At 37.2% G+C, this 119605-nt stretch overlaps 1 protein-coding gene across 1 annotated transcript; it reads left to right on the plus strand.

Annotated features, from left to right (window-relative positions):
* Positions 1 to 44582: 44582 nt before the first annotated feature.
* Positions 44583 to 116655, plus strand: HAPLN1 (hyaluronan and proteoglycan link protein 1). Its single transcript, XM_077759846.1, has 5 exons — positions 44583 to 44830; positions 82899 to 83024; positions 102587 to 102958; positions 110740 to 111042; positions 113030 to 116655. The coding sequence occupies exons 2-5, from the start codon at positions 82925 to 82927 to the stop codon at positions 113317 to 113319; spliced, it is 1065 nt and encodes a 354-aa protein (XP_077615972.1). The 5' UTR covers positions 44583 to 44830; positions 82899 to 82924; the 3' UTR covers positions 113320 to 116655.
* The last annotated feature ends 2950 nt before the right edge of the window (positions 116656 to 119605 follow it).

Raw genomic sequence — 119605 nt, forward strand, 5'->3', positions numbered from 1 at the left:
CCCCCCCCATCTCTTTCTTTACTCCTTAATTTGTACTTCCTGGAATACTCCATAAACAAACCACCTGTTATTAAGTCTTCATCTCAGAGTCAGCTTTTGAGGAATCCAAACTAAGTTACTCACTGAATATAGTGTATCACTGGATCCAAATAACTCAGGTTTTAAAATTCTATTAAAAAGGTATAATACAAAGGAGGAAAAGACACTTTTCCCCAATTGTACAAGATTATCTTAAAGCTCTGGCACCAAAAGATTTAAGGTGATACTAAGAGAAATATGTACCTGACAGAGCAGTGAGAGAACAGAGTCCTTGCAAGGTAGTTCCAAAGAGTGACGGGCAGAGGCAGCACTCACCACCCTACTGGGGTGATAGATGCCATTTAAAGAGACCATCTGAGGACTGAATCTGAGGCAGAGTAGCCAGATAGATGTCTTACAGTGGGGAGAGTAATAAAGGGGATTTTAATAGGAGTGTATTTTTACTGATGTGTTGCTTAGATAATGGACATTTTGAAACTATAAATAGTAATGGAAGATATAAAATCTGACACAGAAATAAAGATAGTCCCTACCTCATTATTGATCAAGCAACTACAGTTAATTATTTCCTGCTGGCAGATTTTAGGAAATGAGTATCAAAGCAGACCACAGACTGCATAACTCAGAGAGCAAAGACAGAATGAAAACAAAAAAATAGCACCTAAGTAGTGGACTAAGAAGTTCTCTTAAAGAGGTCACCAAGAGGATTCACCAAACTGAGCCCCAAGGGAAGGGTTAACTCCCAAGTTAATGTACCAAACATGCAGGATAAACAAGTTCCATGTAATAATTAAAATACCTTAGAAGTAATAAACGGAGCTACTAGGATAGAGGTTAAAATTTCTAATTTGGAAAAACCATTACTAAATGAAATTGTTAAATTTTATCTAATAAAACAAGGATCTAGAAATGATTATGGACATAAAACATACATTTCACACAAAATACCAAAATACAAACACTTGTAGACAAAACTACTACACAAAAATGAATCCAAAGATGCACTGGAAGCTATGTAAATATATTTGGATATATTATAGAGTTAATATTTGAATATAATAGAACCAAAGCAATAAAAATCTCAAACTAATCTTGCACCTGAAGAAGCTAGAAAAATAACAATAGAAGCCTAAAGCCAGAAGAAGGAAATGATAAAGATTAGAGCAGAAATAAATGATACAGAAACTAAAACAAAAAAAACAATAGAACATATGCATGAAATCAGGAACTTGTTCTTTGAAAAAATTAATAAAACTGATAAGCTTCTAGCCAAACTTATCAAAAAGAAAAGACAAAGGACCCAAATAAAGAATATCATAAATGAAAGAGGAAAAATAACAACCAACGCCACAGAAATACAAACAATTATAAAAGAATTTTATGAAAAACTATATGCCAACAAATTGGACAACCTGGAAGAAATGGACAAATTCCTAGAAAACTCGAAAAGACCAATAGCCAGCAAAGAAAGGCAATCAGTAATCAAAAGTCTCCCCAAAAACAAAAGTCCAGGTACAGATGACTTCAGCAGAGAATTCAACCAATCGTTTAAGCTAATACCAATTCTTCTCAAACTATTCCAAAAAATAGAAATGGAAGAAAAACTTTCAAATCCATTCATGAGGCCAGCATTACCCTGATACCAAAACCAGAAAAAGACCCCCCTAAAAGAGAACCACAGGCCAATATCCTTGATAAACATGGATGCGGATGCAAAAAATCTCAATAAGATCCTAGCAAGCCAAATCTGACAGTAATTAAAAGAATCATTCACCAGAATCAAGTGGGATTTATTCCTAGGCTGCAGGGATGGCTCGATATTCATATCTTAATGATACACCACATTAATGAAAGAATAAGAACCATATGATCCTCTCAGTATATGCAGAAAAAGCATTTGACCAAGCACAGCATCCATTCATGATAAAAAACCTCATAAATTAGGTTTAGGGGGAACATACCTCAACATCAAAAACCCACAGTTTACAAAGCTGTAATCATTGGCACTGGCACAAAAACAGACACATAGATCAATGGAACAGAATAGAGAACCCAGATGTGAACCCACAAATGTATGACCAACTAATCTTTGACAAAGCAGGAAAGAACATCCAATGGAAAAAAGAGGGTCTCTTTTGCAAATGGTATTGGGGAAAACTAGACAGTGAAATGCAGAATAATTTATTACACCATACACAAATTAAACTCAGAATGGATCAAAGACATAAATATGAGACAAGAAACCATCAAAATCCTGGAGGAGAAAACAGGCAGCAATTTGACCGCAGCAATTCCTTGAGACAAGGGACGCAAAAGCAAACATGAACTATTGGGACTTCATCAAGATAAAAAGTTTCTGCACAGTGAAGGAACAGTCAACAAAACTAAAAGGCAACCGATGGAATGAGAGAAGATATTTGCAAATGACATATCTGATACAGGGTTAGTATCCAAAATCTATAAAGAACTTAGACAACTCAACACCTGAAACACAAAGAATCCAGTGAATACATGGGCAAAAGACGTGAATAGACAATTTTCCAAAAGAAGACATCGAGATGACCAACAGACACATGAAAAGATGCTCAACATCACTCATCATCAGGGAAAAACAAATCAAAACCACAATGAGATACTACCTCACATCTGTCAGAATAGCAAAAATTAACAACTCAGCCAACAACAGATGCTGGCGAGGATGCTGAGAAAGAGGAACCTTTCTGCACTGCTGGGAGAAATCCAAACTGGCGCAGCCACTCTGGAAAACAGTATGGAGGTTCCTCAAAAAGTTAAAAATAGAACTGCCTTACAACCCAGCAGCTCCACTACTAGGTATTTATCCAGAGGATACAAAAATGCTGATTCAAAGGGGCACATGCACCTCAATGTTTATAGCAGCATTATCAACAGCCAAAGTATGGAAGGAGCCCAAATGTCCATTAACTGATGAATGGATAAAGAAGATGTGATATAGATATACAATGGAATATTACTCCACAATCATAAAGAATGAAATCTTATCGTTTGCACAACAATGATGGAACTAGAATATATTATGTCAAGCAAAGTAAGTCAGTAAGAAGAAGATAAATATCCTGATTTTACTCGTATGTAGAATTTAAGATACAAAACAGATTAACATAGGGCAAAGGAAGGAAAAATAAGATAAAAACAGAGAGAGAAGAAAACGATAAGAGACCCTTAATTACAGAGAACAAACAGAGTTGATTGCTGGAGAGGTGTCGGGTGGGGGCATGGGCTAAATGGGTGATGGGCATTAAGAAGGGCCTTTGTTGGGATGATCACTGAGTGTTATATAAAAGTGATGGATCACTAAATTCTACTCCTGAAACCAACATTACACTACATGTTAATTAACTTATATTTGAATAAAATTTAAAAACAAAAAATAAAAGCAAAACCAAAAACTCACAGCTAATATCAGCCTCAATTAGGAAAAACTGACAGCTTTTCCTCTATAGTCAGGAACAAGACAGGGATATCCACTCTCACCACTGTTATTTAACATAGTACGAGAAGTCCTAGCCAGAGCAGTCAGACAACACAGAGAGACNTTTTACTCGTATGTAGAATTTAAGATACAAAACAGATTAACATAGGGCAAAGGAAGGAAAAATAAGATAAAAACAGAGAGAGAAGAAAACGATAAGAGACCCTTAATTACAGAGAACAAACAGAGTTGATTGCTGGAGAGGTGTCGGGTGGGGGCATGGGCTAAATGGGTGATGGGCATTAAGAAGGGCCTTTGTTGGGATGATCACTGAGTGTTAAATAAAAGTGATGGATCACTAAATTCTACTCCTGAAACCAACATTACACTACATGTTAATTAACTTATATTTGAATAAAATTTAAAAACAAAAAATAAAAGCAAAACCAAAAACTCACAGCTAATATCAGCCTCAATTAGGAAAAACTGACAGCTTTTCCTCTATAGTCAGGAACAAGACAGGGATATCCACTCTCACCACTGTTATTTAACATAGTACGAGAAGTCCTAGCCAGAGCAGTCAGACAACACAGAGAGACAAAAGGCACCCAAACTGTAAAGAAGGAACTCAAGCTTTCAATATTTGCAGATGACATGATACTCTATACAGAAAACCCAGGAGACTTCACCAACAACTGTTAGAAATGATAAATTCAGTAAAATCACAGGATACAAAATCAACATACAGAAATCCATTGCATTTCTATACAGCAATAATGAAGAAGCAGAAAAAGAAATTTAAAAATCAGTCCCATTTACAAGTGCATCACAAACCATAAGATACATAGGAACATACCTACCAAAGTGATGAAACCTGCATTGTGAAAACTATAGAACACTGATGAAACAGACTGAAGAAAATACAAAGAAATGGAAAAAGATTCCATGCTCAGGAATTGGAATAATATTGTTAAAATATCTATATTACCCAAAGCGACCTACACATTTAATGCAATCCCTATCAAAATACCAACAACATTTTTCACGGAGCTAGAAATAACAATCCTAAACTTTGTATGGAACCACAAAACAGCCTGAATAGTCAAAGCAACAATGAAGAAGAAAAGCAAAGCTGGAGGCATCAAATTCTGGACCTCAAGTTCTACTACAAAGTTGTAGTTATCAAGACAGTATGGTACTGGCACAAAAACAGTCACAAAGAGCAATGGAAGAGAATAGAAAACCCAGAAATGAACCCACAACTGTATGGCCATTTAATCTTTGAAAAAGTAGTAAAGATTATCCAACGGGAAAAATACAGGCTCTTCAACAAATGATGTTGGGAAAAATAGCAACATGCACAAGAATAAAACTGGACCATTTTCTTATACCATACACAAGAATAAATTCAAAATGGATAAAGATCTAAGTGTGAGACAGGAAACCATAAAATCCTAGAGGAGGACACAGGTAGTAGCCTGCCAGCCATATCAACTTCTTACTAGGTATGTCTCTAGAGGCAAGGCGAACAAAGGCATAAATAAACTATTGAGACTTCAAAACAGAAAGCTTCTGCACAGTGAAGGAAACAATCAACAAAACTAAAAGGCAACCGATAGAATGGGAGAAGATATTTGCAAATGACATATTTGATACAGTTAGTATCCAAAATTTATAAAGAATTTATAAAACTCAACACCCAAAACAACAAATAATCCAATTAAGAAATGAGCAGAAGACACAAACATTTTTCCAAAGAAGGCATACAGAAGGCCAACAGGCACTTGAAAAGAAGCTCAACCTTACTCATAATCAGGGAAATATAAACCAAAACTTCTCTCCTGTCAGAATGGCTAAAATCAGCAACCCAAGGAACTACAGGCACTGACAAAGATGTGGAGAAAAGGGAACACTCTGTGTCTGTGTGTGCAGAGGCACAAACTGGTGCAACCATTCTGGAAAACACTATGGAGTTTCCTCAAAAAGTTAAAAATATAACTACCCTATGTCCCAGCAATTGCACTACAAGGTTGTTACACAAAGGACACAGAAATGCTAATTTGAACAGATACATGTACCTAGATCTTTATGGCACCATTATCTCCAATAGCCAAATTATGGAAAGGGCTTAAATGTCCATTAACTGGTAAACGTATAAAGAGGCAGTATGTACATATGTGTACATACACACACACACGTGTGTGCACACACATATACACACAATGGAATATCATTCAGCTATAAAAAAGAATAAATTCTTGGCATTTGGAATGACGTGAATGGAGCTAGTATATACAAGCAAAATAAGTCAGTTAAAGACAAATATATGATTTCACTCATATTTGGAATTTAAGAAACAAAACAAATGAACAAAGGGAAAAAGAGAGAGAGGGAGGCAAACCAAGAAACAGACAACTCAACCATAGAGAACAAAGATTGTTACCAGAAGGAAAGTGGGTGGGTGATGGTAAAATTGGTGATGGGGATTAAGGAGTACACTTGCTATGATAAACACCAAGTGTTGTATGAAAGTGTTGAATCACTAAATTCTACTTCTGGAACTATTATTACACTGTATGTCCATTGGAATTTAAATAAAAACTTAACATTTTTAAAAAATATTTAATGTACAATTGTATACAAATATTTAGGTATATTTAGATATAATTTGCATGTAAAATAAAAGGTTAATAGTATATAAGTAGCTTCTAGAAAACAATAAGTAAAAGATAAATAATCTGATTTAAAAATAGATAGGATGGGACTAGACAACTCACAAGAAATCCTAGTGGTCAGTAAATGGAGAAATAGGACTTTCCCTCCATGGTCCCTTATCCCCTTCTGGTCTCTGGTCTGTGTCTTGCCACTTCTCTGGCATGAGCTCTGGCCTAAATTGTCAGTCATTTGGTTCTACCTGATGATTTTATCAGTCTCTGCTTGTAGGCAGGGGATTTTTAAAAATTCCATTTTTTCTGGTTCAGCATCAGGGTGTAAAAGCCACAAGGCAAGCATATCTTTTTATCCTAAAAGACTGACAGTAATTGAATAGCATGACTCCAATTACCTTATTAGCAGAATCTCTTTTCTCTACCTTATTAAGAATGCTACTATTGCCTGCATCTGAATACATTTCCTATGATATGATCCTATCATGTTCCTACGATTTAAAATAACCTATACTATCATCAAGAAATGTTATATAGGGAAAGAAATCCCATCATCCTACATTGGCATCAAAATCCCAGATCATTAAAAATTTTAATAAATGTATATGCAAATTTTATGAGATGCAGAGTTGTAAATCATTTATATCACTAGCTTATTTTAGTTCCTTTTCTTTCATTTATTATTATTTATAGCATTATCATTTTATATATGATGTGACAGAGACAGACGGGAATATGTGTTAAAATCTGCCACTGTAACTGGCTTTGTCCACTTCTTGAATTTTTACTATCTTTGGTTGCATGCATTTCATATACTTAATGACTCAATATTCATGGCCATGGTATTTTACTGTGGTTATTTAATATTTTGCCAATATTTTAAGAAAGCTTTCTTATGAGTTATGACTTTCCTATAATCTTTTCTGATATTGACAACCCACTATCCTTCTCTTGGCATTTGCCTGGCATATCTTCCACTCATTTGTTTGTTTAGCCTTTCAATTTCCAAGGAACTAAATAGTTTTAATGGGGCCCACACAGTCTCTGCAAATATTTGCAAATTCAAATAGTGAACTAAAACAGGTCTCCCTTTTTGAAAATGAGCACACAGAGAAAAATACCTTTTTATTGGACTGGGAATCCAGTTGAACATAAAGGGCAAAACAGTGCTGGTTGGGAATGCAGGGAGCTCCCCCACTTTGCTGAGGGCAGTCTTTGAAATCATGTGCAATCATTTAATAATTAGGTGATCGTGGCCGGGTTCCTCAATCTTTCTGTCTCTCAGGTCTAGCTCCTCTAAGAAATAAGGAAAATGACAATATATACTTTCTAAGATAGATGTAGGAGTTAAGTAGGTTAATCCATGCAAAATGCTTACAATACCAGGAGCATTATAAGTATTCAAAAGACATGAAGTAATATCATGATTCCTTTGTTATTCACGTCACAGGATTTGCTCCATCTGTTTCCTACTTTTCTGTCAGCTCTGGAGCCTGCCACTGGACATTTAGGGGTCCATGACAGGTTTGAGCTGCAGTGGCCAGTAGGAATATGAGCTCATGAAACCAGACTTGCCATTTTTTTTCTTATCTCAGCAGAAAATGTTGTGTTTGACATGGGAAAATTTTTTCACAATATCAAAAGATCCCCTCGAACCTCCCTCCCCAAGGCAAATACTGTACTCAGCTTCTTAATGTTTATTTTTGAGAGAGAGGGAGAGGGAGAGAGCGCCAGCATGAGCAGGGAAGAGGCAGAGAGAAAGGGAGACACAGAATCACTAAGTCTTTAAAAATAAGGGAAAAAAGTAAAAGAGAGAAAACACAAATGGTACTGTTCTGCCTGTACACACCACTCTGCATTTATAGTACCTCTTGTATATGGTACAGACTTTCCTCTATCGTAAATTTGCCACAATTTATTTAACCAATAGTCTATATGAATGGATGCTTAAAGTATTCCCTGGCTTATTGCTTTATTTGCAAAAACAAAAGTCACAATGAATATCTTTATACATAAGGATATAGTTTCTAAAGGTAAGTTTTTAGAAATAGAACTCTAGGCCAAGAGTATGGGCACTTTTAATTTTGGTAAATATGCCAAATTGTCCTCTGTGGAGGTCATACCAACCCACATTCCCAATAGGGTTGGAGGGCAAAAAGCGGTTTTCTCCACATGCTTGCTCTCCAAGTGTATTAGCAAACCTTTCAATCTCTGCCAATCTGGTAGCTGGAAACAGTATTTCATTATAGCTGTGATTTACCTGTGTTTCATTCAGAATGAGACTGGGTGTGTCTGCCTCTGTCACAGTCACCATCTAACATTTGGGCTGATGAGACTGTGCATGAAGGGGTGTCCGTCTCTGTGGAGCAGCAGGCTTTGACCACAGTGGTCAGCCTGAGCCTCGTTACAGAGACTTTAAAAAGCAAAACTGCAGGTTTCTTTAGCCTAATATTTTTGTTTATTTCATACTTTTGTACCAATTCAATAACGTTTCTAAATTGCAGTGGGCACAAAAGTTCTCAGGGAGTCTTTTATATTTCTATTAATTTTCTTTTCTGTGAAATTATACTAAGAAAATTTAAAGAAGGAAATCCTTTTCTGCTTGCCTACAGCAATTTAAATGCCAATGATGAATGGTTAGCTGGGAGAGCAAGGCTCCCAAAGCAACGGAAATAGGATGATTAGGTTCTGTATTTTAAATGAGGAATCTGTACTTGGAATACTTAAGCACGAAGTAAGAAGAACGCAAAATTAATCCATTAATTACAAAAGAATCAAGCATAAAAATGCAACTTTTCCCAAAGAATGAAACTTTCTTCAGAGAAAATTATGTTGTTTTTCTGCTCTGGACTAAGTATAAATGAACGCACATATGTTTAGACAAAGGACAATTTCAGTGTGAAAAACTGAATCATGTAATGCCAACAAATCAGAATATGGTTGGGGTATCTGGGTGCCTGGCTCAGTTAAGCATCTGGCTCTTGATCTCAGTTCAGGTTATCTCAGGGTTCATGGGTTCCAGCCCTGTGTCAGGCTCTGTGCTCAGCTTGGGAGTCTCTCTCTCCCTCTTGGTTTCCCTCGCTCACTCACTCGCCTGTGTGTGTGTGTGTGTGCGCGCGCGCGCGCGTGCACGCGCTCTCTCAATAAATAAAGGTTTAAAAAGAACACAGTTATTCACATGAATCATTTCTTAGGTCAGTACTCCTCAAATGAATTGATAATTACGTATATTTATAATCTAAACATCACCTAGATTTTCTAAAATCCCTATTGTCCTACCTCATTGAGCAGTTTTATTGCTACGTTCAACTGGTAAACTGTGCAATTGCCCAAGTATTTTCTGCTTCCTACAGTCCTGTCAATGTCTATTGACCAGATTCTGGTTTAATTTTTCTATAGTGATCCAATCTAACCTTTTATTGGAATTTCTACAGAAATTAAGAAGAATTAAACACTTGAGAACATGCATCTGAAAACTGCATTGCTGAATAAATGTTATCAGTGAAGAGACGTAAGAGATCAAGTTATTGCTTTGACCACCATATTTATATATAAAATTTTTTTAATGTTATACAGTCTTAATTAAACCTAATAACAAAATAAATCAATGAATAGAACAGCATTGGGTCAGCAGGGAAGGGCCAGTTTCTTTAACAAATCTCAAGACACCTTTCCTTTCTTACTTCAACAGGTTTGACTCAACATCATCTTACCAATAATTACTCATCCTCTTTTCTAAAGCAGTAATAATGAACACTGGTGTGGAAAATACTTGAAGCCTCTGTCTAGTACCTTCTGGAAATACCCTTTCTCCTTCATACAGATAGATGTCTTAAGAAGAGGCATCTCATGGGACATCTGGGTGGCTCATTCAATTAAACGTCTGACTCTCGGTTTCAGCTGAGGAGGAGATCTCAAAGTCATCAAACTGAGCCCCACATGGGACTCTCCTCTGGGCTTGGAGCCTGCTTGGGATTCTTTCCCCCTCTCTTTCTCTGCCCCTACCCTGCCAGTGTGTGCATGAGTGCAGGCACACACACTCTTCCCCTCTTTCAAAATATGTAAAATTTTTAAAAAGAAGGTGGTAAAGGAACCCCGTTCAACACTAGATTAGAGGCAAAAACAGAAAGACCATCACTTGTGACAAAGATCAAAAGGTAAAGGAATGCATAGTCCACTTTGCTTTCAGACGAATGGGTCAGCGAAGGCTTGTAGTACTGGCATTTGAGCTAGGCCCTGAAAACATGGTAAGAAATGAACATTCATGCTTTATGTGTGCCAGAAGGGGCTCTAGTGCAATTTTGGAAGTTGCTCTGTCATTTTCCCTTCTAGAGACCCTCATTTCTAAATCACAAATCATTTATTTGGATATATACATAAGTATATCAGTATGTATGCATACATATACATATAAAAATTTAAGAATAAAGTTATGAGCAGGTATGTAAACTGCAGCTTTATTCTCAATAGTAAAAAGAAACAGGAGTATCTATTTCTGTGATATATATACGTATATTCACAGGTAATGAAGACTACACATTACGACACTGAATGGCAAAGGGGTCTGTAAAAATTGTAGTCCAGATACCTATATAGCTTTTGAAAAATTTTTCCTCCCATGCATGATCTTTATTTTTTATTTGATTTTTATTTTTGTCAAAGTTATACATGAACACTATTCCGAAGTAACAGCTTTTGTTTTAACAAAACAGCACGCCTCTGACCTCCCATATGCCACGGCTTCCTGATTTACAGTGGCAACCACTTCTGAATTCAACAATTTTTTATTAATTTTTATTTTTCTGAGTAATCTACTTTAATTGCTTCTTCTTGACCTTTGCATTTCAGACACTATTGACTTCCCATTGTGAAGATGAGGCTCCCACCCATGCATTAATACTTCCCATCTCCCATTCACTCAGGATAACACATCATTTTTATTAGACCAGTGTTCATTTTCAGCCATGGTAGGCTATTCAGTATACTCTGATCATTTTGTCTCTTCTATACACCAGAAACTCTTCCCTCCAGATGACTTTGTTTCTTAATTTTTGGAGTATACTTTTTCACATTGGAGGCTTTTTCAAATGCCTGGTGACCCTCTACAGTCTGCTCCAACTTATGACTGTATCAAACACTGTTGATTAGAAAGTCTACCTGTGGTGAACAGAGATGAATGTGTCTTCTTTTTAGAGTTGTCTACCTAAGTTAATCCACTGGAGATACTCAACATCTTTACCTCGGGGACCACTCATTCCCCAGAGACAGTTTCTTCCATTCTTGCTTGTGGATATAATCCTAACAGGCAAGCTTGGAGAGTCAACATAGATACATCAATCTTCACTTCATTCCCCTGCTTCTACATGTGTTTTCAAACACAAGCAGGACAGACCTTCTATAGGGGACAAACCTGCCAGCACTGGAGGAAAGCAGTGGCCAGCTGAGCAGAGAAGAGAGGAGTGAATTGGGCGACTGACTTCCTGAAAAGACTTTCAACCAAAATTCTTGTTTCCAGCCCACTTTTATCTCCACTTCCAGCACTTTCTAGAATCAGCAATTCGGGAGCCCTTTGCAGGTCTCCTGGTATAAATCAGTTGGCTTCTTTGCTTTCTCCGCTGTGTAATTAGGACTCCGCATTCTGAGATCTGCTAAGTCAGTTATAATTCTTCCATCTTTTGGCTTCCAATGTTTCATTACTGATCTCTCCTCTTCTCTCTCATTGTCCTGATCTTTAAAAAATACCTCTATGTCATTTTATTACATTTTCAGGAGGGAACAGATGCTAATGCTTATTCAACCCACTGTGTTTAATTTCACAATTTGCATTTTATACTACACTTTTGTTTTTAAAGACGTTAAAAGTTAGGCCTCAACTACTCATGTCTACTTATTTATTGTAAACCCCAAACACTAGATTTTCTAGCAACAAAGTTGGAGTCATTTTTTTTTTCTTCCAACTAAATTTAAGTGGATAGCAGGCAGTACAAATATACTTTAAAGTAATTTGATACGATATTTAACTCAGCCTTGGTCCTGGAACTTGGGTAAATAGAGTTTAAAATAGGCACTCTGATGAATATTGAGTATTTGAATCCTAAATTTTGGAATCAGGGTACCGAAAATTTTCTTTCTGCTCTGGAGTCAACAAAAGCGTCCCCAAAATCAAACAAAAACTTGAACATCTGTGAGACCTGAATATCTACCATTCACAGGTTTTCATTGTATCCACTAAGTCTGAGATTCTTAAATTATTGAATACTTGCAACCTTATCTCCATAAATTATTGTTAAGGAATTTAAATTTCAGGAAGAAATGAAGGCACTTCTCCCTGCACCTAAGAAGTGTGTCGTCTATCTTAATACTTAAACTTGTTTTCAAACATTTTAATTTGAGGAAATTTTGGAACAAGTTTTGAAATCTTTGAGAATTCCTACACTTGTTTTTATCTCAACCAAAGGGATATACTTAGTGGTCCAGACTGTAAGATTTCACTAAATGTCTCAGACATCAGAGAAGCAGCTTTCCCACAGTATAGTTATCCATGCCATCCGAGCACAGAGCTCTTACTAACTAGGTCATCAAAACACAGGGAGGGGCTAGAAAGTCTCTTATGGAAGCACATATGAGGAAAACCACAGTAAACCACAATTTATAACTGGTGCAAGCCAACACTGATATAAGTAAAAAAAAAAAAAAAATAGCAATTTCTACAGAACATTTTCACTTGCCAAGATTAAGATAAGCAACCATACTTCAAAACTGTCTCAACAAAAAAAGAGTGTATTTGCTAGAATCTTCCGGGCTACATCCATCCTTCAAAAAAACTATTCCCCTTATCATTTTAGGGCACACAAAAACCTCTTGGGAAGAAAATAGTTACCTCAATTGGAGTCAGAGCCCATGGCCATGTTGATAGCTTAACTGACTGGTCCCAAATTCTCCAAGCTATTCTCAGTGTCATTATAAGACTGTGGTTCTGGAATCACAGATTTAGATTGAAACCACCAATAAGCTGTGAATTTTGGGGGAAGTCAAGTAAACTCTTCTATATAAAATGGAAAGGAATCTTAGAATTCTTTTGATTTTAAATGTCAAAAACCCTACTAAAGGTGGCTTAACTAAAAACAAAGAAAATGTATTGGCTACCATAATTTATTAACCCTGTTTTATTAGGGTTGGCCTCATTTATAGGAAGATTCTTCCCATGGAGCAAGCGAAGATGTATAGTATATAAATTTCCCCAATACTAGAAAACCCAGATAAAATGGCAAGGTGTCTCTCCCCTAGGAGCCCCATGAATCTCTACCATGGATTCTGGATGACTTTTTCGGAGTTCTGTTTTCAACCTTGGAATAGTAACTTTGGCTACTGAGATCAAGTTTTCAAAAATGGCCAATTTGATCTATGTTACATAGAAGTGAAGGCACAATTACTTTCTGCACCATCAAAATTACATGGAGTAGCAGTTCCAGAAAGAAAAAGGCAAAAGCAATTTAAAAATTTTATAAGTCCACAGCATGGCTTACTCATTCCGATTTTACATTACCACCATGACAAATACATGAGATAACTTCAGCAAAGCACTGGACATAATGACTTTTGGCAGTTATTTCTTAAAAACTTTACTTATATAGATAAGCTAATTCTATCCAGGCTTGAAAGCTAGATTTTTGCCTTTTGCTCTGCTTTCTCTCATAAGCATCTAATCAGATGCTGTTTAATTTCTAAGCATGCTAAACATGATTAAAGCTAGAACCTTCAAAGAATTATCAAAACTTTTTACTTCTAAAACAAAGTCTGAAAACCTCAGCAATCAAAACAGAGACTGCAACCAATATTAAAAGTCACACACTGCCAAAAACCAGAAAATTGCCCTACTTCAGTCAACGTTAACCTCCACTTCAACTGGCTGTACAGAGGCCATAAACAGCCATAGAAATTATTGCAAATTTATCAGGTTATAAAAATGCTGAATGGAGTCCTGAAAGTGAGAACTATATGTTCTTGCTCTTTCAGCATGTATCTTAATTTCCAAAAATTAGAGACAGTGATTTCTTTCTAAGCTCACCATTACAACTGCAAAGGTTGGTACAGCCACTACTTTAACCCTTTTGCAGTCCTTCATTACTTATCTGAAGATGTTTATCAAGTAGCCAGACAGCTGTATGTAATATAATTTAAGAGTGACCCTAAGTCCTTCTTTGTCTCCTACAAAGAAGGTATGGTTAGTTATACTATAACTCACTTAAGATTGGGTTGCTTATATACCGCAATCCTTTGGGTTTTCTGATGTAAAGATAATAAGAACAGAGATTCAGAGGTGGGAAATTGTACCAACTGAATGCTTAGTAGTACAGTTTGCCTAGAAAAAGAACACAAAAAAGAGGCTATGGGAAATGTGCATAGCACATTTTAATGAGTACCTGATGAAAGCAGTTTACAGACAATTGGATTCTAATATTTCTGCTTGTAGATGAATCAGTAAAAATTATCTGAAACAAAGGATTCTATAGATTTTTACAACTCCAGAGTGGCTTCTTTCAATATACAAAAAAAGTCAGAATTACTTCACATTTGAGAACAAAGAGCGCTCTCTCGCTCTCTCTTCCTCTCTTCTACTGCATCATTTTCTGTTCAAGCTCTCTTACCCCCCCCTCCCCCCCGCCAAGAGTAAGTACTGCAAATTATGTGAACTGCTTTTTGGAATATGAATTCCACGTATTTAAATTTTTTTTCATTTTGTGCTGAAACATAAGCAGTATGGCTTTTATGTTAGGCAGATGCTTTAACTGTACTGGTTTTCTTATTGCCCATAACCAACCTTTGCTTCCAAAAGCGGGAGAGGAACCTGCTGTCAGCCTCATTGTCAACACACACCCTGGGTGGGGAGGGGTGTCAGTTCCCAGGACAAAGGTGACCACATGACCACAGGGTCTTTCTGGGAAAGGTCTTTCCATTAGTTTTGTTGGTCCCCAACTTGACCATATGTTACTTGTAGCCTTGGAAACTTCTTCAAGCTTTGTGGATTGTCACAGAAAAGCCTTCTTATGGGGCAGTCCTGAGTCCTCAGATAGTTTCAATCTGGCAATTTTCCATGTGGTTATAGAATGAGAAGATTTGCTTTGCTAACTTCCGGAGACTCACTTCTTTGTGCACAATGATAATACTTACCAACAACTATTGTTACCAATGATAACAGTAACTTTCCAAATAGGAGCTCTAAATACCCCAAGAATGGAATAAAATGATAGATCAAAACACACATCTAAAATTAGATAAAAAGATATCATAGGAGACAGAGCCACAAAGCATCATAAAACTGACAAATTATCAAAAATGTCATAAAAACATCATTGAGTTGAAAAGGCAGCATATATAATTTCACATTGAGAGAGGCTCATGAAAGGGTGAAATTTTAAGTTGGACCCTTAGAGAAAGGTGGTATTTTGATAGAAAAATGTGCTGAAAATTTCTTTGTAGGGAGAACCAAGTGAGCAAAGACATGGAGGAAAAACAATGTTAAAGGAATTGGATTGGAATCGAAGCTTTGTGTGAGCAAAGTTGATTAGCTCCAAAGGTATATAAAGGGTAAATTGTGCGAGCCCTCAGATGCAGTATAAAGGGATTTAGTCCCAAAGGCAAGGGAGATTAACCTTAAAGAAGATTGATGTATGCAGGGTGAGCTGAACCAGGGAGAGGCTAAAAACGCTTTGAGTATAAGCTAATCTTTGTGTGGCCTTTCAAATTTGGTGCAACTGATCTTGAAGCGGATGGAGCCAGCGTGGTATCAGTGGGAATGGAAAGGAAAGGATGGATTCAGAAGATACAGCAAAGGAATGTCTGATTAGAGGAAAGGCTATCAGACTTTCTGCGTCTGGGTGACTAGAGAAGTGTGATATAGTAGCAAAAATGTGACATCAAAGGGATGGTTTGTATAGAGGGAAAGAGAAGAAGTTTGGTTTTAAAAACGAGTTTTAGTACTGATGTTCAGTGAGGAGACTCGAAGCCAGAACTGAAGAAGTAAATTTAGTGATTAACTTTATAAATAAGTAAAGCCACACTGTGCAAAGAGACCCCAAAGGGAGTGGGTAAAAGGAAGAAGAATGAAACCCAGGAATAACCAAGCTTCAAGATAACAACCTAGAAGAAAAGGAGGCAGCAATGAAGAAATTAGGTGGAGATGTACAGAGGAGACAAAAAACAGGACAATGAGCAGTGACAGAACAAAGCAAGAGCGTGGGGGGTATGGGAACAGATCCCAGGAAGGCAGAGCTCTCCTTTGCAACCCCATGTCCTCAGAACATAACAGTTCTCTGCTCTCCACCATGTATGCCTGCAGGTACAGACGGCCCTTACACATTCATCTATGCCAGCATGCAGGTGGCCTAATTCATTCCAGGGAGTGTTTTAGTCCCATTCCCGATAAAATGCCCAAATAAAGCCAAAGTTTCCCATGGACCTTATCTACTGTAGCACCAACATTTTTTTAAACATTTTTTAAATGTTATTTTTGAGAGACAGAGCACAAGTGGGGTGGGAACGGGGGGTGGGGGGGAGACACGGAATCTGAAGCAGGCTCCAGGCTTCAAGCTGTCAGCACAGAGCCCAATGCAGGGTGGAACCCACGAACCTGTGAGATCATGACTGGAGCTGATGTCAGCTCAACTGACTGAGCCACCCAGGCACCCCTCAGCACCAACATGTTACTCTCAGTAACGGAGAAGGAAAAGAGAAAAGGTTACAGGCAGGGAAACAGGGAGAAAGGAGAAAATGTTACATAAGGGAAGATGCTATAGAAAAATTAAGAAGTATGAGGGTTGTCAGCTGAAAAAAAACTTTTTAAGGAAAGCTGTTTAAATAGTCAAAAAGCCTGCCATCTTCACTATCAAAATTCACAAGAGAAGAAATTTGAGAATTTCCTATAGCTCAGTATACTGAATTGAACTTTGCAGATTTCATTAACTGTTACAGTGCCCTCAAAATTATATCCCAAGATATGCATCCATAACCCAAACTGTTTCATACTTTTTATAGCATTGATTTGGTATAAGTGAAAATTAAGGGAATATTCATCCATGAACAAAAAGTTTTCTCTATTCATTTAGAAGGGCTACAATGACTTGAGTAGCCAAAGTTTTGCCCAGTGAGAGCAAATAAACAAACATCAACAGCTTCCTCATTGAACAGGCACACTGCTGTATTTTGAAATATTCACTGAAAAATTTTCAGGCTTGGAAAGGAGCTGCTCAGGTCCTCTTTCCTCCATATGTCCTGTAATAATTAAAACCTCAGTGTTACTTTAAGGAATATTTAACACCAGCTTTCCTGCTTTCTTCAAATAATAAATGTGGCTAGTGAATCAACTGTAGACTCATAAAGCTAAAAGAAGTGTCAGGATCATCAAGTTCTAGAAGAAGAATAAAGGATATTACCTAAGCAGTTTAATCAGAAACATATTTCTATAGTTTTGAAAAGACCTTTAGATTTTCAATTTCTATTGGCTAACGAGTCAGTGATTACTATGTAGATTCATTCCTACTGTTCCCTAATAACAGTTTCTGTGCTTACAATAAAGGGATTAAGGTTTTCTAAAACATATTTTTAAATATTAAATAAATGCATTCATATATCCATAAGCCAGCAAGTATGGTTACATCAGTTAAAGTTAGTTTGGGCTATTAACAAGTGAACCCCAAAAGAACAGTCCCAGTGCTGTACACTAGCATTTAATTTTTCTCCTATAAAACTCAAGGGAACGGCAGTGCAGGTGATTATGGCCACTCTTGTTCCCAGCCTTCTTTCAACTTGTTTCACTTTATAGGGACTCAATTTGCAAGATTTCCTCATGATCCAAAATGGCTGCCTCAACTTACATTTTCCCAGATCAATGTCATCTCTCAAATTCTGTATTATAAATACCTCTGTAATGAATTCAGTTACACATAAACCTTTATTTGTATCTCCAATTTACCCTCAGTGAATTCCTAGTGCCAAAATAATCATTCAGAACAGGTCTAACAAATGGTAACTTCAACAGCAGCCTGTAATAGCCCCCATTTTACCAACACATGCCCTTGACAAAATGGAGATCATTTCCTCAATTATTTGACAGGTGACAATGTCTTGTGGTAATTTTAATTTGTATTTCTTTGATCATAAGTGACCTTGAACAACTTTTGTGAATACTAACTACTCACACTTATTCTCTTGCAAATTGCCCTGGTACCATGGTAATTTGTCTGAAGCTGAGGTAAGATTGTATGAAAATACTTTACATATTATGTAAGATGCTTTATAAACAGGAAATGCTTTTAGAGTCTGAATAATATTAAGGTCTTCCCTTTTTTCTTTTGGGATTATCATGCAGATCCAATAAAATATTGTATGTGACAATGCTAAACATAGTCTATATGCAGAATGCACTTGGATATATGCAAAAGTTCTTTAGTTTGTTGATATATTGGCACACATGCAAGAGGTAGGAAAGGAACGTGTGCAGTTTTTCCCGTGGTCATCACTTTGCTCATGACCGATCTGCACAGGAGCAGGGAGCATAGTCCAGGAGCATGGAAAAAGTATGTTTTACAGAAAGTTCCTTCCAAAAATCAACATTAACAGTAGGGAATTCCTATTTGGCGGGAGGGACAGGGACACTGAGGTTTGAAAAAGAAATGGGTCGTTCAAGACTTGTAAGAAGGAATTATCACTAGGAGTTTTGAAAGTAACCTCACCTTTCTTCTAAGAGCAAACAGAAGCACCAGGATGCAGAAATTACCTTAATTTCCCTCCCTTCTCGTTAAGTAACCTAAATCTACACACATCTTTGCTTGCCTTACAATCAGATGCTCCTGTATACATTCCCCATGCAAACTCATTTCTGGCAAAGGCTGTAACTACTCTGTATATTTTCATCTCTCAAATAGATAGTTCCAGTTAAGTCTCACCATAGGCCAGCTAACCCACATTTACTTCAAACATAAACTAAATTCATCATTTTATTTTTGCATTCGGTGTCCCTCAAGTAGACACATTACTAACACTTTGCCAAAATCAAAACATGTTCTCTGTGCATGACAATAAACATTTCAAATGCATATAATTTATGTTAATAGGATATGCAGATTGGGAACACAAAGAAAAGCAGTGATGACAATATTATCTTCTACCTTATTTATAAATTTTTATATATTCTGATTGTACTGCTTATTTCAAAGCAGAATATGATTTTATCAGAATTTAAATTAATCTATTTGACTTCTGTTATTTTTAGGCATGTTTTGTTTTTTCACATCACCTGACTTGTCACGGTTGCTGGTTATTCTGTGAGTTTGGTAATCTAGGACTGCAAAAGAAATTAAAGGAAAAATACATTTACTAAATAATTCTAATATTTAAAATGCTTCACAGGAAATGAAATGAGTATTTCCAGAAACGTGTATTTTTTTTAAAATAGTTTATTGTCAAATTAGTTTCCACATAACACCCAGTGCTCATCCCCACAAGNGTATATTCTTTAATAAATCGTAATTATCTTTTTCTGGAGAAGAGTCCAACACAGCTAAGCTTTGGCTACTGAAAATTCTATGTCCCTGTCAAGGAGCAATGAAATGTTTTCTCAACGGCTTTGGAACTAGAGTACAGAGCACAATACCTGTACGAAGGGTGCTTCTTTATGCAGTTGGGAAAAATAAGCATAATGATTCAAGTGCCATTTATAGGAAATATTCAAGTATGTTAAGAAGGCTTGCAGAGTTGATTGTTAAGTAACCTTTAGATAATAAATCTCTTATGCAAAATAAGCTAAACCTTTGGGCCTCAATTCTGGAATGAGTAAGAATTTCTCACACAAGGACAACTCTATACTTTAGTTTCAACCTCCCGTGCTATTAATGCTGGCTTTGTCTTTAGATCGTCTCTGCTCCGGGTCCATCACGGTGACTGGGTGTGGCTCAGTGTCTGATGCATTAGTTACAATCTTTTCACTCTGATGTGTTATGAGTGCTGCTGGTAGCAGCTGTGATTGTTGTTTGTAATTATCTTTTTCCTCATAGGCGGTCTCTTGCTCCTACTGCTCTCAAGCAATCGTTTGCAATGTTGACTTCTCAAAGCTGTGATACTTAGGGAAGAACTGCCTCCCACTTTATTTGTCTGCATTAGGACCACAAATATTTAATGACTACAAATGTCCAATATGTCTTGCCTGAAGCTGCTGCCACATTCTATGTGAAATGCAAAGGGTCAGTTATTGCCTAAACATTTAAATAAATGCTGGACATTAAACTGAGGAAGACGAAGGCCAGTAAGACAACTTGTATCTTTGCTGAATGTTTTGATTGGTAGTGGCTGCCTGTGCTGCTCAAGACTGAGAATCTGTATTTAATCCTAGCAGGAAGCTGGTAATTATTCATTAGCAATGTCTACCCTCAGTGCATGGGTGGGGATTCAGATCACTTCAAATATTTTATCAAAAACTCTACAAGAAACTTTGTTCATCACAAAGAAACTCAGCAGTAAATTTTCATTGCTAAAATTGATCGTTTCTGAAATACACGGTTGGCTAAATCCGAGACTAAATGAAGATGGCATAAAAATTCAACAAATCCAAATTGGCAATCACTTGAGATTCATGACTGCCAAGGCCTTGGGCCACTCCATTTCAGGGACAACTCTGTCATTTGACCCCAGTAACAATTGGCTGACATGGGCATCAAAATATTGTAGCATTGGCCTCAGGTTAAATCTTTCATGTAAGCTACCTGTCAGAATGGCTGAGAACAGAGAAATGGATGTTCCATAGGAAATAAGAACAGATTTTATGACTATGATTTTTTCTGTTCATTAATAAACGTTTATACATTAGGCAGAACTTGGGTTTAGGCTAAGACTTGCTTTCAACATAAAGTATCACCTGGTAACATGAAAGGTAGCCTCCCACGTATCTCTATTTATCTTATGTGACATTGTTGACAAGCCATATTGGCATAGACCAGTTCACCAAAGTGGTTACTCTTTTGGTGGAGACAGTTAACCCAGCTCCCTATGTCTCTGTGTTCCTTTTTCTCATATACATTGTATGTGTAATGTTTTGTTGAAAATTGTTTCCTCTACCATCCTCTGTACTTCCTCCTTGCTATTTTTTTATCCAAAGCATTAAATGAGGCATTTTGGTAGAATGTTAAGTTTCAAATGCTGTAATGACAAATTCTCTCTTAAGTTTAAGCTCACAGAATTTATAGTTATCGAAGTCTAAGAGTCTTGATATGCTAAAGGCATATCCATTCTTTTTTGCAGGCTAAAAGACCGGTTATCTTCTATTTGTTGGGTATCTAAGCCATGGGTTCTAGGGCAAGGTTTTGGAAGACGAATTTTTAGCCACGGCCAAGTCTAAAGCACCACTGGTCACACAAATGAAATAGCAGCCTCCCTTCTGTTCTGCCAGGAAGACAATAGCCTCGCTGTCCCCAAAATAAAATTTAAAACGTTTTACTTCATCACTATGGCCCAATACACATGTGAATTCTGCATTTAAACTTTCCACCTTTGATGAAATAAGCTATCTGTTGTTGGATAACTATCTGTGGTATCTTTATTTCCTCAGTCTCCATTTTCTATTTATCAAGAGCTTCTCATCTAAGAGGTCCAGTTCAGGTAATGACAATGTAGTTGGTATCAGACTAACCCTCCTACATAAAACAATTAAAACTCTGGACAAATTATTAAACTGAAGAAGGGAACTGCACTGAAGGATATTCGCATTTCCATGGCTTTTTCTTGAAAGCAGTATCTCACCAGCACAGGACAGCCAGGTAGAAACCAAGCAGAAAGATGCAGGGTTTGAGGAGGAGGTGTCACAGGACAGAGTTCAATTAAAGTCATCTGATTCTGTGCAATTATTAACAAATTGAAGGTATTTATAACTTAGTCATATTAGGTAGAAATATTTACTATGCAAAGAGATTGGTTTTTAATTTTTGACATGACTCCTCCCTTTGCACAATTGAAACATTTAAGAATATTCAACATACAGTATATAATCTATAAATTCACCTAAGTATATTTGAAGGTGTCCACTAAGTTTGAAGTGGTGCCAAATATTATTCCAAAAGTAATTTAAAATGATGGTTCAAAGTTGCTAGACTTAGTAATTACAATACTAAGATTTGTAAGCTAAAAATGAAAGCTTAAAGAACTACTAAGTCTTTGAACTCGTACTTTTAATAAATGGTTCTAATTATTGGAACCAAAAGTTAACCTCTGGGTAGTTATTAATGAAAAAAAGAATAATCATCAGAAATACTTAAGACCTTACACTGTGAGAGACATAAACAGACTACTCCAAGAAGGTGCCAATAGAAGTTCAAAGTTCAAGCAAATGGCCAAGACAGAGGATCTGAAGGAGATGAAGAGCCAAAGAGAAGAATGCAGGAAGATGCCAAATATAGCAGAAACAGGAAGGATCTTGATAACCACCAAAGTCACCCTTTGTTCTAGCCAGGAAATGTGTGTGTGTGTGTGTGTGTGTGTGTGTGTGTGTGTGTGTGTGTGTGTATGCGCACGTGCACATGTGTGGTATTAGATATAGGTTCTTTAAAAAAAAAAAAAAAAATTGGGCAGTAGCCAGCCCTTTCTTCCTTTTTAAGCAAGAAAGAAAATCTGTACCCGAGTAAACTGATGAATGCTACAGATCCATCTTTATTCTTCTTAGGAATCAACTATTTCTGTTCTACAGCAGAACTTTTACCAGAGTTTTGGACAAGAAGATGTACTGCCAAGTGATGAAGTGTTATACCATCAAAGAAGTCTATGTAGGCTATGAGACTATTCTTTCCTTAAAATACCAACACTCTGGGGGGAAAAAAAAAAAGAAAAAAAAAAACCATCTTATCCCTGGTGAGAAGAACAGGGACTTCTTTGCCATGTTTTGGCTTCACTTTTTATCTTTAATGCTACCACATATAGGAATATACACAAGAACCTAGCATAGTTATGTACATGTTTGCTTTAAAACCCACCTTCTATTTGGGAGAGTGAAATTTATATTTAAAACAATACATATCATTAGAAAACAGAGTCCTGCCTTAAATTATTTTCACCTCCATTGTGAAATATATTTTTCCCCATTAACATTTTTTCTCCAGGTATATTGTAATTTTCTATCATGGAAACTCATTGGAAATAGATACTGACTTCATTTTTCTGTTTGACTCACACCCTTAGGTACAACTGGATGTCCAAAAACATTTTTGTTATTCAAGTAATTATGTTTGTGCATACTCTACTGCATGTGTTGTCAAGGAAGCAGAACTTATGGTCTAGAGACTCATTCAGGTCCCTCATTATTATTTTAAAAATCTAATGATATCAACCAATGGTTCTCAAACATGTCCTTTCTCTGTGCTCTTGGCATATGTGATAATTCCTGTCAGTAGCAGGGGTTCTCTATGGCTAAAGTAAGGGTAGGGGGTCAAGAGGGATGGATTTTTAAAGAAGCTTAGATGAACTTTTATTATTACCCTTCACCTACACTCCCCTGGAAATAACTTGTACAAATGATAGCTTTGTGGTCAAGAATGATAAGCAATTTAGGTGAATAATTTACTTTTAGGAAAATAAACCTTGATCGACACACAGAATTATTGTAGTTCACAAATAAATGGCTCTTATAGCATATTGAGTAGGAGCTTGTGCTCTTGAGCCAGAATAGGTTCAAAGATGTTACCACTTAGTTGGTGCGTGGTATTGAACAAATTCCTAAAACTCTTGTGCCTCCCATTTCCTCATTTTCTAACACAGGAAAAACAATAATGTGAGTACCAGCTCAATAGCCTTGTGACAATTAAATGAGTTGATACTAGCAGAGAAATGGAGACTGTGTGTGGCCAAAACAGAATATGAACAAGCAGAAGAATTTATTAAGTGTAAGAGGCTATTGTATTCGGAGTGTTAAACAAGTATTCAGCCCATCTTTAATTATTTGAGAAGCTTGAAAGTACCAATATGCATCATCTTATAATACATATCTATTAATCTGCTCAGGCTGCCCTAACAAATTATCACAGATTGTGTGGTTTCAACAAGAGAAAGTTATTCTCACAGTTCTGAGACTCTCACAAAGTCCAAGATGAAGGCCTCACAGGTTGGGTTCTGGTGAGGGCTCTCTTTTTGGGCCATTGTTCTGTGTGCACAGAAAGGGGCAGAAAGGGAAGACCAGGAGTAAGGGAGAGGAGGAGAATGGGAGAAGGGTAAACAGGGAGAAAGGGAGGGAAGAAGAAGAGAAGCAAACAAGGGAAGGAGGGAAGAAGAGGGCAAGAGAGCTCTTCCTTTATCTTCTTATAAGGACACTAGTCCTCTCCAATTAGGGTCTCTCCTTATAACACAATTCAGTCCTTAACGTATAATCCAGAGGTTTCACACTTTTAGCCAATCTCACCACAGTATCCCTCCCTACCAATTAGCCCACATTACTTTAGCTGAATTACTCAATAGAACAACAATTTAATCATGCTTTGTAAAATTAAATTCCTAGTTCCTAACTTCCTATAAAACTGACATTTTCAGGTAGAACTGAATTAATCATAACTCTTATCCAATATTTGTCTATATCCTACCTAAATACTTCATAAAGGAGTGTGGGTTGGGCAGAGAAAGGGAGAGCAGCCCATAGACGGTATCATAATAATTAAGTCACAATCATCTTCCAGAGCTTCCTCAAAATACACCTGTCTTTTTCACTAACCTCTCCAACTCTGAAAAGTTTTATGTGGCATCTTTAGATACTGTTCTAAGAACTCCCCAGATTTCTCCCATGCCTTCAGAAAATTATACAACAATTATTTCTCTGCCAGACCCATTGGCTGCCAGAGAATTCACTGAGAGTGAATATCAAGCACAGTTATTTAGAATTTTGTAGCAATTGAGCCAGATACCTCCTTATCCTCCAAGTCTATGAACCATGTTATTTTTCAGAAGAGAATTTTTAAAAAAGAATCAGATGGTATCTGATATATTGATGCCATTTAGTTTTATAAGTACTTTTTAAAAATAACTTCAACTTACTTCATCTGGTAGTCGTTAGTTTTTCATCACTATTGTAAGGTCTTTTTGTTTCTGTTCAAATCACATTAAAGATGTGTAACTCTAGAAAAACAATTGATGTGAAAATTGTACTGGCCATGCTGCAGTACATCATAATGATGCACAAAGGGCAGCAAATGGGGGGGAAATGCATGGAAATGTGAACGTGTTGGTAGTTCAAAATTGATTAACCTGGTATTTACACCACAAATGCAAGCAAATTCTACAAATTAGGACTTTTTCCCAAAGATCTAGTGGTTCCACACTTGCAAGCCTGTCACCATAATACTCAGTGTCATTTATTTATGCATTCATCACTTTAATTATAGACAGGCTACTATGTCAACACCAGAATTCTTCCCCTTTTTCTCATCTATCCACTCCCAATTCATCTATATAAAACTGTCTCATGATTTTTAAAGAAGGAAAAACCTAAGTGAAAAGCATATTGACTTGGTAGAAGGACTCTTTTCTAAAGTAGCAATGTATCTTTGTAGTCTTCTCGTAAAGAGTCATCTACACACCATTAGAGTATCTGCGTCTAAAAGTCTACATCTGTAGCTTCTTTGTGGAACCAGACTCCTAAATGTTCATCTCTCCGTACTGTACACAGTATGTAGTATTCTAGAAGTCATTGATGCTTAAGTGCTAATAGACTTGGGATTACTGGGGGTCATTACAAAAACATTTTCCCATGTCACTCTCAGACATACCAATGATGCAAACCCAGGGTAGGATCTAGCGGGCATAGTATCACCAGTATCCACAGATCCACAGTATAACCAATGCTTGTGCTGCAAGTGATCTTCAGCCTTCTTCTATGGAACACTGCCTTAAGGTGGTATATGTGGTGGTGGCACAATGTCTACAGAATTTTGGTCACCTTGTCAAAAATTACCTTGAGCCTACCTACCCTAAGGAGTAGTATTTGTTCAGTCTCTCTACGTCATGCTTACATGTCAATAATCACCTCTTCCAGGAGCCCTGATCAAATTATCTCATCCTCCAATTTGTTTGGATAATTCTATCCCAGAGTTTTCCTCTCCAAAATGTGTATTTTAGTTTCCAGTTGATCGCTGGACAGCTACTGCTGGGTTTCTTGGCTAAGAATCAGACTTCTGTGTCCAACTTTTAAGTAAAAAAAGACTTTGCTGGGTTGGGACTTCCCTAAGATCACACAACTTCTGTTCAAAGTCATGCTTCCCAGTTTGCAACCTTTTCCTTGGAGCTCCTCAGAGACACCTAGTAAGAAATTTAAAGGTTTTTGAATACTTTTTAAAAAAACATTTTTTAGGTAAACTCTGCACCCAACATGGAGCTCAAACTCACACTCTGAGATTAAGAGTTGAAGGCTCAACTGACTGAGCCAGCCAGATGCCTCAAAGCCTTTGAATACTCCTAAGGGTCTTTTGTCTTGCTCAATGAGCACAAGAGCAATTGAAACTACTTACTATCAATCCTTTATTATCTATAGGGTTAATATTTGCCTACCAACTTCAAACATAGTACCAAGCTTCTCTTTGCTGGAGTTGTGATATTGTACTGCGCACTGTTCATTACCAGTACTACGGACCTGTTTCTTGGAGATCTGTTTTATCTGAATCCTTCATTCAATTTAACTAAGTGACTGTATATACTGGCCACTATCCTAGTGCATTTTCAAAGTGTTCTTTTCTAAGTAATTTCCAGCATACACACATGGTAGTATAGTATTTCCAAATTTAAATCTGTTTTCCCTATATGAACACCTTGTCTGAATTTAGTTCTCTGAACTTTTCCAGCTGTTTCCCCCAGGAACCTCTTCCCTTTACCAAGGCTCCACAGGGAAAAGTACATGTGAAATCATCGAATGTACAAACGTAAACAGAGCCTGAGAACAGTGGAAGATAGAAGATTCAGAGTTATGGCAGAAGTTTTCCACTGGCAGCATCTCTAGAAGCAAACTATTAGGAGGAAGGTATACACCACATAGAAAGGAAAATAAAGTAAGGAAACCACTAGTCCCTGGAAGCTAAATTTTCTGGACTCTAACTAAATGTGCAGCTGTTGCCTTTTGAGAACCATTCCCTTGAGTAGTCAGCCAGTTGCCCACATTTCCTTCAGTTTGTATTGACTTTGATCTAGACCACAGAGAGACAGCCGAGAGCCAGACCAGCCCTTTCCATCAGCTTCTCAATCTGATAGCTCTTCACCATCCACAGACAGGAAAGCTCAGGATATGTGGAAGCTTCCAGAAGAGAGAGTAAAGGATGTTAGAGCTTAGAAAATTTGAGTTAAAAAGGACATGAAAAGAAGTTCTAGCCCTCTCATCAACAGTGCAAGGTAAACAGTACAGTACCATCACATAAATGGCTTAATTTATATAAACACTTTGTATAAATGTATAAATGCCCCTTCTGAGTGAATCAACACAAAAAGAAACCACACTCAATACAGAAATTACAGAAAGGTGCCTGCTCTAGGCAGATGAATTACAAAACAGCCTATAAGAGCAAGTCAGATCATCAGGAGCTGGACTTCAGAGTACCTCTATGTGAGTAGCGTTCATCTTTGACGATTGAGTTTAACCATTACCTCACCTCTCCAGACAGGGTCAATACTCTTTTCCCCAAAGTATTTGTAGTGCTTCTGCCTAAATAATAATTTACAACAATTATATTAAGATGACTTGTCCAAGAATCTGTTTCTCTCCCTAAACTATCAACTCGTCAGACACAAAAACCACCATTCACTGATCTTGGGGCCTCCACCACCTAGGACAGTGCTCACTACATAGTAGCATCTTACTAAATGTTTGCTTCACTGCTTATCCCTTGCAAAGTTGTGGCATATTTACTATGGCATTTGCTTCTCTGTTAAACACTTCTAAACAGAAGATCAAAGCTAATGGTGCAGAGACTTCACTTACATACAGACACTCCACTCAACAGAGTCAGTGAAGAGCTTTTTCTTTTTCATTAGGCAATTATAAATGGTAGCATTTTGTATTATTAATGCACACTGTCTCTCCTTTAACCTAAGTATATATTTAGGTAGATTGTTAAAAATAAAGCTCTCCAACCTTAACTCATTCTGTGAGGGTAGGGGTTTCAGTGTAATTTTTGGAAATATTATCAAAGGCACTAACCTAACAAACTAAAAGTGATTATTTTAACATCTGTATTTATAAGGCACATGTAGAGATGATGACCTTTTTTTAAAATACACAAAATGCCATCGCTATAGTTGGTGGATTGGACTGCAATTACAGGGACAATAATCCCCCTATTAAAGTTTTAGGTTTATAATTTCTAATACAATAGTTCATCAATGAAATATTTGAAAAAAGTCATGTATTGTTCCAAAAAGATATGTGTCAGGAATTCCTAATGAAAACATATTTTGAAACCTCATGATCTGCTAGATTCTATAAAGTTAGGGATGTGTAGAACCCAGGACTGTTTTGACATTTTCATAGTATTTTCAGTTTTTTTTAAGTAGTCATTTATGTCAAAAAGTAATAAAGCATAAAAGCAGTGCTGGGGTGGCAGTCATTTCATAAAACTGCCTCAACAATGAAATTAGTAATATACTGCACTGTTTGATAGTGTATCTTTTTTCAGATGCTATCGAACCGCAACTTTCAAAATCTCAGGGAGAAAGGCATTTACATTTTAATTTTATGGGTGAACTATGGTAGGTTTAGTATACATTAATTGAAATTCCTGTATGCTTGGTCAGCATGAGAGCCAATGATTACCTAGACTTTTTTTTTTTTTTTTAACTTTTCTTGGTTTTTTCTTCATAAAGCTAAGGAGGAAAGGATAGGAATCTTATGTGAGCAAAACTTGCTGAGATTAATCATCAGAATATTGCTTTACTAAGAAAAATGGAAACTATCATACATGTCCTATAAGAGGATGTAGGTTACATCAGTTATGGGACAGCCTTGTCACGGAATAGACTACTCGTCCACAGAACAAAGGCTGCAAAATGTTTTTATCACTTAAAATGATGTAGGTATTTGGTCAGTTTAAGAATGTATATACTATAAACCTTGAAAATACCAAGAGTAGTAATATGCTTGACAAGAACAGTATGGAGTTGTTTGATATGAAGTAGCAAAATGTGTGTGCATTTCCTAATCATTTACAGAAGCTATTTAATTGATAGTATCTAAAGTTACATTTTCCGAATGGCACGGTTTAAAAGATAACTCACTTTTATTTTAGAAGCCATGGGCAAAATTATGCAGGAACAAACTGCACAAAAATTCCTTTTATTAGTGCCTTTCTGAAATACTGCCTATTTTTATACTCAAACCTTTTAAAATTTTATTTTCTTCTGATGTTTGTACATTGAACTGATATGCTAATATATACACTTTGCCAAAGCTTTGGTCATAAAGCAATCATAGAGACCAAAAGATAGTATACCTAAATAAACTGATTTCAATCATGTACAGAAATAGACTGAGCTTCAAAGTGGGTGTGAATGAACATTTAAAGGAGATGGTAGCACTTGAGCACCTTAGAGGTGTATAGGATAAAGACAGAGAGGGCTTTGAAGGGTAGGACACCCAGAAACAGCTCTGCTAGCAGGGACCAAATGCTTTTGCCTTTCTGTCAAGTAAGAAATGCCTTGATTCATTGATCTGCTCTGGTTTGGGAATGGGGGGAGGGGGCAGGAAACAGTGTGCAGGGTATCAGCGAGAAAGCAGAGATAAAAGAGAGGAAAACCCAGATAGTAAACAGATTAATAGTTGAAAAAACCTCCATGTCATATGTACTCCAAGTACAATTGACTGAAACAGGCTGGCTGGAGCCAAGCATTAATGCCAGAGTATAGAAAAATCTCTTAATGGAAAGTTAAATTAGGATTCAAACATGGAAGGCACGGAGATGTAAGCAGAGTAGTAGATTTTCAAAAGTGTGAATAATCACTTCCGGTTTGTAAGCTACACTTACGGAAGATTTCAATAGTGCACAATGAACTAGAAATACACAAGAAGAAGGGGAGAAACCATCTCTCTTAACAGCCTACTACAATCAATGCACAGAGCTGGGTAACTTTCATTATCTACAGCAACCTGATGAGGCTTATGTGATGGTTTTTACTTTACAGATGAAGAGATTAGGGCTCACTGATGTCAAATTACATGCTTGATCCAAGTTGGCAAGAAAGGAAACTACTGAGATACTGTTGAAGAGACAGCCTTCTGGACCAGGAGGATAAGCATCCCCGAAAATGCACTCCTCCATAAAAGTAAAGAAAACAAGGACAAAACCAACTTTCTCAGAGCTCTGAAAACTAACTAATACACACCAGAATCCAAGGAGTGTTTATTCAAGAAAAAATAGCTAACTTCTGGTAAGGGCAGTGAGCTTTGAGGTGAATTCTACCGAACATTTAAAGAAGAATAAACACCTTTTCTCCTCAAACTACTCCAAAACATAAAAAAGGAAGGAAAACTTCCCAATTCATTCTATAAGGCTAGCATTACCCTGATACCAAAACCATATTAAGACCAGTAAAAAAGAGAACTTTAGGCCAATATCCCTGATGAACACAGAAGCAAAAATCTTGAATAAAATACTAGCAAATCAGATCCAACAATACATTAAATAATCATTCAGCAAGATCAAGTGGGATTTCTTCCTGGTTTTCAAGAGTTATTCAATATCTACAAATCAATCAACATGATATACCACATTAATATAAGAAAGGATAAGAATTGTATCATCCTCTCAATAGACACAGAAAAAGCATTTGACAAAGTACAAAACACATTCATGATAAAAGCCCTCAACAAAGTAGTTTTAGTTTACCTTGTGTAGATTTTGGTTAGTTTCTCTTCATGAAAGGTGAGAAGGTCTTCGGCAGTGGCTACTCAGCAAAACCAAGAAGGAAGGAAAGTAATAGATTAATTATTCCCATAATAAACATTCAGTCTCCTGAATCACCAAGAATTTGAGTCACTTTTTACCTGTTTTCTTAACCCAAGGATTCTTCCACTGAATAAATGAGTAATGTACCTACAGAGGAGAAGCCAAAAAACAAACGAACCACAGGAGAGAGTGACTATTTATATTTAAATCTGAGCATGCTCTCTTCCTAGCAGTCTCCAGACAGGTGATTTAACCTTTGTAAATAGATGATGGGGATTAAGGAAATCACTTGTAATGAGCACCAGGTGTTGCATGTAAGTGTTGAATCACTATACTGTACACCTGAAATTAATATTACACTGTATATTAACTGGAATTTAATAAAAACTTAAATAAAGTTTTAATAAAAACTATACACCAATAATGAAAGAGCAGGAAGAGAAATTATGAAATCGATCCCATTTACAATTGCACCAAAACCACTAAGATAGCTAAGAATAAACCCAACCAAAGGGGTGAAAGACCTGTATTCTGAAAACTATAAAACAGTGTGGAACAAAATTGAAGATTACACAAAGAAATGGAAAACATTCCATGCTCATGAATTGGAAGAACAAACATTGTTTAAATATCTATACTACCCAGAGCAATCGACACATTCAATCCAATCCCTATCAAATAACCACCAGCATTTTTCACAGAGCTGGAAAAAACAATCCTAAAATTTGTATGGAACCACAAAAGACCCCAAATAGCAAAGCAATCTTGAAAAAGAAAAGCAGTAAATAGGAAAAGCAGTATGATCTACAGGTGTAAGGAAAAACCCAGTCCTTCTGTGTTTCTTTTTTACTCTCACACTACTACCAGACTCCCACAGAACACTTCTACTCATCTGAAGCATGAAGGTTTTCCTCACACCACCAAACAGCCCTCAATGCTAACGTGTATGGAGGGTGAGAGGATCCTCCAAACCACCAACAATGCCCAGAAAACCAACTGAGTGTCCTACAATTTAACTCAAATTTTAAGCCAATTCTGACATTTTCTACCTAGAGAGAGCATCAGATCCCACAGATTTAAGAGTTCAGTCCTACAACCATGGCTCCCCTTGACCCCCAACTTCAGAGGACAGTCAGAAGTACAGGTTGTTACTAGAGCTTGAACAGCTCACAGAAATCAGAAAAAATTTACTTTCTTGATACCTGTTTATTTTTTTAAAAAAAATAGATTTTATTTAAATTCTGTTTAGTTAACATACAGTGTAATGTTCAGTTTCAGGTGATTAAACACTTCTATACAACATCAGTGCTCCTCACAACAAGTACACTCCTTAATTTCTATCACCTGTTTCACCCATCCCACACCTACCTCCCCTCTGGTAACCATCAGTTTGTTCTCTATAGTTAAGAGTCTTGGGGTGACTGGGTGGCTCAGCAGGTTAGGCATCCAGACTCTTGATTTTGGCTCAGGTCATGATATCACAGTTCATCAGTTTGAGCCCCACCTTTGGGTTCTGCACTAACAGCGTGGACCCTGCCTGGGATCTCTGTCTCCCTCTCTGTCCCTCCCTAGCTTTCTCTCTCTCTCTCTCTCTCTCTCTCTCTCTCTCTCTCTCTCTCTCTCTCAGGAAATAAACATTTAAAAAAAGAGTCTGTTCCTTAATTTGCCTCCCCTTCATCCCCCTTTGATTACCTGATTATTATAATATTTAGGAACAGCCAGCTGAAAGAGATGTGTAGGGCAAGGTATAAAGGAAAGGCACAGAGTTTCCATACCCTCTCAGAGTGCACTATTCTCCCTGAATCCCCGCCTATTCATGAACCTTAAAGTTCTTCAAACCCTATCTTTTTGGATTTTTATGACTTCATTACCTAGGCATGATTATATAGGCATGACTAAACCATTGGCCTTTGGCGATTGATTCAAATTCCAGCCCCTCCCCTCTGCCGGGAGGCCCCAAGGTGGAACTGAAAGTTCTAATCCTCAAATCATGGTTGGTTCGGGCACCCAGCCTCATCCCTAGGCACCGTCTAAAAGTCACCTCATTAACATAAAAAAAAGACATCTTTGTTGCTCTTTTCACTTAAGAAATTTCAAAGGTTTTAGGAGCTCTGTTCCAGAAACAGGGATAAGACCAAATCTATGTTTATTATTATAAATCCCAGTATCCCACTTAGGCTTATGTAAATCAGGCGAAATCTGCACCACCCCTAGCCCTACTTCTCCTGTGCTTCCTGGCTTAGGTGAATGGGCAGATGGTGATCCCCCAAGCCAGGGTGTCTCTTCTGACAAGGTCTCGTTGCTTTGATGGCCTTTGAGTTGCTAAGCAATTTACCTTTCTCACCCCCAGGTCTGTCCCCCATCCCTGGTCATCAAACTTTGGCCCTGTCATCCTACTCATTCCATAAACCAAATACATGAATAATACATTGAATTTCCACATTCCAAGTTTCTTCCATACTTCAGGAATGTTTTGGGTTTTTTTTTATTAGATTTACACTGATAATCTCTTTGCTGACATTGTTTAATCTCTTATCCACTTACCCTTCTTAGAGGAATACCTTCTAATCCTTTTCTGAAGCTTAACAGGTCTTTTTAGAGAGTTTTCACCCCTTTCTCGAATTTCCAGGTGGAAAATCTCTGCCTATTCAACAAAATGATAGCACATCTGATGTCATTTAACAAGTGGCCTCATAAATAAGGTAGTATGTCCTTTTGTTTTTACAACAACCAGAATAAATAAGTTTAAAATGTGTCTCCTGGAGACACTTTAGCAACAACAACACACAACTCGATGAGGATTCCAATGATGTGGTAGCCAGGTGGGGGGTATTTTTGAACAGACACACCTTTCTCTGTCCCTCAAATTATACCACGGAAGTTGCCTCCCACTCTGTTTATAATTGGGATCACTGTACCTCAAACAAATTTAATACCATTTCTTATTAATAGATCTGGAAGATTTGTAAAAAAGAACAAGTAACTTAGAATAGGAAAACATTTTTCTCTCAACTGTCAATGTCCTACAAAGATTCAGTTAAGGACACTGGACATGAAATCTAATTTTAGTTATGGATTTTTTGCTCTTTTTTATTTTTAATTTTTTTTACTTTTAATTTTTTTAATGTTTATTTTTGAGAGAGACAGAGAGAGACAGAGAGAGAGTGTGAGTAGGAGAGGGGCAGACAGGGAGACACAGAATCCAAAGCAGGCTCCAGCCTCTGAGCTGTCAGCACAAAGCCCAAGGTGGGGCTCAAACTCAAGAGCTGTGAGAGCATAACCTGAGCCAAACTTGGACACTCCACCGACTGACCTGCTGAGACACGCTTTTGTTTTTTAACTTTTAAAATAAACTTCATTTTTTAACATTTGTCAGGTATTTGTTAATAACTTTCCACATGCTAGTCACTCAAGATAAAGTGGTGAACAAAATGGACTTAGTTGTTGCCCTAGGGTAGCTTAGACCAAGGAAGACAAATATCAAACAAGTCATAAAAACATGATGTAAAGAGGTCCAGGTTGCTAAGGAAGTTTATGACACAGAAACTGAAACTATAATTCTGCATGTGTGTGTGTGTGCGTGTGTGTTCCAAAATTTATTGGTATCAACTGCAGCACAGTGTCCCATTTAACTGAAAATTTTCTAAGCCACTATCCCTACAGAAATATTAATAAGCATAATTATTCTAGATAATAAAGCTATAATTCTTAAGAGGACAAATTTAGATATCGTTTACTTCCAGATCTATTACAATTTTCATAGTTTATCATTCCTTATGTGAAAAGTATTATAAAAAAAGAAATGAGAGCAAAAGAGAATTTAATGGAGGTCCTTTTCAGATTCCTCTTCATATATAACTGCACTTTTAATTTCTAAATAACATTAGAACTTGGTAGGTGGTAATCTTATATATTCTAACTATAATAGCTTAATCTAGTTTAGAGTATAATTTTATAGAGATTGAAATTCAAAGACAGCATAAGCAGAAGTCTTCATGTATTTTGACAGATCAAGTGGGTGTTTTTTCCCAAAAACTGTTCCTCAAGTACAAATTAAAATAGAAGTGATTATAGTCCCTTTTACCAATGTGCTGGTAAACACTTCTAAAGAAGAGAAAATCATGCAATGTCTTTAAGAAAAAACAACAGAAATGTATCTGGCAAGGCAATTAGGGTTCTAAAATTACTGCCCTATTACAACTTTTCCAAGCATCAAATGCTTCACCCTTCCCTTGACAGAACATGCGTTCTGTTGAACAGGAGAACACAAAAGCTTCTACAGAGAATGATTTTACCAATATATAAAATACAAGTCCATCTAAGCATGTAGCCTCAAAACTAGATAGAGGTACTGTAATGCTCACTTGTCCAACATATATATATATATATATATGTCTTTTATTCTATGAATTCTTATTATTACTTTTTAAGTAGACTCCATGCCCAGTGCAGAGCCCAACAGGTCTTGAACTCCCGACCCTGAGATCAAAATCTGAGATAAGATCAAGAGTCATATGCTTAACCAACTCAGCCACCCAGGCTCTCCTATGAATTATTCGTTTCATTGCATGAATACTCCAAATAGTCTCAATAACTGCTAATGAATATTTTGATACAAGAACACAAACTAGATGACTCAAAACATAAAGAACAGACTATTGGTATTTTTTTAATTGATCAATTGATTAATGTCATCATTGCCCAATCCATGGTTTGGGATAAAACCTGCTTCCATTTTCAAATGAAAACAATAAAAATTTTAACCAAAATAGTCACTGCATCAAAACAACAAATGTGGATTGTATCAAATTACCCCCTTCCTAGAGGTCAAGTTAAGAATGGAAATTATAGCCATGGGTCTATTATTTCTCTTATTATCTGATAATACTAGCATACATAATATCAGAAAGATTACAGGCATTAAATTTAAGTGTTATATTATTTAAGACTCATCTTTTTTCTCTAGACCCTAAAGAAAAAAAAATACCTTTTGACAACCAGAACTTTGAAGAATCAATGAGACAAAATATGCTTCAAATTCAATTATTTTTTTAAATGGCAGAAAGAAATCATTTTCACAGTTAGCTTTTCAAAGAGTAGTTACAAAATGACATACATAGTTTACACTGAAATGAAAATAAAGCCATGAACCTTAATTTTACCTTAAATTATGAAGTTGATTAAAAATAGCTCATGATTTTTAATAGCAAAACTACAAAATAGAAAATAATACCATCAAAGGTCAATCACTGAATTAATTATCAGGAATGTAAACCAGACTTCATGACAGTTAACTAGATAGAAAAAAGGCTTTACCCTTTTTAAAGGCGCCAGGAATATACTCCTAACTGCACTAATTTTATCTTAATACTTATACTTATCCTCTCCTATATAGAGGTTAGACAGTATTAGGACATATTTTTAAATAAATAACATGTAGTTTAAGCTCCTAAATTTGTGCTTTGTTGTGTTTTCTTAATGGTTGCTAGGACTATATTCATTCAGGATGGGATCTCATGGAAACTCATTCTTAGCTTCTTCAATTACTGAGAAGCATCAAAAATGGAAACTCGGTCAGTGATTTCCAGGGGTTAGGTGGAAAGAAGGATGAATAAGCAGACCACAGAGGATTTTTAGGGCAGTGAAAATATTTTGTACAATACTATAATAGTGGATACATCTCATTATACTTTTGTCCAAACCCACAGAATGCACACCACCAAGACTGACTAAGAACTTTGGAGGATAAGGATGTGTCGATATAAAAGATTCATCATCACTCCCGGGGGATATTGGTAAGGGGGGAGATTGTGGGGAAAGGAGAATTTGAGTGCTATCTATACCCTTCTATTAATTTTGCTGTGAACCTAAAACTGCTCTAAAAAAATAAGGATTTTTTTTAAAAATAGAGATTCAGTAAAGCAATGTACACGGTTTTCCATTTTTATTTCTTACAGATATTCCAGCTGAGGGGGATAGCTCCTGAACTCTGTACACTATTCTAATAGCAATACTCAGATAACAAGTAATCTTCAAATAGTTCAAGCCTAACAGCCACAAGAAAATCCACAAAGGCATCAAACCATACCACAAAATGATCGAGCATATTTTTGGACAATAAATATGTCTCTATTGTTTTTAGATACACAAAAATAGAGCATAGTGACTGTCTATGAAATTGGAGTACAAAATTCCATTCGGCAGTGACCTGTTTAAGTTTCATGCATAGTAATTTAGGGCATCAAAAAAATCTATTTTAGGGGTTGCCAGAGTCTGATGAACAACTCTGTTCACTCAACTTTATCCAAAGATAGTTTCTACTTCCTCCATACAACTTAATTAATTCAGAGTAAAGAATGCCACACTCAGGCCAAGTATAGTAAAGCAATGTAGTTTTTAACATCTAGATCACAAAATCAAGTTCGCATCTCAGGTTTTTAGCTATCCAGCAAGCTTTGTCAAAAAGGTTTTGATGAAGGCAGTGTTATATTCAGAGTCGTGACAGAGGAAAATGGTATTATGAGCATGTAGAAACAGACTGCTGATGAGAGCTGAGTCAGAGAAAGCAAGCAGGATGCTACTAAAAGAGTGAGATTCAAATAGAAAGGGACATTCAAAATGAGAAGGAGACAGGTATGTGAAACACTTCAGACTTCCTTCTAGAGGCAACAGATTCCTGACATCGTAATTCAATTTGTAGGAATGCTCAGGCATTTGTGTGGCAAGGCACTGAGAAGCTGACGAGAAGAAACTAAGAGGGAAGAGGCCATAAAAATGAGTCGAGTCCCAAATCGAATTATGTTGTTATTTTTTTATAGAAGATAAACCTGAGAGTTCAATCAGAAATCACTTTGCGGTTTTCTCCTGCTAACATACTTCCTCTGTGGTTTTGAGGTGATTCAATTCAGCAAACTTTCCTTTAACCTTACAGGTAAAAGGCATTGTGCTTGCGGTGGGTAGTAGGCAATGCTAGAAGGTTTCAATATAAATTTGACATGAACAGTCAATGTGCTTAAAGTATAATGAAGAAGATAGGTATATACCTAACTAATGAGTTGAACTATGCAAAATTCTGTAATAGAGTTATGAGGTAATAAACATAGAGGAAGAGATAATTAATTCCTAGTTATGTTCTAGAAGAAATACATTAATTACAACTGTATTCTAAGTACTTTGATGTACAGAGATAGGTGGCTGAGAACATTTCACAGGATACTAGGGCAATTTTGGAACAATTCCTTAATCTCAGGAGACTCCGTTTATTTATCCAGAAAGTAAAGGACTGAGTTAAATCACTTTAGCTTACTTTTAATTCTAAAAACTTTGTACTTCTACTTAAGTGTTATTGGAAGGGGGTAAGGAGGGCTTAGTGCAGAGGACATTTACAGGATTCTGAAGTTACTGATAAGGCTTTTATTTCCATGTTCCCAAATTACCTGCCTTTAAGCTCAAAAGAGATGTGACATTGGGTATTTACACCAGCAAGCATGTTCTAGTTGACATTTAGGGCAGGATTGCAACAAGGTTAGTAGCAATTAGACACAAAATGGAGAAATACTTCCTCTTTTCTGTGTTTACAAATTGGGTCTTCCAGTTTAACCTTTCCTACCTTAATTTAGCCATATGTTGGAACAATTAGATTATGGTTAAGAAAGAAGTTCAGATTTCCTATTTGCAGGGGAATGTATTGGCTGAGCTGGCCTGTGAACGGAAGTATTGAAGATAAATGTATATAAAGCTATTTCTACTCTCACTGTTCAAAGCCTCCTTCTAAAATCCTTTTACTTCCTCAGCACTTAAAATAAACCACAAGTGAGCTTTCTAATGACCTTAATGCAAAAAAAGTATACATATCTATTCATATATGGTAGATGTATGTGTATATATATTGTCTTAGCTATTCTTTTAAATACTGTCTAGTGCCTGCCTTGGATATAAGGAGAGAATTAATTCTGTATATTTGGTCATATTAGGAAAAAGTTAGATTTTAGCATGGATTTGTTTATAAAATTTCAAAATATCTCAATGTTGATTCCGATTCAAGCTTAAATTAAAATTCACTAAGAGGCACGTGACTCTAAGTATTTATGTTAATATTCTCTTCCAGCCTTCTGGTAGAACTGTCCCTAATCTTGGCACTTGACTAATCTCTCCGTTTTGAAATTCTTCATGAGCTTCTGATATAATATAATCCTGTCTTTCTCTCCATCTGTTTGACACCTCTAGACCATTTCCTTCACTTTCAAATAATAAAAGCCCCACACTTCAGTCTCTCCTGAGTAGTCTTCTCTATGCCAACCTTGATGCATTAGCTAATTCACCCATGGTAGCCTAAGAACTACATATAAATCACTCCAGCCCAATTAGACTTGACATCCTTTTCTAAAAGGTTATAAGAAAAAAGAAGAAGAAAATACAAAAAGGACTCCATTTACTGATAGTTACAATTGGTTTCAATTTAAAATAACAATGTAAACGCAAGCAAAAAAAATCAGTTTCAGTGGTTGATATTATAATTCTAAAATAATAACCTTATTTTCTCCTAACCTCAACCTAGTTTCTTAAAAGAGTAAAGTATTTTACCTTTGTTTATTATCACTTATAACATCACTCATTAGCCAAGCACGGAAGAAAAATATGTATTATGTTTCTCTTAATGTTATGAGATCAATAACAATGATACAAATTATTAATCAACCTTCGATGATTTACTATTTATGCCATTGGCTTTAGATGCAAAATACTCTGAACTAGCTTGTTCAATAACTAGCTTTCCTCATTTGTTTTTACTTTCTTTCCTGAATATAGATACTCTCATCATTACCTTCAACAATAGCAATAAACATTTTTTGATCAGGTTCCAACAGCAAGGCTGTGTGCTAGAAATTGAAGATGCAAAGATATAATATTGTCCTTCGGGAAGTTTATGACATAGCTGATTTAAAAAGCTGAATCTATGAAAATACAAATAAAATGCAAGGCAGCATAAAGTGGTAAGTGGGCATTCTTAACACAATATAGGACTGTGAAAGACAAAGACGTTTCTGATACTAGGACAGTCAAAGACACATGACAAAAGTCATGGGACTCAATCTGGGTTTTACTGCAAAATGGAAAGAATCTGGTTAATAATGAAATAGATAGCAACTTATGGAAAATATGAAGAAAGAGTTTGGGCATTCTGGACAAAAGAAACACACTGAGAAACAATAGATTATAAGAGAGGTGCTACGAAACCAAAACCAGTCCAACAGGCAAGCAGGGGACCATGTAGACGCTCACTTCTCAGGAGGTGAGGATATTTATCACTTGATATGATATTCATATAGCCTCACTAGCTTCTAGAACAGCTCTGCTCTTAACATTTGAACAATTTACTGCCTAATTATTTCATTTGCCCTTTTGAAGAGACTCTCTACAGGACACTTTCTGGGAGTGAGAGCACAAAAAGTGGGCCCTTGGAAAGTTATCATCCCCCCATTGCATTAAAAGCAAAATAACCTTTTATCAAATGCTTTGTGACCATTTCGAATATTGAATTTGTATTTTAATCATGGAGTTCAACAGGAATATAGCCAGTGGGAAGGACTTAATTACAAGTGATGTCTTTCTCATGGTTATGCCCGCAATCCCAAGGGATGTTTTAATGAAGTTCTGAGCCCTCAGACAGGAAAGGTCAAATGGCTTTCCTCCCTAGGCACCTCAAAGTGCACATAGCTGCACCTTTATCCCCACAGATGTTCAGCCAGGTATAATATTAGCCCGAGGCAAAAATTCCAGGAAACGTGAACTCACAGGCTAAGAGTTCTTTGGAATTCAGTGGATAATAGAACAGCCTCTTTCAGAGTTTGAAAAGCAGATGAATTTAGATAATCACCATTTGAATACAAATGTATATTTCATTAGTGATGTAATATGCCAGGAGGAATGCCATTCTCCTTGCAAATTTATCACATATTAAAAATTCATGATATTTTAGGTTGATATTTTTTTAAATGGTGAAAATGTTTATGCACATATTTAAGTTTGTATTAGGTTAAGGTGGATGAAATTGCCTTTTTGTAGGTCAAAATGGTTGAATATTCCAAGTTATCTAGTCCAACTGGATTATTTAAGTTGTCTTACAATTAGGAAAAGAATGGAAAGTTACATTTCATAGTACCATCCTGATCTAATTTCATTCTTAAAAAGTATTTTTGCACCATGCTAAACAAGATCCTCTCAAAATGTGCTGGTGTGTGTGTGTGTGTGTGTGTGTGTGTGTGTGTGTGTGTGACCATTAGCTCTAACTTTGTATTTGGTTTTTCTTGCACTTGCCTTGATTTTCAACTTTGATTTTTAGGTTTTGTATCTCTAGCACTAGCCAAGTAACTTAAGGTAGAACCTGACATACATTTTAAGCACATAGTCATTTTAAAAATTAATACTGGAGAAAATATTTGGTTTTTCTTAAAATATTAAAAACTGGTTGCCCTGCCTTCCCCCAAACAAAACCAAAAATACTTCAATATGCCATGAAAGACATGTGATTCCACATGAATTAGTAATGTTAATAGAGGGAAGCTTCATACACAGAATACAGGTATTTGGGTCTTCCAATTTTTTTTACAGTTTCTTTTTTTTTAATGTTTTTTATTTATTTCTGAGAGAGAGAGAGAGAGAGACAGCATGAGTAGGGCGGGTCAGAGAGAAAGGTAGACACAGAATCTGAAACAGGCTCCAGGCTCTGAGCTGAGCTGTCAGCTCAGAGCCCAACGCAGGGCTAGAACCCACAAACGGTGAGATCATGACCTGAGCTGAAGTCAGTCGCTTAACTGACTGAGCCACCCAGGCACCCCTACAACTTCTACCTTCCCAATATATTTGGTCATGAAATAGATTTGTATTTATTTAATTAGTTCCTTCCTTAGATTTTTTTTAACTAAGATTTATTAATATGACTTGGACCTGATGCATAATTATAGTAATTGATCAAAGTAATGTCTACCTCTATAAAGCATTATTTAGGTGAATATTAATTAACTTAAACCTAAAAATATTTTTAAGATTCTTAAAGATGATTCCAGTGTAAATTTTAAATAATTGGTAAAATATGTGAAATCGAAAATGAATGAAAATGTATCTGATGTCAATTAAACTAAGTCTTAATCAGCCTTAAAACACACACTATTGACAAGGTAAGTATTTATGATTAAAAATACTGGAGATCTTTTAACAAAGGCTAGTAACTAGGTGACTTGGAAAGGGAGCTAGGAAATAAGGATACCTCTTGTCTGGAACAGAGGTAAGTAGCTATCATTGTTTCTTGAAGCTTATCTCAATTGGTGGGGTTATACCTGAGATTGAAACAAACAAAAATTCTAGAGTAACTCACTGCGATCCATCCAAATTGCAAAACAGATGGCCTTGTATGCCTAACAGACAATTCCTGAAGAGAATAAATTTATGGAGCAGACCACAAAACAAAGGGAACAAGTGCCATGCATGGGCCAGCCGATTTGATGTACTCCCCAGGCAACTCCCAGAAGTTAGGTTTTTAAGCTGAAAGAACAAGGTTAGTGTTTAAACTCGCTTTACATGATTTCATAACCACACACCACCAGCCTCACCATCGTTATGAATCTTTGATATAAAAGCTGTAAGATACTTGTTTTTAAGTCTAATTCCTTTATGTTCCTTAAAATAAACATCATCCTGAACATTTACAAGAAAGCATAAAAACTCTTCTCATAGTTGAAAAGCAGAGAAGTATCTTATTTTTATTGGCAATTAATGTGGGGGCCTACAGTATAACAGCTGTCTCAATAGCCATTAAATTAACGACATAAAATGGCAAAACCTTTAGCGGCCAGTGTTCTGTGGGGAGAAATAGAAAAAATGACTAAAACGGCATCTTCCCCGGGTTTTGGGACGACTCTACAAGAAAGATGTTGGATTGGCTGTTGGAGGATTCGTTTTTTTTTTAATTATTTCAGTTTGAATATAACTGCCTTCTTTTAGTGAGGGTTTGTGGGTGTTTGGTTTGTTTTTGGAACAAAATCTTTCCAAGAGGCACGTGTTAACTTACCAAACACCTGAATGGCAAGGACGACGAGTCTGGGGCAAGAATCAGTGAAATACGTCAAGGGAAAGCTGGGGGCAAATTTCTTTTTTTTTTTTTTTTTTTTTAAAACNACGTCCCTGCCTCGCTGGACCCGTGTCTCACTGCGCCTCTGTCCCATTGCACATTTCCACCAGCTCATCTGCCCGCAAGTCCCCCGGCCGCACCAATCCGTCTGCTCCTCAGTCCTCGGCCCCGCCAGCCCTTCTGCCCCACGGGTCTCCCCGCCCTACGAGCGCCCCAGCTGCAGCCGCGGTGGTGAGGAGCCCGCAGTCCAGCCTGCGCCTCCCCGGCCCTCGGGCCAGAGCGGGAATGCGGCCGCGAGTCCCTGGACGCCTCCCAGCGCCCCGCGCCTGTGGTGCCCTGCACCCCCGGGCTCTCGGGCGGGCCAGCCCACGTCTCGCCTCCTCGCTGGCCCGGAGCCCCTCAGCTTGTTTGCTTGTCCTCATCCCCAGGCCAGGCCCGCTCCCTCCCNAGTCTCCATCAAAGGTGGCTCTGTTATTGAAATATGAAGCCGTTTCCTCTCCAAAACCCTAGGTTACTCAAGGCGGGAATCAATGGACCTATATACTCTCCCAGGAGTTATAAATAAACGTCTATTTGTTCAGGAGGCGTTTTCCCGCGTGTCCCAGCATCTTCCCCAGAGGTTATTTTAGGGGGGGTTGTGTGTGCGCGCGCGCGCCTGTGTGTGTGCGCACCCTGCGCCCATCTGGTTCTAATCCTGGGTATGTATCCATAAGCCAACCCCACCCATCTCGTCTGCCCCTCGCATTCCTCACTCTATAAATAACTCCAGGTTCTTTGAGCTCTGTCATCCAGGGATACAATAGCAGTTGTTTGTTAAGGGAGATTCAAACCCAGTATTGATAATTGAGTCCAGTTAACAAGAAAACACACTTCTTGCAATTTGGGTGGAAGGGTACCTCCATTTGTGAAACTCTGTCTGCTGTTGTCATGACTGCCTCTCTACCTATTCACCCTGGATCTACTTTGGGGAGAGGGAGGTGGAGAAGCCCCAGGACCTTTTCTACCTTCGGATTTTTCTTTAAACAGAGGCTAAAAAACCAAGCGAAAATGTACTGTCCTGGAGTTTCTGCCTCACACCGCTGCCCCAGAGATCATCCTCCAGACCCCTTGCTCCAGCCCCTCTGTACAGACCTAGGACCGGTGAGGGTTCAGGAGGTGTTGGGGGGGGGGGCTGCGGCTCTAGCTGCTGCTTTTTCTGAACCCCTGAGCGGGATACTCGGGGATCCGAGCAGAGTGGAAAGTCATCTAAGAAGCTGCTGTTTCACAAGATCTGGGCACAGAGCTGCCCCTCCCTTCCTCCCTGAAGTTTGCATGAAGTGCACGTTAGGCTGTAATTAGGGGATCTGGGAGGAGAACTTTCCTGGTGACGCTTTGCTTTTCTTCTGCTCTTGGTGAGAAAGTGCCTCCTTCTTCCCAGGACCAGGACCTCTGCCATCCAGCGCCACAAAGGCACATTCTGCACACACACACACTCACACACGCACACACATACACTTGCCAAGAGACAGACTTAAGGTGAGGCGAAAGAGCGCTAGCTTCACTTGATCTCCAGGCACCAACCACATCAGGACTTGAGAGCATCTGAACTTCTGGCTTTCAGGACAAGGTAAAACTTCCATAAATTTTTCATTCTTCCTCTCAAACCTTGTGCCTTTAAGATTTCAGAGAGCAATACATATTATGATGTATATATACATTAAAATGATTTTTCTTATTTTTCTTTAATTTTGGGGGGGTTTAACATGACACTTTCCCTTTTTTTTTTTTTTTTTGGAAGAGTCATATTGTCAGACAAAATGCTGGATTGCAATTTAAGAAGTTCAGTCTAGATTGGGGTAAGGATTAACTCTAGTATCCTGGGTTTTGCTAGCGCTACTATAAATCTGGTAGGCATGTGGTTTCCAACTGGTGGCTTTTCCATTTGTGTCTCAACAAGCATTTTTATAGCACCTGAGAGAAAAAAAAAAAAAAAAAAAGGAAAGNATTCCAGACCTAGAAGTTTTGTTGTAGGAAATACATAAGTTTGTGTGGAAAAGAAAGTTACCATAATCATGTAGGTAATACCTGTTAGATTGATAATCTTTGAGAAGTTCCCAGTTTTGTTTCCAGCTTCTCCAGTTAATTGTGAAATTAAGATCATAGAATTATGATGCATGTCATACATAGGATGATGTTGATAGATGATTTTAAGACACTGAAAAATATTTTAAAGTCATAGTTGTTGAGATTACTTTTAAAAGTTGGTTAAACAATTTATGTGGTGAGACTGTTCGCCACTCTAAGCAAATCTGAACACCTTGGGGCTCAAGTGAAGTTGTTTTCTTCCATTGAATGTGACTGTTGTGTTCAAAATGAGACGGTTTACTACTTTGAAAATAAGTTATTTTATTTTCATTTATCACTGGAAAAATACACAAAGTGGCTAGTACATTTGGGAATTTTTAGGGTGGAAAGTATTCCTGTACATGTTCCAGCGTGATGTCATAAAATCAAACATACTGGCTGGCTTCTTGGAAGCTAACGGTTCTTGAGAAATAAAGCCCATGAATTAATTTCTAAGTGAAATGTAATATTTATTCATTACAAATATCGTTTCTGGTAATCATTCTATTTGATTATTTCAGTGTACTAAATTTTGCAGTAATTTTATGCACACTTCGGTGACTTCAATATTTTAATGGAATCATAAAATGGGAATACGGTTCTACCAAAAATATATCATAGTAGTTCTTTTTGGATAACTTTTAGTGCGATATTCTTAATTCTTACATCAGTTTTTACCCTCAGTTGCATTTATTTCTACTAATTAAGAAGTTTCAATTCCATTCAGTAAAATAGAATGTACGCCAGAAGTCTATTGAGTATTTATTAGCCTTTAGTCATTTGCGGGCTATCTGTTCTCAATAATTTAATTGTTTAAGCTATGAGAATGATGTTACATTTTTGGTAACCTCTTCACAAAATTGGAAACAGCTTAAAATGGGAAAATAGATAAGTGGAAGTAATTTTCCTTAAACTTAATTGAATGAGCAAGAAAAAACCAACAAACTCAAAAGATATCTGGTCCCCAGGGAGAACATGCCCAGAAGCCGGTATTCCAAACAGAAGCGTCCGGTGGGCCTGGGCTTTCTATGAGAAAAAAAGAAAGAGGAGAGCATCATGTTCTTATAAAGTGAGCCATTTATTTATTGTCAGCAGACCCTGTCTTTCAGAGGAATGACGGACACTGTAATTTAGAAGTACTGAAGAGACTTTCACAGAGAAGAATCAATTCATTATGTCCCTAGTAGTTTCACTTCCTCTTCCTTCCTTTGGGAGCAAGTAACACATCCAGGATAAATACATTTGGCGGAATATGCAGAAAGATACTTTATGAGTAGATGGTTTACGGAACAGTCCTGCCTTTTAACATCTTGGTTGTGGAATATTAGTATTTTCTGAAGAGCTGAAGAAGTCTTTGAATCTTAAGGTGACACTACTTTGCCTCTGGAAAAATGAACACGAATAATTTTCAGAAAATAACTCTCATTTCCAGAAAATACTAGTCCTAGCTTTCTTTTCATTTCCTTTTGCATGTTCCCCATGCATGTTTTATTTTCCAGACTACTTTAAGGTAATGGTATTCCACCAATTAAAACTCCAACAAAATGCACAGCAAATTTGAAAATAACTTTTACATCAGAGTCTTCTGTTGCCTTTAGTTAATTTTTCAACATCTTGGATTCATTATTAGTAACCACGGTACTTGGTCTATGCTATTTAAATGTATTTAGTTTGTTATTTAAAGGTAACAAAATATTGTTGGAAGAAAATGGGGAGATATGGAACCCTGAATATACTTAGGATTGTAATCAATAGTGTTTAAGGAGAATTAGAGGAAACAGCTGGTTAAACAAATATTAGGTGTAGAATGGACGTGATAGCATAAATTAATAATGCTGCTCTTTATTTACACCATGAAAGGTAGGGTTTGTGATGTTTCTGTGTGTGAAGTACGGTCCCTGTGTGCCACCTAGTGGAAGAGTCACAGAAGGCTTTCTCACCAGCCTCTCCTTAAAAAAAGTCTGAAAGTCTGACTTCCATTCTGTTGACATTGAACACTGTTTGCCAGACATTGGGGTAGGTGCTCACAGTAGAAAATACGGTAAGTGACTTTCATATCATTTAAAACTCAAGGCACCACTTAATAGTTGATTAAATTCCCAGTGGTTGCATTTAAAATCAGTATAATCTGTACTGAGTAATTTACCATCAACTTTCTGCCCCCATGAGGAGATAGTTTAATAACTGTAACCCATTTCCAATAGAAGATGTGTTTTGTGCAAAGATGTCATGACCTACCTAGCTCAAGAAAGGATGGGGAGAGATGGAATCTTGAATCACTCTTTCTTAAGTGAAAATACATTTCTGTATTGAATCACTTTCTCAAATGGAAATACATTTCTGTAAAGTTCAGTGTTACTGAGTTTACATGAGTAAATAAATACTAGCTTAAAAAAACTAGCACACGTATACTAGCACATATTATTACATATTCTCTAGACATTTTTTCTTTAAATGTAAAAGGATAGTAGTAAAATTTATTTGGGGATACCAGAAGAATATTTTATAGAATATTGCTCTCAAATGCTAGTAATTAGCATGTGGAACAACATCTTCAATACCTGCTATTCATATGCAGTTTTGAAGCAGGAACATTGCTTTCATTAAATTGACATAATAGAAAAAAATCCTAAAAAAAAAAAAAAAAAGAACTATTACAAGGAAAGCCACTGTTTGAAAGAAGCATCAGGAAGGCATAGATGAATCCATCAAAATACTGCATTGAGAAAAGTTAAACTTTTCTCCAGGAGATACATGAGATATTATTCCAATTGGCCTTTTGCAAGATCTATGACTTAATGGCAACAGTTTTCAGCACACGAGCGTTAATCAAGACAAGTTCTGAAATTCACATTGGAAGGTAAAATGCCTCGGTAAGAAAAAGAAATGATTAATTTGTTACTTGCTGAGCTCTAGAGGTGTAATCCACAAATTGAGTTAGGCTTGCTGGTGTGGAATGGAAGTTTCCTATTTTGGGGACTTTGGTTTTGTGTATGGCAGTAAGACCTACGCGGTGAAAGGAGAGCCTCTCATTAAGTCCTTTTTCATTAATGCCACAAAATTATAGCCTGAGTTGATCAGAGGTGGTGGCTGGAAACACTATCAATCATGTAAAATAAGGCATATTATCTTAATTCTTATTTCTAATAGGTTGTTATCCACCAGAAACAAACCATTCTGTTAACAATTTCATCTAACCATCCTTGTGATTTAGAATGGACCCCATATTTGTAGCGTAAGCACCTAAAATCAGAGGCCGTGAAAGTAAAAATTCAGACAATTCAGATTACAAAATTGTCATTAATGATTTCAGTTGACTTAAGGGTACTAGATAATAACAAATTCATGAGAAAGAACCAGTCAAGATCTCTGAAATGCTCTGTTGCTACTGCGTTCTTGGCTATATCGTAAGTAGTAGGCCCACAGAATGGCTTCTCCCAGGGATGGAGATGAGGAGGCTGCTGAGATTGAAGAGTTCCTAGCCATGTTCAGATAAATCCAGGATTTGTTTAAAATATCAAATGGTGCTGGACTATTTTGAACTTTTATTCACTGTCTTCTAGTTTAACAGAGGCGTGGGAGAGTGACACCTGAGATGGGGGTGGGGGGTTGGCTAGTAGACCAGGTGACTATTTGCAAAACAAGGCAAGACAAAAACAAGCGAAACAAACTCACAAAATAAAAGTAACAGAAAACTGACTACAGTTCAGGGGTTGGTTCTCAGTCTTGGAAGCTACAGAAGTGTCCCTGAAGGGAACACAAATCACTTGATTTGTTACTAAATTCCAATTACTATGCTCCAGGTACATTTACTGTGTTAAAGAAAATCCAATTAAGTTAAACGAAATTCATATTATTTTTATGGTGAATCTGGATTTTCCTAAACTTATAACGTTTCATGAATAATATCTTGGATCACTCCCCACCTACAGTGTATGAATTTTTCCTATTTTGACTCCCTTATTTTGAATTGGGGACCACCTCATTTGATCATTCACGCATTTGTTTTGTTCATTCAATGAAAAGTGATTCAATACTTGCTATTTACCAGGCACTGTGCTAGCCCTATGTGCTGGGACCCTTCCATGAAAATTCATTTAAAAAAAAAAATCAGGTCAAAATAATGATAATGAATCTAAAATGCTACAAGATCCGAAGGTACACTGAGAAACAGAAACAACCCAAAAATTCTAGCCTCAGAGTTTTCATATTAGGAGAATTTGGGGCATACACCTTTAAAATCATTTTCCTTATTTGCTATCTACCTAAGTGGATAAGAGCTTTGTTTTTTTCAGTTGTGTGGGCACAGATGGGCCTGGGAGGGCACCTCTAACACTCCAGTACTCCAGGAGGGCTAGGGTTCCAATAATCTGTCTGCTTGGATGGACAGGAAAAGCAAAAATTCATTTGCACACAGTTGCTGTCTGCCAGTTTGCAGCTAAATTCAGATTGAGCACAGGATGATGTCGTGCTTACCATTTGCACCAGGCACCATGCTAGGGGTTGCAGAGTAATTGGCTTGAGGAGTTCACAAGCCAGTGGAGAAGACAGATGGGTGCACATCATGAATCACTAGTAAAATTTACCACGTAGGTGAAGTTTGCCTTCATAGTCTCCTGGGTCTCTTTTCTTTGCCTTTATCCAAACTTTCCACCTCGCCTCTACCTCATAAAGTGAAACGCCAGCTTGCCACCCCCACTCCGGAAGATCTGATACTTCTCTGGTTTATTGACTTCTTGACTGACTGATTACACTTCAGTGTGAATGAGTTTCACTCATGCATTTACATTTCAAGCCTTTTATGTCCCTAAAGCAAATGTTTTGTTTTGTAAAAAGAATTTCAAACATTTAGGGGCCTTCCTATTCTTACACCAAAGGGTGTAATTAAGCTGATTTAGTCCTCCATGGTCTTCAATCTCTCATTTTCTCCACTCCACGTGTGAGGCTAGGGGGACTCCCTCAAGGCCAGTTTCTAAAAACTTGAAGGACATTGGGTCCTGTTAATGATGGCTCCTTTTAGCTGAGCCGGATCAGCCTGTCCTTTCACCCTCTCCCAGAGCTTTGCCCAGACCAAGTTTCCCCTCTCCTGCCTGGAGGGGCTTCCAAAGCCCATCTGTTTGAACCCTTTGGTTTACTTTGCCAAAAGCTGCTCTCACGTCCTCTGCAGCACTTGGGTTGCTGCTCCTGGACAGAGAGGGCACCTAGAGCTTCTTATGTTCTACTGTTTGAGCCCTTAGGCTACCCTAAATGTCCAGGTCTGGAGGGAGGGAGTGACAGAAATCTACATATTTGGTCCAAGGACTCTTCCAAGTGAAGGGGCTGAGGGAAGAAGATGAAATATGTGTAGGGCAAGCACAGGAATCAACCCTCATGTTGAAAATATGGGTCAAAGTCAACATCTTTTGAAATCAGGCTCAGGTACCTAACTACAATTGGCTTCAGAGAAATTTTGACATTGATTCTGATTATAGATTCTGGAAAACGAACTGTGGGGAAAAAAATTGAACATTTGCTTTGGCTTTATATAAGGAACACTAATCACAGTCATTTGTGTAAATTCCTTCCTGTATTATGTCTAATTAACATACAGCATAACAATAGTCATATTTTATTAGTTGCTTCAGATTTATGTTCTCGTTGATTACATTCCTTGGATTATGCCACCAGAGTTTGGTAGTCCTGTGAGATACTACCTTTTCTTATATAAAGATGTTCTCACCCCTTTTTAAATTGCCAGGTCTGATAACCCAGATGTAGAGAGTCCCGTTTCCTTCCCTTTCTTCCCCGCAGCCTAGAGGAAAAGGCTCATTGGTCTGCATTATTCACCTAGCTATAATATATAGATGCCCGTATTCAGTAGGTGCCCTATAAATGCTTACTGTTCTTGTCAGTGCCCAGGAAGTGCAGAACATGGGGCTTTCTGCATCTCCTGGTCTTTTTTCCCAAGTGCCTATGTTCCAGATGTCTGAACACTTCCCAGCCTCAGGCCATCCCCTGACTCTGTTTCCTTTTTAGTCTTCTTTCTATCTTTCAGTGTTGTTAAGTGCATAAAATCTTCTCAGATTTAAGTAATAAAAATTGGCATAAGATGAATACTGTAAGTAGAATTGATAATTTCAATAAATCTCTGAAGTTAAGAAAAGCAAGACTAAAGCCTGGAAATGAGTTTAGAGAGGCTTTGAACAGTGTAGGCATGATCTAAAAAGGATGCATTTATTGGATAGAAGAAAGAAGTCAAGGATAGTGTTACTTGTTCAAGGGCATATGATAACATGAAAAGAGATGCAATAGACTAAGACTGAGAATAAAGGAAGAATGAAAGTTTCTAGGAGAATATTGTGAATCTAATTTAGGAAGACTGACAGGACAGTGAAGAACCCATGTGAGTTGAATGTATGTATTTTAAGCAGAGGGGAGAACTCATGACTGAAATAGATTTGGAAGTCTTTGGTATTAAAATGGTAGTTGAAAATCATATGGAAGAGGGAAGGAGATCATCTCAGGGAAGAACAAAGGGAAAAGCAGCTGACCATTAACTGAAACCCAGGAAAAAATCGGTAAGAATGAATTTTGCCATCGCTTGTGCATGATTTTAACTCTTATTTTATCAACGATAAACATCCACTGAGTTGGATAACATCACAGTGTTATGAATCCTTATGTCTCAGAGTCTTAGTCAGTCCTCTGCATAGAGAAGGTACCAGACGTGAGACATGTTTGTTAAATTAAATGAAATTAAAATGGTATTTCCGAGCCTCGATACTCTAATGACAGATTTTCAGAATAATAACTTAATAATAACTCTGAACCCGGGTAAGACCCCCAAATGTCTGAATTGTAGTTATTTATTCAATTTTGTCTGATACTGAGCTAGCTTTAAATATACGTTGTTGCATTTTGTTGTTTAAAAATCAGTAATCAATGTGTGGTGTAGATGGTAATTCACCAAAGTACTTGATTAACCTTAGCCCATGTTGTTTAGCTTAACATACAAATGAGTTCGCCACAGAATGCAGCCTAGTTCAGGTCCATTTATAATTCTTTTCCTAGTTCCTTGATCTTGAAGACCTCTAAATCTTAGATCAGATTTGGAGCCCAGAGTCCTGGATTTCTCTGTTTTTTTTCCAGTAGCTTGCTTTCCATTCCCCCCGCCCCTCAGTTCTTCTCCCTCCCAGTGCTCCCCATACTAGTACTGCCTTATAAACACCAAAGGATAACTGAATAATGTTTTGTAGAACTATGTCTCAAATATTTCATGGTACATACTTATGCTAATGAGATTATTTGTTGTTTACCTGAAGTTCAAATTTAGCTGGGCATCCTGTAGTTTTTATTGGATAACCCTACCCTGCACTTGAAGTTACTACTACTAGAATATGACAAACAAGAAGGTCTCCATGAGACTTCTGAACACTTCCCTTCTACAAGTCGCCAAATGAAGTTACTGAATTTATTTTCTCTAGTTAAAAATGTATTGAAAAGGTCATTGAGATAAAATTATCTAACTACAATATACCAACTGATGCAAATTTATAAAACATTTGTAATGATGGTGTTTTGTATAGATAGCCTATACGCTAGTAGTTATAAAAATGACATAATGATATGTATTTTGGCCTCCCTAAAATGTTTTAAACTAATGTCCATGTTAAAAACTTAAACTTTTTAATTTTCAGTTTTTCAAGTTGGCAATATAATGATAAAACATTATGGCAACATAATGATAAAATTATTTTGAAATGTAAAAGCATACATTCATACAAGCATGTACAATGGATATAAACTCCCAAATATTCTAATGGCAGAAATAGCTAAAAGGGATCTTTGCTCTTGTTAATTATTTCATTTTGTAGTTGTGCTGCCACCTTGTGATGTTTTGAGGTATGATTCAACTTAACTCAGTTCATTTACATGTTATACCAGATTGACCATTTGCTCAATGTTAAAATTATTCCTCACGTGATTAATATTTTTCATTTTACCAAAAGTGTCATATATTTTATACCCTAGAAAGGGCTCTCAAGTATTTAATGCAAATATTTTCTATAAGTTTATGACCTGCAAATTAGTATATCATTCTTAAGATAATAAATTATAAATCCTTTAGTACTGTTTTGTTTTATGATTGAATTTTGGTTGTATCTGCATGTAATGTTTACTTGACCTTTCAACCTTGAACGCATTATCTTCCTTCTACCAAGCCTGGTCCATGCCATATCTATATAGACCCAAGGCCATATAATTTATTAGCCAACTGAGAACACTTGGAAGGTGAAGGAAGGTGAAATTAGTAAGGTGACTTACTAATCATTCCAGCAAAGTAGTATAAACCAAGTATAAACCAAGACTGCCTCAAGCAAACTGGTTTTCTTATACACAAGTTAAAAACTGTCACAGTCCCCGTCATCGTTTGGACTACTGTTCCATCGAATTGACCTGAAACTTCCATCCCAGACTTGCTGTCTTCCTTCCACCTGTTTGCTCCCTCACTTCGGTTGCTCCTCTGTTGTCCATCAGCTTGCCAACATTCTCGCTGTCACTGACCCGTTGTCTGCAGAAGAGCCCACCAGCCAGAAATGCTTTTTCAGGAAAGTCTAACAGCCTACTTCTTCCATACTTGCTCCAAGTTGCTGGGAACTCCTAGGGAAAACTTCTAACACCCTGTAGAATGGGCCACAGGTCATCATATCTGACCTCAGCTGGATTGTTAATGCTGTGTGGCAGTTCTACCAGATTTCTTACAGGTTTTTCTGTTTCTTGAACCCCTGTAGCAGATGTCTAAGCCTCCCTAATTCATACTGAAAATAGAAGCCATCTGGAAAGAATTATGTCACCCTCCTGCCAGCAAAGCTTGTTTTTGACCATCAGCACCCCCGTATATTCTCTCTTCCCTTCTATTAGGAAACAACAACAACAAAAGCTATACTTTACCTCTAAGAGTCTAAGGCAGACATTGTCCCCTGAGCTCCAGATCCCAGATCCTCCTGTCTTCTCAGAGATAGTCCCCATTAATTAAGCTTTTTCTCTCTTGTATCTTCAACTTCTCCACTCTGGTTATTTCTTCCCATTGGCATTTAACTATGGTCATAACTTTTTGTCTTAAAAATATATAATTCCCCATAATCCCACATGCATTCCTATCTACCAATCTCTCTCCTTCCCATCAGAGCCGGGCTTCATATATTGATTACATATGGTCATGCTCTAACCCTTCACCACATCCACTTTTCAACTCACAACAATATGCTTTCTCCCTCAACTACCTCAATGGAACACTCCTCATTGGGGTCACCGAAGATTTGTTTTGATATGTTTTCTTTCTCTGAAATTTTAACTGCTCCCAATTTTATCTAGTGTAGTGAATTATACCATTTTGTCTACACTCTATTTCCAAAAACAGAAAGACAGTGTCACCATATTGATTCTATCCCATAAATATCTCCTTTTCTATCTCCATTAGCATAAACCCTACCCTCTGTGACCCATCCTCTCTTGTCCAAATTCTTGCAAATCTTACCATTATTCTCCCACACTGAAGCTACTGTTTTTCAGGTGTAAATCTGAAAACAGTTGCCTGCTTAACCCCTTCAACACCTTTCTATTACTTTGAACATTAAGTTCAAATTATTTAATATCATTTGCAAGGTTCTCAGTGACCAGAGCTAGCTTACCTTTCTAGCTTCACCTCTCCTCACCTACAATTAACCAGTATATCAGCTGGAAGGCCCAAAGGACCAAAACAAACAAGCAAAGAAGACCCTGGGTGACTCAGTCAGTTGAGTGTCAGACTTTGGCTCAGGTCATGATCTCAGAGTTTGTGAGTTCAAGCCCCATGTCAGGCTCTGTGATGACAGCTCAGAGCCTGGAGCCTGCTTCAGATTGTGTGTCTCCCTCTCTCTCTGCCCCTGCTCCACTCACACTGTCTGTCTTTCTGTCTGTCTCTTTCTCCCAAAAATAAAAATAAAAACATAAAAAAAGAAAAAAAGAAATAAGCAAAAAAATCCCAGTAATGAAACAGAAAATAGAAACAGATCAATAAGAGATCTAAAATCAGTTATCAGATGTAGATTTTATGTGAGTGATATGTGTAAGAAATTAGACTCTAAAGAAGTTTGCCAAAGAACTGGAAACTACAAAAATACCAAAAGCATTTAAATGGAAATTCTAATACTGGGAAAACAATAATAATTAAATAATAACTAAAATTAAGAACTCAATCCAGGAGTTTACAAAAAGTTGAGACACATTGAAGAGATAGTAAATGGAAAAAAGGTCTGAAAAACAACAATGACAACAAGAAGTCGACTGAAACCTGACAGAAGGCATAAAGGTACTGGGGCTTGGGTAACAAGGTGTGAGGGAGAGGAGAGTAAAAGATCTGTGAGCAATGTGGACATGGCCACCCCAGAAGGAGAAACAGCAAGTGAGAAAGAAACGATGTTTTAGAAATAGTAGCTTGTGGGGCATCTGGGTGGCTCAGTCTGTTCAGTGTCGGACATTGGCTCAGGTAATGATCTCTCAGTTGGTGAGTTCGAGCCCCATATCCGGCTCTATGCTGACAGCTCAGAGCCTGGAGCCTGCTTTGGATTCTGTGTCTCCCCCTCACTCTGCCTCTCTCTCTCTCACTCTCTCTCTCTCAAAAAGAAAAAAAAAAAGACATTAGAAATAATAGCTTGTTACTTACTGTCCATGGCACAGATTCAAAAAACACTACAAAGCTACAACAGAATAAATACCAAAAAACAAAATCAACAAACAAACAAACAAACAAAAACCACCCCCTGGCACGGCATAGAAAAACTGCTGACAAAAACAAAGAGAGACTAATAATAGGTTCTGGAAATAAAGGGCTTCAGGTAGACTAACAAGTAGCAACATTAGCCAGTTGGAAATTCTGCTTTTCTTTCCCCCACAGTAGAAAATGCCCAAAGTCAGCAGGTTGGCTTGACTGGATGGCTCTGAACTGCTTGCCCTAATTTCTCTGAGAGAGCGAAGTCTTCAAGCCCAGAGGGATATCAGAGTCCTTAGTTCCCTGAAGGAGCTAGACTGAGATACTGAGAGTTAGTGGTGACTCAGTTCCTGCAGTCTGTTTTCAGGTGTTGTCCAGTCATATTGCTGTCTAGGAAAAATTATGAACAAGTTTGGGAGGTTCATATCCAACTGTAATACAATCTAATGTTATTTATGTATCTATTTTGGTTATCTTGGATACTTTATTGTCAAAAAAGTGGAAAATGCAAACATCAGATACCCAGAAAAACATTTTAAAGAGAACAATTAAAAGATGGAACTCAATAAATAGAGGATGGCTAAAAATAAACTGCCGCATGAATTTTACAGTTATTTGAACTGAAGTAGGAACCCAATGGATCTTGTGAGCAAATCAGACTAGGTTTATGATTTAAAACATTACTTACTTTTATTTTCCTAGTGAGGGAAGAAGCTTCCTAACTTTGTAACTTTATCACTCTCCAATGTTATTTTACATTACAAAGAGGATATCAATAGAATGATCGTGAAGTTTATGATTTATATAGGATATTTTACAATACCGCAACTATTTGTTAAGGCAGATCTCAGTAGCTACAGTAAATGCAAATTTATCACAAAGATGATGATAATGACACTCTCCAGACTATCTATCTTCTCTTCCCAAACATTCATATAGTTCTCTCATCCTTTGCTCGTTCACTTCTCTCAGGCAGGAATCCCTTACACGTGATCCCTCCCACCTGAGTTATGGCTCCCACTAGGATCATTAATAGAATACTTCCTCCAGGCAACCTTATATTGTACCACTTGCTGAAATTAGTCACTTTTTTCTCAATTCCCTCTTAGTATTTTATTTGCATCACCATCACTCTATGTAGCATACTTTTCTATGTATTTATGCTGTAATTAATTATTGACATGTCTTTCGCTCATTTATAGCCTCCTTGTTACAGACTGTTTTATCCACCTGATGTTCTTAAGAGTTTTGACCTGAAAGGTTAGATCAGATTCCAACCCGAAAGGATTCCACTGCAGGAGTCCCTTGTGTGTTATAATTTGTTGATCTGCCTCAACACCTGCAGCCCCAGAAAGCATTATGTATTTTGTAGGGCAGTTCATTTCACTTTGAGAAGACTTAACCAAAATTCTTTCTGCATTGTGTGAAATTGACTTTCCTCACTGTCATCCATTTGTTCTAGTTTTGTCCTGTGAAGCTACCTTGAATAAGTTTATTATCTTCCTTGTTCATATCTGGGCAATTTATTTCTAAATGCAAAACAGTATGTTTTGTTCTATAAAAGTTTATTATTTGGGGCACATCATTCCAAACTCCACAGATCATTTTATTTCTTCTAGCTTCCAAGCCACAGTCATTGCAATTACTCTTAGTATTAGCTTTATACCCCATGTACAGGCTTTGAGATCTACAACTGAAACGAAAAACCCACTTTGTATTAACATGACTTGAAAGCAAACCCCCTGATTGATAGTGCTCACAGAATTATAGAAATGAGTAAGATAATGTCCTTGTCACTGGAAAGGTCTCTTTTTATTAAACAAATAGCTGGTGCACCAGAGAAATGGAAAATAAATGTCACTGCAGAGTTGAAAACCTTTATTTTCAAAATAGAAGGCATTGATCTTCTGTAGTCCTTTATTGTGACTATCTCATTGTGTATTATTACTATTTCAAATTAATCTTCAGATAGCAGATTGAGAAGAACGATGCATCATCATTTAAACATCTGCATCCCACAAAAGGTTAGGTTATATCAAAAACTGAAACCTAGCTTGGTCTCACAGTTAAGTTATTCATGGTAATGCATTAATTGCCCAAACGTAAAACAAAATGGTACTAAGAGTTTGAGATCTAAACAGTGAAGGAAAAGACTAATTTACTATAATTGATATAGAGCAGGGGAACCTGGGTGGCTCAGTCAGTTAAGCATCCAACTCCTGACTTTGGCTCAGGTCATGACCTAAAGGTTCCTGAGTTCAAGCCAAGTCCCGCTTAGGGCTCTGCACTGACAGCTCAGAACCTGCTTGGAATTCTCTCTCCCCATCTCTCTCTGTCCTCCCATACCCACACTCACACTCTCTCTCAAATTTAAAAAAGAAATTAGTATGGAGCAAAACATGATCTTAATGTGTGTGACTATGCATTCTGTAAAAAAAAAAAAAAAAAAATGCACTGCCTCCCCTCATCCCTCTTTGTCTGCACCAGCATGAAATATCCATGCTAAGGATCAGAAGTAAACAATCTATGACTCCTGGGTAATAAATATTCCATGGCCTTGCTATAGGCCAGTAACTGCCACCTCAAACTAATAGAAAGGGAGAAAGTTATTCAGATATGACCCACCTACAATACCCAGAATGCCAGGGCACCTTCTTTTTTAAAATCCTGGTTTCTATGCAGCATAGTAGTAGATAAGTGTAGTTTTAAATAAAGTGTGTGTTTTAGCCAACTGACAGAAGGAATTCCAGTGTTCTGCTCCTGATGTTAAAGTACAAGCATAGCTTGAAGTATTTTAATCTGTTGTTAATTAAGCCTATTATCCTAAACTATGGAACAGGACTGGTTTACTATTAAATAGAACAGGAATCAGTTTTTTGTTTATATATTTCATATGTGTATCAGGATGTTCTCATGAATTGCAAATCCAAATTTTTGGTGCCTCGGTGAACTCTACAGGAAATTCAAGTTTGAATGGACTATACAAGAACATTTCCCTTCATCTGTGCCCTGCTATACAGCTGAAAATTACCTAAGCATACGCAAAATGGCTTGCAGTATATTGACTGTCTGTGAAGTTGAGGTTTTGATATAACTGCATTCATGCTCTGTGTAATTCTTAGGGTCCTTTGATTAAAGAACATTGTTCCAGAACAGAGCAACTTTCTGTACAGCCCATAGGATTTCTCTTGTAAAACAAAAGGAATCCTGGCCCTTGATAATTTATAATTTGCCCCTTAAGGATAACCAAAGGAGTGTTACTCAGCATGAGCAAGCTCTATGTAAGTTACCCTAAGGATAGTAATCATGGAAAATCACCAAAAATATTTTGGACACACCTGATAACAAAAATAATCTCCTCTAAGAGTCTCTGCTCTTGGTAGATTATTAGCTGGTTAAAGAGCAAATTGAAAAGTGGTGAACAGAGATAAAAAACAAACTGTATCTTTGTTTATAAGGCCAGATAGTTACATTTAGATGCTAGAAAGCCTTTGCTTGTTGGCTGAGATACAAAGTGTAATAGGGATTAGAAGATTATTTCAAAGGGCACTATGGAAGGAGACAGAGGACAGAAGGAATAAATTCTACCAAAAAACCCAAACCCAAAAAGCAAACAAACAAATATGTTCCTTCAGTAGTTTATTGGTAAGCTCACCACATTTGTTTGATTATTTCATGGTTCTCTCTACACAGCCATAGCTGAAGTAACCAAACAGATATAAAATATTCAATGTGATGTAGCTTACCATCATTATGCACTGAAAACACAAAGAGCAGTATCCCTAATATGCAAAAAGTTCTTAAAAATCAATAACATAGTTTCAACAGGAGTGCCAAGACAATTCAATGGAGAAACTATGCTCTTTTCAACAAATTATGCTGGAAGAACTAAACAGCCACATACAGAAGAATCAGTTTGGACTTCTACCTCATACCATACACAAAATTCATTGAATATAGAGCCAAGACCTCAACGTAGGAGCTAAAACTATAAAATTCTTAGAAGAAAACAGAGGAGTGGATATTCATGACTTTGAATTAGGCAATGGTTTCTTTGAGATGACATTAACAGCACAAGCAAGCAAAGTAAAAATGGATAAACTGGGCTTCATCAAAATTAAAAACCGTTGTGCTCCAAATGTCAACATCAAGAAAATGAAGACAACGCACAGATTGGGAGAAATATTTCCAAACCATGTATCTGTTGTCTGTTGTCTAGAATATATAAAGAATACCTACAACTCAATGTTTAAAAAACAGCTTAATTTAAAAATGGGCAAAGACATTCATAGCAATGTGGATAGAACTCGAGTGTGTTAGGCTAAGTGAAATAAGTCACGCAGAGAAGGACAGATACCCTATGTTTTCACTCATATGTGGAACAGGAGAAACTTAACAGAGGACCATGGGGGAGAGGATGGGGAGAAAATAGTTGGGGAGAGGGAGGGAGGCAAACCATGAGAGACTCTTGAATACTGAGAACAGACTGAGGGTTGATGGGGCTAGGGGAGAGGGGAAGGAGGGTGATGGGCACGAAGGAGGGCACTTGTTGGGATGAGCAGTGGGTGTTATATGGAAACCAATTTGACAATAAACTATAAAAGGAAAAAAAAGACCTTACTTATTAAAAAAATAAAAAGAAAAGAAATCCAAAAAAAATGGGCAAAGAATTTAATAGCCATTTCTCCCAAGAAGATATACAAATGAGCAATAAACACACGACAAGTTGTTCAACATCATTAGTCACTGGGAAACAAGAAAACCAAAATGAGGGGTGCCTGGGTGACTCATTCAGTTAAGTATCCAGCTCTTGATTTTGGCTCAGGTCATGATCTCACAGTCTGTGAGATCAAGTTCCACATCAGGCTCTGCACTGACGTGGAACCTACCTGGGATTCTCTCTTCCTCTTACTCTGCTTCTCTCTCTCTCTTAAAATAAATAAATAAACTTTTTAAAAATGAAAATGTCGCTTCACATCCACTAGAATGGTTATAATTAAAAAGACAGACAATAATTTGTTTAATTAAAACATATCCTGGTAAAGACATGGAGAAATCAGAACCCTCATGTATTGTTTGTAGGAATGTAAAACAGAAGTGCAATTCCATTACCAGTTCACACAAAAACTTGTTCCTGGATGTTCATAGCAGCATTGTTCATCAGAGGCAAAAAATGAAAATATAAGCCTAATAGCCATCAACTTCTAAATGGATAAGCAAAAGGTGATATATCCATGCAAAGGATTATTAAAAAGAATGAAGTACTTATATATGTTATAGGAGGGATGAACCTTGAAAACATGATGCTAAATGAAGGAAGCCAGTCATTAAAAAAACACATAGTGTATCATTCCATTTATATGAGATGTCCAGAATAGATAAATTGATACAGACAGAAAATAGATGTGTGGTTTTCAGAGAATGGAGAGTGACTATCACGGGTATAAAGTTTCTTTCAGGAGTAATGGAATGTTCTAGAATTAGACAGTGGTAATGGGTGCACAACTTTGTAGATATATATTTTTAACTTACTAACCTCACTTTGTAGAACTGAGCCTAGGAAAATAAATTTAGATTGCTAAAAATTTATCTATAGCTATGTGATGACAATGTTTTATTAGAAAAAGGATAAAAATATACTTACATATACAAAATAGATTAATTTTTAAAAATATTTTTGACATGTATATTTTATACACATTTAAACATCCATATCCATGTAAAAGGAGATTTGATGAAATGGAAAGATGCCAATCATATATTCAATTTTTAAAAACACTATATAATTTGGTTTTATTTCCGTGAAAATGAAAAGAGCACTTATTATTTGGCTAAAAGGTTTAGATGTGTATGCAATAAATATTTTGGCTATAGTAAAAATAATGCTGCAATAAACATAGTGGTAAATATATCACTTTGAATTAGTATTGTTTTTTCTTTCGGTAAATACTCACTGGTGGAATTACTGGGCCATATGGTGGTTCTATTTTTACTTTTTCAAAGAGACTCCATATTATATTCGACAGTGTATGCAGCAATTTACATTCCTACCAAAAGTGTGCAAGAGTTCCCTTTTCTCTATAATCTTCACCAAAACTTACTTCTGGTGTCTTTGATACTAGCCATTCTGACTGTTGTGAAGTGGTATCTTATTGTGGTTTGGGTTTGCACTTCCTTGATGATTAGTGATGTTGAACATCTGTATGTCTTCTTTAGAAAAATGTATATTCAGATCATTTGCTCATGTTTAATCAGATTATTTGTGGTTTTGTGGTGTTGCATTGTATGACTTCTTTATATATTTTGGATATTAACCCTTATCAGATATATCATTTGCAAATATTTTCTCCCAGTCAGGAGGTTACCTTTTCATTTTGTTGATGGTTCCTTTTGCTATCCAGAAGCTGTTATTTTTGATGTAGTCCCAATGGTTTATTTGTGCTAGTGTTTTCCTTGACTGAGGAGACAGATCCATAAATATGTTGCTAAGGGAAATGTTGAAGAGATTATTGCCTATATTTTCTTTCAGGAAATTTGTGTTTTCAGGTCTCAGATTTAGGTCATTAATTCATTTTGAGTTTATATTTGTGTATGCTATAAGAAAGTGATCCAGTTTCTTTCCTTTTTGCATGTAGCTGTCCAGTTTTCCAAATACCCTTTATTAAAAAGACTGTCTTTTCCCCATTATATATTCTTGCTTCATTTGCCATAGACTAATTAACCACAGAAGTTTGGGTTTAGTTCTTAGGTCTTTATCCTGTTCCATTGATCTGTGTATCCAACTACCTTTTTGTAACTGATTTCTAACTTAATTCTACTATTGTCAGAGAGTATATTGTGCATGACTTGGATCTTTCTACATTTATTAAGAAGTATTTGATGGCCCAGAATGTAGTATCTTGTAGAATCCTGGTAGATGCCTGATATACACATGAAAGGAATGTATATTCTGCTATTATTGAATAGAATGTTGTATAAATACCAATGAGATCAGGCTGATTTATAGCATCCAAATCTTTTTTTTGGTTTACTGATTTTTCTGACTATTTACTCTATAAACTATTGACAAAGAGATAGTCTCTACTTACAGTTGTATTAGGTATAACGTTCATGTATTTTGAAACTCTGCTATTAGGGGCATACATTTGGTAAGACCGTAATATCTTACTAATGATTTTATCTCCTTATCATTATGAAATTATCCTCCTCTCCTTGCTGATAGTTTGTTCTAAAATTTACTTTCTGATTTTAACATAGTCTCCCCAGATTCTTTTCTATTAGTATTAGCATATATATTTTATATTAGTTTTATACTTTTCCATTCTCTTACTTTTAATATTTTTTGTCTTTTTCATTTAAAGTGAGTATCTTTTAGGAAATAGTTCAGTCTTTCTTTTAAACTCACTATGACAATATCTGGCTTTTAATTGTTTTACTTGGATCACTTACATTTAACACAAATATTGACATTGTTGGTTTTGAATCTATCAGGTTGCTAATTTTTCTATTTGCCTCTTCTATTCTTCATTCCTTGGCCCCCTCTTTTTCTTCTTTTTCAGATTAATTTAACATTAAAAATGTTTTCAGGGTGCCTGGCTGGCTCAGTCAGTAGAGCATGACTCTTGATCTCAGGGTTGTGAGTTCCAACCCCATATTGGGTGTATAGATCACTTAAGTTCTTTCTTTGAGCTACTCTCTCCTCCCCACATCCCTCCTTTCTCTTCCCCTATCCTCACATCTTTCCTCTCTTCTCCTCTCGTCTCCACTCCTCTCTTCTCTTTTCTCTCCTCTCCATCATTCTGCCCTGTGATCTCTGACTTCATTGGATTTCAAGAACTCTGTGCTCCATCCCCTCATCTGAAGTTTTCCAGTGGCATTGATGTAGACTCCATCATCCTGCACTGTAGCACGGAAACTTTCTTTAGGCAATAACCTGGGACAGTCATACACATAGCACATTTTGAGTGTGGGTTTTTCTATGTTTTGTCTGCTTTTCTTTAAGTTAGTTTAGACAGGAGGGTATAAATCCTGCCCTTTTTACTCCATCTGGATCTGAAGCAGAAGTTCTACATGGTTTTATTTTCATCTTTTTGCTTTTCTTTATTTCTGTAGTTTTTCTGAAATAGTACACACATACATAGAAACTTGTAATAATAAAGATATTTGACTTATTTTAATAGTAGTCAAGATAGTACTAAAGGATTTACTTGGTTATTAATCATACTAACATGCTTGAATGTCTAACAAATAGTTATATAAATGATTTTCAAATTATATCAGGTATTTTTTCCCTGACTGGAGAAAATCAAAGGCACACAAATATCATAACCTAAGAGAGGAAAATAGAAAAAATCTTTAAAAAGGGACATGGGGCTTTCAATATATCAAACTCATATTAATAGCCCTAAGATGCCACAATTGTACTGATGAAAATGCCATTAACATGGCTCTAAACAGAAGTGGCCCAACATTTTTCTTATTCTAGGTTCCATGTGTTCCCTCTATATTTTTTCATAAATCCTTTTAGTCCCCACTTACAGATGTTTCTCTCATGACCAAATAGCTAATGAGAATTCCATGGCCTAAATGCTCAACTTTGAATTACATCTTTCACTTTTCCCAAACTCAGATTCATCACACTACTAAAAACCTGTTTCTACATCTGTGACTTTGGCTTTTATGATCTCCTTGGGTGGCTCGCTTATTCTTGGCATTTCTAAACCTCAAATTATGAAGCAATTTTTCTGAAAAAAAGTATCAGAGATTCTTAACTATGAATGTTTTGGTCTTTTAAGGGCAAAAAGAAAAGACCAAGTATGTTCAAAATGATTGTCCTTTTCATTATTTCCAAATAGATATGACCAAAGACTAGTGCCAGGAATATGTCCCATGCAGTCTTTCTTCTAAAGTAAGCTGAAGATTGCTTCCTCAATTAGTTCAAACTTCTGGGTGGTCTTTTAAAAAATAGTTCTTTGAAGAAAATAGTGAACAAGTAATACTACAAATATAAAATGATATTAGTTATTTAACTTAAAACTAAGGAAGAATGAATAGAAATTTAGTGTCTTTTGTTTATTAACAGAGAATTTCCTATCTCTGACTTTTAAGAGGGAAAAACGACATAAATCCAATGGAAGAAAAAAATGTTTAATGTGTATATATTTGGGCTTAGAATTAACTGAGCATAACTCTGTGTGTGTGTGTGTACTTGGTTTTATTATTTTTATATGGAAATAGATGCCTATGTGCATTCTACATTCTATATTAAAATCAGTGTACAATAAAATTTAAATATCTAAGGATATTTAATAAAGAACTTCCTCCATTTCTGAGAAAAATTGTCATTACTTGGCCTTAGTCTGCATATTTGATTCTACTTTCAAATCTGAAATCACTCATGTGTTCTACAGATATTATCTGCCTTCCATTCCCCCAATTTCAGTCTGCCCTAGGCAAAAGACTAAAGTAGTTGCAGTAGGTATTTGTCAGTACTTCCTTCTTCCAGAATCTCCTTTCTCCTTTTTAGACTTCTTGGCTAGTCAGTGAAAAAAAAAATTTATTTCAGTTTTGAGGCCATTTATTGCACAAAAAAATAATCATTTGGGCAGCAGTCCCCTCCAGAGAAACATAGGACAGGCTGACAATGTTACTAATCATCACTATTCAAATACTCATAACTGTGGTTTTCATTACTATACTGGCTGTGTCTACCTAACAGTTTGACAATGAAAACAATCACCATTTAGGCTCAGAATGTTCAGTTAGGGCCTTGGCTAAATCCAGTGACTCCAAATCCTCCCCACCATCCACCCCAAACAGAAAGGATGGTCAAATTAATTTTGTCATGAAAAAAGAAAATCTTACACAAATGGGGGCCTAATAATTAGGGTGATTGGCTAATGGACTGAGCAAATTCAAGTAAAGTAGACTTTATTCATACCTATTATAGACTTTGCAAGTCTTCCAGGCAAGCACATTTTAAATGGCATTTTTGGCTGTACTAATACAATGTCTGTACTAATTGTACATAAGCCTGAATAAGTTCCCCCATGGTGCTGCTAAGCTTCATCTTCTCTTGGCCAAATAGGCATTGGTGGGCAAATGAATATTGCCATGGCCTTCAGCTTAGTTTTCTTAGTTTAAGGCTTTATTCATGGAATTATTAGTAACTGTTTCTCATTGTACATAAGCAGAAAGTGATGGACGTTTTCTGCCTCTGTCCAGTATCTGCCCTGAATGCATCACCTTACAGCATTATTGTCTCCCCAGTCTATACTAATGTCTCTCATTTAAATAAAATTTCCTCAAATATCCATTTTCCAGAGTAAAAAAAAAAAAAAAAAAGATTCAAACCTGCCTGCATTTGACAACTACTATCCCAGGAAATTATCCACAATCGTGGGTGCTCACGAGTTCAAAACCATTTGCTTTTCATGTGCATTAAATTATTGGAGAGACTTTGATTTGCCATTATGGTAGTATTTTAGAGCAACTTCATGTTACAATTGAGAATAAAGGCTTCTTAAAGTGGGGACTATGTCAGTGGTTTCATGCCAGATCCATTGTCGACATTGAAAAGTTTAACTTGTGAAGAGAACCAAATAAAGAATGGCAGGAACTATCCTGCTATATAGAGATAAACGTGGCCTGTGCCTCAGAACAGGCAGCCAAGGTGGATGGTGTGATTCAGTAGTCACTGGGATGATTTCTTGGGCAAAGTATTTCTCCCATTGCCTAAAATGTTCGCTCTGGAAGATAAAAATCGAAGGCGTTGTTCGAGAAGCAAGGGACCAACAGAAGCCTCAAGGCAAAGGAAATACTGGATTTGAGGATACGGAAGGTCAGAAAAGAGCTATCACTAGGGTCAGGATAGCAGGTCTGAAGAAAGAGCCTTGAAATGTAAGTCTGTGAGTAACTAAAATGTCCCCCACATCAGGGTGTTCTAAAGGGAGGAAGAAGAAAGAATAGAAACAAAGGAAAGAATGGAGGGATATAAGAACACATTTTCTTCATCACATTTGGCTTATTTTGTGACTAGAAATTCTTGTCTGTCCGGTATTTGTTTCTTAACAAAAACCAAGGGGACAAACGAAGCCTTTTGATGTGTCAGATGAAGAGCAGTAACTGGGAATATTCTTATAAATGCATTTCCATAATTGATATTTGTAACACCAAAGAACAAAAATACAAAGTTAATCAAATCTCCCGATACATTCTCCTTTCTTTCCATTATCCAGATTAAAGAGTAGAAAGTTCTAAAATATTAAAATTGACAGATAACTTACAAAATAGCATGAGGACATTCTTCCAGGCTGCATGGTAGAGATTCAAGGACTGACAATACAATTTGGGCAAGAGAGTTACATTCTAGTTGGGGAAACTGAGCATCTGATCACATTTGTATGACATCAAATGCAATCCAATGGGATTTAAAAAGGTCATTCCTGCTTTGGATTCCATAATGGTAAGATATTTGGGGCTATGAATTGCATTTTATATACTTTCCTCTAAAATACTGTTGAATAAACTGCTTTGAATACTATGCCAGTAAGTAGATATTTATTCTGTCATTCTGCAGGAGACTAAACAGAAATCTATGCTTTTGCTGAACAGGTCATTTTGCAAAGACCTGCCTAAACTATCAACTAGAAATGCAGATTGTGGTCAAGGACTCCTTAACTGAGGGCCATGCTATTCAATGGGAGAAACAGCAGATGCATCCTGAGGCTATTCACTACATACCGAGAGAATGTTTGCCAATTGTGCAGTTTTTAAAAAATTGATTTTGACTGGACTGGATCATTGAGGTTAATGATTCAATGAGAGCACTGTCTCGTCCTCTTTTCGTGTGTGTGTGTGTGTGTGTGTGTGTGTGTGTGTGTGGTTTGCTTTTTAATAACTTGCAGCCCTTTTTATACCAGTTATGTTGAAGTCCTTTCATTATTTTCAAGTACCTTTCCTCTTTTGTATATATTTTTAGATACCTGTCACATTAACTATCTTAACTTACAAACAGCCAGCTTAACCTATTAGCTTTTTGTCTCTAATGGCATTTTTACAGAATGAAATCCTTCCCTTGAAATTCAGGAATAAGAAAAAAATGACGACAACAACAACACACCCTTCCAGATGTGGAGAAAATAAACCTTATCCTGCTGTGAACTTCCTGAAATTTAATTGGCCTTCTTTTGTTTTGTGTCACCTTGCACCCCACCTGCTTGACTCTCCTCTCCCACCCTGTGGCCTGGCAATGTAGATCCAAAGAGTTTCCTAAGTTCACATGCCAAGCCTCTGAAATGTCTGGGATGAGGTAGGGGTTGGGGCCTCTGCCTGCGTTGGCACTGAATTTGCTGCACTACATTTTCAATCAGCATCAGCAAAAGAAAGAGATAACATGGTTGCCTCAGAATGCATTGCTAGAAATTACCACCTGAAGTCCAACAGCATTGAGCCTTCTTATTTCATTGCTGCTCTTGCTATTAAAGATGAGAATTAAAGTATGTGGATTTCACTATCTTTGCCTCTCATACAAGCCAGGGGAGGTTTCTATAAGCTGTGGAGGAAGAGACCAGCAGAGTTCAGAAAGCCTCACTAAGGTGATTATATTGGACAGACTGGTCTTGTTCTCTCTTCTACCTTTTCACCACTCATAACTGCTGCTTCTTTGTTTTCCCTGTCATACCTTTCCTTTTTTAAGACAGAGGTCAGATAATCATGCAAGGTGTTAGTCTAAGGGCATGATCCTTAGGTAAATTTTAAATTAGCAGGTAGGAGGAAGTGAGACAGATATTTTTGCCATCTTGTTCTTTCCTTTCTTCCCCCTCTTTGACTGCATTCTCCATCCCTAATTTTTGTTTGACTGCCGTCAGTGGCAGTCCAACTTCAGACAATCTCCAGAGTACCAGTATGAAGAAATAAAGTGGAAAATACTGATGAAATATCGACTCACTCATACTAAGCTTTCAGGAGCTTATCCTATGTTTATTTTCCATCGGTGTGAGAATATTCTATCAAGAAGATGGCCTAGGGATTGATGATAGAGGTAGAGGAGGTGGGCAGTTAGCAATGAGAGCCTGTGTAAATGTTTTAGTAACTTTTGTGCTTTATGTTCTCCTGCAAACGGACCGTAAAAACTTGTGTGGAAATACTTGAGAGCAGGTATAAGCAGATGTATGCCCTTGGCCAAAAGCGGGCTCTTATGTTAGAGTGGATTATGCTTTTCAAATGACCAGCCAAGTACAAGATATGCCCATGGCAGGTTGAGATTGAGGCAGGTAAGAAAGGATCATAGCAATCCACCCAAGCAAGGGAGTAACTGAGTTACTCTAGTAACTGCTTTAGTTAACTGTGGATCACCCTTACATCAGCTGTGTTTAGGACCACAGAGATTCCGACCTCCTTCATTCATTCATTGTACAGTCAGGGAAATCTCACTAGATGCCAGGAGTATCTTTATAAAATATCATTAAACTCTGAAATCCAGTTTTTGTCCTCAGTGAGGTTTAGACTTTTGTAACATTAGCATGGAATCACTTTGATATGCTTCATTAGTCATTTGAAAAAGTTATGATTGTTTCTTTCATTTGTATGAAATGTGATGATTTGTTCAATAGGTTACTTGTGTCTGTGTGTGTGTTATGTCTCATATCGAGAGGGCTACAACATACGGTTGTGCAGGTTGTGTACCATACAATGCTGGGGGGTGCCATTCATTCTGCAGTGCACAGTGCAACACCAATGCCCCTGAGCTCCTAGTGGGTCCCAGAGGATATCATGGTAAATAATTTCTACCGTTCTGGAGCTTGCATTCCAGGAGTTACACACTCATGCAATGGAGTGTATTCTGCTCTTGAATCCCACATAATATTCAGAGAACTAGCTTCAAGCATGCAACTTGACACTCTTTCGATACAACCCAATATGAAAATATATTAAATGTTCGGGGTACTCTGTGATTACATTGAGGCTGAACTTACAGCAACATCTGTGTGAATCTGGCATTCCCGAACAGTAGATGAAATCCAATACTAAAAGTTAGCCTGACAGACTTTGAAATGTTTACATCATGCTTTTTGTAAAACATCGGAAATCTTTTGAAAGTGTGTTATGGATGCAACTTCTTTAGTAAATAGAACATGGCATGATCAAGAAAATCCCTGTTTGTAGTGCTCTCTGTTATCTTTTTAGGGTATTGCTCTGAGATATGTAGAGATAAGGTAAATGATTTGCAGTAGTGGTGAAGCATTGTTTAGAAGACCCGCTAGCATCAGGAAAAATGCAAATTAGCATGCCTTGCAAGGCCTTCTTCTTCTTTTTCTTCTTTTTTTTTTTTTTACAAATAGTTTATTGTCAAGTTGGTTGCCATATAACACCCAGTGCTCATCCCCACAAGTGCCTTCCTCCATGCCCATCTCCCCCCTTCCCCCCCCACATCCATCAGTCCTCAGTTTGTTCTCAGCATTCAAGAGTCTCTCATGGTTTGCCTCTCTCCCTCTCCCCCACCATTTCCCCCCTTCTTCTCCCCCACAGTCCTCCGTTCAGTTCCTCCTAATCCTCCTATACGTGCAAACATATGGTATTTGTCCTTCTCTGCCTGACTTATTTCGCTCAGCATAACACCCTCAAGGTCCATCCATGTCGCTACACGTGGCCAGATTTCATTCTTTCTCATTGCCTTGCAAGGCCTTCTTGACCGTGCCCTGGCTGCCTGTCCGACCACGCTCCTGCTTATCCACATCATTATTCTGATGATCCTACTCTGCAGTCACGTGAGGCTTCATGCACCGGTCAGCAACCCCAGGCCTCTCCCAGCTCATTTCCTTAGCGCAGGCTATTCTGATAGACAGCAACGGGCTTTGCCCTCTTCTCTATCTCCTTGTCTTGCAGATACAGCTGTGCCATCATCTTCTTAGTGAAACCATCCCTGTCTCCTCCCAGGCTGGCTCCGGTGCCTGCCAAGGCTGCTGCATCGTACAACTCCAGAGGGTGCCATTCGCCCTCTACCCTGGGAAGCCCCTCCTCTTTCTCTCGTAGCATCCCGAGTATGTCTCTATGCACTTCACACTGTGTTCTGTGCTGCTCCTGTGCAGCCTTCCTGAAGGGTGACTGCTTTGGGATCTGAAACCTCATTTCTACTTGCCTGCCATAAAGCGGTACTCAGTGGATAATTACTTGAATTGTGGCTTCATATGGCATAGTACATAATTCAGGGGCCCTTAAACTACATAAGGCTGGTATTTCCCTCTCTGGATTTGCTCAGATTCTTCACTTAGCCTATCTGGCGGGTTTTTCTTGGTTGTGATTTCTGTCCTTCAAGTCATTTTTCCCATTTCCAGTGGCTGTTGCTGCCAGGTGTCTATTAGCACTAAGGAACACTGCTCCTTCTCTTCCAGCTGCTGAGTTTTTCTTCTCCTGCTCCTTCCCCTCCCTTTTTCTCTTCCTCCTCTTCTCCTTCTTCTCTTCTCTTCTCTCTCTCCCCAATTCCCCGTTCCCCTCTTGCTCCTCCTCTTCATTCTCCTGTTCTTTTCTGGGTGCTTCTCAGAGATAGGGGCTTTTGCATGTTCAACAACCGCTTACAAAAGCACGCTTTTTTAGAAGCTACATAAAAATGAGTTTAAAATCTAGCTCACATGCATACCAGTAATTGGATGCAAACCTCCACAGGCCTTAGAATTTGAAAGAAAAGTTTTTAAATAAAATATTTAGAAGTAGGGTTTATTGCCCATGACATTTGTAGCTTTAGGCGTCCTCTTCGGTATTTGCTGTATAGTAGGCACTACAAATTATTTTCAGCTGTGCAGTTATTACCAACCTCCAAGCACAGTGACTGAGAGCTCTGTATGTAAGGTGTGCATGTGCTATGTTTGATGGGCAGTTTCTTTTTTGAAGAGTTATACAATGTTACCATTTCTCTTGCTTTCCTGATACTGTGTATTCTCAAGATCACATTTCATCACTTAGGTATAAATACATCTGCATACCTGCTAGTTAACAAGGTAAAAGAGATTATTCAAAGGTCTTAAGTACAGAAATAATTCTCAACTGTCATTTGCTCAGCATTGATGAGAATTTGGGACTTTTATGTTCAGGGAATGAATGTTGCTTTCTATGAAAACTGTGGAAGAGCAAAACACAGTTTTTACGTTGGCTCCCTTCCTCTGAACTTTGGCAAAACCCACCCAGGAACAATGGCACCTCTACACTGCTCTCACTAGCATGGACTTGAGACTCTCCATAAAACTTTACAAAGCCATGGTCACATTTGAAATGGAAAAGACCCTGGGAGACTTAGTGTTGATAATTCTAGTGGTGGGAATTTGGAGCCAGATTGAAAGGAAGAGTCTGTGGAAGGGGTGGGGATGGTAATTTTATGGTGTCCAAGGACCCTGAAAACCTTTGAGATTCAGGTGTACATATCTTCACTACTTTTTGTGAGAATCCTACTCATATGTTTATATTTTATACTCAGATGATTATTTAGTTCTAAGTCAAAGGCAAGCCTAATACTTATATACTACAAAAGTTGTAAATGATATTGTTATTTAGAAAAGAAAGTTACAAATTATGTAGATGCTTTGGAATCTAGAGTAGTCAGCTCTAAGTGACTAAGTCAGTGCTTCAGTGCCTATAAAGAAGGTTGGTTAGTTCGTTAAATGATTTTAGTTGCTTTCAGAATGAACAAATTCCTCAGCGAAAGAAGATGTAAATGAGGATTATTTCATTTTAAAATCTTAAAAAAGTACTTTCAAAACTTACTATAACTTAAAAACCCATCAAGGTGAATTATTGGCTCTATCTTGCATCATAAAAACAATTTGGAAACTTAATTTAATGAGCTTAACTGTGGATATTTGCCAAGTTAATTGGAGAATATTGTATTCTCCCTTTTTGTGGGGTGTAGACGCAGCCTTCTAGGCTGAAACAGCCTTTGTTACTCATAAGCCAATGAACTGAATTCTGATGAGAATCGTGCTTTGACGTAGGATATGAACCAATAGTAAACCTGCTTCAGGGTCTTGGAAGAGACCTCAAAAGTGTCAGCCAAAAGAGGTGGGGACTGCACCAAGCAAGAAGGGGACAGAAGTTTCTGCTGCTAACGATCGTTAATGGATTTTTTTGTTTTTATCATGACTTAGTACGATCAGATACCTCAGTAAATCATCGATCATAAAGCTCTTCCTTGTATTTGGTAAAAAATCAGAATTGACATACATTTAAAGTCTTTCTACACCTCCTCAGAGTCTGATCACCGTAAAAAATATATGTGAGTTGCCTGATTCTTATTGTTTGTCAGCTAGTTTAGCACATGATGTGGGATGCCGTGCCGAGTTTAGAGTTGGATTTTGTGTTATGCAGAAAACTGGTGACACTTAGTCCGTGATGCCACCAAAGCTGTCTGGTAGATAATGTGCAGCTGTATTTTTAGATCCAGTGTTAATATAATGTTTAACTTAGAGCTGTTGAAATTTTTGAACTTTTAAAGACATGCCAAGATTTTAAATGAAACAGTCTTAAAATAGTGTTGTGTCAGCTCGAGTAGACATACTTTCAAACAGAGTTTAATTGTAAGTGATGTTATGATCAGTTCTCTACCCATATAAACCCTACTTCTAAATATTTTATTTAAAAACTTTTCTTTCAAATTCTAAGGACTGTGGAGGTTTGCATCCAATTACTGGTATGCATGTGAGCTAGATTTTAAACTCATTCTTATGTAGCCTATGATTAAAAGCAGTCCTAATATTTGTCAATTTTATTCATATTTGCACATTAAAATATTAAAAAGGTAATTATTTTTCCACAGTTTAAAAATGATGTAAATGAGTAATAAAAAATGGAAGTTGTTTTATTTGTTATTGTCTGTTTTCAGATTTGTTATTTGTTAGGACACAATGAGGTAGCAATCTAAATTCTTCATATATATATATGTATGTATATATGTATACACATACATATATATATGTCTTTTATACTGTTTCAGAAAAAAAGATGTCTACATTTTTGGTTAAAGGGCTCCTTCCAATCTCTTTTAAATGCTGTGTTTAATTAAGTTCTGTTTGAATTGCAATTCACTAGGGAATATGTCTACCTTTGTAGAGTTCTTAACTTAGTGCCGAATTCCTGGTTTTGTGTTCAAAAACCATTTACGGTTACTGATAATGACAGTAAGTCACTTGATTTTATACATTAAAAAATATTTTTGAAGTCTAATTTGCTATTGCTCAACATAATGCTTTGCTATTGATGCTACTGAGATTTTTCATCATGGAATCAAAAAGGAATGAATGATAAAATGAAGTCTTTCTTGCACAAGAGTGCCTAGCAAGAATACTCTTTATACTATGCTTATTCACTCTAGAGAGAAAACCTTTTTCACAGAATGGTGCTAACATAGATATACGCTTTATTTTTGGTTTTTGAGGAAATTACTCTAGGCTAGAAATAAAGAAAATGTTAATGAAATTTTTATTTTAGTCAAAATTACCTCTAGCATGTGGACTTATTATCCCCATAATCTAATCATTATTATAATGCCAATATAATGTGGCATTTAGCCTATTAAACAATAAAGAAACTATGAGATTTCCTGAGAAGTGGCAGCTATGTTAATTTATATTCTGACAGATTGAATTGTCTTTTAAGAATTATTCATGATGTGATTTGATTTTTGACCATTTTCTTTATGTGTAATGATAGAAAAAGAATATTTTCCTGTGTATTCCATGAAGGATGCACATTTAAGAGCAAGCAATACAATATTTAAATCAAGTATACTCTGATTTTTAATATTCTATGGTAAAATTATGGTTTTCAGGGTAGCAAAAGTAGAATCCATTTGCCAAAGGTAAATAAAAGGGAAAATATTGATTTTCTTATACCATCACCATCATCAAAATGTATTTATTGTTATATGTTAATAACGTATTTATTGACTTCCTCTACTAACAACTATCTGCTTAAGAAACAAACTAATTAATTAATTAATGTCTTCCGTTAATTATGGAAGACATGTTCCTGCCTGAAATCTTAGAAACCTCACATAACCAAAAGCTTTTGAGTAGATGGTGAGAATACCTGCAGATGGTATGGAGACAGAGCTGGCAAAAATACACTAAAGCTTCTGTAGCAATTTCTACTACACTCTATGGCTTCTTGTCATAGAAACCGTAAGTCTTCTTGTCTACCTACGGTACCATTTTTTTTTCTCCAACAAATTGTGACTTATCTGCTAACATTAGAACTAGAATATGGAAATGCATTGATAGCAAGTCTGTGATTTCCTCTGAATGACCAGAAAGGAGGATCTTACTGACTGTCCATGTAAATGCACAGGGAAACAGACATTTTTAAGTATGTAATTTCAGAATGAATAGGTGTGTCTGTGTACACATGCCATACCACCCATATGATGTGGCTACACATGCAAAAGTCACTAAGAACATACGATCATGAGAAAGTACTCTTTTACTATAGTTACAACTTAAATTCTTTCCTTCCTGTCCCGTGAGTGAATTTTGACAACCACCTGTCCAGTGGTATTATTCCATTTTGAGAGATTCTTGCTTAAAGAGGACACACTACAACAGTGGAAAGGCATAACTTACTCTGCTTACTCTTTTCATAGTAGAAAAATGAATCAAATAAGCTATAAAATAAATATATACTATATTATATCTATAAATCCATCTCCAACCTAAGTATGAGCCGGGATTGATAACACAATTCCAATGAAGGTATTGCATGCAAATCAACTTTGAGTGAAATGTTTGCAACTTTTAAGCATTACTTTAAGTTTAGGGTTTTACTTAGTTTATAACCTAGAAGTATCAGAATCCTGCTATATGTGCTTCATTTATTTATTCATCGAGCAATGCTAGACTATTCTCAGAAACAAGTTCTTAAACTTACTAATATGTATATCCACTGCTTCCCCCACACACCTTAGATACTCAACAAAAGCTTGCAGAATTGAACACTATAAACATCAAATGCAATTCCTATTTTTATTCATGTATGCCTTTTTTCAGTTTGGGAAAACCTATCAGCAAACAAAATCACTGTAGAACCCTTTCATAAAGCTGGTTTGGGGGAAGTCTAACTCTTACCTCAAGAATTATTCAAAGCAGCTTCAGATGGGTCAATGAACAGCTTGAGCAAATGCACTTTGATTAAGTGAAGGGATGCTGAGTTTGTCTCAAACTCCTTCAATATTCTCTAGGAGAGGGCTGGCAAAGAATGACCAGCCAAAAGCAGTAAGTGAATTGGATTGCTATTTAAACAAGCATTATTGATATTATCCCCTTAAAAACCCATGAATTTGTTTGCTGGGCATGACAGCCCTAAAATGCAACATAAGTAGAATGGAGGAGGGCCTGATCTCTCCAGTAAGAAAGAATTACATAAAAACAATAATAAATAATGTGTGTAAGGCACTGACATTTGTCATCAGCTATTCCAAATGATGGGTAAAAATCTGGACCCCAAAATGGCTGAATGACTTATCTCAGGCTCACACAACTAGATAGTGGCAGAGCAAGGAATGAAATGAAACTCAATTCTGCCCTTCCTTCCTTGCACTTCTACCATATCTCCCCATCTGCCCAGGAGAGCCCCAATTTACACACTCCTGTTTTTCCATATAAATAATTTTCCTGTTCATTCTATGCCCTGGATGAGATGATTAATCATATAATCGTGTCAAACACTGAATAATGTGATAAATATAATAAAATATACGAAGAAGAGAAAAGTGGAGAGGCAGGGTAAGATTCATATGCAGTGAATGGAGAAATAGAAGTAGAGAGGAAAAACAAGAAGACATAAAACAATGATGGAAAACATAGAGGACAAATGGAAATAACGTCGGTGATTTCAAACTACGGAAAGAGAAAAAGAAATAACTCATAAATGTTAAGATGCAGGTTATTCTAAGAGTCATTAGGATCCTAGGAAGCAATAGACTGACCACGACCAGATGAGAAAGTGACCTTGGCTGGCCATCTAATTCAGGGGATCAAAAATGCTCTTTAGCCTCTTCAGTAGCTTGTGCTTTGATATAACAATGCAATATGGCAGGAGGAAATGCTATGTTCACTTGAAGTTTATACAGACTCACTCTGAGGGAAATTGTATCATTGAACAAAGATTTCTCCTTTTTTTATTATGCCTTTTCTCTTGAGCATTGGGTATATTCCAAGCTGTTCTGCATTCTACCACCCCCATTGTGTGCAATAAATCCTGGGGCTTAGGTAAAAATCCAAGTTTCCCTCTGCACACTGAACAATTCGAATGCATCATTAATGTGAATTCTTTAGCCATCATTTGGGTCAGAGGTCTGACTACTGGATTGCACACCTCTGTAAAGTCAAAACAGAAAGCAAGGCCAAATAATAACAGTAAAACAACTGAGAAGTTGGCATAAGGTCATCATTTTAAAAAAATGGTCAACACAAAAAATATACAACTTGAGAAGTCTATAACTCTTAATTCCCTGAAATAAAGGCCATTCTACTAGCAAAAAGGTAAAAAAGGTTACTTCAAAAAAAGAACAAATTTTTATTTAAAAAATAAATTAACCTTACCAAATGAATTAACCTTACCAAATAAAAAAGTACACTTTTGCATTCCCTTCTCTTTTGTTTTTCTTTCTTATTTTTTTCCATTTCACTGCACCACTGACTAATTTTTAAGAAGCACTGATCATAAACGCTCTTTTGCCTATAACTAGATCAGACTTGAAAGATACCAAAGAGGAAAAGATTCCATCTATTTCAAAGTAACTCTGTCAAATGAGATTCTTATTCAATGTATAGTAACCTTTGTATTGATTCTTATAATTTTTAAACTAAGTTTCAAGTACTAAATGGACACCTGGTTTACTTCGGTAAGTCCTTAGTGGAGAGAAAAAGTAACTCTTGCTACCCTCCATATAATAATACGTGAAACTCTTTAAACAGTATTAAACTCTCCTCAGTCTCCGCTGCTTTGGTCCTTGTAGCTGTTTCTCCCTGGTCTGATTTTCCATTCATCCTTCCTCTGGACACAGGGAAGTTCTGAGTGCTGGACATGCAGTGAGAAAAACATCTATACTGTGAACTCAAACATGTCTTGTGCAAACAGGGCTGTGATGAGGTGCTACTCCTATCATCCAGTGAGAGAGAGATGAAGGACAGCAATCTAGCCTGTGTGAACTGTAAGGGATTTGGGAGACCTGGCTGGGACAGCTGATGGCATTCCTTGAGGCACACAGGACAGATGCTGTGAGTGGCACCAGAGAGTGCAAGCCCTGGAGTCAGGTCCCCTGGCTATTGCTTTATGTGCTTTGGACTTCACCACTCCGACTCTGGTTCTGGAACTGTAAAATGTGTATAATAATACGATTCTTCCATTGCATTGCTTTGAGAAGTAATAATTAAATGGATGAAGCTTCAAGGGCAGTGCTCAGCATATAGTATTTGTTCAGGAAATATGTGACATAGCTCTCCTGGCACAGAAAACAGCATGCATACCTTCCACTTGGTTTTATTAATCTACTACCTAACACAGTAGTTTTATTTGTTGTTGTTTTCTTAAATTCAATTAAAGTTGACACACGGTGCTACATTAATTTCAGGTGTACAACACAGTGGTTTGTTTCTTTTTTTAATTTAAAATTTTTTTTTATGTTTATTTTTGAGAGAGAGAGAGAGCATGAGGGGGGAAGGGACAGAGACAGAATGAGACACAGAATCCAAAACAGGCTGCAGGCTCTGAGCTGTCAGCACAGAGCCCAATGTGTGGCTCGAACTCATGAACCATGAGGTCATGACCTGAGCCGAAGGCTGACACAACCAGCTGAGTCCCCCACGCACCCCTGATTTGACAAGTCTATACATTACCTTGTGTCACAGTGTAGCCACCATCCTAACACAAATTTTAATAGTGTTTAAGGAATAGCAATTGGCCACTTTGGTATTTGAATGTTGGTATTAGTATATCTATATTTCTATCAAACTCCTAGATGTCTATGTTGGCTACACTACCTTGCTTCCAAATAGCAGTTTAATTATCACCAAAGCAGCACTGGAAAATTACAGCCCTATCATATGTCTTTGACCAAGAACACAGGCAATTCAGTTTGAACCCATCTTCAAACTGGCTGCACCATCTCCCATCCAGGCTGACGGCCTGTAAAAAGAGACCGTCGATGGTGTGAGTTGCAGGTGAACTGAGTGCTAATTCAAGGTTGATAATGGTGGTATAAAAGTCCCCCAGATTTCCTAAATTTTAGGAATTTCATATCAAAAACTAAAACTTTTTACCTAACATACCGAGATATTCAGAGAAAACATTGTTACAAAATACAAATAAGCAGGTTTCAATTCATTCACTCACATGAGCACCTGCTGCGTCTGAGACATCCTTCTCCACTGAGCACTAGCACGCAGACCTCTGGCACAGCCCTTGTCCTGAAGGACATCACCCTAGTGTGCAGTACCTCATGTCGCAATGCGGTTTGCTTCAACACCTGAACACTGTGTGCCTGGAGTTCGCTTTCCTAGTTTCACCTCTTTTGGTGAGACAACTGTAATGAGGCCAGGGGAGCTTAGCATGTACTAGTCACACCCTCTCCTGCTTGGAGGGCATGAATGCCAGTGAGGGCACGTGAAAGTGTACACACCTCTATTTGGATCACAAATCACTGAAGACGTGCCATACCCTTCTTAAAATGAAGACAGTGTGTGTGTCTGTGTGTGTTTTTGTGTGTGCGCGCACATGAGCATCAAGGCAGTGTCCACGGCACTGGGTTGGTTTTACAAATGAGGCAGGGCACAGCCATGTTAAAGAAAGTGCCATCTGACTTCTCCTCTATAAGTTGTGGGAAAACAAGTTTATATTCTCATATAACACAAATGGAGGTTTTAAGAGCTTAATAGGTACACGTTAAGGAGCCTAAACAAAAAAGGCAATTAAACCAATAACAAGTTAAGTTTTGCTTTCAGAACAAGAAATATAACTCAGAGTAGATGTTGCTTTTGCTTGAAAGCAAATGTGACTTACTGCTTCCTAGTTGTATGATCTTCAGCAAGGTAACTATCTGTGTCAGGAAGAATGGGAATTTTAGTCTCATGGTCTCAAGCCATTGTAGGTACTGTGTTTAGCATAGCACTTGGCAAAAAGTACACATTCAATTAAAAGGTGCTGTTGTTACTATTATTATTATTATTATTTATACTCCCCACCTAATCTGGGATGTTTGCATTTTAAAATTGAGATGTTGGACAATTAACATGTTAATTCAATGGAATGAACCTTTAGTGATATAATTTCTAATACTATAGTATGGATTTAAAGGAGATACAGAAATTTGTGTGTAATATGCTTTAGGTAAAAGTGAATAAAAATGAGGGTGACTGCAGTGCTAGGATGTACAACTCTAACAGTGTGCATATGTATGTGTGTGTATATAAATTCTGCTGTAAATGACCACACAAATGCGAAAATTAATGCAGTAAGTTCTCTACCTCTGCTCATCCGATACCTCACTTAGAATTTCTCCACTCTTTAACTGATGAAATTATAGGCTTTCCTCCCACTCTCTCTTCCATATTTCCTTCTCCTTTTTTTTAAAAAAATTTAATGTCTATTTTTTTTTTGAAGGAGAGACGCAGAGCGCAAGTCGGGGAGGGGCAGTGAGAAAGGGAGACGCAGAATCCGAAGTGGGTTCCCGGTCATGAGCTGACAGCACGGAGCCTGATGTGAGGCTCATGCTCTCAAACCTTGAGCTCATGACCTAAACCAAAGTCAGATGCTTAACCGGCTGAGCCACCCAGGCAGCCCTACATTCCCCTCTCCTTTGATTCCCGTGGCAGGCAGAGAGCCTGTGACACCTCTTGTGCTGGTTTGCCTGTTGTCTTCTGCTTGTGCACGTAATTGTCCCAATTATATTCCAAATTCCAAAAGATCACTTTTATTATGTTTATTCACCCAAAGTGCAGTTCTGAGCTGAAAAGGGGTAACATTTCTTAATAATATTCCTATGGACAAGAGTCAGTATCTTCAAAAACGTAATCATTTCTGGGAGGCCTGGGTGGCTAAATCAGTTAAGCGTCTGACTTTGGCTCAGGTCACACTCTCGAGGTCCGTGGGTTCAAGCCCCACATCGGGCTCTGTGCTGACAACTCAGATCCTAGAACCTGCTTCAGATTGTGTGTCTCCCTCTCTCTCTGCCCCTCCCTCACGCATGCTCTGTGTGTGTCTTTCTCTCACTCAAAAATAAATATTCTTAAAAATTTTTTAAAAACAATCATTCCCAAAAAGCCCTCAGAGTCACAGGCAAGTGAACTTCAGAAAGTAAGATGAGCAAATGAAGTAACATTTGGAAAGTGACATTCAATTTTCTGGAAGAGTAAGTTTCTTCATTTGCTCATCCACCATCTTCTTTCTGTGACATAAGGAAAGAAAGAAAAGGATTGGAGCTAACGTGAACGGCTGAAGCCACAGGCACCACAGCAACACCCGGCGTTAGAGAGGAGAATGCAGAGAGGGATTTCTGCCCCAGGAGAGACCGGGACGCTCGTGACTAGTGTGTCATCGGGCTCTGGAGTTGAGGGAGGCCTATGAGGACCTCCAGGAACAGACTCAGCGCTCTGTAATGAGTATTCCAGGGAGTCAGGCTTTCCTGGAAGAAACAAATTAGTGTGGGGAGCCAGTACTGTGCAATTTCAGTTTTAAAAATAGCCAAGCGTTGTTAAGGCTGCGATGTGCACGGGAGAAAAAGAAAGCCCTTGTTCATACTTGCCTCGGCTTTCACGTGGAAATGGAGGAGCTACACTGAAATTCTTGCCTGGCAAATACTGCCAAGGTCATAAGGTTTGTATCACTTGGAGTCACTTTTTGGTCCTTCCAATGGCAACATTTGGGGGGACTGTGTCCGCCTTTGATGAAACTGAGCTTGCAGTAAAGAACAGCCAAGGGATGGCTCTGCCCCTTTCACTTAGGACCAGGGCTGTGTTAGGCTGCTGTCTCAGCTCTTCCTTTGCCTAATTGCCCTGGGAGGCTAGCAGGGGGACATTCCCTGCAGCCATGCCTCTGCTGACTGCAGAGACCCCACCTGGCACCCTAAACTGGTGCGTCAGCACTTTAGGTAGGAATGAATGAAAAATCAATGAGGATGACTGCAGTGGTACCTGCACAACTCTAACCTAGTTTGTCCCTAATCTTCAACTCTTCACCATCAACCCAACCAGTGTTTAAGATGGTGAGTGAATCTGTAATAAATGTGCTGCTTTTGCTTCATCAGGGATTTTTCTTTTTCTTTTTCTTCTTTTCTTTTCTTTTTTCTTTTTTTTTTTCAGGACAAACAAATCCAACCTGCTTAGGACTCCAGATATAAAATGAGTGATGCTGTCAAGTTTCATGCAAATATTCTTCTTTTGCTGTGGTTTAAGATTCAGTTCTGAATTAGACCGGGTGATACTCACATGCAGATATGTCAGATGGTGGTTTTGTTAAGTAATACTTCAAATTCAGAGATCCAAATAATTTGTAATCCTTGCCATATCTTTTTGTAACTAACTGTAACTTTCTATATCAAAACAGTAGTGATTTAAATTACTAGATTTACAATTCTGCAAAGATAGAGTTAAACACTATTTGGACTCTGGCTGCATGAGGGAAACTGGAATTATTCAAAGCTGCAGTCTTCAGCTCCCAAAGACAGCTACAGTAACTTTCTGAACAGATTGGGTTAAATATTTTTACAGACCCATTCTATGATGATAAGACGGTAATAAGTTGTGCAGTGCAACACTCCAAAGGGTTCCAAATCTCACAAGCCTCTTTGTATGTGATGCTCTCACAGTGAAGAAGATTCTGTGGGTTATAAACATGAAGAGTCTACTTCTCCTGGTGCTGATTTCAATCTGCGGGGCTGATCTTCATTCAGACAACTACACTCTAGATCATGACAGAGTTATTCACACCCAAGGTAAGAAAACGCAGGTTCTCATATGAAAGTCAATTAATTCCAAGTTACTTGGAGTTGGGGTGCGTGGTTGGTGTTTCTTAATTTTAGCCCTGCAGCATTGGCTTTTTCTTTCCTTTCTGTTAATTGGTGAACGTGCTCTCTGGCTTTTGAATGTTATTGCATTACAGTAGAGCACTGAGGACGATTAACGTGGAATGGCTTAGGAATGTCCAACCGCAAGGGGCTGATGCAATTGTTCAGGGCTTTTTACTACAGTTGGTGTCTTCCAAGTAGAATGAAGGGCATAAAAGTTTATTTAAATGTAAGCAAAAGGAGGGAACACTAGGGAGTAAAACTTACGATGTAAGGTCATTCTGTTCGAGTGATCATTAAGAAAAACAGTGTGAAAATGAAAGTCGGACAAGCTAAGGTTCAGGAAAGAGTAACTCACTCTATGACGATCTCCTCTGGCAAAGCTTTAGTTCCCATAGACCAGCCTATTGCTCCCGCATATGTCTTTTCAGCTCAGCTGAATCCTAAGCCTGAGAGCTGTAGGCTGCAGTACAATGCAGCTGTTTCCTCAGTCCCAGCTTCAGACAAGGGACATCCTGCATTAAGAAAGCTGAGAGACTTATGCAATAAGAAAAGATAGTTTTAAAGGAGCTGCAGCTTTTCTCTTTGCCCTTGAATGCTGAATAATTAAAATAAGAATTATAGACTTTAACAGTTTAAGCACATGATGATATTAATTTTAGATGAGCTCAGTGTGGGGACCAGAGTATTGTAAGTTTGCTCAGAGACGTAAAACATTAAGTTACATCTTCAAGGTCAAAAGTATAGTCTCCGAAAACTGCATTCACTGTTGGAAAGTGTGGTTGGTGAAGGTCAAATGCTAGTCTGGCTCGAAGTATTTTCCTGTATATATTATGACTGCACAAATAGAATTCCGAATTTGATGACGTCTAGCTATTTTAGAGATCTCTCTTTCAGTTCTCTTTGCTCCCCACAGCTTTAGGTTTTCCAATGCTGGACCGTGAAAAGGAATTATATAATCATAAATTTTACTAGGCAAGCTGCTGACTCAGCAGTTTTCTTGAACGTGTTGAGCAGAATCCAGGCTGTCTCCCAAAGACTAAATGGTATTTACACATAGAGATTTTTTCATGAGGGATAACATCCTTTAACATCTAATCCCAGAATTAAATGCAGCCAAAATAGTAATGCCTAGTCATTAACAATAGCAGTTTTAAATGCAATGTAAAATAAATTCTAGCTGTGGTTTCAAGTAATTATTAAATTCCTGTGACATTATTAACTATGTACAAACCATTTAGCCTGAATTGCACCCAGATTATGAAAATATTATTTTTAAAATGTGTTAACATGTTAAAACTTACTCCTGAGGAGTCTCTAAGTCAAACTCAAGTTATCTCAGCAAGGAGAACTTCAGTTCTTCCAGCCTTTCCCATATACTCTGCTGAAATTCAGTGCAAAGGAATTTCTGACACAAGGGGTCAGAATTATCCAGATCATTTATTTGCATGTACTACCACCCAATTTTTTAAGTGACCTGATAGTCCTCCTCATTTTAATTGTAAATTCCTATTCTTAGAAAGTTACTCACAGCTTTCAAGTAACAACACTATACTTTGCTTGTGGAAGGTGATACTGAAATGTGATTTGGGACAATATTATGATGCTATGTCTGTAAGTCGGAAGTTATTTTAATATTGCCCTAAATACCCATCATCGTTATTTTTATTTAATAAAAAGTTGTCTTTTTTCTTGAGGATTGTACTCAGATTGAACTTTCATATTCTTTGGTCCTTCAGAGAAACACCTCCAAGTGGTCTGCCATAATTTCCGTTGACTTTTTACAACACAAAAGTAAAGCAGACAGCACAGCAGATAATCATGGAAGCAGATGCCCTTTATTATTTGCTGAAATACTACATCATTTTTGCAGGTTTGAAACTGTTATTAATCAAACTTGGCACAGAAGGCATTCAAGGGAGCTGAAATCCTCGTGAAATTTTATATGAATTTTGCAGTCAAAGGATTAAATTAGTAATATAAATCCCAAATTCCTGAATTGAACTGAGAAGCAGTATGAGCTTCTCTCAGGGATAGAAAATTGCTCAAGAGTCATGTTACTGCAAAAATACCTCTTCTATCTCCCATTTTTCATTAAGTCTCTGCTTTTGTACTCTAAGTACTCCAGGCCTAAATAACACTGGAGGAATAATGCTCATCATCCTCAGATTCTCCTTGGCTGCCATGGTAAAAATGTTCAACACTTTAATACATCCTTGAGTGTCATGCATAAGAGTTACCTAATTAATTTCCTGAAGGCTTCCTGCCAATTTTGTTGTAGAAGTTTCTACAGAGATAGAGGCACAAAAACTTAATGTGGGCTTTTTAAAAAGTCAGATTGCCAGGAGAAAAAATAACAACAACAACCAGCAAGTGTAGGCCTCTATGCAAAGTGTTTTTAGTGACAAGAATTATCTGGTGATGAAAAGTCTCCCAGATTCCCATGGAGGAAAACACAGCTTTAAAAAAATTTGCACATGCACTAATTTAATCTTTTTTTTTTCTTGAATCAATTTGGTTACACAAGAAAGCAAATTTCACTTGTCTGTGAAGTCTGCTATAAATGAGTAGTCAAGATATTTCATATATATTGAGAACAGATTATATGTCATACACTGTCCTCAACGTAGGAGAGGGTCATTTCCTCAAAAGGTTCTATAGGAAGAGATGGTTTCCATTAATGCCTTCTCCATAACACTCTCAACTAATGGATTATATTCCTCATTTCGTAATGTGCCTAGTCAAACAACTTCTATATCCTTTGAAACTTGAGATCATTGGGAAGAATTTTATATGGAATTCCAAAATACACAGAAGCACAATTTTTAAAATATTTGGATCAGGTCCAAAAGCTCTTTGTGTAGACTTTCAATTGCTAGTAGAAGTTCAGAGATGATGAATATACTTTTTAAAGTACAAACTTAAGACAGAAATGTTATGCTCATTTGCCCATTAACCAATGGGAAAAGCAAAGCAGGTGAGTTATACTGACTATGTAACTGCTTGACCTAATCCAAGTCAGAAAGCCAGCACTTCCTGCCTCTAGTGTTCAAGAGAAGGTCTTCTGACTGCAAGTTCAAGAGTTTTACCCATGCCACTTACTTGCTTTAGACCTTGGACAGTAATCTCTTCGAGTCTCAGTTATCACTTCTAGGAAAGTAGGCATTATCATGATTCCATAGAGTTCTGTGAGAATTAAATTAGGTGATGCATGGAAAAGTGCTTAGTACCGAATCTAGCGCACAATAAGCTCCCGCTAGATAATAGTAATTATCGTCATGGGTATTACTTCCTAACCGTAATGGAAAACTGATGTTTATGGGTGGAGGGCATGGGTTAAGTGGGTGATGGGGATTAAAGAAGGCACTTGGGACAAACATTACGTGTTGTATGGAAGTGTTGAATCGCTAATTTGTACATTGCACTGTATGATAATTCGCTGGAATCTAAATAAAAAGTTGAGGGGCGCCTGGGTGGCTCAGTCAGTTAAGTGTCTGACTTCAGCTCAGGTCATGAACTCTCAGTCTGTGAGTTTGATCCCTGCATCAGTCTCGGTGCTGACAGCTCAGAGCCTGGAGCCTACTTTGAATTCTGTGTCTCCCTCTCTCTGCCCCTCCCCAGCTTGTGCTCTGTCTCTGTCTGTCTCTCAAAAATAAACATTTAAAATAAATACATAGTTGAGAAAAAAATAATAGCAACAACAACAACAGAAACCCTAACTTTTCAATAGAAATAGGAACACAAATACCAGTAAAAAAAAACCACTGGTTATCTTTTCAAATTCATTTGTTAACAGAATCTTATCATTATCTTAGTTCTAAGGAAGTAAACATTTTATAAGGTACCTTCTTTGTCCTCTTTAATTTCACAATTTAAGCTTTCTCCAACAATGTTAAACATCATCTGATAATTTTTACTTTTCTTATGGAAACTGAAGCTTTCCAAACATAAGTAATATTTCCCTTAACATACTTACTCGGTGAACACAGATAAGTTACCTTAAATTCTTTGAAAGAATATTAAGAGGAAAATATAATGTATGTCTGGAACCCCAGCGGAAGTGGACACGCCCACTCTGTGCGGTTGAGCCTTTCACCCAGTGTGTGTCCCAAACAACTCCTCTGCTTCAGTTTAATATGTGTTGCTTATGCTAACACGCCTCCCTTGCCTCATCAGTCTGTGAGCTTTGTAATACCCCAACTGTGTGGTAGTGCTTGGCTGGCACATAGTAGGTACTTAGCGTATGTTTGTTGAAAAATGAGTACAAAGAGATACTTCCAAATGATTGCTATCATAATGAGCGTTTAAGTCCTGAGTCATTCACAGCATTTAGCACACATTGTGTGGGCTTAATGAACATTAAGGACCGCTTCCATTCTGTAATGTTGGCATAAATTAAATCATAGTAGACAGAACTTAGGAATTTAAAAGAACTAGTGTAGATCATCTAGAACAATACACCATTGTACAAATAAGGAAATCAAGACTCACACCCTTTAGTTGCTTGTCCCAGGTTGCACGGCTGATGAGGGGAAGTTTCTCAGCTAATGCCCTCCCCTTCTTCAAATCTGGGCACGTTTCTCACTTTCTTAATGAAATGTCCCTGTCAACTACATTCTGCCCCTTCTCTGGCACCCCGATTTCTCTAATACTTTCTTTTCTTTTTCTCTATAGCACTGATTATCTACTCTACTTTTTAAAGACGTTTATTCACTTAATTTTGAAAGACAGAACATGAGCAGGGGAGGGGCGGAGGGAGAGGGAGACAGAGAATCTGAATCAGGCTCCAGGCTCTGAGCTGTCAGTACAGAACCCGATGCGGGGCTCAAACCCATGAAGCAGGAGATCATGTCCTGAGTCGAAATCGGGTGCTTAACTGACTGAGCCATCAGGTGCCCCTCTATTCTACTTATTTTTATGTAATTGTATCCATCTCTGCTACATGTGTCCATCCACTCCACAAAAGTAGGTCGGGATCTTTGTCTGATATATCCAGTCACCGTTTTAAACCACTCCCTGGCACGTAGTAGGTGATCAATACATATTTGTTGAATAAATCCAGGACCAAAATCCAGGTACGTTTTCTAATCAAGCTATAGTCAGTGTTACCAAAGCAATGAATGCGATGTCTTTCCAGTTCATGGAATGAGAGGCAGCTGACGAGAATTAGAAGTGTGATAGCAAATTTTGTTTGGTTGTATGCATGGCTCGCATACTGCACATAGCATCTTACACTCCACGAGAGTGCACCAGGGACAGAAGGCAGTAATCTTCCTGATGTGTATATGCAGCTTTGAAGACTATTCGATTTACATTTGGTCACTGCAATGCTATTCTGTTCCTTATGTAATATCTGCAGAGTTGGGATCTGGTGGTGCAGAGCGGACCACAGGGGATGGGATGAATTTAATAATTTATGATCACAAACCATTCGCAGAGTCAACGTTTAATGTGAGAACTGGATACGTCTTCCTCCAGCTTAATTTTCTCTCTTACGCTTAAAACTCATTTGGACTCTGAGTCTGTTATAAAAAATTAATAAATTAATTCATTTTTGTATTTTTGAGGCAGAGTCAGGCTGTTTGTCACAAATGTAAAATCCAAAGATTAAGTATATTTTTCAAATTGCATTTAGAGAAATATATATACTATTGACGATTCTATCTAGAAATTACTGGCTATAAAATATCAGCAAAGTTCATCATCAAATTATAAAAATTAGCAACACCATGAGTATTGGATGATCTTTCTAAAATCTATTAGTTTATGATAGGACATAAAGCCAAATATGATAATAAGAACCAACTACATTATCATTTGGTCAAACTAAGAATATGAACATAATAAATGAGCCCTCAAAGAAAGGAAAATGTATATATAATCATGCATATGGAAAAGTACTCATGAACTGCATACATACATATATGCACTTAGTGGTGCTGCTGTAAGAAAACACCATAAATTGGATGGCTTATACATAACAGAAATTTATTTCTCACAGTTCTGGAGGCTGAGAAGTCCAAATCATAGCACTGGCAAATGTGGTGTCTGATGAGAGCTAGTTCTTGATTCATAGAACATGGTGGAAAAGAACAAGGTACCCTCCTGGCTCTTTTCTGTAAGGGCACTAATCCCATTCATGAGGGCTACACCCTCACCACCTAGTCACATACCAAAGGTTCTACCTCTAAAAATCTTTACGTGGGGATCAGTGTTCAACATATTAAAAGAAAGTTTTAACTTTATTTATTTTGAGAGAGAAAGTATGACTGTGGAAGGGCAGAGAGAGAGGGAAAGAGAGAGAATCCCAAGCAGACATGACACTATCAGTGTGGACCTCCATGTAGGGCTCAAACTCATGAGCTGTGAGATCATGACCTGAGCTGAAATCACGAGTCAGATGCTTAACTGACTGAGTCACCCGGGTGCCCCTAACATATGAATTTTGAAGGCATACATTCAGTCTATAGCCAGCACCTACTCCTAGAGGCATAGAGGACAGAATGATAAACAGAACACACAGTCATTGTGTTCATACAGCTTTTCATCTAGTGAGAGACAGACATTACTATGAATATAGAACTAATGACTATGATAACTGATAGAGAAATTATGGAATACTACAGAGAAGACAGCATTACCTGTTATCACTTTTATTTAAACAGAAGCATTCAAAAAAGCAGTTTCTTTCCAGATAAAAGTCAAATATGGCAATACTTTTCTTCAACTATAGTCACTGGATACACACACATGTGTACGGTTATATACATATACACACATATGCAATGGTTATAAATAGATAAAGCAAGGGATGAAATGATTCTAGATTGATATATAATTTCTATAAATTCCTTAATCTTGATTCAGAAATAAGTATATTTTCACGCCAATTTTGCATCTGCTAGCCCATGCCCTAGGCTTCTCTGCAGTTGTGTGTCCTTTTGAGAAAATCTGCAGTCAGGCACTTGGTGGACATTGGCCTCTTTCAAGCAAAGCACTGGGTTCTTCTCTGAGGAAGGACGGGATCATTTCCTCAGTGAGATTACCGACAAGATTATGAGGGCAAAAAATGGTGACCAAAAACGAACAAAGTTAAGTGTTAAACAGAGGTGGAAACATGGAGAAAAGAGTAATGGGCAACTAAAGAAAAACCTCTTACTATTTAGAACTTTGTGTCCATACTCACTAAAGTTTTTTTTTTTTTATCACTTAGTAGATTTAAACTCATAAAATACATTTTAAGGATATTTCTACGCTTGTTACTGAGTAACCTGGAATGCTGATTCTGTGTTATTCTATAATGCACATTAAAGCAATACATTTTAGAATAATTCCAGGTATAAAAACCTACATTTAAAAATCTCTTCAGGTAGCAACAAATTCACACTAACAGCCAATGCTTTCTCTATTCCATTCTGGGTGCTGAACTGGGCAAATCATGCAGGAAGCCAATAATTATTTGGAAACTTTCCCAAACACCGAGAAAACCCATTTAATAGAGAAACCTTTCCCTTTGGTTGCAATTTTGCAAGAACCAATGTTGACTCAGCTAAAGAGTGACCTATAGCTTAATGGCTGAATGTTAAATTAATCTCAACATTCTATGTTTCTTTGACTTTACTAGATATCAAGAAAATAATAGATTTAGATTTCTTTATTGCTTTGGCTCTTTATTTTAAATGTAAAGTGAAAAATTACTGTTTTAGAAGAGTCTTTTGGCATAGAAAAATCTACCAAAATGCTAAGAAGTTAAAATATTTGATTAAGAGGTTATCAAACTGATAATATCCAGTGGAGATAAATCTTTCTTATGGCAATATTTTTATTTTAAAATGAAAACACTGAAGAACATTAAGAAATGTAAAAGTTCTATAAAATTTATTTAAAAATATTTTGTGTCTATTGTAGTAGGACTAAATGTGTGCACTCAAAAATGTACTCAATACAAATAGTATGCATTTAAATCTTGTTTAAATTATTCATGTTGGTTACTTGACTTCTGTGCTTACTCAGTGACAAATTACCACACGTATAAGGTCTGAGTAGTATGTTTTCACACAGTTATGGATTATTCTGTGAGGTATATTGAACAACTTAAGTTAAACGGGAATTCTCCCTACATTTTCCAAACACTGTCCACTTGAAAGGGTCAGGGACATTAAAGATATAAACACAGAAAGTTGCTACCTAGTCCATCACATATGAAATGAACAAGACACGTTACAACAGGGAGCATTCACTATAGTCAAGTGTGTTAATTAGGTGAAGAAGGTGGAAAAAAGGAGTGTTCTACCACGTTTCTCAAGAGGGATTATAAACCTAAAATAAGAACACCATTGAAAACCTATCTTCTTGAAGTATGGAGATTTCCACTTCTAGATGGTTCTATTTGTAATGGTGCTTGCTTTGCCTCCTTGCTTTGCTTTATTCCTGGAAAGTACTGGAAATGAAGTTTACATATTTGGCTCAGAGTTACAGAGTTACTGAATGGTAGTGAAAGCACAGGTGAACAAGAGACATGGCAGTTGAAGACAGGTAGGTTTCCTTATAAGTCACAATAGGCGTTATATGTAAATTTCTTATGTTCTTAGTTACAGGACTGTATTTTTTCAATATGGAATTATGATTAGCTGGGGCTAATATTATTGCTAAGAAAAAATAATGAACATTTTCACACAATAGTTTATTTTTCCTGTTTTTTGTTTTGTTTTGTTTTGTTTATTTTTAAGAATGGACGGGTAAATGTTAAAGTTTTCTTCCCTAGTGTAATGTGGGTTATGAACAATTCTTACTTTCTTTTGAAATGTGTCATAAATTATGCTGATAGGTTTTAAATCTCCAAAATGTGCATAAGATTGTTTTTAATTCTCACGTTGCCTTTTATCACACAACCACTAAGGAGGAGTCTTGTAGCTTACATAATGAAAAGCTGATTACATAGTTAATACTGTACTTCACTGAAATGTTTTCATGGAAACAGAATATCTTATTTTAAAAGATGAATAAAATAACAGGTTTTTATAGGCTGTTTACAGTATACTAAGATCGACATTACTTCAAAACAAAGCTTCTTGAACTTCAGTCTCTTTTCTTATAACTTTAATATGGGCCTCATATGTAACTAAATAAATGAAACAAAGGAACACATAAGCAATCAATATAAAAGTGTTTTTAAGAGGAAAAAAAATGTTGTGAGGGGGCCTCCAAGGGGGTGTGGGATGAATTGCTTTAGAGGAGAGTCAAGAGGGATTCTGTGAGCTGAGATCTGAATAGTGAGCAGGAACCAGTCACATCAAAAGCCAGGGACAGAGCACTCCAGGTAGAAAGAGTGAGAAATGAAGAAAATTCTCTGAGATGGGAGTAACATGGTGTCCTCAGGCTGGAAAGCAGCTGGAGGGACTGCAGCCTCACAGTGACAAGGGTGTGATTTAAGATGAGATTGGAAGAGTAAGCAGGAGTAAGACCATATTACTTTATATTTGGTCTAGAGTATAGAGTTCAGACTTGACTCCAGAAGCATTTAAAAGCTCAGGGAAAAGTGCACTGCGAGAAACTTTTGGAATCATTAGCACATGGTGCTATTTATTACCACGGATCAGATGAAAACACCTAGAGAAGGAGGCAGTGCAGGCAGAGATAAGGAGATAGCCCTGGTCTGAGCTTTGGAGATGCTCAACACCAACAGGTAGGGTGAAAGAGGATGCAATGGTCACAGGTTTGCTTCCCAGAGTCTGAATCGTGATCACTGATACACAGTAATTTTTTTCTCCTATAACATTTTAAAAAATCAAAATTAATTATAAACATTTTAAAATTGGAGACATTTGCAATGAAAATGTTCATTTCTAGCATCTGCTGAAAATTCCAGAGAGACCTGCTGTTTTTCAACCTGCATTCCCACTGGACAACGTCAGTGGGAATCGGTATCCTGCTCCCCATCAGAATGGATGGCATGGTCCATTCCACTCCCTGTTGTTCCTCAGTACCTTGGTGCACCCATCACTTCCCTCAGCCTTGCCCACCTGGGCATTTGTGTTCAACTGACCTTTCATTTGCTTCAGCACTCAACTCGATACTTGACACATTATAGACTATCAATTTATGATTGTTTATTGTAAAGAACCAAAAGATCCCTTTCGCCCCCAGGATTGACTCTGTGACAGTATTATCTTGATGTCTTGCATACTAAGTGAAGACTTTAACCATACTGGTGTATAAAGCCAACAATGTCTTTTCTGCCAATCATGGATAACTTGACCTTACCTTTCACCACAAAGCGGAAGTGGTCTGAGCAGAGACAAATAGACTTGAGCTCTACCCCTTTACCACATAAAGCCACATTGCCAATAATTAAAGAGTGTGTGGTTAATAATAGCCTAATGAGGAAGACTGACTCATGCTAATGTTTTGGTTTCCCCGTACCCTTTGAAAGAAACCTGTATTACAGTTAAAAACCTGAAAAGTATGTTTTTGTTAGGAATGGCATTCAGCTTATTAGTGAAAATTCAATTTTATTTTATTTTGTGTAATGTACTCCTTAATCTCTCTATCACTGTGATTTAGTTTAAAGTAACAGTAATTAAATGCTGTTTCATTATGAATCAAACTTTGATAACATAAATTTAAATTCTGAAAATTATTAACCAGAGCAGACAACCCTGAGTTGACAACGGTAGCAAGCCTGTCTCTAGTACTAAGCCAGTTATATTGGACGAAGCAATGGCAGTAATACTAACAAGCAACTATTAACATTTAAAGCCACTAATTATGTGTGATCCACAACAGAAAATGAACTACCTGGGTCATCTCGTTTAGGACTCACCACAGCACTGAATGAAGGTGGTTCTCCTCACTGAAGTTGAGAGAGGTTTGAAGTTTGCCCCTGGTCATATGGTTATTAAGTGGAAAGCTGGGATTCAAACTCAGGCAGGCTGACTCTCATGCTCCTAATCCAAATAGGAGTCAACTCTTGAAGACCGCTGAGTGAATCAATAGGTGAAAATGGCTCTCATTTTATTCCATTCCATCGATATAACTATGTTTCAGAAGAAATCAAATCACTATTTTAAAAAATCTGGTCTTGGACCTTGAGTAAATTATTCTTATGGACTATTCCTATTTCTAGGAGAAACCTGGCCACCGTAGTGATTCTTAAGAAGAGTTAGAGGAGGAAGGTGGAGTGGCAGCTGCCAATGCATACATGCCACCGCTTTCCATAAGTGAAGACTGTCTGGAGCCCCCCGGGGAAAGTGAGGAGGAGGCAGGAAGAAGTTGGATTCTCTAGACGTAGGTAGATTTGAGTTATCTGAAAAGACTTCAAGATGGTGATCCTGGATATAGTCCTGTCCTGTTAAGAACTACTAGATTAGCAGAACCATAGAAAGTTGATGACATGTCAATTTCTCAGGAACCAATACTTTCCAGGAACTATCTTCTGAAAGAGCACAGGAAAGAAGCCAATGTGGAAGAGAGAAGCTGGTTTGCATACCAGGCACACTTTGGACCTTAGTAAATATTGGTTAGTAAGAGACACTAGGCACTCATGGTGTGTCAGGCACAAGGCTAAGTTCCCAATGAATTACCTCATCTAACTCACACAAGAATCTAGGAAGAAGGTGGCTTGACTCCATTTTACTCAAGAGGAAACAGAGTCACAGGAAAGTTAAGTAACACAATACAAGAGTCCATATGCTTAATCAAAGAATTATAACCGCTGAAAACATAGATGAACAAATCCTGAACATGGAAAAACAAAGCCCAAAAAGAACTTAACAGACAGATCTAAACATTCTCATCATACTTTATTTCTTCCTGCTAGAAAAACAGATGAAGAAGAGACAGAATATTTTTCAGGATGTTAACACAATTCCAGGTTTACGCCTGAGAACAAAGATTTTTAAACTGTGTTCAGTGGATCCCCTAGAGCTACCTGGAGGCTCCTGATGCCTGTTTCAAGCAGAGAAGCTCACCTTTTATCAGATATAAGTGGCAAAGCTTTGTCTAAGATATCCTATGGGAAGAAAAAGTCCCACTGTCCCAGAAAAAAAATGTTTTTCTCGTTTTTCAAATATTGCCATAGATCAACCTCTAGGGTCTAAAACAATGATAACATGTATCCCTATTTTTTTTACTATGAAACTTGGATAAGACAATAACACCATGCACATTCATGATAAACATCACTCAAAAGGAATACTATATTTTGGTGTGGGCAGTTTCCCATTACAGAATCAATTTAGCTCTAAGGCAAGGAAGGAAGATGGATATGGCCAATATGTAAGATAATGCTCCGTAGCACATCACATCAGATAATGCAAGTCTTGACAGAAAGGACACGTGCCATTTAAGGACATTGTGAAGCCACAATTTCTAGGCAATTTGATTCAGCTGCAGATTGATAGGAGCTAGCAGGGCACAGACTATACAGTAGTTAAGGAAAAAGTGGGCCCTAGCAGGGGGTCAGAGGTAGATGGGGGGAAGAGGTGTGTTCCTGTACTCTGTGAGTCCAAATGGCAGGGTTGCAGATGGTGACAAACAGCTATAATCCCTTTATAGCAAAAAGCAGTCCTTGCCTACCATATTTTTAACACTAGACTGGTCCTTTATAGTCAAAACTAGACAATAATCAGTACCTTTGTCAATAGCTTCTTCAAAGAATAGGGAAAATGAATTCAAACGTTCACGCTTTGAAGACATGTTTAAAGATAACATCTTTATCAACAGAGGCATAACTCTATAAAAATACAATCCTGCTGTCACACAACAATATACTGCAGTTGTGGCTACCATCGTCTTGTGCATCTCTCCAGAGGTACTTTCGGCAAAGCTTTGTGTTTACTTATCTGTCAATTAAATTCCCTCGGCTATTTTATTTATTTTCATATCATTTTATTTAGCATGGGCATGGGTGAAATATTCTCACAGTTCCAAATTTTTAAAATATATAAATGTGCATAATGAAATTCTCTCAAGATTCCTCTCCTAGATATCCACCTCACCTTCCCACAGGCTACCAAAGTTATTAGTTCCTTGTGTTTCTTGAAATCCTTTCAGATACAGTTTAAGCAAATATAATGACTTCTTTTGAATTTAAATAAATGGCAAGAAACACATAGAAAATTTTTCCTATGTATCCTCAGGTCAGACTTTAAATTTGTAATGTTTATTTTTGAGAGAGAGGAAGAGAGAGACAGAATGTGAGCAGGGGAAGGGCAGAGAAACAGGGAGACAAAGAATCTGAAGCAGGCTCCAGTCTCTGAGCTCTCAGCACAGAGCCTGATGCAGGGCTTGAACTCCCGGACCACAAGATCATGACCTGAGCCCAAGTCAGACTCTTAACCGACTGAGTAACCCAGGTGCCCCAGGTCAGACTTTGAACTCCAGATGAAAGCAAAGATGGGCTACAGACAAATCCAAAGAAGGAACCTAAATCTCAAACCCAAATCAACTAGCTGAGGACAAAGGGCAAGAATGGATCCTCATTAGAGCTTGTTCTCTGGCCTTTTCAGGTTAGCTTTTCCTGAGATGCTGAGTCCCAGCGGAGAGGCTAAGCACCCTTTGTGTTTAGAAACAGCTGGGGAAGAAATTGAAGCTCTGTTTCTGAAAACTTAAAAGCAACCATCCCTCAGAAAGGACACTCAAGANAGTTTTTAACGCACAGCTGACTAGACACAACAGAATCATGGCCAAACAATGGCCTCAGACTCCTGGCTGGCAACTTCAGGAGAAAACTAGAGTCATTCCACTTTGAAGGAAACAAAATATTCACAGGTGAAGGTTAATGAGTAAGATGCTCCTTAATTTTTTCCTAAATTATGTCTCCTACTCAAATGTAATGTGTAAGGTACAGTGAGAAACAAAGGTCAATGATTCTGCTAAAATCTTGTCCTTTTAATAGGTATATTTAACTATGTCTATAAAATGTTTTTACCTTGGAGCTACATTAGGAAGTAAAGCAAAGCCAGGCACACCCATGTCTGTCACAGCCAGCTGAGGTGCTAGGCAGAGCCAGCCCATGGCAGTTCCAGACACTTGCTGTCGCCAGGCGCCACCTGACGCTGGAGGAACAATGTTAACAAGGCATGACCTAGAGAGGCAGAGCGGTCATTTTCAGTAGATTACGGTAAGCACAGCCCTGAAGACAGGAACCCATCTGAGTTGCTCATCCTCCAGCAGGTTTGGCTTACATCTTCCCCATAGCATTTTTGCTGCAGACATTTTCATGGCATAACTGATTGGCGGTAAGACAATTGTGCCATAAAAAAAACTACAGAAAAATTTTTTAAAAGGGACCTTCACTTAAAAAGGCATACTGAGGGGTACCTGGTTGGCTCAGTCAGTTAAGCATCCAACTATTGACTTCGGGTCAGGTCATGATCTCATGGCTCCTGAGTTCTAGCCCCACATCAGGCTCTGAGCTGATAGTGTGGAGTCTCCTTGGGATTCTCTCTCTGTGTTCCTCCTCTGATTGTGCTCTCTTGCTCTCTCTCAAAATAAATAAACAAACTTTTAAAAAGGGACATAATGAAACATGAGGTATTAATAACAATTAAAAACACTTTATTATGAAATATAGAATATTTGAGTACATTTAAATGTGTGTAGAGTCATGGCAATACTGAGCAAAGAACTGATTTTGTTTTGTGGATGCCACCTTTGAAGACTTGTCTTCAAAGTCTTTCATTCATAGTATGAGGCTCTTTTTTTTTTATCCTGTTGACTCAATTCCTTGTTCAGCCTCTCACTTTTTCTTTCTTCTCTAAAATCTCTTCCTTCATTAAGAGACTAAACAGTTTCCAAATATGAGGATGCCTATTTGTAACTGAGCTTTGTATCACAGTTACACACAGATACAAAAAGCCTGCCACACTGTTGTTTGTACTTGGCATATTGTCACCTGTCCCATGGTAGACATTCCAAAGCTCTATGGGAAACATGGGCTCAAAGTCTGGGTCTCTGTATGAAGGCTAAAGTTTATGGAACATAAAATGGGAGTACTCAATCAATGAAGAAATGAAACCAAACTGTCAACCAGCTGATGAAATTAACAAACTATCAAACCAAAATGGCAAACAGTTGTTGTTGTTTTTTTTTATCTTTTACGGCAAAATTACCTTATACCACTTATTTATGCAATTGAATATTTGTAGCAAAAATACCTTGCAGCAAGGATGCTTATGGTGAAGCTACCTAGAACTAGTTTGTCTACCCTAAGGAAACTAACACCTTCCACAGTGTTAGTCTTACACATCTGAACTCGCCAGGTGATAACAAATGTCACAAAAATAAGGAATTATTTTTAAAACCTGTGCAATTTTCTCAAATGACTCATTGTGGAGCTGACAATTGAATTTTTGCCTCCCAGTTTGGAATGCCAGGGAGGAATTAGCTTTTTCTTCAAAGTGATGAAAAATTTTAGAAATAGTGGTGGTGGATACACAACACAGTGAAACTAATTAATGCCGCTGAATTGTACACTTAAAATGATTAAAATGACAAATTTTATGTACATTGTACCACAATAAAAATACTTCAAATGAGGTTGGTGGAGTTTTTTTATTGAAAGAAGAGTATTTTTAATGTCCTTGTTTAGCCATCTTAAACATATTCCTCAGTTTTATTCTGGGTGGTTTTTTTCTTTTTTTTTTTTTTACAGTTTATTAGTCTAGGGAATCCTAAATTCTTGAGGCTTCTTCATCTGTACCCCAACAAGAAAGTAACCAATACTAACACTGGTTATTTTGCAGAATCCACAATTCACTTTTAAAAGACAAACTTTAATCCATAACACCTTCTCTTGTTTTCTGTTATGTGTATTTCTTTGACAGTAAACTGCTAAAATAATAATAATAATAATAGCAACAATGAAACCTTTAAAGGAACTAAGAACAATGAAATATGGTAGAAATACCATATTTCTAAATTGTTTTGCTGCAACCAATTGCTTTCGTCCTTTTATGTAAAAGACTTCATCTAAATTACACAGCTATGCAAAGATCCATTGTTTAGTCATGCCACTGCCTTCACAATTTGGTGAAATTGAATGCTGTCCTCTGAATTTCACAGCAGAATTTGTAAAATAATAATGAGGCCCTGCTGTTTCCCCTGGAGACAACTGTGGTCTTTGAAGGGCATCAAATCTGTCAAGTCACTGTCTTGGACACTCACTAATAGAAATAGGAAATTTCTGTAACTTACAAGTTAAACTTGTAAAATAAATCCAGTCCTTCCAAAATGAGCATATGTTGCCTATCTTTATTCTTTCATATTGTTTAATTTAAAAAAAGGGAAATAAGCAATGCTCATTCTGATGGTCAAAGTTTATTTTTATCTTTTATGTTTTTATGTGCTTTGCCCACTGATCAAACAGGTTGATTTAAACATCAATTTCAAACCACGTGGGTTTTTGCATCCAGTGATGAGATTCAAGACTTATTCTAGGCAAGATGGATACAACGTTTGTCATCCGCACACTCGATTGATTCCCTTTTCTGCTCTGTACCCACCTTCTCCTTTCTCTAGCTGTTGTTTCCTGGCTGACCCCTCTCATGATTAAGAGCCTGGTAAGAATCTTAAACTGAATGTTCTCATAAGGCAGACCAGTCAGTCAAACTCCCCAAGCTCCTCACTCACTGGCCAGCGCTCCTTACTCTATCTCACTTGTTCTGCCACAGACCACTCTCACCAACAGTACTCAGTGCTGTATAATCTGCAGTCTCAATCTTCTAAAAATAAACAAACAAACAAACACCATTGTTCTCAATGCCACGCTGAGGGTGTAGCCTAATGAACATTGATGGCCCTTTGTCACCCAATGTGTTATGTACTGCACATCTTTCTTAGAGTTCCTTGAATTTCAGCCACGGACTCATGGCTTTGATTCCCTCAACACCCTAGCCTCCCTTCCCCCAAAACAAGAATGGTAGAATTGTATACACTCTGGCAGCCTTGCTAGGAAAATTATTTTGTGGGAAATCAGTGGAATTTTGATGTCTGCTCAATTCTCAATATTATACCACATAAATCATCACCTACTCATAATGTTGGATTATAAGCAAAGAGTACCTTAAAAAATCAGAAGCCTTTAATTCTACAACACTACAAGATGATGTACAGGTAACCACAGGAAAGAAATTAGAAGTCTCAGTCCCTTGTACGAGGGTTTTGATCTTTGCTTGAACTCCTTAATTTATGAAACACTCAGACCTTTTATTCATTCTGGAACACCTTATGATTATGTGAAAGCACACAATGATTTCTACATCTCCTTTATAACACAAGTGTCATTTTATGTATTTATCACCCCACACGGTTCCAAGCTTTATAAGTAAGTAGAACTATGGAAGCTTAACATATGCCAAAATTATGCTCGGTATCAGGCCATGCCATATTTGAGAAATAAATCTTCCTGTGCAAAAGCCACGCACCAGGAAGAATTAGCAGTGAGTACACACTTACCGTTGATCAGACATGATTCTAAGTGCTTTGTGTGTCTGTTAGATCCTATAAATGGTAGATACTACTATCCCTAATTCACATATAAAGAAATCAGAACTTAGAAGCTGCACAACTTGCTGAAGTCTACAGAGCTAGTAAATTGAGGAGGTGAGGTTATAAGGAGGTATCAAATTACAGTCCCGACTCCTAACTACTATAATATCCCCTATGCCTGTGTATTTGGACATTGGTTTCAACTGTAAAAATCTTGAAAGAATCATGAGACTCCAGGCTCCTGTAGCAGGTGTCCTTCCAAGGATTAGGTAGGAAATGTTCCCTACACCCTTCAGGCACTACTGAGCAGTCTACAGCACTTTCCCCTCCCAGAAAGAAGGTACTTGGATGCAGTCATTAGGGATATTGTAGGAAAAAAATTACATGTAGGTTAGAGTTGGGTAGATTTACCATTCATCCCCTATAATTTCCCAAATAAGAAGATAAAGAATAAAATGTAAAGGAAATGCTTAATGAGCTGGATTTATGATTCATTTTAATTAAGCCATTATCCTCTTATTTTATTATCTATTCCAAGTGGAGGCATTAATGTCTTAAACTTTTCAGCTTCTGAGCACTGGGGCTGACTTAGAAATGAAATATGTTCATTTTGAAATACTCATTGCTATATAATAAAAATAGAGCTACTATGTCTATTTCTCACACTTTTTATTTTAAAATCTGAATCCTGCATATGCCATTAAATAAGTAAGGTGTGGCATCTGTCCAGAGGTGAGTGGGTACTCTTCGTGACCTGTATGTAGTAAATGACTGATGGCCAAGGTTTATTCAGTACCACCTGCCTCAGGCAGGAAGATCCGCAAAGCTTCATGAAAGGCAGCTTTTGGCAAGATTCGAAAGCTGTGTAGAGATGAGAAGTGTGTGTGTCCAGTTTTTAAACCGCTTTCTCATTTTCAAATCTTGCATGTCCTCAAGAGACCTTGTCAAGGTCAAAAGCACAATGAGCTAACCAGGGAAAACCCCAGAGAAAGGCAAGATGTGAAAACAACAGCTGGCTACCTAGAGAATGGCAGCCCTGCTGGCTTGGCACACTTGGACTCTTGCGGTACTCTCTGGAAGGCTCTCTTGTTCTTGAGGCAGGGAAGAGGGAAACCAAAGGGTGAGGAGAAGAAAGGTGAGAGCGATGAGATAAACTATCAAACAAGATGTAGCGGAAAGCAAAGACAAGGAGTAGAAGGAGATTGTAAGGGTACAAAGAAACCAGTAATTATTTGGTTAATTAGAAAATACATGTAACTTTGGATATACTTTCAGCATTCAAGTTCTGAGGAATATATTTCAAAATCTGAATTTTTTAAAGCACTGGCTAAAAGTACCTTTCTGATGTCTAGTCTTTGTATGAAAATAAATTCTGTAGGTACTGCTTGAAATGTTTCTGGATGGCATATCACAGGTGTGTATTTGAACAAAAGCCACAAACGTGAGAATATTCTAAGTTCTTTGACCAGAACACTGCAATGAAAACTGATCATGTAGTTTTATACTCTTCCTATAAATAAAATAGAGATTTATTATATTAGAAAGCTTAGGAGGATAGAGAAATTTACCCACCTTGAAATGTTTTGGTTTAGATTGATGAAATTAGTCATGGAACTATATCATTTCCCTTGGTCTTGTTTCTACATTTTTGATACTTAAACGTAGAAAAAAGTGAATGGAATTTGTTATTAAATCATTATACTTTGAAGATTGTAGAGTTTTCTATTCAATAACTCTCAATTAGTCTAATTAACACCATTCTTTTTTTCAATGGTTTAAAAGACATGACTCCCTTATAGATGCCCTCTAGGTATTAGAGGTACCTTCCTATGTGCTTCAAAAAACGGTTACTGTTCAAGAACACAGCAAAGCTTTTTACCTAATGCTAGTCTTTGGCAGATACCCTATATAGATATATAGATAGCATACTTCATTTTATTTTTTAAAAAGTCTACAAGCATTTTAATGGTTCTTTTCTTTTCTTTTCTTTTTAATTATAGCAGAAAATGGCCCCCGTCTACTCGTAGAAGCAGAACAAACCAAGGTGTTCTCACACAGAGGTGGCAATGTTACACTGCCATGTAAATTTTATCGAGACCCTACAGCATTTGGCTCAGGAACCCACAAAATCCGAATCAAGTGGACCAAGCTAACTTCAGATTACCTCAAGGAAGTGGACGTTTTTGTTTCCATGGGATATCACAAGAAAGCCTATGGAGGCTACCAGGGCAGAGTGTTTCTGAAGGGAGGCAGTGATAATGATGCTTCTCTGGTGATTGCAGACCTCACCCTGGAGGATTATGGGAGATATAAGTGTGAGGTGATTGAAGGATTAGAAGATGATACTGCTGTGGTAGCATTAGATTTACAAGGTAGGTACCTATAAATCATGCTAACCTTGGAAATGATAATTAATCATTTTTCGTGATGAGTAATGTCTAGTGGTTACCACAGTGATAATGTGAGAAATCAGAAGTCCATGAATGGAATGTTTCTGCTCTTTTGTGTTTTGCAGTCTGTCATTGCTTCCAGCTTTCATGTGTGAAATGTACACACAATGGTTATATGCAAAAGTGAAGCTATTTGCAAGTAGGAGAAACGTGCTGTGGAAGTGAATTAACAATACTTGGAAACTGCCTTATGCTTATTCAAAATTTAAATCTCATTACATGGTTATTGAGAGATTCAGATTGGATGCATTTTTATTATGCTTCTAAAATTATCTCAGTTTCAAATAATGGCAACTTTTGTGAAGGACATCTGCTAACTAAAATACATGTAATTGTATTCTATAAAGTAACTGAAAACTTAATTTAACAAAAAAATGCCCTCCAGATTTACTTAAGTAAGTAAGTAAAGAAGTAAACATGTTTAATGGTCCAGAGTCTTTTAGACACCAAATACCAAATATTCAAGGGACTCTGGGGGAATTTTATTTCTTGAATATGTAATCTATGTAGTAGGTTCAAAATCCAAAATGTAGAGAATGCTAAACAATAAAAAATGTCCTCGCCATCCTGCCTCCCTTCTGCCCAAAGCCCACCATCTATATGCCCCACTGATAGGGAACTCCTCTCTGTTTCTCATGTATCTCAAAACATTCTCATATTTATGAATTTCAGTGTTTCTTTACACTGAAGGATGAATATCGGCTAAATTGTTGGAACACGTTCCTTCCTTATGCACATAAACTATAGGTGTATGTTTATTAGAAGCTCCTTTCACATCCTAGGACAGATGTGTGCCTTTGGAAGAGAATCTGTTTGGTCCACTAACACATCACTGATGATTTGACCTTCTAAAGCCCATAGAATCCCATCACGTGTATGGAGATTCATTAGCTTTACATATCTAATAGATTTGTACAATGTCATAAAGTACATTTTTGTGACCTTCTTTGTCGTAGTTGTAGTTCTTGGCTCCTGATTACATGTCACCTTGTACTTTCAGTTTTTATTGATTTATATTAATATCCATAAACATTAGCATTATTCAGGATGAAAGAAGTGATTGGCTTAGAGAAGACAGTTAATCATCAAATATGAATTGACAGCCAATTTCCTTTCTTGAAGGAGCATTAGACAGTGAACATAGCCTTGAGCTAATAGTACCAAGACTCTTAGGTTAGTTCCATCTCTACCAGTATGAGTTTTATAACTAGGGAAAGTTATTTATCCTTATGGTACCTGGCTTCCTCTTCTATCAATAATACGTTGAACTATTATTACCCATTCAGTTACTTTTTCTTCTAAAATTCTGTTTACATACCATTTATTTCCTAAACCTAAATAATTCACAACCATATTTACTGCCTCCCCACATTTGTTTTAAAATCAAATTTTAAGTGAATAGAAACCAGTATAATTTGCCAGAAATGGAAAGAAACCGCAAAAATAAACACAACTAATATAAGATACTTCTATAGTCCACCTGGGTACCTGTGTGCTCATAGCTTTGAGCATGAAGCCTGCTCTACCTTTGCTTGAAAAGGAGATTCAGCATATGTTAGAGGATAATGCACTCTAAGGTCAAGTTGAGACTGTATTCAAGACATAATTAGAGGTGCTGAAAAGGAACTATAAGAAGAATAGTTTTTCCTGCCTGGGCTCTGTACCATGCCAAATTGCCATGTTTTCCATGCAACTGGAACTTCCCTACCATATAACCCATAAGCATAAGAGCCGAGTAACTGTGTCCAAGAAACCAATTTAACTGATAAATATTTTTCCAAGGACTGTTTTGGTGCCAGGAGATGTAAAGATTTCCAAACCTTGTTTCTTTTATTCAAAAGTCTTATAGGCCATTAAAGATTCTCATACACTTTTAAAATAAGGCAGAAGTTATAATAGTGTAGGTCAGCTACACTTGAATTAAAATAAATAAATAAATGAAATCAGGTAGAATTTGGTAAAGTAAGTGGGTACAAACCAACTGCTATAATTGTAGGTACTATGTATTTTGCCCACATTCAGTTTTCCCACTTGACACATGAGACTTGGGGAAAACTCCTTTTCTAAGGTAACACGGCTAGTAGCAAGAGTGAGAATTGAAATTTGATACCAAGACATTGGGAAAACCCTATGCCTTTATCCACTATGATCCAGGGATTCATAGGAAGGACAAATTCTCTGTTGGAGACAAGACCAGAGGCTTCAAAAGGACAGCAGTCTTTGGCCGCTCCCAGCCTGACAGGATTCCTAAAGTCCCCAGAGTTATTTGGGAGATAACCTACAAACTATACCTTGGTCCTACTGCATTAATTGGTGTATCCATGGTAGCTCTTCAATTCCCCTCACTGCAGACAGTGGTTTTCCAACTTTCTTGAGTGCTGCAGAAAGTGTAGAAGCCGTTAGTAACCAGAGGACCTGCCTTGAAAAAGCTATTATTTTAACAGTTAGCCTTATACCCATTTGCGAGCAAGTGAAGAAAATACAGATCTTCAAAGAATAAAATTGGAGTTCTACCCTGAGCCTTCCCCTTCCTCTCCTAAGCTTACACAGCTCTCCATTTAGCACTAGTCACATTTTGTCTTGTAAATATTTGCAAACTTGCTTGTTTCCATTTGCTAACTACAATCTACTTGAAGGCATTCAAGTGCCATGAACACAGTTGGTGCTCAGTAAATAGTTTACAAGTGACTGAATGTTAGATAAACTGGGTTTTAACTTTTAAATACAAAAAACAAAATGTGAATGCCATGGAAAGCACTCTGAAAGAAGCAACACTTGATTTGGACCATGAAAGATGAATTGGTCCTTCCAAAGGGTAGAGAGTGTGAAAAAGCAAGGGAGAGGGCCTTCTTGGGTATGACAGAGAAATTCCTGGAAGATTAAAATGTGAACAACAGATGCCATAGACAGTCAGTATCCACATGGACTGGTTTAGGGCTCTAAGCTCAGCAATAGGGTGAGGTGGAAATTTTTATTATAGCCAATTTCAAATATTTGGAAAGTATAAAGACTGTCCAGCTTCAAAAATTATGATAATGGCATCTTATAGTATCTTGCTTTATATAATCCTATTCCTACTGAATAATTTTCAAGTAAAACTCAGAAAGCATAGTATTTTATCCACACATGCTGCAACAGGAGATAAGGACTCATCTTTTAAAATGAAATTACAAAAAAAATTAAGACAGCCATTGGAGAATAAAACTTGAGGAGCTCGCTTGCTCACCTGAGGATAGACACTGGAAGTGACTTGATAGCTTCCACATAGTCTGGGATAGAGGAGTAAGGTGCAGTCTCAAGGCTAAGATAAACTGCATGTGGCAAAAGGAAGCTTGCAGTTATCACTTACTAGCTCCACCCCAGTTTTTGACTTGTTTTCATTATCAGCTTTGTGCTTACATGAGACCATCTACCAATCAGGCAAGTTTCAGTCAAGCTCCTTGTCAATCTGCTCATGTGCATAAATAAGAGCAGGGAAGAGGGAAGCCTATCATTTTAAGTGTCATGACTATGCTTCCTTTTCCACTGTGATTGTACAATGTCTTAAACGATATTGTCCTTTATTACAGACTAAGTGCTATGTTCTCAAAAGAATTTTTCCAATTAGGAAAAAGTCATTCTTCTTCGAGATGTCCAAATTATATGCTTTGGGTTTATATTACCAGATTTTATTCTGTTTTGGATTCAAATTTTTACATGTGTAGTATATGCATATCAAATCATGAGCTCTTTTCACTAATAGGTCATACCCCAAATCTGTATCCTAGAGAACACAGCACAGTGCCCTGCTCTTAAATTTTTTAAATATTTATTTACTTTTGAGAGATAGAATGCAAGTGGGGGAAGGGCAGAGAGACAGAGTATAATGTATAATGAAGAGATTCATGTCACCAGAATTAAATGAATAGTTGGGTCTACAGAATTCATCTCAACAATCAACACATATATAAATAGAGCTATGAAAAACAACATGATATCTTGCTTCCAATCTTCCATTGTATTGGTTTTCCACTGGTAACAACAGCTCCAGGTATACAAAAATATAGTCTGAGAACTTTTACAAATAGAAAAATAATTTCAGATACGTGTATAGGACTGATAGGCACTGAAGACAGTGAAATAATACTCTATGGCTTCTGTCTTTTTATTACTCAACATATTTACTTTATAAGATTACTGAAATTTATATTAGCTTTCATATGGGCCATGGTATGAACATCTTTATGTGTCTAACAAATTGATATTTGCCAACAACTAGGAAGAATTGGACTGCAAAATTATTAATATTAATGAATGTGTTTTCAAAACATACTTTGACTAAGTGAACTCACATCATTTGCTATTATCCTTTTCCACACAATATGTCATTCTTATTAATCTCCTTTGTAGTGATACATACCATCCCTTCATGGGAAAAGATGTGGTTTTTGGTAACACTGTGACATGTAAGTATAAAATAATCATACTTGAAAAATAATCACACACCCTTAGTGTTCACATGTGGGAATTTAACTTTTCTTATTTTTGTAATGCTGGATAAAAGCAATAACCATTTGACCCATAATTCATCTGTAGGAAATGTAGAAACATTTTTCCACAGGGCCAAGGTTTCTGCAATTATAGTCTTAGATATTAAAGTCTTAACTCGATAGAAACAAAACAAGTAAATAAATAAAATGGTAACAAACATGTAGCTCCAGAAATGCCCCTGCTTGTAAGAAACATCTGATTATTGAAATATGTGCACCAAATGTGCTCAATACAGTGAAACTTTTACAACTTTGGCTAAGACATAGAAATTGATCATGATTTGCTTGGAATATACTCCTTCCATAATCATCAAACATCAATTAAAATTCAAGTAAATCTTTTAAGTTGGTATAACAATAAGTTGACCATTTATTCCTACAATTGAAAAATAACAAAGTTGTAATATAGGGTTTCACTTTGATTTTAAGAAGGGGTTGCATGAAGTTATGTTAAATTTGAAAGCAACTTAAATAAAAATAAATTACACTAAATTTGGAACGGAATCAATCATATTTCAGTAATAGTCAATCATTAATCAAGAACAAACCACTAAAGATAATTTTTTCCTAATGTCCATGAGAGTCCACTAAATACACCATGGTGAATTTAAACCAGAAAGATTGTCTAGGCCTTTAAAATCATTACAAATTAAAATATCCTACATTCTCCCCTATTCCCATCTTGAGACATTTGGGAAACAAAATCCAACCCAAATGGTTTCTTTCTCTCTCCAGATTGAAATGCTTTGAGATTTTTCTTTCACTTGGGGTCTAGCTGCCAAGGAAATCTCTACTGGATAAATGAATTATTTCTCTTTTCATGGGCATTGCTGGAGTTCTGAGCAAAGAGGATGAAAGGCATGAGTGGACAGGGAGGGCTATAGCAGATCCTTCCCAGGACTAACTGGGGTTCTTAGCCAGATGCCTGGAAATAACTCTTCTTAGATAGAACCATCTCAGGCTCCCCTCCACCCCCATCACTGCAGGGTGCAGTGGCAACTGAGAGAGTCTTTTCCTCCTTCCTTTTGGCTCTGATTCAGCTTACAGATCCCTCGGCCAAGAACCTGAGAAGGCAGGATGAGATCAGGAAGCCTTCCTGGATCTCTGCCTCCAGTGAAGAGTGCCAGCTGGATTGCCCTAGAGGGACAAACGTGTCCTGCAGAGGCCTTGGGTGGACAGGACTTGATTTAGGCTATTGAAATTTCTTCTTGTAGAGTCTTCTAGGACAACTTATAAAAGGAAACATTTCCTGTGTCCTGGTTACACTATTAGTGAATTCTACATTCATCTTGAGTACGGTCTGCGGTCTCATGAAATAGCACTTGTGATATAACCTACCAAATTACTGTGTCACTGGGACACTTTTTCATATTCCACATGCTCAAGTGTTCATCATTTCTAATTATATTAAAAAATCCAAGGCAAGGCCTTGAATAACCACTCTAAATTAATAGTCTTCTATTTATTTTTTTGTAATGTTTACTTATTTTTGAGACAGAGAGAGAGACAGATAATGACTGGGGGAAGGGCAGAGAGAGGGGGACAGAGGACCTGAAGTGGGCTCTATGCTTACAGCAATGAACTTGATGTGGGGCTTGAACTCACAAACCATGAGATCATGACCTCAGCCAAACTCCAACACTTAACTGACTGAGCCACCCAGGTGCACCCCCTTTTTTAATGTTTATAAATTTATGGGGAGACATTTTGATGCAGTGGTCCTTCTTAAAGTCCGGCAAATGATACAACTTTGCTTCCTTGTGATGTAATTCTTACCCTTTAAGGAAATTGCACAGAAAGTTATGAGACGGCTAAATGACCCTTGGTGATTATTTAACCAAAAAGAATGCTTTTGGAAAGCCATTGCATCTTCCCAGGTGAAGTCAAGCGCCGAAGTCATACTGTTCACATTCGTTAAGTGTTTTCACGCTCTCAAATATTTCACTTAATTCGTTGGCATTAATTCAAAAGATGTTTATTCTGTATCTACCTTGTATAAGCTAAGCTTTGGGAAGGTTTTTCTGTTTTTATATTTGAAATAAAAAATGTTTTTAAAAGCTAGCTTCAATTTTCAACATATGAATATGGAAGCTGAAAATACTAATATAAATATTTTTTAACGAAAACTCTCATTTTAGTTGTGCCATTCGAGGACAGAAAAAAAATAAGATTAAGGGCTACACTAAAAGTTGAAACGTATTACGAGTTATAGAGCGCCTGGGTGGCTCAGTCAGTTGAGCCTCCGACTTCAGCTCATGTCCTGATTTTGTCATTTGTGAGTTCAAGCCCCACATCAGGCTCTGTGCTGACACCTCAGAGCCTGGAGCCTGCTTCAGATTCTGTGTCTCCCTCTCTCCTTGCCCCTCCCCCACTCACACTCTGTCTCTCTCTCAAAAATAAATAAACATTACAAACATTTGTTTTTTAAAAGGATAAAAGTCAGGATACTCACTATGGAGGTTGTGCCACACTGGAAAGAATGATCTTATTAATATGAAATAGGGTGCTTAATTAGGTTTTTGTTTGACATGTAAACTCACTTTAGAGTTTCTCTAAATAAGAAACCCCCTAAGGGAAAGTATCTTACTTGCAAGTGTTTAGGAATATATGTAAAAGCAAGTATATACCTACATTTGAATCATCTGTTACCATGTTTGTTCATATATTTAAAAGGCTATACTAAGCTAATTACTAATTATGTGAGAATGATTACTAAGAAAAACATGGAGAAGAACAAAATACCTTCTCTCTGAGCACTATTTCTATACCCTGTACCGCTATTAGTATTCAATACTGACTTTTTCCCAGCTGCAAAGGACTCAGTAGAAATCCATTTTAAGATGAGTGACCAACAACAGAAGGTAAATTCTCAAGGAGGGCTATTTAAAAATATAACCTGTAGATGAATCATTCCAGAAAGGAGAATTTTAAGGCTTGAATGGAACTCTTAGCAAAAGGGTAAATCACTGAATGTATGAAACTGCATAGCTCACTGTGACATGCTCAGAACCAAGACGCTGTTGATGGGGAAAAGGGACCATGAGAAACCATTGCAAGTTGACCATAAACTGCAATTTCAACAGATGGAGATTCTACTATGCTTTCACCAATCAAGTGGCATTTGCTTATAGTTCCTTCCTGTACCACTAATCCCTTGGCCTCTCCTTTGGACAGGTGTGGTATTCCCTTACTTCCCACGACTGGGGCGCTACAATCTCAATTTTCACGAGGCACAGCAGGCTTGCCTGGACCAGGATGCTATGATCGCCTCCTTTGACCAGCTGTACGACGCCTGGCGGGGCGGGCTGGATTGGTGCAATGCCGGCTGGCTCAGTGATGGGTCTGTGCAGTATCCTATCACAAAGCCCAGAGAGCCCTGCGGAGGCCAGAACACGGTGCCCGGCGTCAGAAACTACGGGTTTTGGGATAAAGATAAAAGCAGATATGATGTTTTCTGTTTTACATCTAACTTCAATGGTAAGCTATTAACTGTACTGCCTTCTTTCCTTCCCGGGTCCCAGGGGACCAATGCGTACTTACCACACTCAACTTCCTAACCTTACCAGTCAGAAAAGAACATGGCTTTGATGTATTGCTCCAGTTTGAAAAAATGGAAAGTTCTTTAATGTCCTAATTTCAAAAAATATCCATGCAGGGCAAGCAAAAATGCATATTTCTATTATTCCTGGGTTTTATTGTATCTGATTATTATAAAATAGTTTAAATTGTGGTATTGTAGGGAGTCTGTTTCTTATTGACAAAGATGATACTGCCACTGTGAGCGAGAGAGGTGTGTGCCCTGGGACACAGAGCTTTCATGAAGTAAGGGTAGATTCTGAGTCATGCTCTCCTTCTCTATATTACAAAGCCAGTTATGTTCAGAGTTGATCAGCAAAGTGCACCGTAAGGAGGAGAGCTCAGAGTAAAGACAACTTGGCAAGAAAACTAAGTAGCAATAACACTGGAGGTGAAAGCAGAAGAGGGATCAGGTTGCCTCGGTGTTGCTTACTCCCTTCCATGTAACCCCCAAGCCTGTCTTGTTCCATCCAAACCCAGCTACATCATTTGTGGGGCCCGGTGACAAATGAAAATACGGGCTCCTTTTTCAAAACGTACGATTTTTTAGATGGTGACAGCAGCAGGTTACTCCAAGCATAGGGCCCAGGGTAACTGCACAGGTCACACATTCATAAAGCAAACACTAGACCCATCCTTTTATATTGTAGGTCCCTAATGATATGCTGTGGGAAAAACAGCACGGATCAGGGATCAACAAACTTTCTGTAAAGGGCCAGATAATAAATATTGGTTTTGTGGGCCACATGGTCTCTGTTGCAACTACTCGGTGTGGTTTGTACACTGTAACACAAAACAGCCATAGACAGTTTTACACAGATGGGTGCAGCTCTGTTCTAACAAGACATCAGTGGACTCTTGAGGACTTCTGGTGTGGATGACAGACCTAACCTTGCAGCGAATGTTGCAGTGGCCTCTACCTTTTCTCCAAATCACACTGTCTTAGCCATGGAAGAAATGGCAAGCATTAATTTAGACTTCAATAATCTATAGGTAATGGAGGGCAAGAAGACATCACATTACAGTGTATAATCAGATGAGAGAGTCTGATTATGTTCTATTTGAAGCTACAAGTCTGAAAGAATCTTCAGTGTTTCACCACAGTCCATTGATGTCATACTTCATACATCGTATGCATGTTTAATACACACTGAAGCCATTTCAGTATTTAACTTCACTCAATAATTGGTTGAGACTAACTTGCTCTTTCTTGGGAAGTGAGGAAATGGTTAGGTGTCAGGGCTCCCATGGAGGGAAATTGAAAAAAAATAAATTCATCCTCTTTGCCAGTAAGTGAACAGACTGGATTCACATTCTGAGTCCGCACTATTTATGGCAAGTGACTTCCTGTATTTTTTGCATTTTCATACTGTAGTCTCTGAATTAGAATAATGTCTTATTGATACCTGTAATGAAAAGGACTTGAGGGCTTTTGAGTTTTTTTAAATGGACTTTTATGTCAGGAATGTTTTTTGATCTTTTCACATTCAAATTTTGCCTCTCCAGAAAATTGTGCTGGGGTTCAGTCTTGCTACAGCTAGAATTTAAATAGCTCTTGCTTTTAACATGGAATTCTGTCTTCTCTAGTGCTACAGAAGGGCCCTTTGAGTCACTAATTAGCTAACAGAAACTGCAACTGTCATTTCCCTTTTCTGTTTTAATGCCATAAAAGGGCATGTCTGATCACATAGTAAGGGGCAAGGGATAAGCTAATTTAATGGCGAGTGACTGAGGGGCACTACATTGAACTGACAACCCTATGTTCTCGAAGCCTTACAGACATTGCTTTCTATCCCCCTTCATGGAGAAACACTCCCATGTGGCCTCCTTCCATCTCTGTGTGGCTCAGCCGCAGACACGCCCAGTGACTCTCTCCTCCTCTCCACAGGCCGTTTTTACTACCTGATCCACCCCACCAAGCTGACCTATGATGAGGCGGTGCAGGCTTGTCTCAATGATGGTGCTCAGATTGCCAAAGTGGGCCAGATCTTCGCTGCCTGGAAACTTCTGGGATATGATCGCTGCGACGCAGGCTGGCTGGCGGATGGCAGTGTCCGCTACCCCATCTCCAGGCCAAGGCGGCGCTGCAGTCCTACTGAGGCTGCCGTGCGCTTCGTGGGGTTCCCAGATAAAAAGCATAAGCTGTATGGTGTCTACTGCTTCAGAGCATACAACTGAGGGTGCCCCTAGAGCACATCAGTGTCAAGGTCATTAAGAACATGTGAAAGGTGTTTTTTTTTCTTCAATACGAACTCATGCAAGTTACCAAAACTGTGATAACCCTTTTTTACTTACTGTAATGAGTCATTTTCATAAAGACCAATTCATTAATTTTTTTTGTAAAGCTATCATTCAATATCTATTATAAATTAATATAATTTTGAGGGAAGCGCTATACAAGGAGGCTTTAGAGCCAAACTGTTTCAGCTACATCGTCCCAGCAAAGTATCCTTTCATGAACGGGCACGCGATAGCTTGAGGATTGTTAGGATTAAGTTAAGGGAGGCACTGGCTACTCAGAGCAGCAGCTCCCACAAGCACAAATTTTTCACATTTGTACAATTTTCAAATGCACTACAATGAGCATATTAGAGCAACAGATTTGAAATACAGGCTTCTTTACATAAACCCAGATTCTGAGAGATTGCACAAAACTCAGTTACACATGGGAACAATCTACACTTTTCTAAAAGGTATTCTTTCAATTCTCCAATGGACAGAATGTTTTACTCTTAAAACTCCTGCCTTTTGACCAAAAGAAACCAATAAATAAATTCATACGGACTCCAATGCATATTAACAAGCACAGTTAAAACTCCTTAATAACCCCATTTATATGAAGTATGAAACGTAAATAAGCAGATAATATTTAACCAATGAGAGACTCCTATCTTCTTTTAATTAAAATTACACATACCTGAGAAGAATTGTTATATCTTTTGAGTAGCTTTACTGAGTTATATTTAAATTCTAAGGGCCGTTTGCTAAGCAGCATTAGCATCTACTCAGGGCAGTTATATAGATAAACTGCTGGACAGAAAAAAACTGTAAAATTTAGCAGCTTGACTTTATGTTAGCTTATGAAATATTATTGTCCTATAAAAATAACTTTAAACTATTTAATATTTCCTTATTTACCTTACACAAAAAAAATTTACATCACAAGAGTAGTGTATAACTATACACTTGCCTAAACAAGAAATATGGAGCCAACTTTCAAAACCCTTATTATTCTTATTTGTATGTTTACTAGAAAGCCCAACTGGTGCCTGTGTGGCAGGGGAAGTGAACAAGTAGTTCTAAACCTTCCTCCATGTAGAAAATGTGGTCAATGTTGTCACTTTCCTTGCTGGTCATCATTAGGCTTAAATGAAACGCAGAAGCTCTCATCAAAGAGTTTACACTAAAATCTTTGAGGCTTTAAATGAAAGGGTAAGGTCAGCTTCAGAAAAACAACTTTAGACATTAGCAGTTCCAAAATTAAATAAAGCTCTGTTTTCCTATATTTTTATGACTGTTGAGACCCCGCAGGGACCAATATTTGTATTCAAATTACATTTCATGGTTTCCCATTGTTTCACAATGAGTTCCAATAAATGGGATTTAGTATAATAATCCAAGTATGACATAGCTGGTATGCTTTCATGAATGTTTTTATGTAGATTTTCTTCCCATGAACATGAGTAAATAAATCTGTTTCCTGAATTGACTGTGGTTGCATTTAAAGCTCTGTAATAATTCTAATAAATTTACTCTATATAAATGTAGAGTTACACGTGTGGAAGGTATAGAACAATCGGAAGTCCATGAAACCATAATTATCTTCATACATTATCTAGACAAAATATTGTAAATAAAAGTAGACCATTTCTTTGTCAAAGTAGATCTGGGAAATATCAGATGCTTTAATATTAAAAGAGGACAATGTATGCATGCACTTTTTACATTAGGTTGGATATGCAAATTGTACAAAAATATAAATCCAAAGAGATTGCAAAGTTTAACTCTAACACTGCTGATATAACTAGAACTCAAACTTCTAAATTAAAAATACCTGAATGGTCTAGGAAAAGATGAATATATTATTTAAAGAGGGGTATCTCCAAAATAGCAAATTTAACACCGCAAATATGGGGGTTAGCTCATTGGAGGAAGCCCATACTTGAATGATTATGACCCACATTATAAGAATTTTATGGGAAATGCAAGTGGGAACAAATTTCTATTGAGGCAGATATATAATTTTCAGTTATTGCTGCAGAACTCTACCTTTATAATATTATGCATAGTAGTATTTCTTAACTTTTGAATACTTACTAGTATTGGAATTGGTGCTGATCAAAATCTCTGGAGTGACTGTTAGCTAAATAAAATCTATTCTGATTGCACACCATTTTTCCATGCTTGTAAAAAAAACAAAACAAAACAAAAAAACCTTAACAGAATGAATACTGCTGGGCAGAATTTTTATCTTCTGACTTCCCTCAAAGGACTAGAATCCTCTTATCCCTTTGGACTCCAACCTGAATAAGGGTTTTTTTAATGTTCTTATTTTGCTGTTTTCCACCAGTGTCTATTTTCCTACTTCATTCTCCAAGATATCTCACTGCGAATTTCTAAAAAAGAAAAGTTATCCTAATACAATTCCTAACAGAAAGTCAGTACAGCACTGACAAATTCAGAAATTACTCCTCAGACTTGGGTTCCAAGAGCATCAGAGGGATGAGATGGGAGTCTGGGTTAGGAAATCCCATTTTGATCATTTTGCCCATAATTAACACGTGTGGCCCGTATAAAGAGCAAAGGTGATTTGAAAATTTCACTGAGATACCTACGTTTAAAAACACAAACAAAAAGAAATGATTCATATGAAAAGAAGGAATAGGAATGAAAGTAAGTCACATTAACACTGGAAACCATCTTTAAATGACTGCTACCATATTTTATCACAGTAACTGTTAGTCAAATATGGTATTTGTAAATTTAAACTTTCTGTCATAGAAAGGGGGCCGGTACCTGTTAAACTTTATTGTATGCAATGATGTAGTTGCTTATTATTTTGGCAATTAGAAGTAGACTCAAAGGAGATTCTGATTTGGTTGCTGGCAGCCATACTGGGTTTCTTGATTTCAGTGCTCCAAAGAATATGGTGGTCTCATGGAGTAGCTGACCACTAAGGAGGAGAGGATTTAAAGGGAATTACCTATCAATTTTCAGCATAGACGGCATCAAGAACAACCAATGGATAACTGACATAATTTTGTAGAGAAGTGAACTGTCTCATAGCTCACTACTGCCAGAGCAGCAATGATGTACAACAAAAGAAATGAAAAAGTCAGAGTCATTAAACCACCTGATTAAGAGAACAATCAGTATTTAAAGGCATTTAATACCTACTGAGTACAAATCTGAGGAGAAAAACCAATCTGTATTACCAAAAAAAAATGTTTTCATTTTCTGTAAGATACAATGAACTGGTAAACAAACATTAAAAGTCAATTTTGTGTTACTGCAGTATCTTTTGATTCTTCTGAGTTGTAGAATCTTAGCTATTATCCTGTGGTCCAAATCTGTAAGTACATCATTCCAAGAAAGGACATTTAACCCATTCTTGTTTTGATACATTTCAGTTCAAATTGTGAATATATAACATTTTCCATTTCCTATTATTTTTGCAAAGTTAAGGGGGGAAAAGTTGCATACCTATAATAATGATAAGTCTGCAATAGTGTGCCCCCAAATCTATTGGTCTTTTTAAAAAATCTTTTTATATGATTCAACTCTTTTGCTCACCAGGTTAGCAATTCCAGAAATCTGTAGTGTTGATTAAAGTAATATGCTTGCGACACTTTAGGACTTCAGTTATTAGTAGTGAATTAAAAGAAACAACTTTATTTTCATAGTAAAGTTTGTATACTCTAATAACAAGGAATATATTTTTCAGTGTTTCCATCCCTTCCCTGAATTTTCAACATGGAAAATAGTTTCTGGAGAGTGCTAGTATATAGAAACAGATTCTTGGGTGCAAGAGTCAATTGCTGGTGGAATGACTTGAATGCAAACCCACCCAAGCTAGTTTGAGTCACTGCCATTCAAACAGGAAAATATTCCTGTATTTATGTGGAAAACAATGAACAACCTTGGAAAAGAAAGTCCAAGGGCAAATAAGAAATGAAATAATCTTTAAATGTTTAACTTCTGACAGAGACAAAGGGTATCATCTTCAACTTGGCCAGCAAATTTCATGTATGACTATTGCCCAGTCAAATACAAAGTCTGCTTGGTACTAGTATTGAAGGGTCCTATGGAATTCCATAGTGCTTCAATATAAACAAGTTAAACTGTTCACATGTGATGTCCTTAGTCCCCTACCAAGTGATAACGCCTAATACCGAGACTATTCTGAAATAAAAGGGACCCTGTCCAGGACGGTCAGATATGTAAGGAGACTAAAAACAGTAAAGGATTATGGGGTTGTATGAGGGAGCTAAGGATGCACTAAAAAGATACTGATACCAAAAGTTTAAGAAAAGGGTATTTCCTTTCCTATCTCAATTTATTGGGTTTTCTATTTAGAATTACTTAGAGACACAGCTTAAGGTGGCTTTGTAGTCTTTGCTTCTCTGTAAGGTGATATATTTAGGAAACTGACAGCAGGCTATGCACTCCAATCTTAGGGAGGAAATTCACTGCACACATTTTTTTTCACTAAAGAAGCAAACAAAGCTTATTTATTTTCCCTATATTTCTTTTAGGCCAATAAAGTTTGTCACCTCCATAGCCACTCATCATCTGAAACAACTTGGGTCAGCCCAGGGGGTGATTCCATGTCTTTCTTGAAATCAACCAATTTTCCTTTTCCATTTATCTCTATCCACTGGGGCTGTTTAGTATTGCATGCTTTAGCTATTAAAAGATGGCTCTTTATTTAGCTGGTATCTGACTACAGGCTGAGCTCTGTTTATGTAGGGGAGTATTCCCAAAGTGGAGGAAAAGCTCAGATTCCCCATTTCCCTAACAATGAAAAACTATTGGCTTTAACAACAAATACAAGATTCTTGGATGGCAAAAGAATTCTAAGAATGTTTTCTTCCCATATTTTTCTTTCTAAGGAAAGGGCCCAATCACCTGTTCTTCATCCTGCTTGAAATATCTGGGTTTTTAAAATTTGTTTGTTTGTTTGTTTGTTTGTTTTAAAATTTTTCTCCTTTTGATTTTGGTCAATGAAAATTCTGCCTACCAAAACTCACATATATGCAGAGAGTGAGTTTGAGGTTTTAGTCTTTGAATGGCTCTTCTTTGAAGATGTAGAGTCTTGCATGTGAATCTAAAATGGAGTTTGCAGAATGACACATTTACTATTCTGATAAATAAACACATTCATGTGTAATGATTGCTGTGAGCCCAGAGGAAAGATAAAGTCCTCTGTGATTCTTCCTGTGTTTGAGTTCTGCCAAACAATATCCTTACTCCATGGGAAGATACTCCTATGAAGAGAGCCATATTTCAAATGGCTGAGAAGCAAAATCTGTTGTCACAATAGAAATAATGTTCTTAAAGCCAACCTCTAAATTCAAAATACATGAACATTTAGTAATCTGTTGAAGTGATTGTATTAGGCATACTGCAATTACCTAGGGAACTTCAGAAAAATGTGAAGATCTGTATCTCTCCCCCAACATATTATGGTGAAAGGTGCAATCTGGACTTCGGGAATTTTTATTTTTAGGTGTTTTAATGCTTTATTTTTATTTATTTTTGAAAGACACAGAGAGAGTGTGAGTGGGGGAGGGGCAAGGAGAGTTGGAGACAGAAAATCCTAAGTAGGTCCTTACTGTCAGCATGTAGAGCCAAAAGGGGGCTCAAACTCACAAACGGTGAGATTATGACCTGAGCAGAAATCAGGTGCTTAAACAACTGAGCCACATGGGTGTCCCTGGACTTTGGGAATTTTTAAATCACCCACCCCCAACCACAGGCAATTCTAATATGCAGCCATGGTCAAGAACCACCAGTCTTAAAAGATTTAAGATAAGAAATTAAAGCCATTCAACTCATATATGATTCAGTTGATATTTGTAACTCACAATTAAAAATAATTTTTAAACTAGGATAATTCATTTGAGTTTATTGAACTTAGAATATTCTTCCAATATAAATATTTAATTCATTCAACTTCTTCTTTTTCTTCCACTTATAGTTCCCATTATGTCAGCAAATGTGTATCTAGTTAGATTTTATCTGTCTGCCTGCCCTATTATTGTTGATCCTTCTATAAAAACTAATTGAAATTATTTATATTCCATCCTGAAATCAAACTCTATCCTTTCTAAAGTACTGGGCTGTACCAATAACTGTGTAGAATATTTGGGGGACAAGAATTCAAACTCAATGCTGAAGGTGATGGCTTCTGAGATTTCAGTTATATCTCAGGGGGAAAAAAAAAAGATCCAAGCCCACTTTC

Source organism: Crocuta crocuta, unplaced genomic scaffold (assembly GCF_008692635.1).
Source record: "Crocuta crocuta isolate KB4526 unplaced genomic scaffold, BGI_CrCroc_1.0 scaffold162, whole genome shotgun sequence".
Lineage (NCBI taxonomy): Eukaryota > Metazoa > Chordata > Mammalia > Carnivora > Hyaenidae > Crocuta > Crocuta crocuta.

What these genes read in the sequence shown, in the direction of transcription:
- HAPLN1 (XM_077759846.1), top strand. Translation starts at nt 82,925, where the DNA reads ATGAAGAGTCTACTTCTCCTGGTGCTGATTTCAATCTGCGGGGCTGAT. An exon ending in CAGAGTTATTCACACCCAAG is followed by an intron (nt 83,025 to 102,586) that starts GTAAGAAAACGC and finishes TTTTAATTATAG; the next exon opens with CAGAAAATGGCCCCCGTCTA. An exon ending in TTTTACATCTAACTTCAATG is followed by an intron (nt 111,043 to 113,029) that starts GTAAGCTATTAA and finishes TCCTCTCCACAG; the next exon opens with GCCGTTTTTACTACCTGATC.